This window comes from Amblyomma americanum, chromosome 8, assembly GCF_052857255.1.
Source record: "Amblyomma americanum isolate KBUSLIRL-KWMA chromosome 8, ASM5285725v1, whole genome shotgun sequence".
NCBI classification, from domain to species: Eukaryota; Metazoa; Arthropoda; class Arachnida; order Ixodida; family Ixodidae; genus Amblyomma; species Amblyomma americanum.
This window is the reverse complement of record NC_135504.1, coordinates 22,055,027-22,176,922: the sequence shown is the minus strand read 5'-3', so window position 1 is coordinate 22,176,922 and position 121,896 is coordinate 22,055,027. Positions and strand designations below refer to the sequence as shown.

The 121,896-nt window shown below is 47.9% G+C and overlaps 3 protein-coding genes across 8 annotated transcripts in view; 2 read left to right on the top strand and 1 right to left on the bottom strand.

Moving 5' to 3' along the window:
* The first annotated feature begins 3,045 nt into the window (after window positions 1–3,045).
* LOC144101086 (TOM1-like protein 2) lies at window positions 3,046–60,335 on the top strand. Of its 6 annotated transcripts, none has more exons than XM_077634097.1 (15): window positions 3,046–3,172; window positions 33,009–33,093; window positions 34,477–34,561; window positions 38,209–38,355; window positions 39,563–39,697; window positions 41,131–41,388; window positions 42,419–42,497; window positions 45,304–45,443; window positions 46,263–46,338; window positions 48,589–48,700; window positions 49,500–49,581; window positions 52,188–52,211; window positions 54,104–54,154; window positions 56,695–56,731; window positions 58,472–60,335. In XM_077634097.1, the coding sequence occupies exons 2-15, from the start codon at window positions 33,056–33,058 to the stop codon at window positions 58,651–58,653; spliced, it is 1,446 nt and encodes a 481-aa protein (XP_077490223.1). In that variant the 5' UTR covers window positions 3,046–3,172; window positions 33,009–33,055; the 3' UTR covers window positions 58,654–60,335. The 6 variants fall into 6 exon arrangements, with proteins under 6 accessions (XP_077490223.1, XP_077490224.1, XP_077490225.1 ...); XM_077634094.1 differs by lacking the exon at window positions 3,046–3,172 and adding an exon at window positions 29,075–29,278; XM_077634098.1 differs by lacking the exon at window positions 52,188–52,211.
* On the bottom strand, window positions 15,176–28,830 carry LOC144101085 (uncharacterized). The gene is made up of 2 exons (XM_077634093.1): window positions 28,405–28,830; window positions 15,176–20,719 (listed from the first exon to the last, which is right to left on the bottom strand). Exon 2 carries the CDS (start codon window positions 20,636–20,638, stop codon window positions 18,650–18,652), a length of 1,989 nt encoding a protein of 662 aa, XP_077490219.1. The 5' UTR covers window positions 20,639–20,719; window positions 28,405–28,830; the 3' UTR covers window positions 15,176–18,649.
* Window positions 60,336–85,916: 25,581 nt separating the features above from the next.
* The window catches only part of LOC144102215 (caskin-2-like), a 186,225-nt gene continuing 150,245 nt past the window's right edge, over window positions 85,917–121,896 (top strand). The window contains exon 1 of the mRNA XM_077635527.1: window positions 85,917–86,522. Within this exon, the coding sequence (XP_077491653.1) occupies window positions 86,402–86,522 (121 nt within the window). The 5' untranslated portion in view covers window positions 85,917–86,401. The remainder of the gene's footprint in view (window positions 86,523–121,896) is intronic.

Genomic DNA, 121,896 nt, shown 5'->3' with positions numbered 1-121,896 from the left:
ATAAAAAAATTGGAGGAGGCATTTAAGCTCCGCCTTAAGGGTAATGACGCGATAGCGTTATTGGGTTAATGCCCATATATGCGGAATTGGTAATTCTCGACTTTGCATTCATAGATCCTTGGAAGTCCTCACGCCGCTACTGGAACAGGTAAGCAATCTACGCCACTGCCCTGCGATGCCAGGTGTTCCCAGCAGTGGGCCTTGTGCGGCCCAGGTTGCTCTGCCCGAGCAGGCTCTCGCGACCATTCATTAATTTAACTGCCACCTGCAACGATGGTCAGTTTGGTCACACTACGGTGGACAGGTTGTGATGACGTCACAAGGTCACGTGACCTAGGCCGCCCACCTGCCTCATATAGATTGCTTCTCTGGGGATTTTTTGTGGATTTTTCGTTCACGGTCAACTACGCCCACTCCGACGTAGCCGACTTCGCCGGGTTATCTGCGACATGAGCGCATTAACGCTGTAGCGTTAATAAGTGGCGTGGACGGGATACGCATTTCGAAGATAATATATAGCCGACGGTCCCTTATAGGCCGACGGAGTGGATTAAAAGCGAAGGCAAGTGTAAGAGGGAACAGAAGAGAGTTAGGTGGGCGGACGGGAGTAGAAAGTTTGCGGAGATATAAGCCGGTCGCAGCTGGCGCAGGACAGGTTTAATTGTGCGGATATGGAAGAGACCCTTAATTGAATGCTGTGGATGTGGTTAGACTGATAGCAGTTTCGGTCAGTGCTACCCTCGACGCATCGGCGGCGACAGCAGTGCAGTTGGCGCTTTATAGCACATTAAGCATCCGCCTATACCCGCCGCGGTGGCTCAGTGGTTAGGGCGCTCGACTACTAATCCGGAGTTCCCGGGTTCGAACCCGACCGCGGCGGCTCCGTCTTTATGGAGGAAAAATGCTAAGGCGCCCGTGTGCTGCGCTATGTCAGTGCACGTCAAAGATCCCCAGGTGGTCAAAATTATTCCGGAGCCCTCCACTACGGCACATCTTTCTTCCTTTCTCCTTTCACTCCCTCCTTTATCCCTTCCCTTACGGCGCGGTTCAGGTGTCCGCCGATATACGAGACAGATACTGCGTCATTTCCTTTCCCCCAAAACCAATTATTATATCCGCCTATGCAAGCAGCAGGGAGACCTACCTTTTCCAGCGTCAGCTAGGTGCCTACCGTCTCAACACCACTGGTCTTCCGCTGGTGGTAACATGATCCTGGCTTGTGGAGTAGCAGGCCATGGGGTCATGTTACCACCTGTCGACCTCTCCTCCTTTCCTCTCATTAAAATTCCTTTCTCTCTCTCTTGCGAGCTCAGGTCATACTGAGCTCGCAACTGTCTATTTTTTTCAGGTACCACAGTGACTGGGAGGTTTTCAAGGCGTGTCGTTGTCTTAGCAGTAGTCGCCCGCTCTTAGAGAAAACACAATGCCTTCATCACTTCGTGACCTCGTGATCGCCTTCTTGCCAATGGCAACAGAGCAATTTCTGCAGTCATCGTTTAGCAAAAAAAAATTGCGGTATTTGCAGTCACGTGATCTACATCTGCATGCTTTATCTGTGGATGGGGATGCTATACAGTCGAATATAACTAAAGAACATAGCGGCAGATGACCCTCAAAGAATGCCCTCCAGCCAATGGCGTCGACCGATTTTCATGACGCTGTGGCTAATCCGTTTTCATATGCCACCCCCTGCGATTTCCCGTTGACAGAACAAAGGTGATGAACCCCAACGTCATGAGAATCGGTCGGCCTCATTGGCTAGAGGGTCCCCTCTGAGAGGCATCTGCAGCATTGTTCTTGAGTTATATACAACTATAGTATAGCTGCCGCATATTGGTTTAACTTCATGACCGCAGACAGCCAGCCGAGAAGGTTTGAGGCTCCGAGCTCGTTCCTTATCGCGCCCATTGAGCACGGGTCACCAGTGACCCATCATTGCAAGCTATTTAAAATGTACCAGTGCTCTGTGCGACTTGTTAAGCCATTATTTAAATTAGAGAGATTTAGCATAGCACGATCTGCTATGCGAACCAGTTCTCCGAGGCGCCAGCGGCGCATGCGCAGATGGCCACGAAGGGCGCTATGCTAAATATCTCTCATGTATAAGAAGGGAGCACTAAGTTTCGAAGAAATTAGTAGATTTAATAATGAGTGGTGAATTTTGGTGCGGTACTGAAGAGCCCGGTTCGCAAGCTCCCTTACATCTATATACCCCGCTACGAGATACCTCGATATTGTGACTTCTTTGACCTTCGAGACGATTTTTTTTTTAATCCTATAGCAGCAGCAATGAGCTAAACTCAGGAAGTTGTCAATAGCCCATGGTCTATGTTTTCACGACGAAGAACTGAATATGCCAGCTTAAAACATCAACTGCTGTCCACCAAGAAGCGCTTCCAGTGGACGAAAAAAAAATCCAGGGGTCTTGCAGGTGTTTTTCTATATGAGGAACTTGCGCTGAAGTTTGCGGTGCCGATTGCAGCGCCATAACACACTGCCTAGCGAGAAGAGCAAGCAGTTTTGGGTAGTACTATTAGTACTTTTTCGCGCCACCTTCAGGAGCTTATTGGCGTGAGCCTCCGCGCTCTGTCGAAGGCGCACGTGCCGTGCGTCAGCTATCTGGGCTACGCCGAGGGATGCTAGGCAATGAATGCTGTCAGCCAAACGCGGGTATCTAATCGCGCAGAATGTGTTCTCGCGTTTGCACCGGCTGACAAAAGCGGTTTTGAGTCACCGAATGGAACAATTGCAGTGCCACCTTGGCAGCGCAGGTTCCCCATAGCCCAGCTGATACCGCCACTATATTCGTCACTGCATGGTGGCTCTAGTAACATGCTGCTTCCTAGTGTGACGCACTGGACACAAGTGACCAGATAAAGCACCAGCCACGCATTTCCGAGCCGGGCCGCTGATCGCAGCGTCAGTGTCGACGTAGCGGTGAAACTTCCCCGCAAGAAAAAAAAATGCATGAACGGTGCCGTTGCGATAGCAACCAGCTGATATCGCACGGCGCGTTTCTGCCGCACAGTCTGTAGCCGTCTGCAGTCATCTGTAGCCGTTTGAGCAAGTTGGGTGCCATTTTGCGGTAGCTAGTCAACGGTGAACTGCATCAATGGGCCGCAAGTGCTTCGCTGGAAACTGCAACAGTGGCTACGCAAGCTGCAAAGAAAAGGTACTCTTCTTTAACGTTCCACCCGAAGAGAAGCAGTTAAAAGAGTGGTTAGAAGCCATCCCTCGCCAAGACCGTGCGCTGAGTCAGAATGATGCTGTTTGTAGCAAGCATTTAACGAAAGAAATGACGGTTGAAAAATGATACTTCGCTGGCGTGAAATCTTGCTCGACGTCCCAAAGAAAAACGTGCTGGCATAGTCGACATACCTTGCAAATGCTGCAGCGATCTAAGGAATAAAGTAACGAGCGGACAAGGCAACGAACGAGTGGGCGGACGAACTAACGCACGAACCAACGAGCCAACGTCAAAGAACAAACAAAACGAGCGATGATTGGTTGTCAACGCGCCTTCGCTTACTCATGCAGAACGTTCAAATAACGCCCCAAAAGTTTAATTCATTCTACGGCTTTAATTAAGCGTGCACGAAGCCACTGCTTCAGAAAACTGTGCGCATGGGTAATAATGAACCTGTACAAAAATAATACGGCAAAATAATTTTCTTCACATCATCGGCCAGAGTTTCCGAGAAAATGGCCTTCAAAAAGCGCGTATTCCCCATAGAAAAGCATTGCCGCCCAATACGGCACAGGCCCCCCAGCGAACTGCCGTCTCGTGGGGATGGGACGAACTAGGGGACTTTACACTCTAAACACAAGTACACCTATAATGGGGTAAAACGGTGTAAACTGACCTCTAGCGCACACCCTTTTAAAAAAGGGTGTGCGCTAGAGGACAGCTTTACTCCCTTTTTTACTTCCTTTGTTTAGAGTGTATCTGAGACCGGCGCAGGCCGCTTTGTCCCCGCCTATGTATATCTTGCGCCGTCCACTAAATAAATGGAATACTTGCTCTTGTCAACGGAGTCATAACCACCGCGAAGCATAGTGTCTCGAAGTAATTATAGTCGGACACAACTCAAGAACGCAGCGGCTTTTCCCCGTCAAAGGACCCGCTTCCAGCCAATGGCGCCGGCCGATTCCCATTGCCCTGCTATTGTGACAAAGCAGGGAGTGGTAGATAAAAGGGGGTAGTCCCTTCCTCCCTATGGTCGGGGATAGACCCCTTTCTGCGTTGTGGCGCTGCTGCCTACATTGTCACACTAGCAGGGCCATGAGAATCGGCCGACGCCATTGGCTGGAAGCGTGTCCTTTGCCGGGGAAAAGCCGCTGCGTCCTTGAGTTGTATCCGACTACAGCAATAGCAGGAGGCTTTTAGACGCGAAACCGAATGCCTTGAGGTTAGTAAATAGAGGAGACCTTACACTGCGGTTGGAATCTTTAAAGCTGCAGTCAGAACTTCCAATGTCCTCAAGAGGAAATCTGTTTCCGTTGCCAACCGTAAGTGTCCCGTATTTCTAGTGATGGAAGTCTATCCCAGGAGTTGGGCAGAGTATTCTGCCCCAGAAAGCACTAGAGGACTGCTTAATTTCTTTTTACTCCGCTATATGCTAATTCGTGCTTAGAGCGTAGGCCACACGCAGCTTCAGACCGTTAAAGTCCTCATTCCATGCATCTTCTTCCCTCTATGCTGTTTCGGAGCATCTGCGATCTTTGCACGCGTTCCAATGCCCGGTGACGTGTCTGCTGCGTAAAACTTGCACCCGAAGGCAATCCTCCGTCTCGAGCCATCCCAGACAGACGACGTAATCGCACGAGGGCGGTTCGAGCATCAATGTCGGTGCCAGGTCGTTGCGGCTGCGTCACGCAAGAGCCATTCCCAAGGCCATTTCCGGTTCGTCTGCCCATAGCGCAGTCGTCCATTGTTTCGAAGAAGAGAACCGTTGGTGGTCTTTCGAGCGATGGTGCAAGGCCCCGAATGGTACTCGCGCAATGTTCTCGTCGACCGCTGCAAAGATGTGAACGATCCTTTTTAATGAACACTCATACGCTCAGCAACACCGAACATGAGTCTTTTATCGGTATTTAATTCTTGTACCGTTGCCCAGCAACAGCGACGCCGTGTTAATTTAAGTTAAAAATAAATCAAATAAATATCCACGACTGGGAATGGCGGAGCGAACACATCAGCTTCGCTGGCCGCTGCGTGAGAGCATCACCGCAGCCGAACACGCCTCTTGTAGTTGCCTCAAATACGATGGCAAAAACTGCAAAACACACTCGCGCTGTGCATTGCACATTGTCCTTTTCATCAGCTTCCATCTGAGGCGCGAACAGATCAGGTCAGTTTAACTTCGATCAGAGCTTAACCTGAGTCTAATATCCTCGCCAGACGTGTCGACGACACAGCAAACCGAAACCATGAGCAAACCATGCTAAGCAAGGTAGGGTTTAACTACGTTAAAACCCTACCCATTTTTTTCGTCACTGGACGTGGCGGTATATCGATAAGATTGGCTTATTTCTCGTTCTATTTTCCACTTTAGATAAGAAAAAATCAGTTTCCTTAAAGACGTGTATTTCGAACTTTTGCTGCAGTTAACTTGTTTTAGCCAGCCATACTTTTATTGGTGCGAACAGTTCCCATCTTGTTCTTAGCGACGGAATACAAGACATATGAGGAACCAGGCCAGGGCTGCGCTAGATATTAACTGCGGTACCCCAACAAAAACTCGTTCCCCCTTTTATCACTGAGCCTTTTCTATGTGTGAACCAGAGATTAATTTAGGCACACTAGTTTCTATATAGACATTGACGCCGCTCTCTTTCCCATTTTTTTCGGACTTCGACGTCACCTCTTCCCTTCATAATTGTGCCGTGGTCTCCCTCATAACACTCTCCTCTCAGGCTCCCACCTCCCCCCCGTCCCTCAGATGTTCTTACACGAACCCCAAAATCGATTCGAACTCTCTGGTGTCGGTTCCTGGTAGCCAGCAAGGGCTGCGGCTTCTTTGTTCCACTTGCGCAGACACTCTTAAAACTTGTTATACAGAGGCCACATACGCACACCTCTGTCACTGCCTCTCATCTTGGCATAGATGCTTCTGGTGCTTCAAAGGCGGTCCCGAGAATTGTGAATGTATCAAGTGTGCAGTAACGCCCTCGAAATCGCCGCGTATCCGGGTCGGAAAATACGACAGAATATCTTGTAGTTTTGTCGCAAAGACAAGCTTTTCGGTTGTTTCGGGGTCTAGTACTTTAGTTTTTTTTTCAGCAGTCGGTAGTTCTGTAGCACTTACTGTATCTACACAAAATTCTGTTGTTACTACAAAAAAAATTATTTCTTACAAGTTCTTGGTGAAATACATCCATGCGTCCCATATATGCATCGTCCGTCCGATGCGTTGATGAAATGAGACGGCTTATAGCGTTTGTGCATAAGCGCAGAAGAGGCGCTTATAAGCTTGGGGTAGTATCAAACACCGCTCGTTTCTTGGCGGGTAACGGAGGTAAACAGTTTGATCGCCGAAGTCTGCTCTTTGTTACTCTGACCGCTGTTGCTCCTTCACGGCGGGAGAGGAGTTTGTAAGCGACGGCCCCAAAGACGAGGGACAATTGCAAAGGCGGGCTAACGGATGATAAGTGCACTGACAGACATCAGCATCAACTCAAGAGTCCTAAGTCCGGGCCCTCGCCTCCGCGGCGTCAGAACAGAGCGCCTTGGAGCCCAACCAGTGGCCTCTTGGGACACACGCGAACGGTACTTGTTTTCTTTGCTCACGTCTCGACTGATCTCCTGGGTAGCGTCTCTGTCTCTCCTTCGTCAAGTGGCGGAGTGTTTCAGCCAGCCTTCGCTTTGTTTTATTACGCGTGCTGCACTTTTCCCGAGCGAGGAGGTGCATCCACCGTGCTCCCAAGACGGCGCCCCCTGGTGCCACGCGGTGACTCACCGCCAGTGGCTCCCTCTCTCCGCCGAGCGTGCATTCCTCCGTGGGAAGCTGGCCGAGGAACGCGAGCCCCGAAGCCGCTGCTCGCGACACCCGAGACGATATCCACCAGCACGCGAGGTCGTCGCCCGCTCTGCGCTGCCGCCGCTGAGGGCGCTGGGTGTCGCGGCTCGAGAAAGTGCCCCTACGCTACGCGAGCATGTGTTTCTTGTTTTCTTTGCTGCGGCACGCGACGGAGCTTTCCACGCCGACAGCAGCGCCAGAACACGCACCCTGTCCAGCGTGTGCAGGGACAAAGATTTCAAGAAGCAGAACACTGGAATGTGTCGGACACACTGGAAGGCCTCTCCAGGTGGATGGCGCAAAAAAACTGCCTGGGCCAGTTGAGAGTAACTTAACTGAGAGCAATGCCAAAGCATTGAAATTATACTTCCAATTCTATTACCAGTCAAAAACTACAACAGAGCCGGTCACAAAATAGGATAAAAATATTTGTCGTCCTGTCGTTACGACAGACTTTCCTGTACTATTCCGAAGTTGTCTGTTGTTCAACAGAACTGTTTCTGTCGTAACGCCAGGAGACTGCACAATACTACAGAAAATCGTGTTGTTAACATAAGAATTTCTGTAGTCAGGTCCCAAAATACTACAGCAGAATGTGTTATAACAACAGATAATTTTATTTTGTGTTTGTAAAAAGGGTTCCAATTCCATTCTAATTATATTCCAATGCTATTTCAATTATGTCCTTTGCAGTTGGTGCAGTTGTAAGTACTATAGTCGGATACAACTCAAGAAAGAAGCGGCTTTTTCCCTTCAAAGGAAGCGTGACAATGCAGGGAGCCGCGCGATAATGCAGAGAGCGGACTATCCCCGACTATGAAGTCGGGACTATCCCCGACTGTCCCTTTCATTTATTTGCCACTCCTTGCATTGTCACGTTAGCAGGGGCGTGAGAATCGGCCGACGCCATTGGATGGAAGGGGGTCCTTTGACGCGAAAAATCCGCTTAGTTCTTGAGTCGCATCCGCCTATAGTACTGGCTGTTATTGGCCAACATTTCGTATTTTCCCGCCTTTTGCTGATGCCACACCGTTTCGACCAATCGCGAGTTTTTCAACGCCGCGAATTCTTGGGTGGCGCCGGGTTTTCGTGTCGATGAGCCATCTAATGCTTTCGCATTAATAATAAGAGCCGGAGCCCACTCCCGTTCCTGCACGACGTTTGGCCCTATACGACTATAGATACCAAGTAGTCCCAACATACGCGATATGGAAAGTTTACGAATAAGAAAGCAAACACTCCTGGCGAGCATAACAAGCACACACTTGGAAGAGGAGGAGGAAGTGATGCATTCTCACACTTGCCGCACACGAACACACAAACACGCTCGAGATTTCCACAGGAAGCACGCATGCCCCGTGTCCCAGAGAAATCTTGAAAGCAACGCTGGGGCCACGTAACGGCTGAGTCTATGAACACTGGCCAGGCAGGAGCCATTCAGGGCCCATCTATCTTACCCCAGATGTCATGCTGTGTTGTCACTCAAAGGTGCCAAGCAGGCAGACAGCTGGCACCGGAAGGAGCAGACGAAGGCTTCCAAAGCAAATATTTATTCGGCGATCGAACCTGCGCTGTTTAAAAGAATCGCTTAAGGGCTAAACACGGCACCTACGTGGAAGGAGGCCAACGTGATTATCATTAAAAGCGAAGAAGACTGGTGCAAAAAAAGAAAGAAAAAGCGTGCCACAGCGTTCAAGTGATCATATGCCAGGAAAGCACGTTACCCGTACATCAGGGTGACCGACCGACCATGTTATCTCTGCCATTTACATAGCGCGGATGCGTCGTTTCCTTATCGGCAAATAGCAAGAACTAGCTACTGGGGGAGAGTGTGTGGGGCGGAGCCTCTACCCTCTGAAAGCACCCTTCCGTGGGCACATTTCTGTGCACCCACCGGTAAAGATATATCTCCAACATACAAGCATCTACCATTGATGCTTCCCATTGCCAGTGTACTTCAACTGAATGACTTTACCGTTCGGAAGGATAACATGGGAATAATTGTAGGGAGAAAGAAAAACAGCTTAAATGATAGGCAATTCCATATTGGTTTCCCAACAGGTGGGGACGAGAATAAGGGCAGAAAAAAAGACAGGGGATGAGAATTTAAAAATCAGCTAGGACCAATGCATTCTCCTTTCGTCCGGAACAACGTAGAATGCCCAGGTCTTGATTCCAGGACTCCGTTGTCTTTGGCGACGTCCTTGACCGTGCTCATCAGCTGAAGTCTGCAGGAAAGTAAGACTTCATGTTCGACTTCACTACCGCCTTTGGATTGCCGTGGTTTTCGACTAAGTTTGCCTGCATTGAGAGAATGGGAACAAAAGGTATATCAGGAATAATATGTAAAACATGCATATCAGTTGTAGAAACATTTTCAGTTCTAACGACTTATTCAGAGTTGGAAAGAAATGTGAAACAGTTGAACCTCGCTATAACGAAGTTGAAAGGACACAGCGATTTCTTCGTTATGTCCGTAGCTTCGTTACAGCCCGTGTTGACCGAGCTTCTAAGAGGAATCGTCATTTTTTCGTTATATCCAATATTTCGTTATAAACCGCTTCGTTATATCGAGGTGCGACTGTACTGACAAGTCTTTTCATCCTGCCTGAACGCACACACTGTTTTTCCTCGCCGGTAGCTCATTGATAGTTTTGCCGCGAAAAAGACCAGCCTCGTCGTATGGAAGCAGAAACGCTGATCTTATAGGAGGCGCGGCGCATGCAGCTTTCGAATGCTACGGAGCGCTCCAGTGTTGCCTGCCAGAGGGGCCTAATTTCACCAAGTAGGGTCCTCGATCGGAGCACAAACGACTCCCTCATTGGCCACAATCATCGTCATCGTCACCAGCCCAGCCATCTTCACTGCAGGGCACAGGCCCCTCATTCAACACGTGCCATTTCGCTGAGGTGAATACTGCCTCAGCGTGGGCTCTGTCCACAGCAAGAACATATATACACGCGTTAGCCACCACACCTTAGCATGAACGCCCGTGCAGTCATAGCGTGCTAAATTATTTTAGCTTACTTCACGTGTGCAAACGCCGATGTGCCAAAAAAAAAAAAGTGCGTCGGGTCCCGAAATGTCCACTGTGAACCAACGAGACCGGAACTGTTTTCTTGAATGGGGGAGCAGGACTATAATGTGTTTTGTTTATTTATTTCATGTTTCATGTAAATATTTATTAGATGTTATTTTCGTTTACATTTTTATTGCTTTGCACAGCTCGAACGTTTGTTTGTTAGTGCATATTTAAAGTGAAATGAACAGCTTTGCAAACATATGTACACACAAGAAGTGATCGACTGCATTATAAATGTTGCGCATAGTCTGTTTCAATTCTGGTGATCATGCTCATGAACCGGGGTCAGTCAATCAATGACTTCTGTTGGGACATGATTGGTTTGAGTTAATCAAATGAAATTCTTTACGACTGGCTACGAAGCCAACTAGTTCAGGCCCACTGTGCTTTGCATTAATAACGTCCTAGAATTGACGCGTTTGTCAGGAGTCTGATTCGAGTCCAAGCAGTTGCAGATCTGGTGGGCGCTGCCCCCTCTAAAGAAATGCTGAGGGGGGGGGGGGGGGGGGGGGGAATCGCCCTCCTTTTCTCCCCTACTTCGGAGTCCCTCCCTGCTCTTATTACTGCTTTACCCTGGTTTAGACAATGGTTTATTTCTCTCCCATATTTTTAGTACCTCTTTTTCGTCCTCTCTACTACGGCGCCTCTTTCTCTCATATCTTTTAGGAGGACCCGGGTTCAAACCGGCGTTTCGATGGAGGCGAAACGCAAAAGGAGTACGTGTGCTGTGCGATGTCAGTGCACGTTAGAAATCCCCAGGCGGTCGAAATTATTCCGGAGACCACTACGGCGCCCCTTTCTCTCGTTCACTCCCACCTGCCTCCCTTCCCTTACGGCATGGTTGAGGTGTCCACCTTGAAGTGAGGCGGTTACTGCGCCTCCCCCACCTCCCCTTTCCTTAAAAAATCACCATGTGCGGTCCGCACACCCTGCAATCCTTCACACTCGCCTCTGGTCTCAGGACGAAGCGGAAGAGGCTCGCACTGCTCTGACCTGTTACGACAGTGTTGCTTCAAACGGGCGCTTGAGCAAAAAGAGAATTATACCCTAAAAAACAGATTTGTCGTTCATTCCAAAATTGTTCCTGTTTCGAGCTTTTGGAAAATATCCGAATTTGCGTAGGTTTTGGCATTCTCCGTCAACTTTGTAAAATCGAGTTTCAGCTATATCACGCTCATTCTACTTTCCCTCAAGCTTTTCCGAATTTGTCCAGTCATTCAAAATGGCGTCCAGAACTTGTCTGGTTCCTTGTCGAAGTACAGCTGCTATTCGAATAGAAATATATTTTCTCCCGCCTTTTGGCTACTACGTTTGATCGATGTCTGTCAAACTATCCTTCCGGTTACTGCACATATCAGACCAGGCATAGCTAATGTTTCTGCAATTTTTAAAGGCCTCTCCCAACAGGTCTCAAGCTTAAAATGATTGGTTAGATCATGATACGTGAATACGTATTCTCGCACGCTGTTTTCCGATGTTACACTTGGCGCCTTGCAATGATATTCCACGCGCGAACGATGGTGGCGCCATCTCTTCGTCCACCAAAGAAGCTGCGTCGGTATCGCACGGCGGCAAGGCAATTCGGTGTTCTCGCGGGTTGCACGCGAATCGTCAACAGCGGCAGCATCACAGTATGGGGCGGAACGAATACTCCTCTGGTCACCTATAATACCACTGAGAACGCTATTCAGGTGTATCGGTCGGGCTGTGGTCACCTCCATAACACTGAGAACGTTTCTCGGGTGTGTCGGGCTGTGGTCACCTCCATAACACTGAGCACGTTATTCAGGTGTATCTGGTATTAGACACCTCCATAACAATGAGAACGTTATTCAGGTGCATTAAAACGTTGAGATACGGCTAGTTGGTATATGTTCATTGTAAAACAGCCAAAAAGACGAGGGACCAGAGAAAGACAGGATTCGGATGTATCGGGCTGTGGTCTCCTCCACGACACTCAGAGTATTACTCAGATGTGTAGGCTGTGTTCACTGTTGAGAGCTGCGAGGTGTACCTCGCAAAAAAGTCTTTAGACATTCTACAGGCACTTTGCAGTGTACTGATATGTTTCTAAAGCACAGGTTCTACCAGTTATCAGCAGCCTTCGAACAGGAAGTTTTTCTTCAGTCTTAAGTGTATCTGCTGACTTTATTTTAAAACATTCGTTGAATAAAACTACAGCATGCACTATTCGACCTTCGTGCCAGTTATTCGAGAAGTATTCAAAAACCTGAGAGCACTTTCGATTGGTTTCCAATAATTTCAAACGTGTACTAGTATTTGATTCGCTTGGCGAATCGAATAGAAGAAGCGTATTCGTTTCGCTATTCGAAATCTTTGAGTGTTCGCCCACCCTTAAACATTATCACACACTGTCGTGCTGACCTACCCATAGAAGTTAAATATGCAAAAATCTCCGCTTTGCTTAATTAATGGTTTCCAAATGACTTTCATCACTTCTTCGTGATTGCACCTCGGTCGTTCTTCGCCGGCGCGCTCGTTAGACTGGCCTGAGACGCGTATCTTTGTCAGAGTACGGCCCCGCCATTATATGCAATCCTTGCACGAGTGGAGGGTGCGTTCCCGGGTGCTTCCTCGGAAAAGAAGATCAGATGATGCTGAGAGGGAATTTCGCGTGCCACAGTGGAAGCCCCTGCTGCTTCCGGGTCGCTAATGATGCTCAGGAGCATGGAGGAAATAGAGAATTTAGTAGAAGTGGTAACGACACATTTTTTTAGGCCGGCTACCCGCTGCTCCACAGCGGCAGACGACGCCGCTGCGCCCAGCGTTACCATTGGATGCGCCGTCGGACAAATACTCCCAGGAGTCCTTGCGAAAGCACGTGACTTCCGGCACATTTTTGGCGCGCAGTTCGAATAGCGAGGGCCTTTCCCATGTTTTCCTTCCTCCATGCTCAGGAGGGACGAAAATGCATCGGTGGCGAAAATATGGTTGCCCCTCTGGCATGACCTAAAGGCGTTCTGGATCCTTACCGTTTGTAAGACTTCCGGAAGCCGCACCTGTAAAACAAACTATATATCAGAACGGACACTAACGTAAAATAGAGAAATGTTCTGCATACGTTTATAAGGAAGGAAGTGTCCATGCAAGCCCATGTATTGTATCGAAGATACCTCGCTTTAAAAATGGTCCATATACGCCACCGAATTTGAAAATACATGAAAGGTGATGTGAGGCTGCAACAGTATCGACATGGCTACTAGAGAGAGCACGCGTAGCGGGGGACGTCGTGTGTGTCGGCGAGATTCGAACCCGCGGCAACGCGAACAGATCTATAATTCGCTGGTCAGTGCATTACAGTACTACGCCATCGCCGCATCCGAACGTCCCGCTTGTTTATGCCAGTCTCTCGCGCCTATCATGTGCTAGCCGTACAGGTTAGCTCAGTTGGTAGAGTGAGTGCTCAGGTGTAGCGGTGGTCCCGGATTCGAAACCTGGACCAGAACGAATTTTGCCTTAGCTGCAAAGTTTCCGTGGAAGCTGGTTAGCTTTCCTTGATAGCCGCATGGGTGCGCTTGAGTGGATGTCAATTAGTACTTGCTCCCTTTTTACAAATCCACTCCACCTTGGGGGATTCCCCCAAACATTTGACCAGCGCTGTGCTTTGAATGTCGCTTTTATCACTCACATGCGTGCACAAGAGATCTAGAACCCAACGCTATCGCATTGTCCTCTTTATAGATTTTACTACCTCTCATGCTGAGGAACAGACTCAACACAATTCGGAAATACAAATTTTATTGCATCTGGCGCCCCAAGCTGGCAACCAGTGACTGGAGTAAACACCGTGTATACAAACTATGCATACACTTGCCCTGTATAGTATATATGGCACTTCAAACTCAACACGAAGGCACGCGGTGGGGGCGGACACGGGGGGAAAAAGATGACTGAAATGAAATTGAAAGTTGTTTAAATTCTAGTTACCAATATTTGGTTAAACGATGAAAGAACCACGTAATATAAATCCTGCCACTTGGTCGCAATAGACGTCCGTGCGACCGAGTCCAGCGGTCAATTTAACCAGGTATAACCTCAAAAATCTGTAGCCCTAATTCATGCACCACTGTGTTTTTGTGGGTGTCAAGTTACGTTTTCAGATAACGTCACTGCGAATGCTAATCGACGGCAGGTTAATATTAAAGACAATGAGCAATTTCTGTACAGCGTCATGTGGACAGAATTTAACACCGGTTTAAATGAATATGGGGCAATTCGCTGCAGCTAAAAAAAAAGAACAAAAAACTGGGCGTTGCAGCGTAGACCTGTCAATGCCATTAGGATGACAAAAACATTCCAAGCACGATTTTTTTTTTCACTAAAGCGCGTTTACCGCAGTGAAGCGGTCTAGGAACCTTACAGCAATGATCAAAGCACGGTATTTCTAAACAAAACACTATCGTTATACGTGGAGAGCTTTCTGCAGTTTTTGGAGCCTGCACTTAACTCTCATTGTGAGCAATATCTCGCAATGACAGCATCGTAGACGACTAACTCTTGATCACGAACAGGGTGCCTGCACCGTGGTGAAAGACGCGTCATTTTCATGGCACTACAAAACGACCAATCAGCAAGAGGCGCGAAATTCAAGGCACAGTGGTGAAACGACATTTGCTTTGGAACTTTCAGCGAAGTTCTCTATTCATTTAAGCACTGAGGTATCGCCGAGAAAGTTGCAGGAAGAGTTCGAGTCTTATTCGCTACTCAATTGTTTGCGTGTCCTTGTGGCACTAATACCGCCCTTTATAAAATGGTCTATAGACAGCCTATATACTTCTTATAGACTCTATTGCCGTCCTATAGATATCTTTTTCTGTCTATTCATAGTCTATATAGACTGTCTATAGACAAAGGTGTACTGAAAATGTATGGTCATAAATCTATACATTGTCTATAGACTGTCCATAGCATCTGTATTGGCTATAGACTGTCCTTTAATATTTGTATCTAAACAGTCTATAGACTTCTTATGGACAGAAGTCTATGGACAGTCTATAGACTGTCTAAACATTTTTGAAAGGGCGTGCCGCTAAATAATTGTTTCCCCGTCGTCATTTTCACACAGTACTGCTGTGCATGTAAGTTAACATGTCACATCGAGTACACCTAGGTGCAATCTGGCTTTGTCCAATGCTCAAACGAAACATACGTCACATGGATCCGCTGTACACTCCTTCACATAGCGACAATCGCCGATGTCGTGGAATGGCCTTCCAGTGCTCAACACTGTGTGATGCGCTCTCTGCATGCCTTTTGGTGAATGACATCCTCACGGAGTGAGGAAAGGGAGGTGCATCTCGGTACACCCTAAACATGGGAGTAAAAAGGGAGTTAGTTATCATCTAGCGCACTCATTTTCATAAAATAGAGTGCACTAAAGGTCAGCTTACTTCTTTTTTTACTCCTTTCTGTTTAGGTATGCATTTACAGGAAGTTAGGCCTACGCTGACGATACTCATTTACCGCTCGCCCTGAATGCACAAGTTTCGATTAAACATTTTTTGTACGCATCAAGGTACTGTCTGTCGGCGGCAGAACGAATATAGTCGGATACAACTTAACTCTGCAGTGAAACTCCGCCCACATTCACGAGTGGCGCACAGAATTCCTCGACGACAAAAAAAGTAGTCCGTTGTTAAAACTTCATTTGTCACGTAAGCAAGAAGCTAATCACGAGAAAAAAGTTATAAGCTTTAGAATTTATGCACCTGGCCTGTTTAATAAAGTCAAACGTTAAAAAGTTGATTTCGTGACTGGCTAGCGGAGTAATACAGTACGCCGCAGACCATGGCCCAGTGTTAACAACTGCTGTTTCTTTAAGTTGTATCCTACTATAGTGGTTTGCGAAGTGTTGCAAAAATGACGCGAAATTGGGAATGAAGATAGGTCGTGCTGCATAGTCTTCTTTCTCGTAGCTGAGACCACGAGACCAGACTGCGCTCGTGAAAGGAATGGGCTGCGTTCTCCGAGAGTCAACAATATGAGCTATAGGCCCCTCGTTCCGTGTATACTTTGTACCTGTCTGCATTGGCAGCGTTTCAACCAATGGCGGCTGACAGAGGCAGTATGCCGAAAGAAACGGCCATGAAACAACAAAGCAGGCGAAGCGGCCTTAAAGTTGAGCACCTGTGTTTCGAAACCAGCGGATATCCGGACGTTTGAGTCCCTCAAAACGTTGACTCTTCCCGGTGGCTCTAATCGCGTCTAAAAAGCAGGAAAACGGAATGTGGTAACGGAGGGTGTCGGAATGAAGGTAAAACAACCAGCGCCTTGAAAATTGCGCCCGTGGACACCAAAACCAGTCATACATATGCGTCCTTCTGTTGGTTAAAGCGATCAATAAAAATAGTTTCTTGTGATGTATCACTATAAGCTTCAGTAAGGTATACACATATACCTAGGTGTTACACCCTGTGTAAGTTGCTCTACGGTCTACTTGTGTTATTCCTTGTACGACTCGGTGTTATGGCTTTCACATATGCACAGACTAGGAACTCGGTTACTCGCGTAAGTTGTAAAGGCACCTACGGTACGTCACAGAAGAGATTATATGTATGTATAATCTCACTTCAGCGTGCAGTTCAGCATGCACTTCTGCAGTTAGCGTACAGTGCCGAAGTCCCATCTCGATGCAAGCTGTTCACTACTGCAGACTGCGTGGCCTGATGTCACACCACCACCTCTTGACCCCGGCATTTTTACATACGAATAAGTGTTAACGGCAAAAAAAAAGCAATGTCGCTTCTCTGAATTGACAAGCACAGTGTGTACCCTGGAACCAACGTTCTTGGACCAAGGGTGCTGAGAAAAAAAAAGAAGACTGGATTCCAACAGCACTAATTTGAGCAAGGTAGAAGAAAGCCTCAGTCCAGTCTTGGCTTTGACAAAAGGACTCGCCTTCGCCTAGGCCCCGGAGAAGGCAGGTCCTTGAGCCGAAACGTCAGTGAGCAGAGTCAGGCTTCCCTCCTGCTGACTGCAGTTCAAGTTTTGACCTACCCTGAAACTATTTTCGGGACTCACACTTATGAGGACACCCATATTTCTCGCGCACCCGCGTTCCAAGCTTTACCCCCGCCGGTGCGACCCTGGCAGTAATGCGGAGTACGACCCTGAAAAGATATCTGGGGACACATCCGGCTATAGTGATAGGGCGTATCGCCTCAAATTGTCTGATGCTGTTCTCAAATGCTGAGGCCAAATTCGCAGTCAAACTAAAAGCGATGAGCATGCTGCGGCTCTCACGATGCAACGTCTCCATAATCAGCGATGTCAGTAGGCAACCTAGCGTTAAACTATAAGATAAAAAGCAAGCACTTCATGTGCTCTGACTTGGGTCCAACGCCGCGGGCATGAGCAATGATGCGTTGAAGCTAGCCACTGTTACAAGAACGTGTTTGCAAAGACATAGTGCCGCCTCAGCAGCAGAGTGCAAATCCCCTTTACCTAGAAGCATCTTGTACCAACATGCTTGGTTTCAGGTAAAGTGGGCAACCCGAACAAAAAGCAACCTCTTGACAGGCACTGCAGTTTCACGTGACACTTTAACGGGACAACTACACTGTCAAGACTGTGGCTTGCTAGACAGACAGTGAAAGACAGACTGAGCAACAAACAGATTGCAAGGAGCTTAACTGCACCACACTATGAGAAAGAGACAACCAGTAGCAAAAGTAGAGGAAACCACAGGTATGTCGCACTAGAAGCCTCGCGGGCAGCAAGCCTTTTAGACCACTACATTTACAATCACAGGGCACAGATGTTTCACATTACACATCAGGTGAAAACTCAGTGTGATAGTGCTGGAATGTGCACAATCCACGCAAGATGGAAGTACCAGGAGGAAGCTTCATGTGACAGTTTTGATGGGTAGCTAAGGAATTAAGGACCACACCATCGACCCACAAGCGACAACGCTACTACAGCGATGATACAGCATAGAGATGACATGCCCTTCTCATTGTAGAGAAACATCCGACGGGGATGATTCCTCCTCCTGGTATAGTATTTCCGTCTTCCGTGGGCCACCCTACGTTGATACAAAGGGTGCAGGGGCAGCAAAGATAAAGAGTGCGCATGCTCATTACACATAGGTGATGGGAGCAAGCGAATGCTCGCCACAGGGTCACAGCACACACAAAAAAAGTGTTCGCTCAGCCCACGCCAGCTCAAAACACTTGACATCACTAGAGGGCTCCGAAAGCCACAAAGCCTTCCTTCTTCGACTCACATGGCAGCACAAACTCGACACCAGAGCTCTTTGATCATACCAAATGAGAAACTACTTACGAGGCCCGCATTTAAAATTGGAGTACGCAAACTGGTCCAAAATTTGAGGGTCTGCAAGTTTTCAACACGTAAGGCGGTGCCATCAGAAGCCCCCTGAAAGGCGATAATTCCGCCAACTAGTCCCCAGAAGCTTGCCGCATAAAATCTTCGGATATTCAACCGGAGTTTCGTAACTGTTACTATCAAACAGCTCTGGCTCAACACGTCGCTCACATCAGTTACCACACAGACAAAGGAAGGATTACGTGGCGCCACTCTTGGTTCCGACAACCTCGCAGCTATCCACGTCGGTGGCCGACTTCGGCTTCTTGTAAGAGCCGACCGAGAGGAGCTCGAAGTCTTCGACGAAGTACATGGAGTCGAGTGCCTTGGCCCATTCACATTCCCGGTGCTTCACCATAGAGTCGCTCGCCTTGCGGATGCTTCCGTCGTTCAGGTGCCGTCGAAACATGTCGCCCCATTCGAGCTCGTGCTTCCTCACTTCCTCGGGGACGAACTCGACGCTCTTCCACATCCGGTCTTCCGGCGGGGGAGCCAGGCAGCAGACGACGCGCACGGCGTAGAATGCGTTCGCGCGGGTCATCAGGCTCGAGTGCTGCCTCTGATCGACGACGCGGCACCACGGCCAGGTGTGCTGTGCCGACGGCTTCCCGGCCCTCCCGGTCTTCTTGCCAGTCAGGGACGTCTGCTGCTTGAGGAACTCTTCGACGCGCTCGCAAGACTCGCGTGTCACGTCCGAAGTGAGGAACCTCAGGATGGCCGCTGGATTCAGCTTCGTCTTCTCCTGCAGTGCTCGCAGAAGGGACAGAGTCCCAAGACCCGTTCCGATGGTGTGGTTCAGGTAACCCTCCTTGAGGAACCTCATGTCCAGCTCTGGAAACTTGCCCTCGCCGGCTTCCCGGAAGTAGAGGTACTGGCAGACCGCCAGTACGCTGATCTGCGTCTGCAGCTGGGAGCCCCTGGTCAGCTGCTCGTGGAGGACTTCCAGGAAGCGGCGGTTGGGAACCGGAATCACGCCGCGGAAGGAAGCAGACGGCACGACAACTGACAGGACGGTTCCGGCTCTGTCCCGAAAGTAGGATTCGACCTGCGTCCTCGTCTTGAACGACACGAGTGATAGGAGCAGGGAGCAGAAGCCGATGATCATGCCGGCTTCGTCGAGGGCCTCACGATTCTCTCTGCTCGTTTCCAGAAGCTTCGACAGGTAGATGAGAAACTTGAGCGCGCTGGGAGCGGTGAAAGATGGCTGACGGCCGACGGTGCGCTCTCTGGGAGCGCTTCCAGTTTCTAGCAAGCTCCTCCGGAACTTGATACCTCCCATGCCCGTCTTCCGGGGCTCAATCATGCTAGCTGGGCGCCATTTGAAGAAACTGAACTTGTTGTTGGCAGTCTTATTAGGCTTGCTGTTCTTTGAGCCCCGGCGCAGTTCTACGGACGTCTCGTCTCCTGGTATGTCGGCAGCGGGTCGATTCTCTTTCTCCTCACTTGCTGAAGTCGAAACCTTCGAAACTTTCGTGGGACTCACCTCTGCAGTCGCCAATGGCTTTTTCGTGTCATCCTTCTTAACTGTTGCCACTTCAGCCGCTGACGTTTTCGACACTTTGTCGGCGTCCTGGACGTCGCTGCTATCATCTTTCTTGTCTTCCGTCTTATCTTTCGAACAACTTTCTTTGGAAACTACTTTCTCGGAGTCATCTTTTATCGCAACTACACCTTTCTTCCCCTCGCTTGCGTTTCCAGCTGGTTTCGGCACAGTGTCTTCGGTTTTTTTCGCCTCACTGTCCTTCGGCGTTGCGTCCTGCAGCTTGCTGGCAACGCTGTTCTTGTCCTTATTTGTCGGAACGTCCTTGATGTCCGCCCCACCGGGAGGAACGGGCTTTGGAGTGGTGTCCCGTGTGTTCGTAGACTTGTCCTTGGAAGGGGTTGCGTTGGTGCTGCCCTTGATGAGGTCTGTGAAGAGGGGTACCGCGGGATTCGAGGGCGACGGCGTGGACACGATGCAGTTAAAGACCAGCGTGTCGAGGGACGCTCCGACGCACGCCTCGCCGCCGAAGTACTTCACCCAGGACTCGTACAGGTAGCGCCTGGTGACGTCGTCCGGGAACTCGAACTGGAGATCCCTGGCCTGTCGCTTGAGCAGGTCGTCGGTCCAGGTGCGAAGGCCCTGCGGCAGGCGACGCAACACGTCGGCCTGCTGGGACCGCAGTTCCTTGTAAGCGGCAGAGGCCATGACTCCCAACGTTCCGCCGAGGTGGTGTGACTGCGGGGCTGACAAAGTTCAGCTTGAGCGTCGGACACGGGGTGGTAACACCTGCGTCACAGACCAAATCGTAGTGCGTCACTTTATACATTTGAGTTAGTGTAACTGTATTGATTTCCTTGCTCACTACAATAAATGTGCAGAGGATATATATTGGTTAACACCATGCGATCCCTGTGATGCCAGCAACTAGGGCCGCCATGCAAACCATAGACACGGGTGGATAACCGGCATGGCAAGAACTGCCAGTAAAGGGTAGGCCATGTTGGCGGCCTTTAGTGATGTCCAGAGGTGGGCAACCTCTTGAGGTTTCAACCTCATGAGGTCGACCTCAACCTCAAAATGACCTAAACCTCACGTCGTGAGGTGAGGTTGAGGTGAGGTCGGCGACGGCTCGAAATTTTGTGAGTGAGGCCAGCAAATCAGACCTCAGCCTCACGCGTGAGCTTGAGGTTGAGTGAGGTCGCCATGCAGTGAGGTCGAAATTTTGAGGTCGAGACTTTTTGCAGTTGCCACGTCTTACTCCGACGAGTGCTTCTTCCGAAGCGGAGTTTCAGCCCATCACAGGAGTGTTCATGCAATGACGCTTGGTGTTCGGTTTCCCCTGTTTGGACAACCGGATGCCACAGTTCCTTCTTAGCTTCCGGTGCTGCGCCGTAATGTCCGTTCAGTCCGAGCCTACAGGAAGACGCACCCCTCTGGTCTTCCCGGAAGGAAAGTTACTGTCACAGCACGCCACTCTCCCTCCCCCTTGCACCGCTGGCGTAGCACCCGGCTGCCTGCCGGTCGGCTCAAACTCCCGGGAGCGCGCAAAGCACCTAACTCACGTTTACCCGCGGTAGCTTTGTTTGATGCCGCAAACAAATAAGTTCAGTCCGACAAGCATGCAATAAATTCGTCGCAGCGAGGATGGCCACAAGCAAGACTGCTTCGTGCTCATGCTTGTTGCCGGCGCGGACGCCACGGCTCTTGCCTTGCAGTCGATTAAAGGGGCTGCTGTACATTACAAGCTGGCTTAACAGAAACTGGAGCAGTCGGCACAGGCGAGAGAATGTGATTCAGGCGACTCCTAACAAGGACACCTGAAAAAGATTTCGCTGCGGGAGAATTTGGGCGAAAGCCATGGTGCTTTTAACAGAGGGCGGTTCACGCTGCCCACTCTAGGCCAGTTGTTTTGACCCGTGTGATTTTAATAGTTGCCACAGTGTTCTAAGACGTAATCTAGCCGTTTCTTTCAAAATGCCGTGGGTTCACCGAGTCATCGGAGAATTCCCAGGATTTCGAAACTATCACCATCGCCACCTGGAGGGAAGTTGCGGAAACGGGGGAGGGTCTTGACCTCCCAGGAACATCAATATCATCATCCTATTTTCCAGCACAATAACTGTCTTCAGTTGCTGGTTATGTACAATATTTAATCAATATTCTGGCAACGTTTAATTTGGTAGCTGTATATCAGACTTCCCCGGTCTCATAGGGATACACTGTTAACATCATCATCATCGCCATCATCTCGAGAGTCAAAGGCATGCGTCGTTGCATGATCTTTGCAGTATGTCATACATGAGAGCTGGCGCGTTTACCTGCTGGACAATCTGAATGTCATTAATGTGGACCGGATTGTGGGCACTCTTTGTAATGCGTCATGCGCGCATGTGTAGTAATGGGGGATCCATATGGATCTTGAAATGGGGGTGGAAGAGGGTGGATGGGGGCCTGGTATGACGAGAAATTGCATCTTTGTCACGTGAGTAGGTGTGATGTCATATTACAGCGTCGTCACGTGACTAAGTTTGATGGCACATTACATCGCTGTCACGTGACCTGGTATGACGTCGCGCTCACATGATGCCATCATGAATTACACTAATTAGTCTTAGCGTTACCTAGTTATATTAATTTAATTAGCATTAATTAATCGTGTGACGTACATCTTCGTCGCGTGACTCGTCGGCTCGTGACGTCGCATGGCGCCGTTTCTTGCGGACTTTCTTGCGGATATGACCTTGAAAGTGAGCCATCTAATACTTTCGCATTAATAAAAGAAGCCGCTTGCTTCTACGCAGACATAAGTACAACGTGCTTCTCTGTTGGTGTACTGCAGTCGCAGCTTGTTAGGTGTTTTCGAAGGCAACATACAGATGACTGAAAAGAGCATTCTCGCTATGCCGGATGGAGCTATAAAATTGATATATACTGATATGCGTCTGCATAACCGTGGCATTGGAAAGTACATCGACGGCCAGTTTCTTTATATCCGGTAACTATTCTAAAGCCTGAAAAGAGTATCGTGAATACCTCCCCCCTCCCCCTCCTCCCAATTTCTGGTAGATGGTGTAAAAGGGCTGTGTTTGTCAATTGCCGGTTCCTGCGTGAATGAGCTAGAGGCTTCCAATACGAACAGGTATACACGAAGGAGGTTGCCAGATATCGACACATACAAAGTACTCACCGACGTACTGGTGGTAACCGCGAATGGGACAACCCTGCCCGCAGTCCATATACTCTCTTAGGGCTCATCCCAGATTATAAGCTTCTCCTATTGCGTGCACATGAATAGTGTCTGTACACACCTTATTAAATAATACCATCATCATTTTGGTTTCCTGTCTCACAGGATTCTCAGAATTGTTTTTAACTGAAAAACTTCTTAGTCGCTTTTTGTTTTGTTTTTCGTTTGTTTTCTGACGTCGAGCAGCCGACCTCAACTTCACAATTTGAGGTTGAGGTGAGGTTGAGTGAGGTCAGCAGTGGCCTCAGGAAAAATGAGGTGAGGGCGTCTTAGGAGACCTCAACCTCAGCTGATGAGGTTGAGGTTAAGTGAGGTCGATAAAAATTTTTTTGAGGTTGAGGTGAGATTAAGATTTTTGAGGTCAAATGCCCACCTCTGGTGATGCCAATAAACGCAATTTGGCATTTGTGTAACGATTCCCTTCTCACTATCCCATCCTTCCTTCCGCCGCACATATTCTCTGTGAAATGACAAGACCAAGCCTCTGTCCGGCCCCGTTCGTGCCAGTTCAACGGGAAAGCAGCTATCGTCATAGGCTTAATTAACGCCGTCAAATAAAACGCTGGGTTGTATGACGGGTGCTGCGGAACGGCTGAGTCGGCGTGTGAGTATGAGCTCGTTATCGCATCTTTACTGTATATATAGCGAGCACTCGTATCTTTCACACACCTGTCTCTTTCTGTTTCTGCGCGAGAACTTTATTGTTCAGCAGGCCACGATAACCAAATACGCGCCGAGGCGCCGGAGAACCACTCGAAGCTGCGAACGACTCCTTCTGTGGCCTCGACCCACGACTGATGGCTGATTACCTTCGACAGTGCTGTACGGTATTCTCTCGAGAGGCTGTAATATATATACTCCAAAACGAATTCCGCCGCTTCCGTTTCATGGAGGGAAAGAGATATATATATGCTCTTCGTAGACACCGTACTGAGCTGGGCTTGCCTCCCATTTCCATTGACCGCGTGTGCGCAACGCTGTCCAAATTGTCATCGGCAGTTGCAAGAAAGGTAAATTGGATGAACTGCGGACTCCAGCTGCTGCTGCCCAGACAACGCAAAGACGTCCCGAGTATGCCCTCAGGATGTTAAGACGTCCTCAGGCTGTGTATAACTGGTCCTCAAGCAGTCAAACTGGGATCCATTTGTCCCTACCCTGCGCATACTCAGGATGTTTTGAGCATCATGCTTGAGGACGTTTTCAGTACTACTTCAGGATTTGTATCGACTTCTTTTTTTTTCATGGGAATGCCGTATTCAAAGCTAATGTAAGCGAAGGTAACCATAGTAAACAATAGAAACGGGTTTACCATAGGGCCGCAGAGAGTATATCTCTGAAGTTGAATTCTGCTGCCTGAATGGAAACAGATGAGTGGCCCAAAAATCTAAAACGTACCCCATCAGAAGCATGCGATGCACAAGAACAGGTGTAAAAGCAATATTAAGATATCTCCTCAAGGCATAGAAATTTTGGGGTCACAACTCTTTCCTTCATTCGATCACTATTGTACACATACATTGTCTATTAAACCTCCAGCTTTTAATTATTGATAGCCGAGTGCTAGAGATAAAGCTTGCTTATCTCAGTTCGGTTCCGCAGAACTGTCCTCCGATAGGACTATTTTAGGACGTTTGAGGAATTGTCATCCTCGAGCCGTTTAGCAAAGTACAAACTGAGGACATCTTCATGAGGACATTTAGCCATCGATGCACTCAAAAGGTTCTCAGAATGTCCTGTTTGGGATGAGGACGTTATTATCATTTGAGGACGTCCTCAGGACGTTTGGTGTAATCACATCTGCGCGGCTCGAACGGAGCTTCAGCTGAAATGTCCCATGGCCTTTTTTTCTGGGCTATAGTTGGTCCATTCTGACATACAGCGCCAGTGAAGATGCCCGAAGGCCAAACGAAGAAGGGACATGAAAGATGCGCTGTTTGCGTCAGCGCCCGGATTATGGACAGGTCTATTAATTACTTTAGTCTGTCGTTTATGAGAAGATTCGCAATTTTCCGAGCTTCTATGAAGGTACCGGACATGTTACATTGTTTCTCGATCTTTTATTCTCCTATTGTCTGACAGAACTGAACGTAACACTGGAACGTTACATTAATTAATGTCACAAATTAACAAATAACGTTATATGCTGTGTTGAAAACTTTAACATCCATTGTAAACACTATTCTAATGCTGACGTTCCAATTTTGCTATAATGTTAAAAATTAATTAGTAATGTTATATGCTTTATGGATAACATTAACACTCAAAGTAAACATTATTTTAATGCCGATTATTAAATGTTATTAAAATGTTGAAAACAAATAATGTAGTACGTTGTATAGCAAACATTAGTTTAACGTTCCAAATAAACGCTGCTCTATCTTCTAAACGTTACTCTAATGTTTGAATAGTAACTATAAAGCAACATTACAGATATATTTTAAGCGCTAGGTCCCAGAACTTTTCTCACAGTTCAGTAAATATTTTTGTGATTTGTAACTAAATATCTTATATTGCTCCTGCCATAGATTGGATGCGCAGTCCTATTACTCTGTTAAAAAAAGATTTATTACCCATTCGCCTCTATTACTAATGAGACATCCCTCAGTAATGGCTATATAAGCTTGACGCCATGATATTCGTAAAGGAGGGTATGAGTTCAGTGTTGTGCTGTAGTGTGTGGAACTCAATTGTCTTACTTGTTTTTGGTTCTTGCAAAACGTTGATTAATTGAGTACCTCACAACTATTGGGCCTGCATGTTCGAGTGGGGTTGTTTTACTACTTTTGAGAATGTTGTTTGTATGTTGCTTAAATATTTAATTAATGATAAGGAGGTTACTCTAGCCTTCATTTGTTACATTCAAGAAGAGTTAGAAAAAGGAAATTAACGACATTGAATTAACGTTTACCGATGAGAAATTTCAAAATGAAGAATTCTGGAAATTTGAATACTTTAGTTTCTCGCAAGGTAGCGCATAATGCATCAAAGGTAGCACCGAACATTGGTATAGTGCTATAAAAATGTTATATAAGTTGAAGTAATGTTAAATGTTCCATTGTAATCTTACATTAACGTTAAAATTAACATATAACGTTGTGTGATATACAGAAAACGCTATTTTAACGCTCTAAACAAACATAGTTTTTAATATGATCTTCGAAACGTTATAACGTTGGAGTCACAACTACAAGACAACATTACAAAATATATTTCGAGCACTGATTTCCAGAACTTTTCCCACTGTTTTTACAGTAAAGATGTTTTTGAAATAGCAGTACTTCGCAACCACATCTCCTATACATTGCATGCCCAGCCCCATTATTTTGCCAGAAAACTGGTTACTACCCATTCGCCACTATTACTCGTGGGAGATCCCTCAGTAATGGGCATATAAGCTTGACTCCACGATATCCGTTTGAAGGTGAGTGAATACGAGTTGAGTTGTATGTTGTGCTGTGCAGTGGAACTGAAGTGTCGCCCCCATTGCTGGTTCTTGCAAAGCGCTGTAAGTTGTGTGCCAGCACAACCGGCGGGCCTGCATGCTTGTGCCGGGCTTCTTCACCATTTTCGAGAATGTTACATTTATGCTGTTTACATATATATGTTTCATCAATGTTTGGGGAAGGTTACTATAATAATTATATGTAACATTACAACAACGTTAGAAAAAAGGACATTAAGCACACTGAAATAATTAACATTTGACCATAACAAAAATGTAACATTATCGTAACGTTTCAGTGCTACCTGGGTCGTTCAGCCTTTCCGTAGTGAAAAACCGCACGCTGGACGTAAAGACCAAACATGAAAATTGACCAGCCTTATTTCACATTACGCGTGATTGCACCAGTCGGGAAGAACGGTACGCACAGCTGTCGCCTGTCTAGCGGCATGCGGCTATGCCCTCCGCGGTTGTCAATCAAGTGAAAAACAAAATGCGACGGAAAAAAGTCACAGCCCCTCAGAGACAGAGCGGAATCAAATTTTCTTCTCCAAACTTCAGCACGCTCAAACGTACAGTCATGGACAAAAATTTGCTGGACGCGAATTCCCCCCCCCCCCCCCCCCCCTTAAAAAATGCTTGGTCAGGCAAAGCATTCCAACGGAACGCATAGGACCGCGAAGAGACACGCGCGCTCATTTCGCTAGAGCAAATACGAACAGACTGGATAGCGAGACAGAGCAGAAATATTTTCCCGCGAATTCGCATCCCGCAAACTTTTGTCCATAACTGTACATTTTTACCCTGGGTAAACGCAAACAGCGTTCCTTACCGTTAGCCAGATAAAACAATGACTGCAGTTGCTGCGGTGATGGCAGGCCACATATAGCAAGATAACGAGATTCTTTTCTCGCGCGTCTCACCAGTCCGTTGATAACAAAGAGAGCGTCTTCAGCTGCCATTGTCTAGATGTCGCCACTCTTTCATTATAGTCAGGCGTCCGTGACGCGTCGCAGGTCCGATAGAACGACTGGCACGGCGCAACGTCAACCGCTAGCCGCAGCTTCCAGCTGCCGAAGGGCTGCCGGTGCCGTGGCAAACGCCCATCTACGAGCAGACGACGAAAAGATGGGCGTGCGCTGACCTAGTTCACTCTTTAGTGAGCCCATCGACAGTTACACCTACCAAAACTTTAGGCAACAAACGTTTGTGTCGCCATCTGTCGACCAAAGAAATAACGAATTTTGGCAACAGCGTTTATTTTCGCGCGAAAAGTGTTTTGATGATTCGTCAATAGAGTACGCAGCAAAATCTTTCAGTTGGGCATGTCATTGAAAATGTCGCATGTTCTCGATAGGAAACTGCTCTCCGTCGTCCCATTACGCAGTGTGGTGAGTATTCATAGGATTCATAGCACATGTAGCACAGGTGGCAGCGGAAAGGGGCCCGCCCACGCGGTGACATCATCCGAAAAGGAGGACAACATTGGTTCGCGTCGGATGTGAGCAGACGATTTTCCGTACAAGGCAAAACGGTTGGGGGCGAGCAAAAATTGCGGCACACCGCAGAACTTGGCAGACGCGACAGCTCGCAGAAGCCGAGATTTGTCGCGTACAAGAAACACAAAACAAACGCGCCTGGCTAGGCGTAGGTTATTAAATGGCGAATACAACACGAAAGTTAGGCTTTCAGTGGTGTAACAGGAGCAAGTTTAACTCGCAAGCTTAATCTTATGGCATGTTTTACATGAAGATACCGAAATCATTCGATGTTCTCGCTCACGTTAATTGCTTCGTGCTTGTTGTCCATGGCGCAGGATTGCAAGAGCGTTCTTTCTCGTTTCTTGGTCACTGGCGACGATCAAGTACATGATGGAGAACACTGTGGCACTGTTTTTGTACACGAACACTACTGAAAAAGCAAAAAAGTTGGCGCCGTCAGCGGAGTATCGAAAGCTGCGCACTGTCGAGCAAGTGGGAGCGGCGCGGCGGCGACGGCGGCTGCGTTCCTGATAAACGCACAAAACGAAAATACTTCAATGAAGATGGCGCTGCGTACTTCAGGTCAAAGGGAATGTTTGCAGCCATTTTTAGAAAGACTCTGGTGACCATACTGCGCTACATTACCGCAGATACATCGTCATTATTTACGATACAAGAGATAGCCTTGGGGAGACATGCTTGTATGTCAGTTGCCGTGCGTAAAAACGCATGAAGGTCAGATGACTTCATTCGTTGGCTCACATTTCGTGCACAGGTATCAAGGTCTAACTGCTTACTTCCCAAAATTGTCACGCGTATTATATGCGAATCATACTGGACGTAATTTAAACGCGTTGTGCACGGATCTATGGTTCTCGTAATTTTTACAAAATCTTCGTGCTTGATGCGCATGTTTTGCTTTCGTTTTCGTTGAAACGGCGGCAGGCGGCGCCGTCGTCTGAATACGAAACTGATCGAACGCGATGAACGAGACAACTGTTTCGCTGCACCGCTAATGGACGCCGTTCGTTTAATGCGATAAGCACCTGTGTTGTGTTCTTGCGACGACCATCCCGGAACGCGAGAGACACAAGCCACGGATTTCGCGAAAATGTCGGCGCTTTTGGCCCAGCTGGGGGGGAACCCCTTCAACACGCCCGTGGGCCAAAAGATCGGTAAGCCTCGTTCGACTTCTTTTTTTTCATACTTCTCCGCCGAACGCAAATCAGCTGGGCTCGCGAAAGTGTTCCGTACGGTTCCCATTTCCTCGCAAACAAGTGCCTACAGGGAAGTGCAGTGGAGCTCGGGTTGCGCGGGATCGCGTTCTCTCAGGCGAAAATCGGAGTTAAGACCGTGTTGGTCGTGCTTGCAGTGTTTAACGTAATATCGTGGGCTCAGCCGCCCATCGAGTTGCGTTGGAGAGAGCTCCTCCGCTCATTTGGCTTCGCTCGTGTTTCTTTCGTTTTTTCGCGCGTCTCGACAGGAAATGATGAGCTCCTTCGCTGCATTCGGAATGAGTCGGTCGCTCACCCGTCCGAGACCGCGGGTACGGCGTCGCGCGACCCACTGACTTCACCGCTTCCACCTTCTCGTTCTAGTACGGGGATGTCGTCGCGACGCGCGTTATCGGCGACTTGTTGACGTTCATCGCCTCTTGTCACAGCTCGAGCATTCTTTTTAGCGTCGAGCGCCCGACAACACGGCCAGGCTGGCCGATTGTTTTCGCTTAACGGGAAGTGCTGCAGCCGACTCGGCCTAAACAACAGCGCAGGTGCTGCGCCACTACGTGAGAGCCAAGCCGACGATAACGTCACCTCGCGAGCTGAAAGCCAGGACGAGGGCTGTTTCGTTCCTGTACCGGCGCGCTTTTGTTTGACCTGTACGCAGGAGAGGCCCGTCTGACGTGTCTATATTTAGAGTATATGTGCCTCCGTTCTTTTGCCCGAACTACGCGCATCACTGCAGCACTTTGACAGGGCGGTCACTTACCGGTGCGAGAGCTACGCTCTCGACGTCGGCAGGCATTGGACGTCCGCGCAGTGACTTCCTTGAAAGCCGTCGGCTGCGGAGGTTTCGCGTTCGGGCGTTTTGGGCGGCGCGGTGCGTTGCCCGCGCTAGCATGAGCGGCGTCGCATGTGACTCATCTCGCAGCAGTTTGGCCGCAGTGTAGGCGGGCTTTGGCAATCGTCACTTGCGCGCTTAATAACCTGGGGTGTGGCTCCGGTAGTTTGGCGTAATCAGAGGGACGCGCCAATGAGGCGAGATAGCCATCGGGACGGGTAAAACTCGGCCAGGAACCGTGACTTCGCGAAAACGTATCATGTTTTAAGCGGTGCAAGTCTAAACATGAGAGTTGCTGCTATTAAACATTGAAAGAGTGACCATGATATGGTGTCAATTTATTTCTTCCCCATGCAAGAAAAACATTGAATTGGTTTGCTTGTTGACGTTTAGGTGCTGGAGAGATTGCACGCTTTGTCAAAGCGCATATGTGTTTGTCAATCAAAAGATACATCTGTGTATGTTGTGGCGTGCACTGTTGTCGAGGTAGTTGCTTACATGGCAGGCTTTGGTATTGTGTGTGCATTGGCACCGTGCGTTTTATACACTAATACCACGCAATGTTCAAAATTCGAGTTCAGGCATAAAATGAAAGCTGCAGGTTTTATGACAGCCTGGCTTTCTTTCCTAGCGTAATTGATTAGCACGAATTGACATTATCAAGGTGATTAGTGACGGGCCACATTGATGCAGCATTGGTACAACATTGAGTTGAATTTATCTGCTTTTTGTCATGTAATCCTTCACGGCAACATTGCTTGTTGCAGATATTGGTGTTGAAGTTGTGATTTTTTTCTTGTGACTGCCATGCTTCTTTTATATGGTCGATGCCACACATATCGAATGAAGCTCTCTTAGCCCGGATTTCTGACAAATTTGGTTCAGCTGAATATTATCACCACAGCTTGTTCATGTGCAAATACCAGAAGTTGCCAGTTGTTTAAAAAGAACAAAAAAGGTCTACATTTAAAGTGTTCTAAGCTATGCAAACATTGGGAGCACATCTCTGCCACTTACTTGTCGCATTCATTACTGTCTATGATGACATTTCTCTTTTCGGCATCCCAGGTCTATTAAATTCCTTGTGCGTTCTCTCTGTGTAGGCCGGGAAACATGTGGGCTTATGCCACTGCACAGGCATACACTTTTTAAATGAATTGTACCTACTCCTCACTTTAAACACCTGTCCCTCTCAGGGAAACTGAGCTGGAAATAAGTGTGTTCCATTTCAGAACACTCGTAATAGGCCGATGTGAGGCAGCATCCGGTATCTTTCAAACCTTCAAACCACAGTTGCAGATGGCACAAGTGGCCATGAGTCACCGCTCATTGTTAGCGACTGCAGCAGATAAAGCATTATGCCCTGAGCTCCAATCTTCTGATGTGGCTGTTAAGCTTTTCAGCGTAAAAGGGACAGAAAAGCCAAACTGCGGAGTAAGTTGTGTGAAAAAAAAAACAGCTGATTTTTTTATTCTTCTTAAGAAAAACATCCAGGTACTCTTGATTTTCCGAAGCTTCCTAGCCCACAGTGTTGCTTTGATGCAGAAACTACCTTGAAACCAATGCTAAATCTAAATTTTATTTTCCAGTTTTTGTTGTTTGCATCCTTTTACACTTTGACACAAGAGTAAAGGCTGCATTTCATTTTAGTTGAGGTGTAAAGTGGCTACAGGGGAGAAACATCTCATAAGCGGGACATGTCACTATATATTTAGGGTCCTTTGTTTTCAAGTTTAATTTTTTCTGGAATTCGAGACATAGAAATCGGGCAATATTTTTAAGCTCAAATTTGGGGGAAAATCGGTGTATTCTGATAAAAAATTCATTTTTGAGGATTTTTCTGGTAATTTTTCGCAGCACAAGTCATTTTACTAAAATGGTTTGTTTTTCTGCTAGACACAAAATGCCGTACTTTTGCTCATTATTTCATAAATGACATGGAAATTGCAGTTCCACTAAAAAGTATTTGCCCATTACGTTACCAATCTCAGCTGAGCACTCCCAAGTCTAAGCAAGACTGGCCTGCATTTGTTTGTACACTGCCAAAACGTTTAGCGTCGCAGCGGCAGTTTTAAACATGGAAGATCCTGCGGTCAGGCTGTTGTTAGCATGGGTAGCGCTCTATGCTCTGACTCTGATAAGACATCTTATCTGTAGGCATGTTATGGCCTCTCACTTCTGTATCACCCGTTTCAAACTTATCCTCGAATTCATCCGTCTTATGAAAACGAGCGTTAAGGAGGTTTAAGATCCCCAGTTTACCGAAGACACCTCTCTGGCGTAAGCACCAGATATCTGCAAATTTTATTGCGAATGTCTTTTCTTGCGGATTCTTGCGGTGTCTTCAGCTTTATGAACTGGGAAACCAAGGTGTCCAGAAGGTGCATTTTTAGAGAGAGATTAGGTTTAACCCGATTTTTCTAGAAATATGGCGGAGTGCAAGAATCAGTTAAAATTGGGTTTTACCCAAAAAAGCAGGGCCTTATGTATATTGTCTGGTAAAATACTGCAGACATAAATGATCCATTCTTCTTGTTTAGACCTGTATCCTTTTGCCACTCAGTTTACCAGATTTGCACTAACTAGCCCAAACAAGTTTTGCTATGTCCATGTGACCCTTCACACTAATTGTGTTAAGCGAAAAACTTTTCATACTTGCATTGTAGTGATGCTTCATCACTATTGGTGATATTGATGTGAAGGTTCAGCTCTTAAATGTGCATGATAGTAGCTTCAAGTTCACTTGTATGGCTGATCAATGGTTCATCATCAGGTTGATGATGATTTTAGTGGTGGTAATGATGATATATGATGATCATGTTCACATGTGACCGTTCATTGCAGAGCAAGCTACAGATGCTTCACTGGCCTCTGAGAACTGGGCACTGAACATGGAGATTTGCGACATTGTCAACGACACTGACGAAGGGTAATGCCACTCGGCCATCCGCTGGCTTGCATTTGGCATTGACTGGGTTGCTACCACATACAGCCTGTAATTTTCTGGGATTTGTACCCTTGGCTTTTCCTCAGTTTCGCTGCCAACTTCTGTCCCGTAATTATTTCATTTATCAAGCACGCAAAATAAAGTGCACTTACGAAGACTGTCACTCGCTAAAAGTGAACTCTAGTGCACCTGAACCGCATAAGAGAAGTGCACGCGCCGAAGTGCGTTCGCAGAACCCACTTTGAGGGCTGAGTACTGTCGGCTGCAAAAGTTTGCAGTATCTGCGATGCGTGGCAGAGCAAAGCAAAACTGCATTGCTGCGCCATCTGCCATCACTGAGCATGGCGTTGAGGCTCACTCAGTACTGCCTCAACACCGCACTTTGTTACGGCAGATGGTGCAGCAGTGCAGTTTTGCTTTGCTCCACCATGCATCGCAGATCCCGCAAACTTTTGCAGCCAACAGTACATAGCCTCAGTGATGTTTTGGGCATAAAAAGGAATGTATAACAAAATGCGCCTGTGAGTTCATTTTACCTGCTACATTTTTTTGTCATTTGTGCAATGGTTTTTTGATAGTGACCAGCAAAACATGTCACTAAAACATCCTGTAGTCCACTGTGTTATTTGTTGTCCGGATTCTTGATGTGCTAGGAACTTGTCTTGACTTGCTACACTATTACCACAAGGCAAAATTAATGCGATCGTAGCAAAAAATTAAGTTATGTTCATTTTTATGCTCTCTACTGCTCTAAACGAACATAATCCTGAAGGTTACGCTTGCAGATTGCCATTTCAAAAAATTTTGTCTTTAGGCAGCTGCCATTTTCGTATCTGCACTCACACTCTGCTTTTGCATTTAGCAGTGCATAGCGTAAAGTGCACTCGAGGGGCCGAAGCTCACTTCCCTTAAGTGCACTTGATTTTGAGCACTTAACAGGGGTATTTGTTCAGTACTGCGTCGGTAGAGGAATCTTGCTGAGGCATAGTTAATCTTACTTCTTTTGTTGAAGTACCACGAATTCCAATATTAAGCATTGTGTTAGAGTGTGTTTTGTATTTGTGCTAGTCAACAAATAATATAAAACAAAAGAAATTTTAAAAAAATCGAAGTCAGAAGAAACAAATATGCACAAAATAAAGGGATTAATTACATGTGCAGGACTAACGGAACAACCTCTGGCTTAAACAGCATCGCTGTTAATAGTGTCCTGCATGCGCGTTTGTTTTGCATTAAGGTGTTAATTTAGTGCCCAGAATGCAGCCTGGCAGAAAAACGTTTCGTGTGACGATCACTGCATTCGAGATGACACCAAATCTGAAATAGTCTGAATGAGGCTTTTCTCTGTTTTTGCCCTTGCCACAGACCAAAAGATGCGATACGTGCGATACGCAAGAGGCTTCTGCAGAATGCGGGCAAGAATTACACCGTGGTCATGTACACCCTTACCGTGAGTACCCTTAGGCACCTGCCTTGACCCTTTACTCGAAAACCAACATCACCGTGATGCCTTTCTATCCTCAGTGGCACACCTTAGCAGGAACTAAGGTGCTTAGCTGTTTGAAGGTGAAATTGAAGCCGGCTTGCTTTGTGTTGGCTTCTTCTGATAGTTTCGAAATGCGGAAACAGTGATGTATGCTTCTGGTTTAATGCTTCTTGAATAAAGAAGCTAACAGGTTGTCAAGGTCAGCTGGTCAGTTGACAACATCCCACTGTGGTTTTTTTTATTGTGAGCAGTGTTCCTTCACCATATATTCTAAACCAACATTTATCCATTTTTATTCTTAAGAACGCTTGAGCCATGGTCTTCCCAGCAATTTTCGCAATCTGTGTTCCCTAGTTCGCAGTTGCTGCACAATTTCTTGTGCTGCGTTGGTGCAGATTGAATAATTCTCAAGCGCAGCAGATTCAAGCACCTCCTTTTTGCTAAATGAACGGCCAGTGTAACCAACCCCTTTTAGCGATGAAGGCTTTAGACAGTGGTAAGTAACGAACAATTCCAGTAATAATTTTTCATTCTGTATTTAAATTCTGCTTCTAGTAGTGCTACTGGTCCTACTATCAGTCTGAAAAAATGCTGGCTAAAAGGATATGTTATGGGTAAACTCAGTCGAATCGAAAGCTGGACTCATTGGTCTGTGTTGAAAGATTGAGAGAAACTGCATGAAAAGAACGAAATGCTTTAGAAGCGATAACAAAGAAATGCTTTTTTCACCTCTTCTCGCATGTGTCATCTGTCTTATGCTGTTCCTTCTTAGTTAACACTCTGATATTGGCTCTGTGGGGTTTGGCACCTACTTCGCTTATCAAGCCTTTATCAAGATTGTTTTAAAATGTTCTACAGGGCGTTTTTCTTGTGAGCTTTGAACATATTGCGCAACAAAATCATTGGCCCATACCAATTTTCAGGCAGTACATTCAGCTACTTTATTAAGCCAATGTCAAAGGCACTGCCATGCCAGTTAACCTTGCAGCCTGGTCCAGATAGCAGTGCAGAAATAGCTGCAAGTTGTCCCAGCATGTTGAGCTAAGATATGGAGCTGTGAGGGGTTACAGTTTGCATTGTTTCATTCATCTGTCTTCTTTGTGATGTGTGCTCATGCTGAAACCATGAATCATTGTTCTACTGCTGTTTGGAGCCTGCTTATCTACTTGCTTCTTATCTGATTGCGTGAATGGCAAAATGTCCCCCTTTTACTTAGGGTTGCAGTATGTGTTCGGAGTGTGTTATTGCTCTTTAAACGCTCTTCTCATTATACAAAAATTGATCTTCTAACTGTTTACCGACATGCAAAATTGCGGTGTCAGGTGGCAGTGCAATGGGTCTAAATACAGTGAAATGCAAACAGGCCCCTCATGTTTGGGTCATGGCATCAGTGTGTGGTGAGCTGCTGAATACGCATTAGAAACGATGCTGTATGTCAAAAACATATCACCAGGTGCTCGTATGCTTGAGTGTAATATTTTGCCAGAGGGTATGTATCAGTTCAGATCTTTTTTTTTTTTTTTCAATTTTATCAGTACTAGGGCCTTTTGTTTTTTCCACAGTGACAGCTGTTATGTGCCCGTGTCTGGGTTTCGCGTTGGTGTTGTAGTAATAATAGTCGTAGTAGTCAGCGTAACCAGTGGGTGGTCGTCATGTGAGCCATTCCTCGGAGGGTGATTACCGTGGAAGGAGGAGCGTATGACGAGAACGGGGGAATGCGTGATCCGAGAGTGGTTATCACTGGGACTATTCAGAGGGTGGTTGTCATATAAAAGGAGGAGGGCATCGCGAGAGTGGAGGAAACTTCAACCAGAGGATCTTTACCTTTGAAGGAGGAAAGGACGGTTTGGCAAGAGCATAAGAAGGCAGAACCAGATGATGGTTGCCACGGGAACCACCCTGGTAGGAAGAGGAGGATGGTTACTGTGGAAAGAGGAGGGTATGGCGAGGGCTAGGAATGTGCATCTGGAGGGTGGCTGCCACAGGAACCATCCTAAGAGTGTGTGTGTATTGCTGTTCTGTGTGTTAAATACTTCTGTGACCATGTTAGCCTTTCCGGGATGTGCGTACTCTAAATGGGAGAATATTTTCGTAGCGCTTTTACTCAGTGTTTCGAAATTTACTGCTGCTTTGGGGCTGCATCTTTGAGCTTTAAGTGGCTTGTAATATACCAGGGAGACATCGAGCCAGCATTTGTATTTTGGAAGCTTGCTGCAAACAGACACTGTTTGATGTAATCGCCAAGTGAAGCGACATCTTTGACCGTGTGGGTTGGGGGAGGTTTATTTATTTCATACTGCAGATCATGTTACATATCCAAGCAGAACAGCAGAAGCATAATCAAAGTATCACAGAATCTCAGTTTCAGCAGCTAGCAGGTTGCAACCAGAGCATAAAAGCTGTTTGTCTTCAAAACGCAGTGTATAATTTGTGATTTGTTACTTGTACATCACAATGTGCATGAAACATTATTTAATTGTTTTTTTAGTCATTCATTCATTCATTCATTCATTCATTCATTCATTCATTCATTCATTCATTCATTCATTCGGCAACTATGATGGACTTGGGCTGAGAAGAATATTGAACAGTAGGGAAGGATCAAGACGAGTCTAGGTTTGCCTAAGCCTCAAAAGGAGGGGTCAGAACTGGTATCAGATACACACACCCACACTGGATGCAAAAGTTCTTCACTCTGCACTTTTAAGTACGAGAATTTACAAAGGTTTGCCAATACCAGTCAAATTTAAATAAGTGTTAAAGAATAAGTTGTTTCGTAATGTGCATTCTTTATGTTGCTAATGCCTGCCCACCTAAGCAGCCCTTAACAGCCTAGTTACTACTGAGGAAGGCAGTAATAACTGAATGATTACAGTTAGCTAGGAGCTAAACACTTCCGAATCAAGCTTGGACATTGTGAACCACATGTTTCCTGCCTCTGTGCTGTGAGCACACTGTTCCCCCCTCGTATGTGTGTTCCCCGTTGCCGCAGCTGGTGTCGGCTTTTACGATCTCTGCATTCAGATGCTGTGTGACCCTCCATGTTGCTGATTGGCATTAATGACTGCGCTATAGACATCGAGGCTCCCTTTCGGTATGCATTTCCTGTGCTCATAATTTATTGCCCTGTGCTTATTTGTTTGCTTTGCCCTTCTGACTCCGCGCTTCCTTTCATTAGGTGTGCGCTGAATGCCTATTCATGAGGCATGGGAGTTCCATTGGCACTGGGTTGCCACATTTACTTCCAGCCAGTTGCGTTGGGTCCTGTTGAATGGGACATGTGTATGGCACTGCATATAAACTTGCAGTGCATCACTGGTGCCTGAATAAGAGCAAGGAATTGGAATTCATAGTCTTGATTTTCAGATTCCCTTCCCCCTTACTTTTTTTTTTCAGATTTATTTTTCTTTGGACTTCTTCCTTTTCATTTTGCTTTACATTTCCTCCAGATTCTTTTCTCCTTTTTTTCAATTCTGTATTTTAAGGAAGTATAATATGCTTCAGAGCTACGCTGCTTGCTATGAGAGACAGTGCGGTGCAGGGCTGTGGGACCACGCTGTTGTAGCAGCTGACACTTCCTCCTCTCCCCTTGGTGTGCCTCTTCCTCGCAGGTGCTGGAGACATGTGTGAAGAACTGTGGCCGGCGGTTCCACCTGCTCGTGTCCCAGAAGGACTTCATCCAGGACCTGGTCAAGATGATTGGGCCCAAGAACGACCCGCCCACGGCCGTCCAGGAGAAGGTGCTCAGCCTCATTCAGGTGCCCTTTCCTTTCCTGTCTCTCTCTCTGCCGTTGAAGTGCTACCAATGGCACAAAACCACAACTTTCGGTTGCTCCTCGCGGCTTACCTCACAGCTTTCTAAGCGCAGATTTTAACTCCGAATCCTTTCCTCATCTGGTCTGAAGGTAACACACACTCAGGGAGAGATCGTTAATAATTTTCATGTGGTTAATTTTGAACATAAAAATGCTGGAAGAAATGAAAGCAAGCTGAAGAAAGAAGGTTTGAACCGCCCTCTTCCCGTATCCTGAAATGTAGAGATTATCCATTCTTGCCATAACAGCTGTTAAAACTCCTTGGGTTTAATAGCTTTATGCACCATCCTAATAATCTGCCTTTTCTTTGCCACTGGATGGCACTGCTTAAGTTGTGCGGAGAGTGAGGGTGCAAAACTCAATCCAGTCTACTTGTGGTTCTGTGCCATTGACAGAGCAGAATCAGAAACTTGTTGTTTTGTCTTTAATCTTAGAATCCTGATGAGATGGACATTCTTTCCATCTGGAATGTGCATTGAAGGGGCTCTGAAACACTTATGTGAATCGTTCTGACTGCGGTGACTCCATGGAACATCAGTGGTTGTGCACTTCAAGTGAAGAAGGTGAATTAATATTGTCTCAGGCTTAAGGTACCTCATGGTCTAACTTGAAAAGGAAGACCACTTGGAGCAGCTTTCACTTGGAAGGTTTAATACTGATAAAGCAGGCCATTGTGTTGTGTGTTAAATAAAATAGCTGCAGCCAAAGGTGCGGCCTGGAGAGTTATCCTGGCCTTTTCAGAGTTAAACATTGTCAGCCTCACATGAGACAGCGTGCAATAAAGCTCTAAGCCGGGCTTTCCTTTCACATCATTGGATTGGCTTGCTCGTTTTCTTCTCCACATAGAAAGGAAGGGTGTTAAAGATAGTTTTCTAAGCTGTGTTTGTTTGCAAGGCTGCCATTGCTTAGCGGATAAATCTCCCTCTGAAAGAGTATGCATACACGTGCATCTTGCCAGCCAGCACGGCTAGCCATGTAATTCAGAGGAGGCAGCAGCTGGCTGTTGCTGTCGCGCACTGTGAACCTGAGTGAGTGCTGGAGGTGACTCCATCTTGACGTGTTTTGAAGGCTGCCTAAATTTGGGTGACTTGCGGCAAAGCATTCTGACAAGGCAGTTTGGTCACCAGGGGTTATTGTCTTCTTTTTTCAGAGCTGGGCGGATGCGTTCCGCACCCACCCAGACATGCAGGGTGTTGTCCAGGTGTACACGGACCTCAAGAACAAGGGTGTCGAGTTCCCCATGACTGACCTGGACAGCATGGCACCCATCTACACACCACAGAGGGTGAGCCTTGTGGTGCTAACGTTGGCTGCAGCCGCTCCCGGCAGATGACCGTTTGTTGTGCGGCGGGGAGTGCACGTGTGGTTAGTTGTGGTTTGGTAAATAACCATTTTACGCGATGACGTATATGGCTCGTTCGGTCGAAAAGCCACTAGGCATAGTCCGCACAGCGTGCCGGAAATAATTGGGCATCGCGTAAAAGAAATTGTATCATTGTAATTTGTTTTTCTAGTGATTGATGATTGATTGGTGTGTAATAGGTGATGATGAGTTAATTAGAGCATTGTAATTACTTAATTAACAAAATGGGGAAAAAATGGAAAAGGGCAGGTTCAGAGGTGTCAGAATGCTCAGAATGAGAACCCAATGCTTTATGGTGCTAACTAATACAATTTAGAGTGTGTAATTGATGAAATGATTAATTGAAACAATTGAAGAAAAAAATGAAAAGCGTTCAAATGTGGCAAACTGCTCAGAACTGAAAACCTAACCCACTACACTATTGCATCATACCCTTAAAGGACGTAAGTGTCCTTTCCAATTTTTTTCTTGTTAGTTGGAACTTATTGCCCTCTGCTTTTAGATGTGTGTTTATATATTGAGGGTAAAATAAATAAGCAAATAGTCTGTTTGCAGCTTGCTCTGGGCATTCATTACAAAGGCATGTACACCTAATGTGTGTTCCTCCTAAGTGTGGTGCTGATGCCAGACTGTGTGGCGGCATTTAGATAATGGCAGAAGGCTAGAATTATGCGTGGCGGGACTGCAGTGCACAATAGAGAGCACCAAGTGGTTGCAGTTAAGCTGGAGCTTCGATTATAGTGATCTTAATGTTTCATGTTATAGCTCTGGATTAAAAGCATTTCATACTCTGGTTGAATCTCTTTTTGTTTTCCTAAAAGTAGAGACTGCCCACTGGTTTGATGGTAATAACAAAAGGCTGTCAAATTTTGTGGTACGTCAAGGGCAAATGGGAGGTAGGACAGGACAACTACGGTGTAGCACATATTAGTGGTGTATCAAGTGTCACAAAAGAAACAAAGAATAAGAGAAAATACAACATTCAGCAGGTTTTTTTTCAAACTATAGCTGAACTATGTAGGGTGCTGCAGTTTTGCAGCAGTCTGTTTTTTGCATATGTCACGTGCACAATCCTGTGGAATATAATAATTGGTGAAAGAATGCGCCACATTTTTGATGCTGCCCAAAGCGAGGTGGTCGTCCAGTGGAATGAACAAGCTCGCCTTAACTTTGCAAACTTGCATTTAATCAGGTTTCCCACATTCACTTCGAGATTTAAATGACAAGTTTCACTACCTGGAATCATAATCATGGCATGTTTCAGAGTGCAAATCGTAGATGGTCCACCTCGGAGTGAATTGGCTGTATTTGCCTGCTGGTAGAAGTTATCCTTGGATGTGCCCTCCTCCTCGCAGAGCATTCCACTAACAGCACCGCCACCCTCCACCCTGCCGCGCGTGAACCCGTACGTGGCGCACGGTGGCCGCCCGATCGCGCAAAGCGAGGTGGAGTCTGGGGCCCTGCCCCCGAGTCCTGTGGGGCTGACACCTGAGCAGCTGAGCAAGCTGCGCCGGGAGCTGGACATTGTGCAACGCAACATGACCGTCTTTGGCGAGATGCTCACCGAGCTGGTGCCCGGACAAGAGCAGCACAGCGAGTGGGAGCTGCTGCAGGTGGGCGCACGGTGCTCTCTTCACTATTGCCCACTCTCTCTCTGAGCTGTGTGCTGAATGCAGCGCATTCACGAGGCCAACCTTGTTGCTTTTCTGATGTCATGTGTAGCCTCACTGGAATACTGTGTTGTTCAGGTGGGCCTTGAAGAAGAATTCTTAGATGATAAAAAAAAGTAAATAATCTCAGCTTTTCTAGTGTCCTGTGTTGCCGATTATATTACACCATCGGTAGTTAGGCCCGTAAGAAGATGAGGATAATGTAGCCCCCATTAATAATGGCAGCTCTCATAACAAAATGAAGTGTGCGCAGAGGGTAGGCTCAGTAGAATACATGAGTTGCTATGGGAGCTTCATTCAAATTCACTTACTATGTGCCCTTATATGGGCTCAGAATACACTGTTTTGAACAGCAATGCCTGTCTTACAGGTGTCCTTGCAGGTTCAGCTACTGGCAGCTGTATGAATGCTGGGCGTTTATAGAATGCCTGTGAGGTATCTCAAAGAGGCTGCCATTTTACTGACGGAAACTTCCACAAGCTCTTTCGCGTCTGTATGCAGGTTTTGTACTGCATGCAGCGTAAGAATTACCAAATACCCCTTTGGTGCTGTCCTTAATTAAAAAGCTACAGCTTAAAAGCTCGATGAATTCCTTTTTCCTTTCCCGGGTTTGAATGCTGTTGGGTAAATGGAACACAAATATCCTGATATGAGGACTGCACAAAGGCGAGATTCTAATTGGTAGAGGTGTAAAGGTGGCGCGATTAGTCCTCGCTTTCAAGATGTCAAATTCCAGTGAACCAAAATCTGCCTCTCTATCCATTCTCATTTCTCATGCATCATTCATGTGCTGTGTCCTTTGGCCGTGATGATATGTACCACAAGCATTGATCAGTAGAGTGTCAGCTTACAGGACTACATGTCACCTTTGTGCAATTTCGACACCGCAAAGTTGGACTGTTTAAGCTTGAATGCCTGGTAGTTTGCCTCTTGCATAGGCCTGTCTTGACCGACCTGTGCTCCCCTCTTGCAGGAGCTGCAGAAGACCTGTCACGCCATGCAGACAAGGGTGGTGGAGCTCATCAACAAGGTGGCCAACGAGGAGGTCACAGGTGAACAACCTTTTATGTGGGAAGCGTCTCTGTCACTACTAGAAAGTAGTAATGCGGCTGACGTAACAGAAGTAATAAGGATCAAGTGATCAGAAGGCAGTCCAGAATGCAGATGGCAGCCAAACCATCAGACCGTTGAGTTAGGATTGCAACCGGAATTGCAAAGGGTAAGCAGTCACCTGAGAGTATGGTCAGAAGGCTGGGAAATCGAGCACCATGTAAGAGTCCTGGCAATTGTCGCTTTTTGACCGTAACGGTTGTTCAACCTCGCAATATTCTCAAATGTCAATTTGTGAGTCATAGAGGTTTTACAACGGTCATAAAGCGAACGTCAGCAGGGCAGCCGCATGTCGCCCGATTTTCCAGCCTTCTGACCCAGAGTCGCAAACCACTAAACCAATGAGTGTGCTTTTTGGCGATATCCCGTTCCAATAAATCTGGCAGTCGACTTCATGCACAGTTTCAGTCTTCTTTTGGTATGTTTTGGCTACCGCAGAAGGACGAGATACTAAATCACTACATTGTGGCACACCCGCCTGGGCTTAACTTGACCGCTGCAACCTGTCGCACGGACCGTGCCGCAAAGGGCCCAGAGGGCAAAGGAAAACCGAGACAAGGACGCACTGTGCATGATCGTGGTTTCAGACTCAAAGAGACAGTGACGTTACAACGCAGTGATCTGCTGAATCACGGCACTGGTTGCATTATCCTTTGCTCAACAACGAAAAGTACCGCAGCAAGTTACTGAAGCCAGCCATTGAGATAGTAATCACTAGTAAAAGTCGAGCACAAATCTCTTGCCACTGCATGCCGCCGCTAACACAGAGAGAACTCCCAGTTCCTCTGTCCTCTCTTGCCTAGCGCACCGTTTTTACCCTCTCCACCTCTCCTTCGAAAAGATGGCGGTGTGTTGCTCGATTGGCTGCATGTCTAGGTTGGCCACCTTACCTGGGCCGCAGAGGTGCTTAGTTTTAATATGGGTGGTGGAACTAATTCATGTTTGAATTGACGGGGTACGGTTTATGCAGACTCCAATGGAGCGTAGAGAAACCCAGTCGCTCAGTCCAAGTTGTTCAGGAATTTGACTTAAAGGGACACTGAGGAGAACTCTATCAATTTTTTTTGTTAGCAAAATCTGATAGTTCGGCATTTCATGGTTTTGTTGCCGCTTGTCTGGGTGTGAAAGATGCATTTATTTCAAAGAAATTTGGATTCGAAGTTGAAAAAGTTTTTCCCGTCCCTCTGATTCAAACTCAGGAAACTCTTATGACGCCACGGCAACTCTTATGACGTCACAGAATGGAGTGACGTGAATCGTGACGTAAGCGCAGACTCCGTGATTTCTGCCGGCTAGCCGTGCGGTGTGCAACCTTCCTGCAAGCATCAGAGATTCGTGACGTCCATGAAGTAAAGAAAATTCCTCCATGGTGGCGCCTCTTGTCCTAGAAAGTCATCACGCTTTTACTTGCGAGATTGGCCTGTGGCGGCGATACCTGTATTTTGGTTCTTGCTATTTTCTACATTACAAGAGCTTTTTTTTCAGGAAGAGTGGCGTTTTTGTAATCAGGAGCTGGTATTCTATCGATACAAGCCAACTTCAATTTCTCCTCAGTGTCCCTTTAATGAAGCTCAAATTAAGGAGCTTTCACTGCACCAACCTTTCATGGTGGAGGGCTAAGGAATCAACGAAAATACCGTAAAAACCGGAATATAGGTCGAACTTTTTTTCAAAAAACCATGGTGAAAAGTCGACCCCTGTCTTATATACCGGTCATTGGCGGAAAAAATACGGAAGTCTTGCAACAATGGGTGGCTGAAGTCAACAGCCTCCATCACCATCGCCATCAGCAGCAGTGCTGCCATTTTGCGTTTTAGTAGATGCAAAGCGGAAGCTAACGGCAATTTACCGTCGCCTTCAAGAAAAACACGATTGAGTACGAGGAAGCTCACGGGAACCTGGCGGTACAGCGCGAATTTGGAGTATCTGAAAAGAGCATTCAGTACTGGCGGAGGCAGAAGCTGCGTATTACAACTTGCAGCAACCAGAAGAAAACATTTCGTGGGCAGACCGTAGTGTATCGAGAATAGGAAGGAAACGTTGCGCTGCGAGCAAGATCGCTGCCTGTGACTGCCGAATGCATCCGCGTGAAAGCGGCAGAGATCACGCGTGCCTCTAGACTCACGAGGGCGCAATTCAAAGACTCACCATCCTGGTTGCGGCGATTCATGAAGAGGAGGGCTTTGCTCTACGGCGCCGTACTTGCCTGTGCCAGAAACAAACACGCGGGCTGATTGGTGCGCGATATTGTTAAAAAATTTGCCGGGTGTACATACAAGCAGCATTTAAATGAAATTAAATACTGTCACCATTGTCCAACCTCTCGAGTCGCATTTGTTTCAAAGTAAGGATGTCTTTCGGTACTTTTCCCATTGAAAAAAGATCTTTTTCATTTTTAGAATTGGTTAGTTAGGGGGTCGTCCTATATTCCGGTCCGACCTATAGTCCGGTTTTTACGGTAGGCTTTCTCTATCATTACTAAGGGTGCAGTGGCATATTACGGACTAAAAGGTTGTCGAAAGGTGTAAATTGTTATTGAGATTCCACATGGTGTGGATGGTCACAGGCTTGTGCAGTTTTATTGTTGTGATGCAACTGTAGTGTATCCATGATGTGACGCTTGTCTCTTGCCCTGCTCTTGTCTTTGTAATCATTAGTTGGTAGTCACGGTGTGTGAGCTGCTTTTGTTTTGCTCAGTGCTGTTTTATACAGTTTCCTCTTTGTCTGTCGCGCCCTGATGAATGTCAGGTGAACTGCTGCGGATCAACGACGACATGAACAACCTGTTTCTGCGCTATGAGCGCTTTGAGAAGCGGAGGACAGCCATTGTCACGGGCCAGGTCAAGGACGCCCCTGCCACCGCTGCCGCCAACAACACACAGAGTGAGGTGAGGGGACACACTCAACCCCCTGGGGTAGCTGCTGGCGTTGCTCTCAAACTAGTAAATGTTTTATAGATGTATTGCTTTTCATGTGTGTATGAGGTGGAAAAAAAAAAAGCTGTTTAAATTTTTGTTGATCCAAAATAGCCTGAGCATCAAGATTCTCTTTCTAGTTCATCTCGACTGTCCAGGGTTGGAATTATTATTATTACAGTAGAGTCTCAGTGGTACGAACGTCACGGGGTCGCGAAAAAATTAATTTCATCCGAAATTATGTATCATCCAAACGAACAAAATTCGTATGCAGAAGCATGAAAAATGCATTCACACAGATTTGTTTACGGCTGATGAGGTTAATTCACTGCTGTGCGGCCACAGCTCACTACTCGTGGGGCGTACCGCGCGATTACCGATTGCGACTTTGGCGATTGTTCGGGCCGCGCATCACCGCTCACTATCTGCAGTGCATACCGCACGATTAGCAATAGCGACTTTGGTGATGTGCGGGCCGTGCACCCCCGCACTGGGCATCGTGTGTACCGCGCGATGGGCAATTGCGACGTCGGTGATGTGTGGGCAGCGCTTAGTGCTCCAGGGTGTTGTCGCGCCTTGCGCAATCGTATCATCCGTAGAGGCGAGGGAGAGAGTTCGGAACATCCGAAATTTCACACATCATATACAATGCACACTGGCCGGGGAATGTCGCGAATTCGTATCATCGCGAAATTCATATCAACCGGGTTCGTATCACTGCGATTCTACTGTATTGTTACCGTTTGGTGTCAGTATGAATAGCCACCCATAGATGCGCTTTTGACATTGCAGAGTTCATCTGCCGTGGAGGCAGCACCCCTCATCGACTTGGGCGAGCCAGACGTGACCAGCGATTTCCAAAAGCTTGGTAAGACGGAAGAAAAAAGATTCTTTCGTTAAAAGTTTCTTTGGTCCCGGTTTGCGAATTTTCAGATTCTAAAAATAAGCCTTAATCCTGACAGGAACAAAAGAGTAGCTACACGAATGGGAAGTGGTCCATGCTCAGAGTAGACACACATGTGAACGAAGGGAAGCAAGTTAAAGATTGGTTTCAAAAAGAAAGCATGAGACCTGTCGCAGTGGCTCGGTGGTTACGGTGCACGGCTGCTCACCCGAAAGACTCGCGTTCGACCCCAGTCCCAGTGGTCGCATTTCGGTCATGGCAGAATGCTAGATCCTCCTGTACTGTGCCGAGTCGGTGCACATGGAAGTACCCCAGGTGGTCGGAATTATCCAGTGCCCTGCCACTACGGCATCACTCATAGCCCGAGTCGCTTTGGGGCATAAACTCCACAAAAGCCGAAAACCAAAACAGCGCCAATTCGGAAGTTGTGATCGTCTTGAAACACAATTTACGAATATTTTCTACTGGCCCGAGAAGAATGCCTACTAACTTGTTAGCAGTTGCTGGCACTTATCTTCTGGCCACTGCAAATTAAAAGCCACGGTCAGGGACGACAGCACTCTGAAGATGAGTTGATTTTTTCTCAGAGACGGTGCTTTGGAGCATTTAAGTAACACCGCTGGCTCATTATTTTAAGTGGGAAATGCTTTTAGCTCCCGTTGCTGGCACGTCACCAGTGTCCTTGATGCCTGAATGGAATGAGAACACAATGCCAAACCGAAGGAGAACACGCCAGACCAAAGGGAAAACACAAAACCAAACCTAAACAAACTTTAGCGAAGCTTTCCGTCTCCCCCTGGTGCCTACGTGCTATGCCACCGCTCATAGTAGTTGAAGCCAGTGTACGGTGCGAAGGAGCCTGCACTCTGTCCTGCAGCTGAGCGGCACACTCGCGCTCCTCGTGACATGTGAGCAAAGTGAGAGCTGCATGCGTGTTGCGTATTCTGCGCACTCTACTGGCCACGTGTCTTGCACAGAGACGTGGCGTCATCTTTCAGCTCGGCGTGGAACCCACTCTTAAACGGTGAAGGTGGTGGAGGTGGTGGTTGCGGACGTTGCACTCCGCCACCCGAGTTACGCTGTGGACATATAGTTGTTTGGCCAAGACGAGACCTGGCAACAAGGTTGATCCTCTGGAATGTGCTCTGCCCGTACTGCAAAGCATTTCCTGCGTTCTTCTTAAGCTCGGCTACTGGAGAGCGCAATTTCTTGTATTTCGTGGGCTTTCTGATGCCAGTGAAAAAATTCCATATACGTGGTATCTTTCAGTCTGCTGTTTTTCAACACGATTTATAACTTCTGAATTTAGGCCTTTTTCCATTGAAGGCAATATTTGAAAGGTTAGCTAATTACTCTTATAATTAGCTAGCTTTGGTGAACAAAAGAAGTTATGCGTACTATGCCAGATGACTCTCAATAGCACTCAGTTTTTCTTCACTCTTCTTGGACACTGTCTTTTAAAAAGTTGGTTACATTTAGCTGGGATGCCCAGAATATTGCTTTAAATTTTTGGATGAAGGTACACATTTTTTATCTTGAATTGCACACATTGGATGGATAATTGGTGTCAGGCCTCTAGGTACCGTACTGATGTGTTCATTCTTTAACACTGGAATAGCCGCCGCGGTGGCTGAGTGGTTATGGCGCTCGGCTGCTGACCCGAAAGACGCAGGTTCGATCCCGGCTGCAGCGGTCGAATTTCGATGAAGGCAAAATTCTAGAGGTCCGTGTGCTGTGTGACGTCAGTGCGCATTAAAGAACCCCAGGTGACAGAAATTTCCGGAGCCCTTCACTACGGCGTCTCTCATAGCCAGAGTCGCTTTGGGACGTTAAACCCCCATAAACCAAACCAAACCAAACTCTGGAACATCTGTATTACAGTGACACCTAGTTATATTTCCTTGATGTTTCGGTTTCTTTGTTCCTCACTGCCCTGTTGCAATTGCTTGCATCTGCCATGCCTCTTTAACAGGAATAGCTTGGTTTTTTTTATATGACAGTATTTTTGCTTAGTTCCTCCATAATGATTTCGGTGCACAACTTGATAACCACAATATCAGTGTTTAGGTTGGGCTGCCATCTGTGACAGCGTCAGACTTGTTGAGTTGTTTTTGTGCCCAACTGCATCGTCTAATGAGTTGTGCCGTCTTCTCTATTTTTTCTCTTCCTCCTGTGGTCCGCGCTTCCATGGGTGCTGCCACAACCAATGTCCAGCACTGGGTGGGACTGGTGGGGCAGGTTCAAATCCGGCGGCCAAACCTTCGGGCGACGAGTTTGACATGTTTGCGCAGTCCCGGCACAGCGGCGATGCTGGCTCCAAGCCCAGGTGAGCAGGAGTAGTGGCTCACCACTGTAGGTCAGTGGCAGATCGATTGCATATTGCAGTTATCATTGCCACATGCGTGGTGCCTGTGGTCACATGCCCAAAGAGGATTCCATTGCTTGGAGTCTGTTCAGATACTGTCGCTTCATTTGAAGCACTGTGTGAATGGCTTAGCATATAGTTCGGTGCATGTCTGGACTTCCCAAGCAGCACCATGTAGTCCAGTCAAGGGAGTCCAGTTGGATTGCAGTTGTTCCTATTTACGACTTTGGAAGTTCCGGTCAATCGTTATTGACTGGGTGAAACGCTTGCACAACCATGAAGTGAAGTTCTGCCTAAGGATTGAAAACAATCAAGCTCGTTACACAATTATTGCGTTCTGGTTGAAATTAAAAGGTGGTAGTAGTAGGCTCATGCAGGGCCCATGATGTGTACAACAGATAGCCAGTGCTTTTTACTGTGACAGTGGATACTAAAAGAGAGGAGATGTGGGTGACGATACCAGTGGGTTAGGTTGAGTGGTGTGCTTGGAAAATGTGAAGAAGGTTTGTAGGGTGCATGCTTCTGGCTGGTGTGAGACAGGCATAACGGAAGGTTTTCGCAGTGGTCTGTGTTTAGCAGCTGACGATGACTGAGTCTTTGCATGCAGCGGGTGCGGGAGATGTGCATGTGAGTAGGAGACAACTTCTATGCTTGTTTATTCATTTCCATGGGGCACAACTAGAACTTTTGTATTCCGGGTCATTAGCGGGTATGTGTGTTTGTGTGCGGATGCCATTGTATACATACTTTTTTTCTGCAGTGGCAGCACGTATGCGGACAACACCAACATCGACCAGCTGGCGGTTGGCCTGGGCGCCCTGGCGCAAGTCAGAGGACAGAAGGTGAGGGGATGCAAACTTGGATGACAATCTCTGGCTTCACTTGCTATGTTGGCGCACGAGCCAGGGTGCGCTAGCCTTGTGAATCGGCGCTTGAGCCAGAAATGTGTCCCCGGGGCCTTTGTGTGCATGCATCCAAGTTTGCAGTCTGTGTGTGTGGCTCCCTCTACCTCGATGTGTGGCGCTCACAGTGAATAGCCAAGCTCGATGCAGAAGTTTAACGAACAGCGAAGCATTGTGAATACATGCCCACTGATGAGGCAGGTCTGAAAGTTTTTTCAACTTACTCTATTCTAATGAAGCTTAAGCTGTAGGTTTTTTTCTCGTTCTTGATTACTTCTAGCAAATTTGGCAACCACACGACATTATATTTTGGCGCAGATCAATTCTAAAGTTCACATATTTATGCGGCTTCTGTTCAACACTGCATTTTCAATGCCACAAACATCCCCCACACCTTAACGCCCACTCCCCACTTCTTTAGCATACCATAAAAACCGGACTATAGGTCGGACCGGAATATAGGTCGACCCCCTAACTAACCAATTCTAAAAATGAAAAAGATCTTTTTTCAATGGGAAAAGTACCGAAAGACATCCTTACTTTGAAACAAATGCGACTCGAGAGGTTGCACAATGGTGACAGTATTTAATTTCATTTAAATGCTGCTGGTATGTACACCCGGCAAATTTTTTAATAATATCGCGCACCAATCGGCCCGCGTGTTTGTTTCTGGCACAGGCAAGTACGGCGCCGTAGAGCAAAGCTTTCCTCTTCATGAATCGCCGCAACCAGGATGGCGAGCCTTTCAATTGCGCCCTCGTGAGTCTAGAGGCACGCGCGATCTCTGCCGCTTTCACGCGGATGCATTCGGCAGTCACAGGCAGCGATCTTGCTCGCAGCGCAACGTTTCCTTCCTATTCTCGATACATTACGCAGCTTCTGCCTCCGCCAGTACTGAATGCTCTTTTCGAATGCTCCAAATTCGCGCTGTGCCGCCAGGCTCCTGTGAGCTTCCTCGTACTCAATCGTGTTTTTCTTGAAGGCGACGGTAAATTGCCGTTAGCTTCCGCTTTGCATCTACTGAAACGCAAAATGGCGGCACTGCTGCTGATGGCGATGGTGATAGAGGCTGTTGACTTCAGCCACCCATTGTTGCAAGACTTCCGTTTTTTTTCCGCCAATGACCGGTATATAAGACGGGGGTCGACTTTTCACCATGGTTTTTTGAAAAAAAGTTCGACCTATATTCCGGTTTTTACGGTAACTTTGAGGCCATTTTGTGAAAGGACTCATCATTACACTAAAGGCCTTCAATACACTTACTATTGTTTTTACTAATGTTTCGCAAAAGGTCCCAACATTACACTGAAGCCGTTCTATGCACTTACTATTGTTTGTCTAGTAGTGTGTGTAACGTCATCGCTTTGTCGTGTGAAACATCGTTCCCGGTCACGGTCAGGGTTCCGGTTTGCTATTTTCGCCAATTTAAAATGGTTTCAGTCTGTATTAACTGTGTGTTGTGGCGGAGAAAGCAGACTCTTTTAGGAACATGATGTGACTGTAAGCTCAAAATGAGCGAAAAACTCTCACAGTTTACCTTTAAGCGTAGATATGGTATCAGCCTAGTTGTGGCAGGTACCTGAGTGTGACATCATTGAACATACTAATGTTCGTATATTGTTAGGCTCTAACCACATAACCACTGATTCATATGCCCCCCCCCCTTTTTTTGCGTACAGACTCGTGCATTTACTCGACTGCAGTGAAGCAGATGCCACTTTTGGCTAATAAAACATTTGCCAACCTTTCGAAAAGTGCAGTCAACTTGCAGAATGACAGTAACTCTACCATTTGCACTTCAGTTCTTGTGATGGCCATGTCATTAATGGCAGAAAGACAGAAGAAAGCTGAATATCTGGGTGGAGCCCTGTTCAGTCCAGTTCTGTGAACTGCACTGAACAGTAGTGGAGTTTAGCGGGCAAATTTGGACCTTTAATTTTAAAATGATGGAGCCTTGCCTTCTGCTGTATGTGAGCGTGTGCATGCTTTTTTACAATGCTGAACAGTGTATGTCTGTGACCATGTGAGACCTGAGGCGTGCCTGAAGGAGTGCAACAACCGTTAGGTCTACTTTACTATACTGTCAGCAATAAGCCTGTCCTGGAGCCGAAGCTAAGCTCACATTTACAGTCTTGTTACCCCTATTAATTGGAAATTAATTTAATTTGGAAATTTAACTAGAATTTTCTTGGTGTAGTATGGAGGCTATTACACCCCCAAAGTGCTGGTGAGAATAACTTTTTTTTTTGTTTTTCTGAGCAGAGAGTAGCTTTCCATACTTCTGCTAGGAACATTGATTTTGCAGTGTTTCCAGTAGTGTTTTACAGTGTGTTGGCCTGCTGTCGCTGCTGGCTCACATCTCTGTTGACTTTCGTGATTGCATGTTCAGTGTGGCTTGCACTGTGCCTCTTGACTGGCCTCCCGTGTCATCCGCTCCTATCTTTGTTCCACGACTACCATGTGCCTGTCTTTGGTCTTTGTTTGCATTGTAGTCGACTCGTGTTGCATTGTGTGTATGTTGACGCTGGACTTTCCCACTGCCACAGGTGGAAACGGACGCCCTTCATGAGGTGAGGTTCAGCACAGCTTATGCTCTGCTTGGCTGTTTTTTTTTTTTCCTTGTTATCTGAAAAAATATGTATATTTCTATGTGTAGTAACAAGGTGAAGTTTGGGTCACTGACCAAGTCCCAAACAAACGAAAATTTTCATTTGTTTGTGACTTGGTCAGTGACCCAAACTTCACCTTGTCATTATGCTTCATCCTGACCAGACGGTATTCCGTCGAACGTTAGACTACATTTCTATGTGTGTGTACCCACGAATTGAGAAACCCTGCTTGAAGGGTTTTCTAATGTTATTCTTTGTCATGTGATTTTTGTGCCTGTGGGAAGTAGAACTAGATAAAGGGCAAGATAACGGACAGAAATTGATTTAACTAGGAGGTGAGCTGGTCGCAGCTGTGTTTACGACAGTGATGGGTGAAGTGGGAATATCTTGTCTGTGCCAGCGCGTAGTGAAAAAAAGAGAATCAGCATAGCATGGTAATCACTGTCTGGGTAAAGTAAACTAGAAATTGTAAAATGGAAAAGAATACAAACTTATTTTGAACGTTTTCTAAATTTGTTCTCCCTGATACTTCACACAGAGGTAGGGTTTGGTGGCCCAATTATTGCATGCTGTGTTTCTTCACTCTAGCTTCTTTGCAGTGACTAATACTGGACTTTATGTGTGGTGTGATGCGAAATCCTTGCTAGCTGTCAAGCCGTGATAATCCTGCTAACCCCACAAATTTATTTTTGGGAGCTCAGTGACTTTTGCTCACCCGATGTGAATCAAGTAGATAGCCTTAAAGGGACCCTGAGGCAAATAGAAATTGACTTTTGTCAATAGTACACTGCATTCTAGTCTTAAAGAAAACAACTCTCTCTCCAATCACAAGGCTTTTATAATCTAGAAAAGACCAAAAAAAGAAATACGGGTGTTGTCATTGCTGGCCGGTTTCACATGTGAGATGCATGTGCCGACACCAATTTTCAGGCGCTGATCTGAGAGGCTACGCTAAACCGCCATTCACTTCAAAGTGGTGCCAACCCATTGTTTTCAGCAAGGACATTGCGAGTTTGAATTGACTGCAAAATGGCATTCCTCTGGGCCAGTTGGTATGAATCCATCTTTGGGCCAGCATGAACTTTGGGACGCATCAACTTAGACAGACACATGGAACACGGAACACACAGCTGATTTTCGGTTACCTTTTGTTTCCCAGCACACGTGCTCACAGATTTCCAATGCGACCTCAGATTGTCGGGGCTCACATGGTTTCACGTTCCTGTTGACGGCTGTTGCGTCACCTTTTCCAAGGTTTTGCTGTTATATTTGCTTTCGGTGCGGCCCTTTTTGCCATGCACTTTGCCCTCTCTCCATCCTTCTCTCCACTTTTATCCACTGTATATACTTCCGTGCGTTTCGCACTTTTTCATTAAAGTTGTTAGTACAGCTGTGTGTTCCGTGTTCCATGTGTCTGTCTACGTTGATGCGTCACAAAGTTCATGCTGGCCCAAAGAAGGTGAATCGACTGGCGGGAAGATTTTTAAATCCAATTTTCTCATCGATAAATGTCTCTTGCTGCCAGACAAGCGGCAGCATAGCCAGAAAGAGACAGAGAATCAATTTCTACTAAGAAAATTACCTGAATGGAGCTGTCGTCAGCGCGACTTTAACTAACGTGCCACTTAACACCCTTGACACACATTCGTGTAAACTTATCAAAAGGTAGTACTAGCAAGTCTGCTACTAGTATTCCCGTCATCAAAAAAAAAATGCTTTCTTGTTTTCTTCTGGGTTGTGATGTGAAAGCCTGTGTGGTGCATGCGAGCAACTCTTTTTTTGTTGCGGTTGGTGTTCTTTTCCTTGGTTGAGCTTTCTCGCTCCCCCCTTTTCCTTTCAATTCTGCATGATAGGTCCACAGGGAGAGGGACTTTGACGAGATGGAAGAGTGGCTGAGGGAAAAGGTAGGTGCTCGAAATCTTGTATGAGGACTTGCCAATGTGTCCAAGCTGCAGCTGCAAAGGAGCTGTGCTGGGTGGTGTGCTTGATGCTGCTTCGTTGCATTTGGTTGATGGAGCTTAAATGTAGCATCGGGATAATTCAAAACAATCTGTTGAAGAGCAGCTGCTGCTTCGCTCTCGCACAGTGGCAAGACCACGCATAAGGGGTGCACTCAAGGCAAATTGAAGTCGCCACAGTGTAGTCAAAACAGGGCTAATTTTATTGAAAAGTGGGTTCTTGCAAGTTAAAGTCAAAAAGTGAGGTATAGCTGTTATGTTCTGTGGCGTAACACAAAATTCTCTTAATTGAACCTAAAGTGCCATTTCTGGCCCCTTTTATCCTGCAGCGTCCTCCATCTTGGAAAAAGTGAAAGAATTTTGGCTGGTGAATTTTCCTGAAAACTCATAAAAATTCTCTTTGCCCAATTTTGTTGCAAAAAGTTATCTGAAAAAAAAAAAACTTTGTGCTACAGTCTGCCGCTGATTTTTTCCACACGAAAACAAAGAACTTTTTTGTTTGTGGGTCTCTGAGCATATACCGCTCCGCTATTCATATCCCACTAACGATCACAGAATCCATGATTCTCTCGGTGTGTCTTAGAAACATCGTCATGAGTTTGAATCAAGTGCCAGAAGGAAAATGTCCCCCTGTCTTCAGCTTCGAACTTCTCGGCAATAAATATGCCTTCTGCTTCCAAACAGACATCAGCGGAGCCACAGAAAGTAGTGAATGAATATACTTGCAGAAAAAATTGGATGGAGCTCAGTAATTATGCCTCAGTACATGTGTTTGGCTACGAGTTCTAGCGCTTTGAATTGCCCTGCACTTGTAGGTGTTCTGCCCCATTTTTTTTTGCTGCCTGTTCTTGTTCTATGATCTGAAAGGGCTTCTGTGTTTCTCCAAAACTTAATTGTTGTGCTATAAATTGTTCTCTGGTCATTCCTGTGCTTCCAAAATTTGTAGTGTTTGTAAGAAATCTTGCATCGCTTCTATTGCTTCGTTTGTTGATTCTGTCGCAGTAACTGCAGAAAGCCTTGAGTGGATACCTGTAGGCCTACTTATTTTCAATTGTGCACCCAAGGGCTGAGCTTATAAGGCTTTTTGTTTGATTGCAAGAGTGAGAAAATTGTAGCAGCCATTCAGAATTCCTTTACTTCATGGCACAGATGAAGGCATACATGCATGAGTCTGTGAATAAGTCTCCTTACTACTTGAAAGTGGTGAAAAAAAAAAGTAATTACTTACTCTCAAAGTATATCATATGGAACAAAGCACACAGAAGGCACAAAGGAAACAAAGAACCTGAGCCCATGCTGTATAGATGCCATTTGGGGCCAAAATACATCAGTCATAAAATATGCCCATTGCCTGAAGGGAAGTGCTGTCACCAAATCTGAGCATTCTCATTGGCTGGAGGGGGTGACATCACCGAACCTAAAGGGACATCACTTCCGTTAAAGGTGTCAATAGCTGCTAATGCTGTAGCGCTTCCTATACATAATGGAATTGGGTGTCCCTGGTTTTTTTTTGTGCGTGTAGGAGCCGTAAATACTGGAAACACAGCCAAGGCACAAAGACTATGATTGAAATTACTATATGTGCAGCAATGTGTGAGCTCGGTAACTGGCATTGATGATAGGGAGTGATCGTTCATCTCTTCATTTTGCTGTTTTCACATTTAATGCCTTGAACTTAAGACCAATGGCTGAGCCTGTGGTCCTACTTGTTCAAATTTGCAATGTAGAGGGGGGTGGGGGATTGCTTCAACATCGCTTATGTGTTCAACTTTGGAATCTATATTGCAGCCAAAAACAATTAAGTTATGGTGGTGGCATACTTCTGTCATATGCCGCAAGAGCCCTCCCTACGTGCGGTGATGACATACTGGGAGCTTGTCAAGCATGTACTACTTGTCTTTGCCTGCTGTTCATGAATCTGCATGATGCATGTAATGCAGGATTTTAAGCATGGTTATGCTTGATGACGTGAGTGAATGCTTGTTGCTACTTTATGGACTTTTGTACTGTTTATTTATGACCAAAGAAGCAGTCTCGTATTGACAAGCATAGTAGTTCTTTTTTCTATTGGGATGCATCTTTGAAGATATGACATTAAGCATATCGCACCAGAATGATGGTTAGGACCTCTCTCTTTTTTTTTTTACAAATAAAGAGCTTTGGGACATGAAGGAAACCTCACTTTTGAACTGGACATACAGTCGATACATGTTCATTCATGTGCCTGCATTTGTCATTCGGGATTTGGAGTCGTCGTAACTAACAGGAAATTTTTTTTTTCTGATGCTCGAAAGAAGTTGATCTCTACTAGTCCAAGAAATATTGAGTGCCTCTGTTCCTGTAATGTTTTCAGGCATCCATTTATTACTGTATGTAGGTCTGAAACAGATTTTTTTTTTTTCTGTGTGTCGGTGTTGACTTTTTCTGAAGACTGAAATAACAGATCTCATCTGGGGACTGAAATAACAAATGCTTCCTTTCCTTAGCCATCTGAGACTGCACAGGAGACTATAACAAGCACAGGTAAGCATGGTTCGACTCTCTTTTTGTCGTTCAAAAGAACAGTGGAATCATTTAACTGCTTCCAAAATGTAGTTGCGAGAGGCTGGGAGTCTGTGCATGGAGCTGAGGTTGTGGAGAGAGCCTGAAATTTTGTTTGCTATTGAACTGTTAACATTGATTTTATTGGACCATTAACAGCATTGCTCTTATTGGACCATTACCAAAATTTATTTTATTGGACAGTTAACATTGCTCCTCACATTCATTCATTTTGTCATTTTTGCCTGTGGTGTCTTGCAACTGTACTCATGGTAAAGTTCAGTAGTGAAGATAAAGAAGTGGTAAAATTGATAAGGAGAAGCATACTTGTGTTCCCCAGCTCCCCAACTCGATTCCCAGGACTCTCGATTTCCTTAAAAGGGAAGGGATACCAAAATTTTCGTAGTGTGTTCCTGCTTTCAAATTGTGCCTAAGACATTAACGAACATAGATCACCATGTGAAATTTCCCTATGCTAAGTTCCTAACTTATAATTGAACTTATTCTTTCATGCAGTTTTGGTTTCAGCAGTCGAAAGACTGTTGTGACGTCACGAGTTAGCACCAGATCACGAGAGGCTTGCGTAAGGCATACAAAAACTGCAGTATAATAGCTCTTTCATCACTTGCTGCCATTCCTGCTTCTGCTGCAGTTTAGCATAAGAGTTTCAATGTATTAAAACGATAAAGCAGCGGTTATATTGAAGTTCTTGTATTCCTCTCATGATCTTATGCTCGTGACGTTGCAACCATCGTCTGGCAGCTGACGCCGAAACATGAAGAGCAGAGGAAAAAAATTCAGTTGCAAATTACTTGTTGAGTAATATCGAATTCCACGTGCTGGTCCATGTTCACTGCTATCGAACACATCATTCCTGAGAAAAAAAGGCACTCCGAAAAATCTGGTCTGTCGTCTTCACAAGTAAAGTTACAATTCAAGAAAACATGCAACATAACTCTTAAGGTATGGCTATGTAGTGTTGATCTGTTGTTTATTTTGTTTATTTATTCAATACTGCAGGCCTTGCAGTCCAAGCAGGAGAGGCATAGCAGTTATGCAAATACAATTGACAAATACAAATGGAAAATACAGTTGTTCTGGGGACAGGATAAAAAGAAAACAGGAACACAGTTGTGATCGCATCTGAGCAAAGGACGAGGAAAATGGTTAAAAAATGAATTGCAAATGTATGCAACAGCTACACAGAGTATTGCCACAGTAAAAATGCATAGAAAATGAGAAGTAATATTCCGTTTGGGGAGAAGGTTTCTCCCTGAAATCATCATGGGTGTCTGTTACACTTCTCTCACGCTCGCAATTTATATTGCTATTGAGTAAAATGCTTAAAAAATGAATTGCAAATGTACGCAACAGCTACACAGAGTATTGCCACAATGAAAAAAATACAAAATGCGAAGTATTATTCCGTTTGGGGAGAAGGTTTCTCCCTGAAATCATCATGGGTGTCTGTTATAGTTCTCTCATGCTCGCAATTTATATTGCTGTTTCTTAATTTGTTTTTGCAATGAAAGATTGCACGTATATGTAGGGGCCGAGGGGCACGTCAGGCCACACCTTACTGGCTTTTTTCCCTCGACCCTCTCCATGTGGACATGGGAAATAAAGAATTGAATGTGTGGCTACATATGTCTGTTTTTGCTTTCTTCAGTCCGTGCTCATTTTCTGAATTTTTTTATTACTTTTCTTTCTTCTGGGAGCCAGAGTTCGACCGGTTCTTAGCGGAGCGAGCAGCAGCAGCGGAGCGGTTTCCCCCGACGACCACGGCGCCCACCACTGTGGCGCCAACGCCCATCGGTGGACCAGCCATGCCTCCAGCGCCGCCACCATCGAGGAACCGCATGGAGCGGGATGAGAAGACAGAGAACAGCCTGTTTGCCCTGTAGGCATAGAGTGGTGGGCAGACTAGAAACCGGTCTATGGACTTTGTCGCGCGAGAAAAAAAAGGAAGAGGCCGCAGCTGCCAAGGCAGTGCTGTCGGATCTCTGAAGTTGTATTATGGCATTTTGTGGATAGATTTATTTTATAAAGTCTCCCGCGGTACCACTGTTTCCTGAGAGGATGTGGGCAGTGAAGTGACTTTTTTTTTTCTTTTTTTGCTGAAGAGGCCCATTACTTCTTTTGGGGTCAGGCTTGTGCTGGGTTTTGTGGCGTGGTATTAGTACACTGTACAGGTTGAGGAAAATTTAATTGATTAGTGGCGCCACCTTCCACAGAACTCCAGCAGCTGAATTGCGTTTTTAGTTCAGTTGCACTCTGCCCAGAAGTACTGATTTGTTCTCTTCATAAAGCACTCATGAGGTCCTGACCACTATTAACAGAGTTAATGGAAAAGCTGCGTGCCTCTAGTTCGCATAGTTTATGCACAGATCTGTCGATTATACACCTTGACATCATGGCGCAGCGTGTGGGGTTTATTTAGGAGGATAATTGCATATTTTTAAACAGCAGCGTCCAGTTGGGCTAAAAATTTTTCTTGAGCACCTCTTAACCTCGGCTGGCATCCACGTAATGTCATTTCGCATGATTGTGAAGTGGCTGAGAACTCCTGGAAGGCAAGAACTGCAGAGCTCTTTTCTTCTTCAGGTTAATATGGGAGAGCCTTGCTAGCAGTGAAAGCTGCACAACAGTGCTTGTAGAGAAAGTGCAGGGCGCGTTTCATGTGCAACATGTCTATTGATCGATGCCATCAGTGCAACACCCTGTATATGGTGGCCATAACTCGTTAATTGTCCTCTGGTTTTTATCATCAAATGGTGTGCTCTTGTACCCATGTTGGTTCTGCAGGCTTGTGATCATTGCTGGCAGCATGTTTACTGTGATGTCCTTTGGGAATTACACACCCTATCCTCTCGCGTCCTTTTCTTGTGGTCTGTAAATTCAGGGAATTCCTTAAATCCAGGGGGTGTCTACGTAGCTTCTCTTAGTAGATTTGAGAATGCTGGTTTCTCTGGGGCAGATTGCTGAAAACCTTAAAAAACAGCATCTCTAGTTAATAACGGTAACAGTTTGAATGCGTCTTTGAAGATGATTTTTTAAGACTTTGACAAAATGAATGCAGCATCTTTGAGTGGCATTATTACAAGTGATGTGACAAACTGCTTTGTCCACAAATCAACCTTTCTAGAGGCATTTTTTATAACTGTGGTTGAAGGCATAGCGGAGCTGTACCATGCAAGCTCACGATGTGCCGAAAACGCTTTAATGAAATGTTCCTGGCATTGCTGAGGATCAGCAGTGCATTTAAACAAAGCAGTTTGGTTCAAGGTTGTAGTTATATAAGGTTTAGCACTTTGCTTCCTGCATGTTGGAATGAGTGCTCATATTGTCTTAAGTCGAACCTTCGTTGAACTCGTTGAAATCACCAAGTTCATGAACCACCGCCATTATGAGTGGCATTGTTGCATGATCTGACTGGTCCAAACTGTGCCACAAAAGTGTGCTATTGTGACAGCAGAAAGAGCCATGAACAGCTTTGAAAGTGACGGTGGTTGATTGACTTCAACAAAATTGTCATCAAAAACATTTCATGATGGAAGTGGAATAAACAAAGTGAAGTTGAAAAAGACTGCCACTGCTTACATCATTGTAGTGAAACATTGTCCCTCTCTCTCAAAGGTACATTTTCACAGGATGGATGGATGAATGTTAAGAGTCTCCTTTGAAATGGAGTGGTGGCCGTTGCCACCATGTTCATGGTTAAGCAGCGCAATCTGGTGGCAAATAGTATAAATTATAAGAAAATGGATAAGGGTGCGATGAAATGCATTTATTGCCATCGGTTCTGTGGCTGTGTTTTTGCACTGCTTTTCAGACACTACGGGCACAGTTCTAATCCCATGGTCAAGAGAACTATTTCCACATTTGTATTCCACACCAAAAGTTGACAGCACACAGTTTAGAGTTTGTTCTGGGTGTATGTTGCCTTTTAGTTAGTTCTGAATGCTTTCGAGCCAAAATCACCATTTAAAAGGATCCCAGTCAAGACTGGAGGTGAAACCTGTATCGTTGAAAAAAATGGGATTACGCAATAGCACCACATGGTTGCCAAAGTCTCAGTCATGGTTGCCGAACTTTTTTGGAGGCATCTGCTGATGTTACATGCCATTGAAACAGCAAGAATAGCCGCCGCGGTGGCTGAGTGGTTATGGCGCTCGGCTGCTGGCCCGAAAGACGCGGGTTCGATCCCGGCCGCAGCGGTCGAATTTCGGTGGAGGCGAAATTCTAGGTGCCCGTGTACTGTGCGATGTCAGTGCACGTTAAAGAACCCCAGGTGGTCGAAATTTCCGGAGCCCTTCATTACAGTGGCCCTCATAGCCTGAGTCGCTTTCGGACATTAAACCCCCATAAACCATAAAACCATGAAACAGCAAGAATGGTGCGTTTTCTTTACTACATCGATATTGGTTCATTGTTACCACATTAGTGGAAAACCTGTTTTTAAGAGCACATGAAGTGGCCCAGGTTGTGTGCTCCATTGAAGTTTTATAACTGGTATTTACCTGAGTCAGCGTAGCAAGCTTACCTTTAAGTCTGCATACAATGTTGTCGTCAGCTTCGTGCAATCTTCTTGGCACTTTTAAAATGAGGGGCATTTATGTAATAGCTTTCTTTTTGGTGGTTTTAAGTCTGTGCTCTGGGACATATGATTTCTTTGGTTGTCCTAAGAGGCGGTCCTGGCCTTCCCGAGACCATGCACATCTCTCTGTGTCCTAAACTTTGTCTTTTGTTGTGGCATCGAATTCTATCATTATGATGAGTTCCTGTTGTGCTTTATTTGTGCTAAAATTAACTGTTTGCAACCATAACAGCAGCCAAAGAGGGACACCACACAGGAAGGAGACACAAGGTGAGACTCTGGCTGTTGTCACATTTGCGCTGTGAAGCAACTAGATCAGATTCAGATCATCGTTTAACTGTAATGGCTGTTTCTGGACAGAAGATGTGCGCTCGAGCTGCCAAAATGCGTTCTATGGTAAATAAATGTAAAAGTTGATTAAGCAATGCACAATAAGAAATATATGTAATGAAATAAAAAACCAGGAATAAAAAATATATTAAAAATGCAATGAAAAGAAAATTCAAATTTTAAAAAATTAGTATATAAACATTAAAAATAAAATCAAATCTGGAGGGAGAGAGGACAGGGAAAGGCTTTCACATTTCCACTTATAAGCAGATGCAAAAGCAATCCTGTAATTTTTGCATGTTTTCACTCCACTCTTTCACGTTTGGTACAAACGTTATGGTCTTGTTGCTTGGTTGTGTCTTGTTTTTCTGTGCTGGTCTGGTAGTCACTTGTTGGAGGAGTTCAGCAGTGATTTTTGTGTCTTACAACCACAAGTTTGCATGGGGCTGTCTCTAAATCTTCTGAGCGGGGCTATATGTTGGTAGTGCATACAGGCTAAATTTTGTGCCCCAGAACCCATTTAGGCAGCTTTCGGGAGTTTGCGTCGTCAGCTTCTCAGCTCTGAGTATGCAAAACCAGAATAGTATAAAAAAAAAAAGCTACACTCCGATTGGCTTGAGACCTGTCTTGCCCCGTTAAATCATTTTTCAGTGGCAGCATGTACTGAAGCCACGCGTTCCACCAATGCATGTTGGGAACAGCTTTGGTCTAGGATGGCAGCTGCAAGGGCATCTTTTTTAAGGGTTTACTTGCACTGTACCTGAAAGCAGTAAGCATGAACGTGTGCGTTTGCGAACAGCAGCTGTCTTACCCAGTTGCTTTGTCTCTATATGTTTACCGCACATAGTTCACATGTTTGACAACTCCAGTGCGAGAGCATGATGTGCACCTAAAGGGGAGGGTTAGGAGGAGGAATCCAGTGTAACGAAATAGTTAAGCCTAATTTGCTAAACGCAGTAATGCCATAAATTCAGCCAAGGAAGCAAATGGAAAAATTATTGAGGAGCTCACTTGTCAAGGTGCCAGTGTAACTACATTAGGAGCCTTCTCTACATCTTTCTCCTACTGGCATTAGTGCAAGAAAACTGGTTGTGAGGAATAAGGCGCAGTAACTGTCTCACTTCTTGATGAACTCAAGGGAAGGGAGGGAAAGAGGACTTTTAGTAACTCTGCGGAGCGCATTTGGTATGTTATGGAACGGGTGTTTTCCCTCTAGGGTCACCGATTGCTATGCTGACCGAACGCAGTGACTGGCATTGCTGAAGGTACGAAGTCCACTAGCACAAAACTGGCACAAATTAGCCCACACTGTATAGACACCTTTGGATCGTGCTTGAAAAGGGTGTACGTTCGCTGTTCATTGGCTGGGGTGGGAGTACAACTTTACTTAGCCTCTTACTGACTGTTCCACTGATGCAACAAGAATAAGCGGAATGCCATGCCTCTGCCAGCAACTTGTTGGAACTGCATAAGGCATTCTAGCTGATTGGTCATTGTATCCTCTCTCTCAAGTTTGCCTCCTTGCCTGTTTTTTTTTTAAATAGTAAACTGGCTGCATCTCGGGTAGCAGAGAAACATTACAATGTTACTTGGTTGTTTTAGTCAAATGCGAATATGTTGTTCTTAATGTTCTTTCTTTTTGTAATGTTTCTGAAACTTTAGTGATAAACATTGGAATAACCTTACTATAACACTTAAACAGCATACTCATAGTGCAATTCTCTAAAATGGTAAAGTAGTTTTGCAAGAGCATGCCAGTCTGCCAATTATAAATGTACACAACGCTTTGCAGCACCGACCATGAGGGTGACGTTGCAACACCACAACCAATACATGCAACTTACTCGCCTTGGTCGGATGTCATGGAGACAAGCTTGTACAGCCACTACTGAAGTGTGTCCCTCGAGGGACATGGGTAGCCAAGTTTTCTAACAAAATATTGTAGCAATGCATGCGATCTGTGGCTGGTACAGTCTAAGAGATTTATTGCAAAGACCTAGCTACTAATTGAGCATCATTTATGCAAGAAAGTGGGAATTCTTCTAGGGCAAAATGCTTAAAACAAATTTGTAATGTTTTGTAGTTATAATTTAAACATACCATGCTGCACACAATATAAAAACAGTATTTGGACTGAATATTTTTATGTTTACTGTAGCACATTTTACATTAATAACATTTGGGACACTTAGCACATTGTTACTTTGAACATGAAACAATTTTATGGTGCAACATATTACGGGATTTGTTAATGTTCAAATTGAAATAACTTTACAATGTAACATTAAGGTTACTGTTTCTTGTACAACAATTTTATAGCGTTATTTTAATGTTCGGTGCTACATTGTAGCACTAAACTTTTCTGTGGCACTTCTTTGTGCCTGAAACGTAGTGCAGCTAGCCTGTTATATGCGAGACACGGTACTCTTGAGCAAGTCGATGCGGCACATTCAGAACCTGTGCAGATACATGGCGACGGCAATTCATCGAATATCTGCCCCATTGCGTTCCTGTTTTGAGGTCTTCTAAGTGTAGCTTTATATTTGCGCATTGTGAGTGCTGCAGCTGCGTTGTATTCAAAGTACAGGTGCTGCGCTTCTGCTGCTTTACCACCCTGTACAAAGCTGCCCGGTGGCGTAGACATGCTTGGAGGTCTGCATCCCCACTCGAGAATTGATAAGGACTGGAGGGGTGTTTGCTTAACGAACTCGAGTCTGGGTTTGAAGCAACGTATGGCTGTTGCTGAGCAAACAGACATGTGGCTGCCTTGGATATCTGTGGTCGCTGTTTCAACATTTGTCACCCCTTGAAGTGGCTTTCACTGTTGTCTACGCGGACATTTTTGATGTTGGCATGCTGTGGCAGTGAACGCTAAGCAAAGGTTGGAATAAACCCTCTTGAATTTTCGTAGCTGTATGAATTGTACTGCGAGCCTGGTTCATTTTTTTTAGTGAGCATCATCTGTCCAGCTGTGAGCTTAGATGGGATTTGTGTGCAGCTGTATGGGAAGCTCCTCTCTATGCATACACAAGCACGAGCCAACTTCAATATAACGAATCTGAGGAGACGCTGAAATTTCGTATACCGGACGCCGGCTGCGCATGCGCAGTCACCCCGCCTGGCACCGCCCATTCCAGTGCGCATGTGAGTCTGCAGTATGATAAAAACGTCTATAGACTGTTACAGCGCTAAACGCACACCTTGCTGAAATTTGACGCAGAGATGGCATACGGCAGCCTTGCTTTTTCAGTACAAATTTGGCTATGTATACTTTCCCGATTTGGTCACAATTATAAATCCGCGTCGTCTGCAGCATTGGAGATCCCTATGCAGCTGTCGCATTTAGCGTTGCAGCAGTCGGTATTTACCTTAACGCTAGCTCCGGTTGTTACGGACGCTGACCTCGCTGCTACCTCGATGATCCTTGCGATTGCGTTTCAACGCTGTCATTTTTAAAAGCAAAATGCAACAACTCTTATGTTTCCCTTTCAGTTCGCGCTCGCAGCTCCCGCTCTGGCCGCGTTTTCCGGTCGTCTGCTGCTTTTTCTCGCAGACCTGTGCGTTCGCAGGGCGCTTTGAAAGCGCTCTCTTTTCTTCACAAACCCGCGTGCTCGCTCGCAATGGCAGGCACGCTCCTGAAAGCGGGCGATAAAGAAGGGCCCGGAGAGAACACAATGGGCCAGGGTCGTGAAAAGCGCGGCGCGTGTAATTACGCCCGGGGCAGACGCGAAGAAAACGCCGCCATTGTGCACACGCTGCGCTCGAGCAGACGACTTCTGGAGCGCGCCGCCTGCGAAGAACGCGACACGTTTTTGCGACGCCTGCTAATTCGCCCTGCGATATTCATTGCGTAGCCGCGTGTCCCTCGCTATAGCTGTTGTGACCGCTTGTGGACCATTAGCGCATAAAAGCAGTTGTAATGCTCGAAAACGCACCGCGCATGAATGTATACTTGGCTCGCGCAAAACTGTGAGCGTTTTTCTGTCCGGTTGTCTGTTGGTCCCTGTCACTCTCTCATCGTGTGTGTTCGTGCAAAGGAAAAAAAAATTGCTTATATGAGAAATGCCGGGTGTCAGCTGCTACAGAAATTCATTCATTCAGTCATTTTATTTACCCTATGGACCTATAATACGGCATTACAAGGCAGGCGTGCCAGAGGGTGGCACATAATCAGGCGGGAAGATGATATTGATCGAGTAGTTTGCTGGCTGCAATATGCACAGGACAGGTTTGGTTAGGGGGATATGGGAGAGGTATTTGCCCGGCAGTGGACATAGTTAAGCTGATGATGATATAGCTATGGGAGTGCGGATAATATTTTCACCGATTGCAGAAACAGTTGTCTTCTACACATGTAGACATTCGTCTGCCGATTCTTCCTCTTTCAATGCGTTAGCATTATAGCCTCCATTATCACAAAAAGTGTCCGTCGTTGGCGGCGTGTTGAGCATCGGAGGAGAGCAGGCAAAGTGGAAAAGAGGATACGGCGAGTGGGATGGGGTAGCGGAGAGAGGGAGAAAGGGCGATTCGGTGCAACACCCTCTAGAGAATTTGGTCGGTGGCAGGCGTGGTGAGAGGGGAACCGCGGTCACCAATCGGAGTTGAGGGTTGGGGATAGTGGTGAGGGAGTTAAGGCGTGTCACACTGTGATCAGAGTCCTTCAACGCTTTTTATTAAGGCGAAAGCCTTTATAGGCTCACGACTCGACAGCGGGGATGTCAAGTTCGCAGAAAATTGTCACACTACACTATAGCTGTCAAACGGGGTTGAGGTGTCCAACGAGATTTCGAACTCTGAGAGATACTGCGTTCTTTCCTCAAAAAGGTGAAGGTGATGATGGATTTTTATGGCGCAACGGCATCTGTGGCCGAAGAGCGCCATGGCATAAGGTTTTTCGACTACTCAAGGTGGGGTCAAGACTCATTTCCCAAGCATTTCACCCTACAGAAGCCGAGCACCAGGCAGGGGAAAGCTTGTACACATAGTATCGCCGGTGGGTACCTGGAGGCACTGGGGATCGAGGCCCGCACCTCCCGCATGCGAAGCGGATGCTCAACCACTTGGCCACCGCTGCGGTGCTTTCCTTTCCTCAAAGCATATGGTTTCTCATTCATCCACGTAAACAGACAAGTGTCCTCACGGTTAAGTAGTCATTAATTAGTCCTTAGTTCAATCATAATAATTTAGTAATTAGTTTATTGTTATTGGTTAATTAGTAATACTAGTGGTTGGTGGTGTGTCGTAACTGGGAACTCGGTATACGATAAAAAAAACTGCGCAAGGCGCCAGCAGACTGCACCTGCGCTTCAGCCTACTGCGCATGCGTGTGACGTCATTGAGTGGCGCCACCATCGTTCGAGAGGAGCGCTCCCCAGGCAATCTTGTCAGACGCCTCCTGAAGCATGCCAAGTTTTTTCGCTAGCATTTAAAACGTAGACGCAATCGACGATTAAATTTTAGGCTTCTCCTCACAGCACAGGAAGAATGCAGAGAAGCTCGATGTCGCGTCATGGACGGTCAGATTTAAAATTTCCGCTGCCGCCAACCGCACTCTTCCGAGCGTCTTTGCATGCAGCCAATCAACGATCGGCGTGCTTTTCTCTCGATGACGTTAATTTTCTTGCTTCAAAGCAAGGGTTTATGCGTTGAAAATGTACCGGGACCGTAAATAACGCTACATGCGGCCTTCACTTAACGTTGTGCACTGCGGAGAAGCTTGAAGGCCATCGCGATTACGTCACCATTTCAAACGCTAGCCCAAAGGGACTCCGCATGCTTTATCGGCAAGTTTCACTCATTCGACCCCTTTAGGCTCGTGGAATTCTGAAGCGCCTGCTGTTTAGTCAGGTCTGCAGTGCGGATGAAGGGGTGTTGCCGCCAACTTGGGGATGCAGAACTTAGTGAAAGTCTGACATGCGAGGCTCACAATACACTTGTGCATTTAAAAGCAGACGAAAGGACACCTATCCGCAGGCGGGAAAAAAAGTGCGAACTCATTCATTCCAGTTTGGCAGTTGTGGCTTTTGTGTGTACATTTAAGTTCGCTGCTTCAAGCCAGCAGTTTAATCGAAGGCGCTGGTGCTCTCGGTTCCACTCGGAAGCCACCATGAATGGGCTAATAGCATCACCGCAGGCGTAAATTTATGAAAGCCGCCTCGAATGTGCAAATAGCGTCACCGCACACCAGAGTAGCGTAAATTTATGTTCGCTGCTCCAAGACAGCAGTTTAATCGAAGGCGCTGGTGCTCTCGGTTCCACTCGGAAGCCGCCATGAATGGGCTAATAGCATCACCGCAGGCGTAAATTTATGAAAGCCGCCTCGAATGTGCAAATAGCGTCATCGCACACCAGAATAGCGTAAATTTATGTTCGCTGCCCCAAGCCATCAGTTTAATCGAAGGCGCTGGTGCTCTCGGTTCCACTCGGAGGCCACCATGAATGGGCTAATAGCATCACCGCAGGCGTAAATTTATGAAAGCCGCCTCGAATGTGCAAATAGCGTCACCGCACACCAGAGTAGCGTAAATTTATGTTCGCTGCTCCAAGCCAGCAGTTTAATCGAAGGCGCTGGTGCTCTCGGTTCCACTCGGAAGCCGCCATGAATGGGCTAATAGCATCACCGCAGGCGTAAATTTATGAAAGCCGCCTCGAATGTGCAAACAGCGTCACCGCACACCAGAGTAGCGTAAATTTATGTTAGCTGCTCCAAGCCAGCAGTTTCATCGAAGGCGCTGGTGCTCTCGGTTCCACTCGGAAGCCGCCATGAATGGGCTAATAGCATCACCGCAGGCGTAAGTTTGTGAAAGCTGCCTCGAATGTGCAAACAGCGTCACCGCACACCAGAGTAGCGTAAATTTATGTTCGCTGCTCCAAGCCAGCAGTTTAATCGAAGGCGCTGGTGCTCTCGGTTCCACTCGGAAGCCGCCATGAATGGGCTAATAGCATCACCGCAGGCGTAAATTTATGAAAGCCGCCTCGAATGTGCAAATAGCGTCATCGCACCCAAGAATAACGTATATTTATGTTCGCTGCTCCAAGCCAGCAGTTTAATCGAAGGCGCTGGTGCTCTCGGTTCCACTCGGAAGCCGCCATGAATGGGCTAATAGCATCACCGCAGGCGTAAATTTATGAAAGCCGCCTCGAATGTGCAAATAGCGTCACCGCACACCAGAGTAGCGTAAATTTATGTTCGCTGCTCCAAGCCAGCAGTTTATAATCGAAGGCGCTGGGGCTCTCGGTTCAACTCGGAAGCCGCCATGAATGGGCTAATAGCATCACCGCAGGCGTAAATTTATGAAAGCCGCCTCGAATGTGCAAATAGCGTCACCGCACACCAGAGTAGCGTAAATTTATGTTCGCTGCTCCAAGCCAGCAGTTTATAATCGAAGGCGCTGGGGCTCTCGGTTCAACTCGGAAGCCGCCATGAATGGGCTAATAGCATCACCGCAGGCGTAAATTTATGAAAGCCGCCTCGAATGTGCAAATAGCGTCACCGCACACCAGAGTAGCGTAAATTTATGTTCGCTGCTCCAAGCCAGCAGTTTATAATCGAAGGCGCTGGTGCTCTCGGTTCCACTCGGAAGCCGCCACGAATGTGCTAATTGCGTCGCCGCAGATCATAGTAGCGTAAATTTATGGAAGCCGCCATGAATGTGCTAATAGCGTGACCGCACGCCAGAGTTGCATAAACTGATGTTCGCTGCTCCAAGCCAGCAATTTAATCAAACGCGCTGATGCGTTCGGGTCCACTCGGAAGCCACCACGAATATGCTAATAGCGTCACCGCAGATCAGATTAGCTTAAATTTATTTTCGCTGCTCCAAGCCTGCAGTTTAATCGAAGGCGCTGGTGACTTTGGGGTCCACTAGAGCGGAAGCCGCCACGAATGTGCTAACAGCGTCACTGCAGACCATAGTAAAAGAGCGTTAAAATCTGGCGAACTGCCACGCTCCACGTCACCGTGGCGTTTGGTTCATTAACCGCCAGCTGCAGTGCCTTTCAGACGCACTCGGCACGTTCTTGCATATGTAGATGTCTTCTTGCTCTTCGCGGTTACCCCCCCCCCCCCCCCCGCGCACGAATCGTCTTCCCGCGGTACTAGCTAATGGAACAAAAGGGACGCCCTACTCGAAAAAGAACAAAATTGAAGATATATCGAATCGTTCGCTGAACAAACGCACCTCGAAGTTCCCAAGTACGAGAGGCTTCATTTATTAACCGCGTTTTCTCCTCTTTTATTTTTTTTTTTTTTGGCGCGGTTTTTGTTCGCCTATAGTTTTAGAATTTATCGCGCCTCACACGCGGAGAACACTTTTCCCCCATTCGCTCCCGAATTAAGGTGCTAACTTCCCTCGACCGCCAAGGAAGAGGCGGGCGCGTCATATTTCTTCGGGAATGCGAAATCAAATTAACCGACCCGCCACGGCGTGAACGCGCGCGGGAGGAGGTGAGAGTAATTACGTTTCGCGCCACGAGAGGGCGCTTCGATGGGTTTAGGCCTTTTCTCTGCACATAGTTGCGTGCAGTTGCGTGCAGAGCGGGTGTGGAAGGCCGCAGCACAGTGGCAATCTGGCCAGAGGAATTCCGTGGTAACAAACAGCGCAGTAACAGGCACAAACAGAAGGAGGACAAGGCGACATTTAGCACAAAGCTTTAGTACTTGGTCCTCTCTCTCTCTCTCTCTGCGTTTTCTACTCGGTTTTTTGTTACCACCTTATCGGGTATCTTATAGCCCAACTGTCGGCTCTTGGCAGCCGGAAGAAGCTCGCGAACTGTGCATCCCCCTTGACGTGTTTGCGTTCTCTTGTGAGTTGTCTCTTAAAACACAAGAGCAGAAATATAGATGCTCCCTCGAGAAAGGCGGCAGTAGACTGTCCCAGTAACATCTGGCTTATTTGTTTTGTATCTGGGCGTTTGTGCAATGTTTTCTTTTGAAGGGGTTTACTCAAAAGTGGGAAGAAAAGCCGTCTTGACAGATGGCCAGAAAATAAGCCTAGTGTTTTTCTTTAGAGATCGCAACGTGCTGGTCCAGCAACCATGTCTGTCCATTGAAAATAAATAAAAATGGCCTTGGGAACTGTGTCGATTCTGTACATGAACTAAGGAAGTCAGCATTTCAATGCAAAGAAAAATTGACCATTTTTCTATTTTTTTCTTGTTTTCAGAGAAGAAAAGCCTAAAAAAATGTGTAACTTCTTTCTAGACGCCTCAACCGAGCTGTGAGCTAGGGAAGGGATGAAACAAGGAAGAACGGAAGAAGCGCAGTAGTGGAGGGCTGGGGAGTAATTTAGAGCCCCTAGTGATCATAACGTGCACTGACATTGCACAGCACGCGGGCATAGTGTGCGTTTATGTTTCTCTCTTTCGCCTGCTCGGTCATAAGCATTGTGACCAGAACGCAGAGAGGAGGTTTTGCACAGGTTTTGCTAGCCATCTGCAGCGCCATTCCACGCATGGAAAAACTTCCGCAAGAAGATAAACAAAATTATCGTCGCATTTCTTCAACATGCTTTGCATTCTTTTCAAAGAGAATATTTCGCGCTTCTAATATAAGTAGCCTTATCTGTGAGTTTAAATGTAACAGTGGCATTCTTGTATATCGGTTATAATTTCGGGATCTCGAAAGATTGTTGTTACCAGATTATAGTACGGCCGTGCATTTGTACAGCCTCAGAATGGTCGCGGCTGCGAACAGGCATTACCATATGTTACCAACAAACGTAAACCTGCGTGTTTCCGTTTATAGAGTGCACGAATGTAATATCAGTAACCCCAGTACTGGCACTGCAGGCTAGTTCATTTTCAAGGCGCGAAGACTACTTTAGAAGTGGTAACCAACATATCGCTTGTATTTCCTCTCCAGGAGCTAGCATATAGTAGTTGTGTTTTTGTGCTGGCACTTCTATCCTCTTGTTCGCGTTCCAGTTGTTGCTGATAGTATACAGGCAAAAAGAGCTTATGAAGGCAGGCGTTATGTTTGTGCACATGCATGCATGTTTACTGGAACCCTTCCTTTTTATGAATGTGATTTCACAGGTACAATAATTCATATTACCACTGTGCATTATAACGCGTAGGTGGCGCTGCATAACATCCCGCTCTTCACAAAGTAGCTATTGCATCATTAATATTGTATTTAAATATGCGGCGCCAATAAACGCGCGTGATAAGCACGGTAACTAAACCGCGTCTTGTGTTTACTACATGTTGTGAGAAGTGACTTAAAACACAACACATTTCCGCTGATCCTAACAATGCGGTTCGCTTTTAAGACTACGCTAGAGCACCACCATGTTCCTCACATCATCGAGGCATGAGCGGCGACTGAAGGGTCCAAACCCCGTCGTCAGTCACTCTGCCGCCGTGACAGAACTCATCGGAGAAAACCGAGCAGCTGGTCTGCGTTCCTTTTTCTATACGAAGAGTACTCGTACACCCCTGGGTTCAGGCGAGCTCAATGCTTTATAATGCATGTATTTGAAAGCGCGAGAGATTATCGCATCCCCCACGCGGGCGACATCCGTTCCACTGGTGCGCATACGCGCATACCCAACAAAGCATTTTCGAACGGAAAAGACTTTATGCGCGTAATTTTTCCAGATATTGCAAGATTTCACATAATAGTCAGTATATCCGCAGGTGTCCAGTTGACAGGCTTGCATTTTTTTTTTTTTGCTAAACGCTATTGCTATCGTCAAAAGCATTCCCCATTAGTTTTCTATTGCAGTCTTAACGGCGCTCGATGCGATCGGTGGTTAAAAATTTAAAAGAAAGATTTTGGTACACGTCACAAGAATGGACCCTTACCTTCAATATTATCGAAACAGTTCCTTATAATTTTCCAATATTCGAAATTTTTGTCCAAATGTTGGACATGATATCTGGTTGATTTGAATATTTGCAACAGAAAGGGTGGTAGCTATAGAGTGCTGTTCTGAGACGGTACATTGAAGTTTAAACACGACCAGCACCTCTGATCAAATGCGTGCTGAAGAAGTCGCCGTGCCGTCGTAACGGCTGCGAGCTACTTCATCGGGCGCAGAAGTCCGCGCCGTCTGCTCCGAAGGCGCTGCACGGAATTAGGTGTGGTGAAGAGTATATACGCACGGTGCATGGTTTGCCCTGTGCGAGGCTGCGGCTCTGTGGGGAGAGCGGCTGTATCGCTTACTCATCGTAAACCTAGCGCCACCTCGCGGAGCCTAAACACTTTAGCAGCAGATGAAAGAAAAGCGCTAAGGTGAGGCGGCGCTAATACGGCGGCTCCGGAGAACTGCTGAGGCGGCTAAGTTCGCAGGGCCGCCCATCATGCGTCAGTTTTGTTACGTGCTGAGGCTGCTCTCGTCTCCTGTTTGATCTGTGATCAATCAGTTCTTTCGTTTTTTCGCCGCACAAAGAAGAATACAAGTAGAGGGCGCTGTGTGCCGCTCTATACTATATGAAACGCCTAGATACCTCAGCGTTAACAGGAGGAAGAAAAGAGGCTGCGATCGTCGACCCGCCGCGGTGTTCAATCCCAGCCGCGGCGGCTGCGTTTCGGTGTAGACGAAATGAAAAACGTCCCCGTGCTCAGATTTCGTACTTATTATTAAAAACTCTCCTCCTAAAAAGTGCCAAACGTAGCTTTGCTACTGCGCGCTTCTCACTGGCCCTAAGCGAACGTAATGCGAGCGACGCTGACAATGCTGGACGCATCCCACCTTCATTGTTCGGCTTTCAGCCGAATTATTCGCTACCTGAATGGTTGCTTACTTACATTTTTGCCCCAACAGAAAGTGAAGAGAGAAAGTGATGTCCTTCTACGGTACCCTTGCTCTGCTGACTTTCAACGTAGTTTACCGTCATCTGTCCTGGACTTATATACAGAAGTGTACACGATGTTTAAGCTAAGACTTTACACAATTTTTTAAATAGGTTTTTTGATTAGAAGAGCGCTTTTTTCGGCATATTATTGTCAGCGGTGAAGTACACATCAGAATACAGCTGAGACGTGCTAACTAGCATGCAGGTTAACTAATATTGAATAGTTGACTTTTTAACTATTACAGTTAGGCTCCTTAATTACAGAGAGACGTGTAGCCCACCGTAAGTAATATCCATATCAGTTTTTAGAATTTTTAAAAGGCGATTACCCTCGCGATGTGGCCCAACAAATTTTGCCTACATCGCGTCAAAATGCATGCGCTTTCGATAAGTTTGAAGGCAAAGCAAGTCGTGTAGCACTTGTCAGTGATAATCAAAGTTTATAGGGCCGCAGCGCCGAGGGTAATCGATTTTTCGAAATTTTTAAAACTGATACGTATATGTTGTACGTTAGATACTCGCCTCTCAGTAATTAAGGAGCCTAACTGTATTCTTATGTACTTCACCGCTTACAATGCTGCAAAAAAGAAGCGCTCTACTAGCTCAAAAAGCCTATTTTTAGAAATTGCGTAAAATCTAACTCGCCGCGGTGGCTTAGTGGTTTGGGAGCTCGGCTACTGATCCGGAGTACCCGGGTTCGAACCCGACCGCGGCGGCCGCGTTTCGATGGAGGCGAAACGCGAAGGCGCCCGTGTGCTGTGCGATGTCAGTGCACGTTAAAGACCACCAGGTGGTCTAAATTATTCCCGAGTCCTGCACTACGGCACCTCTTTCCTCTATCTTCTTTTACTCCCACCTTCCCCCTTTCCTTACCGCGTGGTTCGGGTGTCCACCGAGGTATGGGAGACAGTTACTGCGCCATTTCCTTTCCCCAAAAACCAATTTTTCGCCTGGGCGCTCGCTTTTTTTTTTCAGGCGGCGCCAAGAGACCCCGTGCATTGTTCTCCTGTAGAAGGGCTCCTTTGCTACACCCACGTCTCATCTGCGCTCTTTATACGCCGCTCCCAAAATAATAATAATAATAATAATAATAATAATAATAATAATAATAATAATAATAATAATAATAATAATAATAATAATAATAATAATTGGTTTTGGGGGAAAGGAAATGGCGCCGTATCTGTCTCATATATCGTTGGACACCTGAACCGCGCCGTAAGGGAAGGAATAAAGGAGGGAATGAAAGAAGAAAGGAAGGAAGAGGTGCCGTAGTGGAGGGCTCCGGAATAATTTCGACCACCTGGAGATCTTTAACGTGCACTGACATCGCACAGCACACGGGCGCCTTAGCGTTTTTCCTCCATAAAAACGCAGCCGCCGCGGTAGGGTTCGAACCCGGGAACTCCAGATCAGTAGTCGAGAGCCCTAACCACTGAGCCACCGCGGCGAGTCCCAAAATCGTCCCCGAAAGCGCGGCCGCGGCGACTGCATTGACGTAAACGCGATACGCAAAAAAAAAATGGCAGCCGATTTGCATAGTTAACCAAATGCGAAGTGCGCTAGCACTGCTAAGGCGCCCGTGTGCTGTGCGATGTCAGTGCACGTTAGAGATGCCCAGGTGGTCCCCAGTACGGAATTCCCTCTGGTAGGGGGGGGGGGGGGGGGGGGGCACTGGCGTGTCTGAAAATAAAAAAAGAGAAGACAACGACGTAGATATAACCTGCTTGTTTTGTTGTAGTTTTTTTAACGGGACCCCCACCCCAACCCATTTGTAATATCCTCAATGAGGTCCTTTAGAGCTATCTTGAAATAAAGAAATTTGTCTCTTGGAAGTGTGTAAGCAGCGCGATAAGCCGGTAAGCGAGTATGCGGCCAAAGGAGACGTAGGAATCGGGCGGCCTTGGTGGAGGAAATTGAAGTGGCCTCCACTTCCTGCGCCGCGCAAGATTTCAAAGTTCATCTACATGCGGGGTGTCTCCGTATCTGCGGGTGTGCTCGTGTTTCGGTTTTATCGCAATCACGGGGAGTTGCACCCGCTCCGTGAAAGTGTAATACTCTGTCTGAGGCTTTGCTTTTGTTCTTCGCGCTTCCCCCCATTTTTTTAATCTCACTCTGAAATAGGCACGGAGGGCGAACCCCGCGGCGAAAAACCGGGATCGCAGAGCTCGAAAGGCTGCCCACCAAAACGTATCGGAAAGTCCCTAGAGGATAGAGTATGGTACTGTGTCGCGGGGTGCTCACGTGACGTCACTGACGCCATTTTGTTGTCCAGCACGCAGCTTCAGCGGAGCAAGCCGGAACAGGACACCTGTTCCTGCCTGCTCTGCTGATGATACCCGCTGGACAACAAAATGACACCCGTGACGTCACGTGACAGCTGGGCGAGTTGGTCGCGACCCACTAGAAATTGAAAAAATGATTTTTTTAAGAGCTACTCCGTACACTAACAGCGCTCCGGACATGGGTGATTTATTTTTTGTCATACTCTTGCATCTTTGCTCTGTTAAAAAAAAAATTAAAGGGACTTAGAGTGTTCCTGGGAATACTCGTTCGCTTACTAGCATCAGTGTTCTGTGTGGTTTTACCCCTATGTCATGTCCATGCTTCTTGAACAGCTCTAAGAATCAAGACCGCACAAAACACTGCGTATTGCATATAAACGAGACAGGCGCTTGACAGTAACTAAACTCCATTCACTGGAGCGAAAGCCACACTGGCATACGCAAGCAAGATTGCTCTTAACACGAGTAAATCGCGGGTATCTGGTGAGATGAAGTTCCTTATCTGAGACTCCCAAGGAGGTTCCTGGGAGCCCCTGACGCAAGCTTGAGATGTCATCCGAGCCGGGCGCGCAAATCAGCGCACGCAATGGAGGGCGCATCAAGCGACTGCATGCATGGCGCGTACACACACACACCCACACACGCCATATGGTGCGCACGCGTATCAAAAGCAGGCGCGAAGTTCTATTCAGGGAGCCTCATTGAGGACAGTGTCCCTAGTGAAGGTCGCGAGTGGTGGACTGGTGGACTGGCGGGCTGGGAGGGACATGTCGCCGCTCCTTCACGGACACAGTTTTACAGATATTTAATAATAATAATTGGTTTTGGGGGAAAGGAAATGACGCAGTACCTGTCTCATATATCGTTGGACACCTGAACCGCGCCGTAAGGGAAGGGATAAAGGAGGGAGTGAAAGAAGAAAGGGAGAGAGAGGTGCCGTAGTGGAGGGCTCCGGAATAATTTCGACCACCGGGGGATCTTTAACGTGCACTGACATCGCACAGCACACGGGCGCCTTAGCGTTTTTCCTCCATAAAAACGCAGCCGCCGCGGTCGGGTTCGAACCCGGGAACTCCGGATCAGTAGCCGAGCGCCCTAACCACTGAGCCACCGCGGCGGGGCAATTACAGATATTTTACAGGCAGTTTACAGACAGTTTACAGGCAGTGTTACAGTTTTTCGAACGCAGTTTACAGACAGTTTATGCAGTTTTGCAAACATAGCTTACAGACACAGTTCACAGGCACAGTTTACAGACACTGTTCTACAGACAGTTTTACACACATAGTTTACAGCCGCAGTGTACAGACAGTTTTACAAACAGTTTTACAAACACGGTTTACAGCCACAGTTTACACACTTTTACGGACAGTTTAGAGACAGTGTTACAACCAGTTTTACAGGCACAGTTTACGGAGGGTTTACGCAGTGTTGCAAACATATATAGTTTACGGACACAGTTTACAGGCACAGTTTCCAGACAATGTTTTACAGACACAGTTTTACAGAAAGTTTAACAAACACAGTGTACACACAGTTTTACAAACACGATTTTCAAACACAGTTTTGCAGACACAGTCTGCGGAAACAGTTTTACAGACAGTTTATTTAAAGGCATGTCCACAAACTAACATTTATAGTTTACTGGACTTGAAGGAACCTTTTTGCATGACATGTGCCCCAATCAAATTCGAGATTAAATCTCTACATTCGCGGCTACAACTCAAGAACGATGCAGGAAATGCCCCTCAAAGCAGGCCTTCCAACCAATGACCGCGGCGGTCGCGTTTCGATGGAGGCGAAACAAAGGCGCCCGTGTGCTATGCGATGTCAGTGCATGTTAAAGATCCCCATGTTATCAAAATTATTCCGGAGCCTTCCACTATGGCACCTCTTTCTTCCTTTCTTCTTTCACTCCCTCCTTTATCCCTTCCCTTACGGCGCGGTTCAGGTGCCCACCGATATATGAGACGTTAAGGTGCCATTTCCTTTCCTTAAAAAAAGTAAAACACTAACAGCCAATGACGTGGATCTTAAGTCGTGACGTCGCTCTTACCCCACTCACATTGTGGTTAATCCCTTTGCACCTGAAAGCTTCCAAGGTGTCATGATATATAGATAGTGCAATGGAGTTAAGCTCTACATCATGACGGTCGGTCGTCTCCATTTAATGGAGGGCAACCCTTTAGAGGCATTCGCAGCTTCGTTGTTTTCTTGTACCCGACTATAGGGTCACTGACGACCGAGAATACATCTTGCACCCTATTGCACTCGCAACTGCTTGCGAGTGCAATGGCTCGCTTGTATGCCCGCTATGTGCTGAGATAAGCAACCACACGGGGCATCTCACGTGTGTGTATACACTCAAGTATCGCGCACTTCACAGTGCCAATGTTTTTTTCGAAGGATCTCTACGTCCTTTCTGCCAGGATGGACATTAGTCGCGACGTGTACGGAAGAGGATGCACCGGACGCAATGCCATGAACGAGTTGAGAAGACGACGTGTTCACGAAGCAAGAAAAACGTTGCAGCATGCATGGTCCCGATGTGGTCCAGTTCCATGGTCCAGTTGACAAGACGATGCTAGAGACCACAACGGTGGCTCTGTGGCGCTGGCGTGTGGCCGCTGAACTCGAGTTCTTGGGCTGTGCAGCATTCCGTGCACGGCGGCCGCATTTTGTTAGCGGCGGAATGCCAAAAACGCCGCTCTGCTGTGTGATGTGAGTGCTCGTGTAAGAATTTCAGAAGTTGGGACTGCGTTCAGATATGCACCGTGTCCGACGGACCCTGGTTGCTTCGTGTGTACTGTGGACTAGATGAGCTGTCTCGTACTGTCCCCGTTTTAAGTTTTCTGCCTTCGTGTATTCATGGACCCGTGCGTCGCCTTGGACAGTGCGTGTAGCTCATTGCATTATGACGTCATTAACTCTCATCAACATATCTACCTTTTGTACCACTTACTCATTTCCCCTCGTTTAGAGTAGCAGGCCAGCTCTCCACCTTTCCTGGTGACCGCGTAGCGAGGCATTTAAGCTCTGCCTGCGGCCTTTTTCCTTTCAAGGTTCCTCTCAATCGCCTGTTCAGACGACACAGAGATCTCTGGAGTAAACGCTTAGCTCCTAAGCGCTAGTGTGGGCATAGAAATTGAGCATCCGGTAACGAATCAAGTCCCATTCTTGAACATGAGCTGCACTTAAGTTTCCGCGTCCACGACCTGACGAGTCTTTTCTTGCCTGCGCATTCCACGTCACAGCTAGATGGCGCGTCGTCGCTGATGAAGACAACCCGATCAGCGAACGACGATAATGGCGGCGGCGACGTTTTTGTTTTGTCCCCCGCTTCCCCGTCGGCTGCGCCGCAGTGACGTGCTCGCACTTAACGTCCCGACGCAGCCAGGAAGAAGACAACGGCGACACGTCGCGCTACGTGCATTGCGTGCTTTCGTCTGCGAGGTAGAGCGTGCCTGATGGACGAGTCGCATTCCTGGGAGCAGCAGCAGAAGCTGCAGCGCGCCGCAGACGAAGGGAAAGAGAGAAGCAACGGAGAAAGCAGGGCGCATCATTTCGGGGGAGGAACTGAAGGGGGATGGGGGGGAAGCCTCCTACCGACGTCGTACGCCTAATTCGCAAATGGAACGCTGTAGCCCCCGCGCGAGTCTCATCACTTATTTACGGCCGGCTCTCTCGGGCCCCCGACGCACGGTCCGGTTCGTTCGCCCGACGCACCGGCACAGCTGTCACCGCGGCTCGGCTTGGCTTGACTCGGAGCGTCAGCTGCTGCTTCTGATCCCTCCGCCCCCGCGCAGCCAGAGATGCGTTACGTGAAGCATTGCGGAACACCGGGTACGCTGCTGTATAGTGTATACGATGCGATTCCCTGCTAAGCCGCTTTGTGTCGGTCTTACATGATGTTTGTGCATTGGACGGCACGGAAAGACCTTTCCGAGCCACTGGCGCTCGCGAGTACTCCTACGCTGAAGCGCTCGCTTTTGCCATCTTGGTGAATTGCGCGTACTACCGTGTCAACGCGATTACAACGCCCAGCCGTTTACTGGATTCTCTGTTTCAAAAGTGAGCAGGCCGATCCAGAAACCTGTTTTACACGTAGACAGTTGTGGAATTTTCTTCAATTTACGATGTGAGAGCCGGATGTTCGGATTGTATTCGGGTCGACCTATATGCGTGGAAATACGGTACACGCCCCAGTTAGACCCGTGCAATCGCCGAGCGCCTCTTTGTCTGCTCAGAGTGCATGAGGGAACGCGCCCTGCGGTGTTCGGCGGCGGCGCGTTCGAGCGCAAGATCACCGGAAGTTACGGCAGATGCGGGCAGACGGCCCGCACCGTAAACAGCGTCTGCAGTTGGCTGCTGCTTGTTCTAATACGAGGTGGATTCGAGTGGTCTGCTTGTTTCTTACTTTCTTGTTTTTTGCCTGCCCGTTCGTTTCTTCGTCTGTTCTACAGGGGAAAGCGTCCTTAGTCTGACAGCTCTGCTGTCGTCTATTACGGTCCCACCACCGTACATTGTGTAGGACGCTGCCAATCACCAGACAGCATTAAATGCAGTGGACACAAAAGTACGGGGTCGCCGAGAAGGTTGCACGCACTTTAACGAACGCCAACTGTGTTTCAGTTACTTAGCCATTTCTTCAGCTCCTTATCGTCTTTGCAGTTATCCCATGGAAAGTATACAGTCTTTGTCATAAGTGTACAGTCCAAAGGGTTTGCTTCTGAGCCCTGCAGCGCGGATAATCTCGCATACTCAGGGACCGTAATCTCACGAAGGCGGGGGGAACTTGAGTCTTCAGCCCTCCCAAGCTTAGGACTGTCAGATATGCTAAAGAGCCCCGCTACACGGCTTGGAAGCAAACCCCTTGGGTTTTATATTTTTCAAAGACTGTACATGTCCAAAATTCTTGGACACAATTTTTGAATAATAGAAAACTTAAAGGTACTGGTATAGAAATATTGAAAGGTAATGGTCCATATATTCTTCCGACACGTATCAAAATCTTTCTTTCACAGTGTTTCCATCTCTCGCATCGAGCAGTTAAGACTTCGATAAAAAAAAAGTTAGGAAAGCTTTTGACGTTAGCAAAAAATGTTAATAGCAAAAAATTCGAGCCTACCGACGGGAGATCTGCGGATATGTTGATTGTTGTAGTGAAATCTTGTATTATATAAAAAAAATGCGTTCATAAACTCTTTCCCGTTCAAAAATGCTTTTGTCCAGAATTGTTGGGTATTCGCTACGTGCAAGAAAGCCATCTGTTTATTACTGCGTAAGCCGCGGTGGCTGAGTGGTTATGGCGCTCGGCTGCTGGCCCGAAAGACGCGGGTTCGATCCCGGCCGCGGCGGTCGAATTTCGATGGAGGCTAAATTCTAGAGGCCCGTGTACTGTGCGATGTCAGTGCACGTTAAAGAACCCCAGGTGGTCGAAATTTCCGGAGCCCTTCACTACGGCGTCCCTCATAGCCTCAGTCGCTTTGGGACGTTAAACCCTCATAAACCAAACCAACCAGCAACTAACGTCACGCGGCGAAAATGCCGGCGTCTGTCTGTCTGCCCGTCTGCCCGTCTGCCTGTCTGCCCGTCTGCCTGTCTGCCCGTCTGTCCGTCTGCCTGTCCGTCCGTCTGCCTGTCCGTCCGTCTGTCCGTCTGCCTGTCCGTCCGTCTGTCTGTCTGTCCGTTTGTCTGTCCGTCCGTCTGTCCGTCTGTCTGTCTGTCCGTTTGTCTGTCCGTACGTCTGTCCGTCTGTCTGTCCGTCCGTCCGTCTGTCCGTCAGTCCGTCCGTCCGTCTGTCTGTCTGTCCGTCTGTCTGTGGTCTCAGAAAGTGAAGTCTCCACCCTTCAGATGCGCCACCCATCAGCCACCTCCCCACCGCACCCCCCTAGCTAGGACGCTGCCCGTCTATCTACCGCATCCACCGCCAACCCACCCACCTCTCCACAAGGTCTCCAACCATGGAAGTCTATGCAGTGGTGGAAAGAAGAAAGTGGCAGGTATTTAACGTTGTTAAACTGAGTAGACGTGCGAAAGCAAGGGACGTTGAGGGTGTCGAGGTCACCCTACCATTGCTCCTCCGAACTTACCCGAGTTGCTCCGAGGCTTCACGCAACATTTTTGGTTGCAACCATGTTAAGTAGCTAGTGCTTTCGCACTAGTAGTGACGGCGAAAAGAGGTCAGAGACATTGGCAAAGCCAGCTGACCTCTAGAAGCACCCCCCATCATTAGTCACCTCCCCACTTGGCTAGCTCCCATCTGTCCGCCAGCCCCTTCTGCCCATCTCCACCCGTCGTCACCCTCCAGTAGTAGTAATAGTAAGTGGTTTTACTAAAATAATTATAAAAAGGAAGGAAAAGACTTTTTCTAGCCCCGGCATCCGCCATCGATACTGAAGCACCTGAGCTGGGGCAGCGGAAATAAAGGATGGCAGCAGAATGGAGAAATCAAATGAAAGAGGTGAGGGGACAAGAAGAGAGCATAGGGGGAGAAGTAATATGTACAAACTATTTACACAATACGAAATGTATACAGGTTGCGCGCGTGATTAGTTCATGATGAAGCTACACCCTCCAGTAAAAATTTGTTTTTAATCAATTGTCTACATTGAATAATACATTCCCAGAATACGGGAGAAAATTATGCGACAATCACATCTGTTACGACAATTATGAGAAAGCAGTTGGATTTACCCTCGATGATTACTTTCTTTTTACTCAAAGTCGATCGAGTCTTCACCATCCAGTAAAGATCTGTTTTGCGAAGCCTCGATCGGTTTTGAGTAAAAAGAAAGTAATCATCGAGGGTAAATCCAACTGCTTTCTCATAATTGTCGTAACAGATGTGATTGTCGCATAATTTTCTCCCGTATTCTGGGAATGTATTATTCAATGTAGACAATTGATTTACTGATTTGCCTGAGTTTCTTTTAAACTCTATAGTTAGAAACACTCCGTTTTCTGACAGCACAGCTATGTCTTTTTCCAATTTGTTCGTCGTACCACTGACGCAAGATTATTATCGCCGCTGTACGATGACGCTGGGAGATAGACTATAATAGGCAGGAATTCGTGGACGTTCCACTGTAAATTGGCTTTACTGTTACATAAAAGCCGGAAAAACGTAGCAGCAAATTGGATTGAGAGAATTATTGTAAAATCATGGCCCATTGCAGGGTTGAGAAAGCGGCAGTTGTAAGCTGTGAGGTGAAAATCCACATACTCTAATGAAAAGCATTCTCTGCTGGGTTGGAGCGTTAACTGACTGTAGGAATACAACTCCAAGCTGCACATACTGCTGTCGACAGTTACAACGCCAAATAGACAGATGTTACACGCTGTGCGTCGTTTGCCAGTCTTCAGGGAGCACCCAGAGAGGGCAGCACGTGTCAAGCTGCTCGGACGCCCTACTGTTCTTTGAATTTTAATACTTCGCATGGAGGCGTGCAAAGCTCTGGGCCAAGCCCGCAGTGTCTACCTCTCACTTACAGCGTGGCTCACCCAAGACACCCAGCTTCGGACTCGCCCACTACTTCACCCCCCTACACTTTAATCATCTCTCCCCTGTCCCTAATCCCACGGCTGCTTGATGCGGAAGAGCCAGAAGCCACCCCAGCCCCAACCCTCCTTCTTAAGAACCCACCGCGGTGGCTCATTGGTTAGGGCGCTCGGCTACTGATCCGGAGTTCCCGGGTTAGAACCCGACCGCGACGGCCGCGTTTCGATGGAGGCTAAAGCGCCCGTGTGCTGTGCTTTCCCCACGTGGTCGAAATTACTCCGGAGCCCTCCACTACGACACCTCTTTCTTCTCTCAGTCCCTCCTTTATCCATTTCCTTACGGCGCGGTTCAGGTGCCCGCCGATATGTGAGAAAGATACTGCGTCATTTCATTTCTCCAAAAACCGATTTTCAATTTTTCAAGAAGTAAACATGCGCCAATATAAAAGTTTTTTTTTTTAAGTATAGTCTTGGAAGACTGGGGAGAATGTTTGACAGCATCCATGGAATTCAGAGAATCTGATCGTTGCAATGTGTGTACACGTCATGCTATTAGGTTCTTGCTCAAATTAAGCCGAAAAGTACACAGCAGACGAATCTTGCTCGGCGGCTGCTTATTACATCAGGAATTGCATGCTTTCTTCCTTCAAGTTTCCTTCTTTGCTTGCTGCCACACTCAAACACTAAGGCATAATGCTCACTCAAGTAACTTACCTCTTAAAAGCCTTTTTTTTTTGTTCTTGTCAGTTTTGCATGCACTTCTGCCTAAGCTCGAGCTGGAAACCCCGCACATTAACATATCATTCCTAGGCCGAGTAATTTATTTAATGAGATAATTTGCTTGTGTTGCGCTTGCTGGCAGTAGCAAAAGCCAGTTTGACTGCATTTCTTTCGGTAGCGTGAGAAAGTGTCTGCACATTCCGCGGACCGTTACGGACGCAGTCGTCTGCTAATGACAGACATCGTCTGCTCGCCGGGGTGAGCAGACGATTTTCTCACTGCCTTGCGCGAACCGGAACGCACATGGATATCATCTCGGAGGGCGTTTCATAACGACGCTTTCTCCTCGGGTTTCGTCCGGATCTCGGGTTTTGGTTCTTCTGCTTATTTCTTCTTTGTGGGTACTTCTTTTGTCAGGTTCAATAGGCGGCTTGTTTGGGATGGGAAGCACCCGCCAATGCGCTGCTAGCGTCTACGTTTCGTTTTGGCTCTCAATGGTTTCCAGGCCGCCATTTCTATATTAAGTCGACGGTACACCTACATAGACGCCCTTGCCTCTCGAACGAAGAGCGCGCCTCCAAGTGTGCAGCGCACGCTACGTCTGCTCAGTGTCAAACGGGCCACCCCCCTTGCCTCAGACTTCGTCTTGGCTTGGCCGAGCCCGCGTACTCTGTGAAATAACATTCGTACAAGTCATTTGGGTAGCTCGGATGGCCATTTATTTCCCGCGACTGTTGCTCGGAATTCCATTCTTCCTCTTAATGCTGCCGTGGTTGTTTCTTTTCTTTTTTGGGGGGGTGCAGCTTCGCGCCTTCAAGCAGGACGCGCGCGAGCAGAGTTGATTGCCTGCAGTGGCGCGCGCGCAGCGCGGCAGAAAATGCACTAAAGGAAATGAACATCGAGGGAGCGATTACAGGGGCGAGCGATGGCTGGAACAACACAACGCAACGCGCACTGTTTGATTTAATAAAGGCACGATTCCATCGGTCGCCCGGCGCGCCAATGAAATTGCTTTGCTTTTGTTGTCCCCCACCCGGCGATACGGAACTCCATTTGTATAGAAAGAAGTTTTATAATGCTTTCTTTTTTCCTCCGTCTGCATCCCCAATTGTTCGTCTGCGACCGAGCGAAGATGCTTCGTTTACTTCTGCCGTCCTTTTTGGTGCGGTGCGTTTGCATTTTACGCGGCAGCGCCGGTGAATTGTTTTACGCAGACCGAGGCAAATTGAGTCGGTACTGCTCTCCCGGAATTCTGAATCGTTCATTTCGCCGGCGGTCGCCTTGTACGGAGGCGTTCCGCCCCCTGCGATGATTCCCAACTCTTCTTTGCCCACCGACGAGCTGGCTGCCATCTGCAGACTGTGTTCGTCTCCAGCAATCGTCTCTGAAGGGATGGCTCTGTGCCGCTGCACCATCGGAGAAACGTACTTCATTTGCTTTTGCTCTTTCCGGCAAGCCACACCCACTGTCCTATCTTTAAGCAACGCGCGCTACGCCCGCGCGGCCATCGTGCGGCTGAGGGTTCGGGACGGGCAAATAAACGGAGAAAGTGACGCTGGCTGAGAAAAAAAATAAAAAGTGAACAAAAGCGGAAGCAAGGAACCGCGCAGAAACTAGGAAGTAGAAATTCCAAGGACGCCCCGCTCTACTTCGCCATTGGGGAAGAAAGCAGCGGAGTTCTCTCTCATCCTCCTCCTCCGCAGACAAGGAGCAAGCGCCGGAGCCGGCGAAGAAAAACCACACGCCCCGGCCGAGCGAAGGAAAACTTTAAAAAATAGAAAAAAGTTGCCGCGCACCACGCTGGCTGCGCGCCCGTTTGTCGTCTGCTCGAAAAGCCTCGATGCAAGGGCGGCGGCACGGCGTGCTCTGATTGGCCGGCAGAGCCTCGTCCCGCGCGCAGCTCGTAGCGCCAGCTGGTGGCGTTCACCGGAAGCGCGTAAACACGCTTGAGATCAACGGCACTCGACGACGCGTGCTTTGAAGCCGTGTGCCGCCCCGCCGTCTGTTCGGATTTTCGACCCTGGCTCCTCCAACTCTCGGTGAAGTCGTGCTCGAACCCGCGATGTCCGTTGGGGGCGACGGTGTGGTGATGTGTGCGTCGCTTGCGCGCCGCAAATCTGCTGGGTGAGAAAGTTTTTCGGCGAGTTGGGATGCCTTCGAAAGTTGGCGCCTGCCGCCGGTTCAACGCCATTGCTTCTTCTGTTGCCGCTGTCCTGAAGACCGAGATAGCAGAGCAAAGCATGGCTTCGGTGGCGTGCCTTGCGGAACTCGACTCGTCTATTATCGCCTCCGGTGATAATTGATCGTGACGAGTGGTGGATCGAGCGTCGTCGGATCGGCTGGCAGTGCGGCCGGCCAGTGTTGACAAGCTCCGTTTGTGCTGTTTTGTGGAAAGCGCGCGCGCGCGCACTCTCCCCAAGCATGTTGTCATCGTCGTCGAGCTCGTCCAAGGAGAACCAACTCTTCCAGGCCGTGCGCAATGAGGATATTCCGGCGATTCTCCGGACGCTGTCCAAAAAGAAGGGCCTGAGGACGCCCAAAAGTGAGTTGCACTTTGATACTTCGTTCGTTGTTTACCGTCGGTACAAAAAACCCGGCGCACGGGAGCACTTGTGTTGGCGTCCGTCTGCTCCTCTTCTGCTGCTTGTCACCTTGCCAAGTTCATGCTGCGCGGTCCTCAAGCCTATATGATCAGCGTTGAAACTGGGGGGTGCGTGAGGCGCTCGCTAATACCTGAGTTGCATGATTTTTGCTAAGTAAACGCTGCACGGTTGCAGTTTTTTGTTTGGTATTTGTTTGCTATTGTTGTCTCGTGTTTCCCAAAGCGACAGGGGAGTGGTGTTTTTGTTTTGTTTTTCATTTCATGGTCGGTGGCCAGATAGGCGGCGTGGAGTTGTCATGCTGGTTCCACCGAGCATTCGCACGCGACCGACACATCCAGCTAGCGAGAGTGCGTGCGCTAACTGCGCTCGCGGTCTTCTGGAGCAGCAGCTGCGTTTGTTCCCCCACTTCACGTAACGGTTCAGCGCCGTTCTCCGGTGATCACAAGTGCGCGGTGTTGTAACCGGAAGCGTTAGGAGGGCGCATTTTACAACGGAACATCACGTTGAGCGTCATCACCAAGCTGCGGGTTCACTGGCGTTGTCAGTTTGTGCGTGCAACTCTGTTCTACGTTAAATCTGCCGCCTTGTTTAACGACGCCTTGTTTAACGAAGTACCACCGTTCGCAACATCACATGCAACGCACAATGTGCGGTCGCAGCTAGATTCCCGATACACTGGCGGAGCCGAGAAATTAGGGATTTGAAACAATTAAGTTCTGTACAGTGAACTGCGGCCCGTTGCAAGTCATGCTGAAGACAGCTCGATTCGTCGTAACGCCGTAACTTAATACCTCGGGTACTCAGCGAGCGTAAGGGGTCGTCAGTGAGCTTAGTTGTGCTGTTCGCAATCTGGGGAGTGGCCTTGTGTGGCTTCTTCTAACGCACAACAAGCTCGCTCGTATGAATTTATTGATTCGTTGTGGGTGTAGATTAGCGAATGACTTTGGGCGTGCGCGCTGTGGATTAGCACGCTACGCCTCTGTCAAGGAGGCTATACCTCCAATGGTTTGTCGAGGTTTGCGTGTGCGTGCCTCACTTGCGTGCTAGTGTGCTGCTGACTTGTCCTGCGGACTCCCTAGTTCAGGCCGACCGCTTAGATCAGACCTCGATCCAGGGGGTCTTTATCGGAAGGTTTCGCGGCCTCATATTTTGCCAGAAATGGCAGTGGGCTGGGAAGTGGTTTTTGTTGTTATCCTGGCGGCAAATGGCGCTTATCCATAACCAGGTTGTCACCTGAGTGGCGTGAGGGGGCTAAAGAACTGTTTAGACACTTCGTTTTTCAAAAATAGGAGAATTAAGGTACGGTACAACAGAAGATATTGTCCGGGGTTTAACGTCCCGAAGCAGAAACAGGGCAGTGTGGAAGGTCGTAGGGGAGGCAGCATAGCATACGGACTTGTTTGCATATCGCCTCCATGGAAGTGCCGCCGGGATTCGATCCCGCGACCTCGGGGATCAGCGGCCTAACGCTAAGGCCACGGTCAGAGCCACCGCGGTGGATAGTGGTAGAAGCGAATGCTGAGTGGAAACGCGGTTGGGCGTAGTCATGCTTTCCTTCCGACGACCGGACTCCCCAAGTTCCTCTTCTCATCGCATTTTATCCGAGCACTTCTCGACACCGACCACACCTTTCGCGCTGTGTATACGGCACGCACTTAAAGACAGAAGCGCCGTGTTGTGAAGTCTGCCCAACAACCGGCGTTTCAGATGCAGCCCACGTTGTGGCCAATGAGCCATTTACGCAGTCACTCGAGCGTTCCGGGCAGGGTTTGCTGGGCACCGAACACCGCCGCTGCACCACTGTAAGCTATACACTGTGCGCATTTGCACTTACGCGACGTCAGGGGGCGATTGATTGCAGACCCGTAATGGAGTGATCACTCGGGTAATTAATTAGGGTCTATCGCTCAGATAGCTGCACCGCAGCACGCTAGTGCCGCCATCTGTGTTTACCTTTTTGCGGTCGTTGTAAGGCTTGCACCGACGGGCTTTATTCGGCAGTGCGGGGTTGCAGAGGGAGCGCGAGGCTTAGATATTGAGAAATAGGCATGAAAGAAACGGAGAGCGAAAGAAAATGCCTGCGAGCGGGGAAAAAGAAAGCAAGCACCAAGAAAGGAGACACGGGCGTCTAAGTATAGACCTGTACCCCTGTCTCTGCACTGGGCTGCGCAAAGCAGTGGCTCTCCTCCGGTTGAAATACGCAGACCCCCCCCCCCCCCCCCCCTTCCTCCTCTTCTTTACGGTGTGCGGATGCTCGCGCGATCCGTGAAGCTTCCGCCGGTCTCGAACCCCGGGAAAAGACGCGCCGTAGTCTAAAATAAAAGCCCCTTCTCTAGCGCTGTAAAGATTAAAAAAAAACACTCAGCTTTAAAAAAAATGGAAGGCTGGTGTGTAGTTTCTGTTGGCCTTTTAAGTTTCTGCCGACGGGTCCCCTTTTGGGCCCAGCGTGTTGGCGGCGGCAGGGCGGGCAGTCGCTTGTTTTGGGACGGGCACAGACAACGACAGCTGTGCGATCGTCTTCCCAGCGAGCTGCACGGGCCCAGTGTGTGTTTTGTCACCTGGGCCGACATAATAATACTAATAATAATAATTGGTTTTTTGGGGAAAGGAAATGGCGCAGTATCTGTCTCATATATCGCTGGACACCTGAACCACGCCGTTAGGGAAGGGATAAGGGAGGGAGTGAAAGAAGAAAGGAAGAAGGAGGTGCCGTAGTGGAGGGCGCCGGGATAATTTCGACCACCTGGGGATCTTTAACGTGCACTGACATCGCACAGCACACGAGCGCCTTAGCGTTTTTCCTCCATAAAAACGCAGCCGCCGCGGTCGGGTTCGAGCCCGGGAACTCTGGATCAGTAGCCGAGCGCGCTAACCACTGAGCCACCGCAGCGGGTCCGGCATAATGCGGCGATTCTATTTTGATTGTCCTCAGTTTCCTTTTTTACGCTTTTCGTGATTTCCTTACATGATGCCACGCCCTCGCTCGGCTTGAGCCAATCGCGAGCAAGGGAAAAAAATTGAGTAGGATCTTAATGGAATCGTTATACCGGTTCAGGTCGTATACGGAGTGTCGCTGTGTGCAGCGGGTTAATTATTAAGGGGAAAATCATTTGGCGGATCATCGACTCAGAAACCTGGCGTCGCCCACAAAAGTGGCAGTGTTGCAAAACTCGAGATTGGTCGAAATGATGTGACGTCATCAAAGGCGGGGAAAACACGAAACGTTAACCAGTAATAGTCTGAAGTATAGTACTTACAACTGCGCCAACTACAAAGGAATAGAACAAAATTGCACTAGAATTCGAATGGGATTGTAGTGTTGCAAAAAAACGGATCCATGCGACCCGTATCGCACGCGCCGTTCTCTTTTAGATTGCCCCTTCGCAGTCGTTTGATCATGTACTCTTATGCGGAAGCCACTGCAGACACACAATTAAGTTACTTTGCAGTCATGAAATCTGGTTTTCATTCACATGACGGTTTAGCATCGCAGCTGGAAAATTTCGCGTGCTTTCGAAATTCTCGTTTACCCTTGCATCTAACCCGGCCGCGTTGCGAAGGTGGCGGAACACAAAAGGCGCCCGTGTGCTGCGCGACGTCACTGCGTTGCGTTAAGAATCGCCAGGAGGTCGAAATTATTCCGGAGCCCTCCACTACGGCTTCGGCCCTTCTTTCTTCCTGTCTTCTTTCACTCCTGGAATTCTGGTTTTTGGGTGGTGCAGGGGGAAGGTGGACACGTGAACTGCGTCTTGAAAGAAGGGTGATCGGGATGAAAAGGGGGAGAGAGGAAAAAGGGCTGGCGCCTGCGCACCGCAGCCGCACCTGGGAGTCGCGGCTCCGAGGCTGTTTTGCTAAGGGCTTTGGAGCGAAGGATAAATACGTTTGTCAGCGGGGTCCGTCTTGACCATTACGCTGAGCACGTCGGTTTCGTGGGGTTGAAGATGGGGAGGAGGGGAGTGCTGTGCTGTCAGCGTCTCTTTCCGTTGCTCGCCTGTGATGACGCGGGTGTCGGACCACGGGGACGTCCCCCTTTCTGCCTTTATCGAGACCTTTTTTTCTTCAGTGCAGTTCTTTAGCCATTATCTGTTTGTCTGAAACCTGCCCACCGTGTCAGGCATCAACTCAAATAATCGTGACAGGCTGCTCGGGAAGAGGATTCTGGATCGCAACATAGCCCAGGCAAACGAAGTCCCACCGATGGAAGCACCTGTCATAGGAAGCAACTTTACCCAGGCAACCGTAGTCCCACCGATGGCAGCACCTGTCATAGGAAGGCATCTCTTGACCGCTGCACCACTGCGTCAGGAGTGGTAGGAAGACTCCCAGGGGTCTATGAATGTAGAGAATGACCAATTCCTCATATATGGACATTAACCCATTATCGCGATACCAACAACTGCCATCCGTGAACACTGGATCTGAACATCGGAACCGAAGGGAAAATCGAACTGCCAGCGCACCTAATTCGCATGTGGCCTAACTACTCAAATCGACCGTCATTTTTTTGTAGCGGTAGCTACATTACGGTAGCATTTCGAACCTTCAGCGTGGCGCTGCCGCCACCCTCTGGCAGCGCCGCCACGCTGTCACGTGGTTGGTCACGTGGTGCAGAGCAGCTGCCGGCGTCGCGGCGCCGTGGCTGATCACGTGGTTGGTCACATGACTAAGTTCCACTCAGCCAGTTGTTGCTATCGCGTCACTCCAGGTTTAAGCAGAGCTAAACCACCGCCGTTTTTCAGTGTTACTCTCTTTATTCTGTTAAAGGGGCCCTAATGAAGTTGCGGTATGCCTGGGACGTTTAAGCACACCTAATTCTCATTCGGCCTAACTACGCAAATTGACCGTCAATATATATTTTTTGAGCTACTCTCTTCATTCCGTTAGCAATTTCGCGGCCGCTTCGTGGCTGAAGTGTACGCAGCTAAGGTGCAGATGAAGTGGAGGTGAAGGAAACAGCTGTCCTCAGTGTTTAGCTGTCCCAGAGCCGATGACCTTTCTAGAACCATGTCCTGCGGAACCTGAATTGAAAGAGTGCATCGCTACCGTCTATGCCAGGATCTTGAAGAGCGTTTCATACACCTACGGCGGGAATGTCGCGAAGTGCGAATTTGGTATTAGCTTGGCCAGTGTCTGGCCCGAAGCATGGACCCTGTTGTGGAAACGTATCTAACTGAGCCGCGGTGGATGCAGTATATGGCAGAAAAAATAAATAAATACCCATAACCTTGAGAATAACGTTCTTACAGGTACGAAGGTTCTGAGATATTCCTGAATATGTGAAGGGCAGTTTGTGAAGGTTTGCTTTTTTTATTAATTGGTTTTTTGGGAAAGGAAATGGCGCAGTATCTGTCTCATATATCGTTGGACACCTGAACCGCGCCGTAAGGGAAGGGATAAAGGAGGGAGTCCAAAACGTATTTCTGCAACTAAATGCGCGTTTTATAACTCTAGCCTAGACAAACTACATTTCCCATCATTCCGGTGGCAGCTGCAGTTTTCCCTCTGTGGTCGAGTACAACTCAAGAAGCGGGGCGAAAAATGCCTCTCAGAGGAAGGAAGGGTGCCCTCCAGCCAATGGCGTCGGCCGATTGTCATGACGTCGCGATTCGTTTGCACCTGCTATAGTGTGACGTCTCATTGTCGTGACAATCCTTGACGTCATGACGATCAGTCGACGCCATTGGCTGGAGGGCACCCTTCCTTCCTCTGAGACGCATTTACCGCTGCCGTCTTGATTCTGTATACTGCCGGTATAAGTACCCGACAGTGGCGGCTGCGTTTTCATGGAGGCAAAACGCTAAGGCGCCCGTGTGCTGTGCGATGTCAGTGCACGTTAAAGATCCCCAGGTGGTCGAAATTATTCCGGAGCCGGAGCCCTCCACTACGGGCACCTATTTCTTTCTTCTTTCACTCCCTCCCTTATCCCTTCCCTAACGGCGCGGTTCAGGTGTCCAACGATATATATGAGACAGATACTGCGCCATTTCCTTTCCCCAAAAAACCAATTATTATTATTATTATAAGTGCATGAAGCCCTAGGAATGGCGGTGTTAGGGGGGAGGGGGCATCACATGTCCCTGTGCCTTGTTCGCCTAGGAGCCTCTGGGAGTTTTCCCCTGTTATCTACCGTCAAGGGACGAATAAAGACGTCGCAAAGTGCACTGCCGTATCGTAACTATAAAGATTGCATCAAAATTAGGCTGTACTGCAGAGCTTCTGAAAGCGTCCGGCTATTTTCTGTGGGCGCCCGCACTGGCAAACCCTCTTAACCTCGCAACGGCGAGATAGAGCTTGCGCAGCTGGATGAGTGCATGGCCTACATCAATGACGGGTTATGCTGAGAACAACGCCGGCCGCTGTCACCCGTCCCTTTCGCCGCATCTAAACCTTAACCCTTAATCAGCCGCTGCCGTAACTCTGCGGTGCCGTTAAGAAAGAAAACGGAAAGTTAAAGCAGTTTGCCGCAGCGTAGGTAAAAGGTAAAAAAAGAAAACAAAACAAAGAAGATACGTTAAAAGACGAGACGGCGGCAGAAATGCAGTGCGAACGTCTGACGGGCAGTTTTTTCGAGAGCTGGGGTATAGTTGAGGAAAAATGGACCAAGACATTTGGAAGGCACGAAAAACGGATCGTTACAGGCAGACGCTGTGTTTTTTGTTCGTACGTGTTCGTCCTGTGCGTATATGCTGCTGTGACCTCAATGGAAGCACTCCATCGTGAAAACAACAGCAATGATGTGAGTTTAAAGCCGTTCTCTTTGTAGCGAACGCATTAGTCAAACAGCGTGCTGCGTAAGGTCCAACGAGACGGGAAGTATTTCCAGTTGGTGCGCGAATTCCTGACCGAGACAGTCCGAAGGCAAGGCGTCCTCGCTCTTTTGTTGCCTGCGTACGTGTCGTCGTCAGTCTGCAGCTTGTTTGCTGAAACCAAGTCCGCCAAAACCCAGCTGCCTCGCCCCGCCGCGGTGGCTCAGTGGTTAGGGCGCTCGACTACTGATCCGGAGTTCCCGGGTTCGAACACGACCGCGGCGGCTGCGTTTTTATGGAGGAAAAACGCTAAGGCGCCCGTGTGCTGTGCGATGTCAGTGCACGTTAAATATCCCCAGGTGGTCGAAATTATTCCGGAGCCCTCCGCTACGGCACCTCTCTCTTCCCTTCTTCTTTCACTCCCTCCTTTATCCCTTCCCTTACGGCGCGGTTCAGGTGTCCAACGATATATGAGACAGATACTGCGCCATTTCCTTTCCCCCAAAAAACCAATTTTATATATATATATATATATATATATATATATATATATATATATATATATATATATATATATATATATATATATATATATATATATATATATATATATATATATAAATCCTGGATACACATTTTCACGGAAGTGCAGCGCTTCCTTTTGTAGTGCATGCCCGTGCTCTGTTTAGCTTGCTGCGCGGTGCTGTCAACCATTGTGGGGTGAGCCATAGGACAGCGTCGTTCTGCTTGCGTTCTCTTGGGGGGCACGCTGGCCCTCACGTTGAAGCAGTGGAAGCTGCAGTAAAAAAGGAGTAAAAAGGGAGTGAATTGTCCTCTAGCACCCTCCAGCAGTGCACTGTGGGGAAGTTTACTTCTTGTTTTTTACTTCTATATTCGTGTCTAGAGTGCAGTGGCTCTAACTGTGCTAATTTCATTTAAGGCCGTCGATGGCCGCTTCAAATCACATTTAGCCTGGGCTGCGCTCTGGCATTATCGAGGAAAAAAAAATTACTATCGACAACATTGCCGGGGGTGAGTTGTTGAAGCAGGTCTTTACCTGAGCACCTGAGCTCTATCTGAACAGATCTGCGGAAGTGATAATAAAGCTTCTGATTCGGCCTTTTGGCAAGCCTGCTCATACTTCCTTATGTCTGCTTGCCGCGCCTTCCCATTTTTTAGCAAGGGCAGATTTATGGACCAATCTTCGATAGGGTAGCTGGTGACGGCCTCCTGGTTGAACCATACATTTGTTGAATTTTTTTCCAGATACAAAATGGGGCTCAGTTCCAGTGTAGAATTTCTCGCTTACACCTGCCACCCTCCTGTTCGGATAAGTAAAACCTTGTGCTGGCAAACAGTGCAACTGCATATCCAACTGCATAGCCACACATCAGTCGCAGCGTGTACAGAACGATGGACAACTGAACTTACTTTATACTGTGAGTGAATGTGTGTATGGAGTGTGGCACTACAATGGCCTATGTTCTACTGTGACTGAATATGTGCATAGATGGTGACTTCTGGAGTGGACTGTGATGTGAACTGTGTGGATTGATTGTGAGCATATATGGTAACTGCGGGAGAGAATGTGTGCTATTATAAGAGACTGTGCGCTTAGCGGGGTAGATGCGGCATTGTTAATATCGAAGGGACGCTGCGGTGGAGCAATTGCCGGCAGACAAAGCAAGGCTAACCCCAGCTGTAGCATTCAACACCTCAACCTCAACCTTCCTTCAGTTCGTCTTTCATGCCTCTCACGGTTGGAAACACTGAGGCGTTCTAGTGTGCGCTTTTAGCTGGAACGCGAACACTTCGGGGTATGGCGGGTCTCGTCGGAACTTCACCACAGCTTCCACCATTTATGCCGAGGTCCCTCGGGGATCTCATCGAGAATGAGCGCAGGACCGCGCCATAGCCCGGCGGAGTTTTGATGACTCCCAGCTATGAAGCTTCCTACCCTTTCCTTCTCTGTGGGGCCGCAAGCTGGGTGCCGCTGCCTTCTATACCCGACCCTTGCCGGAGTCGCAGTCTCCTTCCCAGCTCCTCCCTGGGTGATGTTTTGCTCGAAGCCAAGATAAATAGAAAGCGCCGCAGTGGGTCGTAAAAAACACACGCGCCACAGATGGTTCCTCCCCGTATAGTATACTGTATACGGTGCGGCCTGCAGGGGGCGCCCGTGAACGGTTCTTTTATTCCCGGCGGCCGGGGGCCGGCAGAAAAGGGGTGCAACTGTGGTGGCGCTGGGGTTCCCGTCGTCTGCGCCGGAGGCAGCAGCCGGGGTTTTTCTTGAATTCTTTTTTCCTTCTTTTCGTCGTCTGCTTGCTCCGAAAGACCGGAGCGCATCCGACACGGGCTGTGGCTGCGGAGAGATGGCTTCGTCTGCGGAGTCGTGGGGGTGGAATGCCAAGTAGCCGCGGTGACGACTGCGCGCGCCTCCAGCCGCGCGTCGAGCTGTGTGTTGACACTTTATTAACGTAATTGGCACTCCTTGTTGTGTCTTCCTCGTGGAGGGGGACGGGTAAACAGTCTTTTTATGTTTCTGTCGCTAGACTGAGCCAGTGTTCTCGCTTTTGTGTTTAGGGAAGAAGGTTTTCCTTTTTTTTCAATACTTACTCTTTCCCTTTTGCTGGCTGCATGGTGTCTGGCCGTTTTTACAAATTTCTTGGGTTGTCGTGCGGAAGAATCGAGTGGCACGGAATAAACGAACAGACGAACAGTCCGCTACCGGTTTACGAAACTATCGATGGAAGTCTGGGCTTGGCTTGCGGCCAGTTTCCGGAAGATGGGAGACGGAAACGCCGCCTTGCAGCTTGGAAGGCACCTATCAATGGTGCGTTGTAACTTTTACTCCTCTGCGGTCCACATTCAGACATATGCGGGGGGTGGACAGCCGCCAGTGGCGACGCCAAGCGCAACTCTGTGCTCTATCTTACAAAAATTTCGACTAAGTTTTAATTTAATGTTTATTGACTCCCGGCAATAAATTTTCTGAGATTTAATTCACAGCTTTGTGACTTTTGTTCCGAGTTTCAATGTAAAATTGCCCACCGTGTTCCGACTGGCTGTTTATTAACTGCGATAGATCCGAATTGAGATTTTATGGACTGGGAATTCATATTTAAATTGACGGTTTATAAACTTGCAGTTGGCATTTAGTTGCGTGCTGATGAACTCTCAGTTCTTATTTAATTGCCTGGAGGTCAACATTTAATTACCAGCTTGTCGCCTCGCATTTTTATTTATCTGCAGTTCACACTTAGTTGACCGTTTACTGGTAGATCTAAATACATCCAGTCGAGAGTTTATTGCGTATTTATTAAGTAGTGTTTATTACCGCCGGACTCCAAAACGAAATCGAACCGTCGCTGGACATTGTTTCGGAGTCCGCCATCCTAACCCTCACCTAAACTTCCCACCGCCCCCTTAGGCCTCTGGCCATTCTTGTCAATAAATATGAATGAATGCATGAATGAATGAATGAATGAACTTTTCTTTCCACGTCTTATATAGCCGCGCTTTGAGCGGCGCTGATTCAGCAGCGCGCCTAAATGCTGTACGTTGTATGACAGTTTTCTTTCTAGCCAACTGAAGATCGTCCAGTGGGCAGTCGGCAATTAAAAACCTCCAAGAATTGGCCGATATGCGCAAGCAGAGAGTGGCGGTGGCCTATTCATATCCCCCCCCCCCCCCCCCTTTTCTTGATCACTCCTCCCACCGAAAGTTTGCCCGAGTGCTCCTTTTTTCTAGCATTGAATATTGGAGACGCGCTAACGAAATGCCGAATCGAACAGTTGTGTACGCGAATGTATTGAATTTACTACGCTTGTAAAAAGGGATACAAAGCGAGACTTGGTGTAGGAGAAGCAGGCACCCGTTCTCTCTTCACAGGGTAGATAATCTGCAACAGTCCCTTTCCTGTTTCTTAAGGAGACATGGGAGACAAATCGAAGTTTGCCTGTATCGATAGCGGTGTTGTCCTCGAGGAGTTAATGACGCGTACCCACTGTTGGGAATTGACCAGGACACAGGCGGCGACTGACAGATGGCGCTGCGTTGTCACCACAGAGGCCACGCTCTACGAAAAAGAAGCTCTTATAAGCCAGAAAAGGAGAAAAAATCTCCCAAGGACCCTCGCTTGGGCAACGCGAGGGGTATGCGTGAACGGTCGCCGTTACGAACTACCCTCATTGACCACGCATTGATTTCTTTTTATTTTTTAAAATATTTTTCGTTCTTGGCTTCTTCGTTCTGTCATCTTCTTTTAATGTCTGCATCGGTCATCCTATGGGAGTACTCATACCCCTCCTGGCACAGTGGTGTTCCGGTCAAGCGATATGCGCCACTGCCCTGAGATGGCACGTGCTGCCACCGGTGGGGCTTGTGCGAACAAGATTGCTCTTCCCGAGCGACCTCTCGCGACCAAACATTCATTCAACTGCCACCTGGCACGGCGGGCAGTTTGCTCACAATGCGGTGAGCAGGGCTTCACTCTTCTGCGCCACTTTCTCCGCGTCATGTGCCCTCTAATGCTCACGCATTACCCGCCGCGGTGGTTCAGTGGTTAGGGCGCTCGGCTACTGATCCGGAGTTCCCGGGTTCGAACCCGACCGCGGCGGCTGCGTTTTTAAGGGGGAAAAACGCTAAGGCGCCCGTGTGCTGTGCGATGTCAGTGCACGTTAAAGATCCCCAGGTGGTCGAAATTATTCCGGAGCCCTCCACTACGGCACCTATTTCTTTCTTCTTTCACTCCATCCTTTATCCCTTCCCTTACGGCGCGGTTCAGGTGTCCAACGATATATGAGACATACTGCGCCATTTCCTTTCCCCAAAAAACCAATTATTATTATTATTAAATAACTAAATACAGCTGTCGCCATCTGTCGCCCATTCCTTAAGTAAAACGCGTGTGTCGGCACTGATTTTTTTGCCCGGATCCCAGAGGCTGCGCTACACCGCCATTCATTCACAACGGTGGCAACGCACGCCATTTTTGGCGCTGGCGTCACGCGTTTGAATCGACTGGCGGGAAGATTTTTAAATGCAAATTTTCTCGTCAAGAAGTGCATATTTCGTGCCGCCCTTACGAAAATGGTCTTGAGACAGTCTATAGACAAAAGTCTACTAAAAGTGTAGAGCCATAAATCTATAGATAGTCTATAGACTTTATACAGGATTTGTATTGCCTGTAGACTGTTCTGTAGGGTTTGTCTATAGAGAGTCTATAGACTTCATAGACAGAAGTCTATGGACAGTCTATGGGCTGTCTAAATAAATTTTTGTAAAGGTGGACAAATATCACTGCCCAGAAAGAGCTAGATAATCGATTGTTACTCAGCACAGTAATTCTATAGAGTTGTCTTCAGTGCACTTTTAGGTAGCCGTGAACGCCGGGCATTCGGTGGCGCCAGAATGGCAGCGACCAGCGAGCCACCGACCAGATCGCCTTCACAGGCGGACCCAGCGCGTTAGTCAGCGTCATCACCCACGGCTGATCTAGACGGATGAATGGAGGAGAACGTGACGGCTGGCCCCGAGTGTGGGGGGATTCTCGGAAACCGGCGTGCAGCAGGGGGAGAGGAAGGGGCAGCCATTATCACCACCACCACCACCCCGACAGCTCCTCACTGCGACCACAGTCCGGACCGCGGTCTCCCCCGGGGCTGCCGCTCCGAAAGTGGCCGCGAATGTCTTTTCCGAGCGCCTCTCTTCCACGTCCGGGGCAACAAACACACTCCATTAGCAGACGTCGGTCACTGTGCCGCCTCACGGGTGGGTGCAGACGAACCCGTCGTCTGCGACCCTCCCCGTGTTGTGGCCGCTTCCGCCGTCGTCTGCTGTGCCGGCTGATGAGCGGACGGGAGGTTGCTGTTGCCATCGAATTCGCTTTATCTGCGAGCGACTCAGCCGTAACTTAGTGAGTTAAGCTGCTGCTCTGTAGTGCGAGTCCTGCACTTGAAAGTGAGTGAGTCGTTGTTAGACGCAGCTGCTTCGCAGACGACATTCTTGAGTGCCTTCGAGAGCATGCACTGCTTTCCAGTGCTCCTTTTTTGTTTTTGAATACCTTTCCAACTTTCGAGTGTTGCTTTTCCTTTCTTTCTTGACTGTATACCTTACTTTGCCGCTCGTGAAGTTGTCGTTACTCCGCTAACTGGCGCAGTAATAGTGTCGCGCTAACCGGCATCGACTGCCTTGCGCGATGCAGCAAGCACGGTCCATTAGCAGACGACGGTGGCAGTCTGGCGGCGCAGACAAACTCCCCAACGCGAATATGTAGTCTGCGACGCGCGCGCCACTTCCGCTGTCAGACGAGTACGTCGTCTGCAGTTCCACTATAGATGAGCGGACGCCTGTGCTGCAAATTGATCGTTGCCTGTAATCCGCTTGATCCATAACCGGGTTGCCTGTTTGGCTAATGACCAATCCTGAGATGAAGTGGCGAGTCGCCGTCTGTGCGGAGTGCCATGAGCCTTCAGTAGCCAGGAGCATTACAGGCAGACGTGCTGGGAGTCCCGTCTGAGAGATTACGCCAATTGATTCATTTCCGCCGTGCGTGGCATTGCACGCGGATATTCGGGTCCTCGAGAACGTTCACTCGTTGCTATTACCGCTGCTTCCACCGTGTGTCGTCGTCATCGTGCTGAGTGCTGATTGTCTGAGGTCGGTGTCCGCTATTAAATGTTCTTTCATACGCCGTTCGACGAGCACATGTGCGCTTAGGCGAGCATTGCTTGGGACTGAGTTTCTACTCCGTTTTAGTGACGTTTGCACGAAGTTGGCAGAATCGATGGTTTGCTTTAATTGCTTTTGTTTGAACACGGACCGTTCCAATGCCAAATGCGCACTTTGCGAAAGCTGCTTGTTATGAATCGCCAGTGCTGCAGAAGATTACAATTACCTTCGAACAAATCGGAAAAATATATAATCCAAACTTGGTATTGAAAGAGCAAGACTGTCGCATATGCCATCTCTGCGTCAAATTCATCAGCGCGAATAGGCGAGCGGTTTAACCGAGAGAAGCATTTGCAAATATTGCAAGTCTATGTTTATCTGCTTCGTACTAACTGTCGTCTCTTTTGAACGGCAAATTCTCAGCCCGGCGCACTGTCTTTTTTATAAAGGGGAGTTTAGAGTGTGGGATTTCGCGGGCTCCCGCCCACGGTCCTCGTGCTATCCAAGTCGTGTATGCTGTCAACGTACGCGACATCTCCCATTAGCCGCGGAAAGCAGACGAAGAAGCCGCGTCCTGCCGGATGGGTTAGCAGACGAAACCGCGGTGCATGCAGCGTCGACTGCCGTGCTTGGCAGACGACAGCGCGTGCGTGGTGTTGTCTGCTTGACAGCGCGTCGTCTGCCGCGGCCAGGGGCCCGCAGGAGCTTGTCTTCTGGCAAGAGAATGAAGCACTCCTGCCCAGCTAAGGACGGGAGAAAAAAAGCGAAAGAAAGAGGGAAAGAAAGTATGAAAGGGAGGAAGAAAGAAAGAAATAAACACAGAAGGAAGGAAAGAATGAAAGGAAGAAAGAGAGAAAGAAAGGCAGGAAGACATACAGGAGGGAAAGATTGAAAGGGAGGGAGGAAGAAAGAAGGAAAGAAAGAGAGAAAGAATGAAAGCCTAGAAATGACGAAATAAGGAGAAAAAAAAGGAAAGGAAGTTTAGGAGGAGGTAAGAAGACGATGGATGGCCGAAAAAAAAAGAAAAGAAAAAGAGATGCGCTGCCGTGCATAGAGGGGAAGCTCGGGGCTGGGGAGGATCGGCGCCTGGGTTCTGGGAAGGCGTCTGCCCGCGCTGGTATATACCGTCGTCTGCTCGCTACTGGAACGGCGTTTTCTGGTTCGACGCCTTTTTTACGCGGCGGTCTCCGGCCTCGCGCCGCCGTGGCTTTATCTCTTCCCGGCGCTGCTGGTGGCTTTGTTATCTGCGGGCAGCGTGCTTGAGGAGCGGCGCCCCACGGAGCGGGCCCGACAACACGGGGCTCTTGCCACTTGTATACGAGTGGCGGTGGTGGCGGCGTTTTGCGTCTCCATATTCACTGCCTTGAGTTTTTGAAATCGTCGGGGGCGTCCATTGTCGTGTCCTGCGCTGAGCAGTACGTTCTCCGGTGTTGCGCTTCGCCTTTGTCTGGAATGTGTCTGGACTTCGCTCACTAAGGCGGTGTTCTTTGTGCAGACCGGCGTACCCACCGTTGTGCGAGCAGCGAAGCTATGTCAAAAGCGGCATGCTGTGCCGTGGCAAGAGACCTGTGTCTTTTACAGAGCGAGAGATCAGGTGGGGGGAGCCGGTCGCAGGGCGTCATGACTGATCTGGCGAGTGTCATGGCGAATGATCAGCTGGAAATTATGGGTATACCTGTGCTGCGGTTCTTTTATATTTTTTTTTATTGTGCATATCCTTCTTCAGGGGTTTGTGAGCAGAAAATCCCGGCGCCGGCGTCGTGGACCGTGTTGGTCAAATGTTTAGGGGAATCCCCCGGGAGCGAGAAATCCACGAAAAATCCCCAGAGAATTAACCTAGGGGGCAGGTGGGCCACCTAGGTCATGTGACCTTGTGACGTCGTCACAACCTGCCCACCGGATTGTGAATGAACTGCGCACCGTGGCTATTAAATTAATGATTGGTCGAGAGAGGTGTCTTGGGAAGACACACAGGTGGCAGCACCTGCCATCGCAGTGCAGTGGCACGTCCCTCAACCGCTGCACCACTGCGCCAGGAGGGGTACGAGTACTCCCAGAGATGTGTGATTGTAAAGTAGAGAATGGCCTTGTGCATAGAGAGGAATTAACCCATGACACTATCGAGGGGGCGTCATACCTTTAAGGCGAAGCTTAAGTGTCCCCTCCAATTTTTCCGTTCCGTATATATTAGTCGGTGGTGGTGGTGGTTGTTGCTATGAAGGTGAGGGGGGGGGAGGGGAATACTGGTCCTGACGTATGTTGGCCTTTGGGCATCACTCTTATATTAGTCGGCATGCAAATGCCATGGCGGTGACATCGTGACCTCTTCCGGAACCATGCGGAGGAAAACAGAAGTGCTTGGAATCAAGAAAGGTGTAGGGACGGTTGCTCATTTCTTTTGTTTAGAGAGAGAGCGTATTTGAGCAATCATTTTGCAGAGATGACATAATTTCACAGGAAGAGAGAGGGAAAGAAAGAAACAACGTTCCGGGCAGTGGGAGCCGAACCCACGACCTCCGCTTTTGTCCCGAGCCGTGCTCTATATGTACCAGCTGAGTCGGGGCGACAACGCTGTCTTCCCGTCTACTTTTCTGCTCTTCGTTATCTCTGGTGGATTTGCCGGTCAGCGCTACAGAATGTCGAGCCGGCGCAGTCTGACAAGTGTTAGGCACGGGCCACAAGCCGCCCACCGTAAGCCCGCAGGTAGCGGACACATGCGCTGTCGGCCGTAAACTACCGTAGCATAAACAGCTATGGCGCCGATGTAAGCGAACACGGTGGAGGTATTATACGGCCGGCCTAATAGAGCACACGGTGTTTGGTTGTATCAGGGGAGGCTCTCTCGACAAGTCCCGTCCAGGATGGTCTGATCGAAGGGAACGCGGTTACATTGTAAAGTCATCTCTCGCGCCAAAGGAAGAGGAGAAAAAAAAACAAAAAGGGGAAAAGGGATTAGGGAAGTAGATGTCTTCCTCATGGAACGTTGCCTTCCGAGAGTCATTCAAGTTTGCAGGCGACACCGGAAGGAACATAAAGTGAACTAGGGGCGGAAGGGAATCTGATGTTCCCGGTGCTGTCTTTACCTCATGGTGATACGGGTATAATGTCACAGAGTGGCTTAAGTGCAGACGACGAAAGGTCGTGGTCCTTGGCACGTATTTGTAACGGTGTTCGTGCCCAGCTCTTTGACATGTCGTCACGGTCGCTTGACGTACGGGTTGCCTGTTGCCCCCCCCCCCCCCCCTCCCCCCCCCACCCCCCATTCTTCGCCCTCTTGCAAAAGAAAGAGCAACTCGAAGGGATCATACGCTCCATTTCAAATTTAAGCTTCCCGTGAAGAAAAAAAAAAGCCAGAGGACGATTGCGGGTTTCTAACTCGAATGATCCAGTGTTTGCTCGCTTGTGGCTGCGAGAAAATCGTGACATATAAGAGTCGGTATGTCAGAATGATGCCAACTACTACGCCACGGCAGCGGTGGCATAGATGGTTACGCCACCCCTCTTGTAGGCGGGAGGTAGTAGTAATAAGTGGTTTTATTAAAATAATAGTAAAAAGGAAGGCAAAATTTTTGCTAGCCCCGGCATCTGCCACCGATGCTGAAGCACCTGAGCTGGGGCAGCGGAATCAAAGCATAGCAGGCAGAACGGAGAAATGAAACGAAAGAGGTGAGAGGACAGGAAGAGAGGATAAAAGGGAGAGGTAATGTACACAAAAACTATTTATACAATAAGAAATGTGTACAGGTGGGAGGGTTATATGACCGTATGTTTTACTAACGCAGTAAAAGCGCCCGCTCTATATTCTAGCTGGAGCAGTCTCTGTTGGTCGTCTCAAAGACGGAGGAGCTGTGTTCGTATTGCCGCCCGTCTCAAGCGCGTGAAGCACCAGGAGCTCGTTGCCTGGCCTGCCGCACGGAATGACGGCGGCTGCCCTATGCGAAGAGCTGTAGGAAATTCTGAAAAACAAACAAAAACTGACAAATGTATTATGCTAGGAAGGAAAACACGCGTTTACTATACCTCACTCTCGGTGGACACCTCAACCCCGCCTTCACGGACGGGACGAAGAAGGGAGAAAGAGGTGTCGTACAGTGGACAGCTCCGTGGGCACTTGGCCGGTTAGAGTTTCGATCTTCCGCAGTCATTGATTGCGCTGTAAGCGAGGAGGAGGACGCAGGAAAACCTGTCTGCCGAGCCGACCCACCGCTCTTCTCCGAGAGTGTCACATATCGCGACGGTATACCTGCACTCTGGAGGGATCAATGTAGTAATAAGCGCGCGTTAAGAGGCGTTTCATCGATTGGCCCTCCCCGAGTTAATAAGGCGTCGGGAAGTGTGGAGCCACACGAGTTCAGGTCGTTACATATCATCCTCTCCGGAGGTAGTCGTATAAGCGAAAGGAAGACGACGCGCTGGGGGGAGGACGACAGCTGAGAAGTGGTGCTCACTTCTTCTTCTAGCTGGGTTCCCACCTCTCTCTGCCCCCCTCTTCTTTGTCCAAGTTCCTGTGTCCCCCGTGTGATGAATGCCCCTTCTCCCTCTCCCCCTTCTCTCTGGCTCGCTCTCTCCTTTTTTTTGGCAAAACGGTCGATGTGAAACCGCGATTAGGAGGAGCTCCTCCCCGCCTGCCGCGAGGCGTTCGGTGTGCGAGGGATATATCCGTGTCCCGCTTCTCTCTGCATCGGTGTGAGCTAGAGCTAGCTCTTCTGTCGTTCTGGGCCGATTTTCGTGTTTTCTTTCATGCCCTTTTTCTTTCGATCCCATCAATTTCTCCTTCGATCTGTTTTCATCTTGATCGATCGGGTGCCTTACAGCCGCTGCCTCCTGGCCCGGGGCCGCGAGCGTTTCCCCGAGCAATCGTCTGACACGCCAACGAACGTTGAGGACCTAGCTCCTCCTTCTTCGTCTCTCTCTCTGCCCGCGCCAATCGTTGAAGAAGAAAAAAAGAAGACTAAAAAGGGACTAGCTCGTTGGTCAGCGCTTCTTCTCGCCGATGTGCGAGTGGCGTGGTCTTCGAAGATGTCTTTTAATCCCTTATGTGCCTTTTTCTCGCTAAGCCTGAGTGGACGACTCGTATACCTATATACCTTTCTTGGTAGGGCGGAAATTGCGACACTATCGGAGAGGGGGGGGGGGGGGGGGGCAATCGAAGAAGACAATTCGTCGACCGCCAAGAGACGTCCAGGTGCTGGCCGTTTTCTGGACCGTTTCCGTTGAAAATAAAAGTAGAAGTAACATTGAAAGGCGCTTTGCGGAGTGGTCAGCACTCCTTTTGAACGGGGAGCCAATGGCGTGATCCTCTTTCACGTCGCTGATGATGACCCATTTTCTTTTTTTTGTTCTTTTCTGTTCCCGCAGCGTTTGGCAAGCGGCGCACCTTGAGGGGCAAGCGATGGATTAAACAAAACATTTGGGCCCCGTGGACGTGAGGCCCTTTTAATCTTGGCCACATCTCGTTGAAAAAAAAAAAGTTCACATCAGGTGTTAGGGGCGCGCTTTTGTTCTGCAGGGCCTTGGTTCGACCTCTCTTTATCAAATTTTGTTGTTTTTTTTCAAAGCACTCAACCGTTGGTGTCCTTCGGTGGTGCAGCACACATTCTGACACGTCGAAGGATTAAAAACATTTGTGTGTGTGTGTGTGTGTGTGTGTGGTCTCACCTGTTTATCGGTTGTACCGGTACCTGTACTGAATACTTTGCTGTCTCCCTTCTTTCTATAGGAGGGTTTTGTTGTCATTATTTCAGCTCCTTAAGGTGTACTGGTGCTCGGAAGTGAAATAATAAAACGCCAAGAGCCAATGGCAAGACTGCTTTTCGCCATTCGCCACTTTTGAAAAGCCACGTGCCTACGTAAAAAATAAGAGCGGGGGGGGGGGGGGTGCACATACCCAAACGTTGACATACCCTCGAAGAAGGGGGGCATTGACCACGGCTTATAGTCACGAGTGCCAAAGAAAATGTTTGCAGAGATTTAAAGGCACACCGGGGGCACAAATTGGAGTTTTCCTGCGCTGATAGATTAAGGCATTTTAACGTAATTGGCTGGCGGGCCGAGGGTCCTCCTCAGCAGTTGCTCACTTGGTTTTGTGTTAACGACAGAGACGGTACTTTCTTTTAAAACAGAGCTCTTATATGCTCTAGAAGAGGACAAAAGAAAAAGCAATACAGGACTCGCTCTCACCGGCTGATTTCGAAACTATACTGCATGCGTCGGCACGGTTCCTTAACTCGGATCACTGAGGCTATAGGCTACACCGCCTTTCACTTCAGCGCGTGGATTACGCAGTCCTCGGTCTTGTCGTCTTTAGGGAGCAATTAACGAATTTTTTTTTCTGGAGCAAGTAAGTTTCCGTGGAAGGTATGCTTTGTAGCCGTTAGGCTGCGCATGGACGGATGCTAACCAGTAACTGCGTCCTTATTACTATCCTTCCCAACCTTGTTGGATTCTTCTAACAACATTGGACCAACATATTGCCACTTCGAGCTGTTTGATCAATTCGTTCTTGGCTGACCATGTTTACGCTAAAATTCCTGGTTAGCGCAGTTGGTAGAGCGACTGCTCTGGTAAGCGATGGTTCCGCGGTTTCGAACCCCGGACCAGGACGGATTTTTTCTTCAACTGCGAAGTTTATAAGAAAGCTGTAGCCGTTAGGCTGCGCTTGGACGGATGCTAACGGCTGATTACTCCCTTATTACAATTTTTCTCTACCTTGGGACCTGCCACGATGGCTCAGTGGTTAGAGCTCTCGGCTACTGATCCGGAGTTCTCGGGTTCGAACCCGACCGCGGAGGCTGCGTTTCGATGGAGGCGAAACGCTAAGGCGCCCGTGGGCTGTGCGATGTCAGTGCACGATCCCCAGGGGGTCGAAATTATTCCGGAGCCCTCCACTACGGCACCCCTTTCTTCCTTTCTTTGTTCACTCCCTCATTTATCCCTTCCCTTACGGCGCTGTTCGGGTGTCCGCCGAGATACGTGAGGCAGATACTGCTCCATTACCTTTCTCCAAAAACGAATTTTCATTTTCATTTCTGTCTTGGGGGGGATTCTCCTAAAGCCTTGGAACAACCTGAAATTGAACTTTTCATTTTCCGGCTCGACTTGTCCTGCCACGACTACTAGCTGTATACGGGCTGTTCATATATAGTTGAAACTCGTTATAACGAAGTTGAAGAACGGCGATTACTTCGTTATAGCCATAGCTTCGTTATAGCCCGTTTTGATCGAGCTTCCAAGGGGAATCGTCGTTCCTCCGTTATATGCATTATTTACTTGTAAACTGTTTCGTTAAAGCGATGTTTAAGCAGTGAAACTCTATAGCTCTTATGCCAGCCGCTGGTTTGCCGTATGGACCTCCTTCACCCCGCGACGTCACGAAGATGCGGTGGCGCTGATGTTAGCAGCGACTTTCGCATCGTAGGCAAAACAGGTTCCGCTTGCCCGTGCCTACCGCAGCTGCCGCAGTTACCGGCGGCTGCTTCAAGCCTGTGCACTGCAGAAGCAGCATGTATTGACCAGCTGCGTCACTGCTGGATCCGCGTAGTAGCATAAAAATATTAATTTAGCCTCGATAGGTTTCTCGCGCATAAATGCCGCATCCGGAAACTGGCTGACAGGCATTGGACCACGGTAGTAAAGCGCGAAGTCTGGGAGTCGATAGGCACTGCCATTCAATGCACTTAATAGCATGCAAGTTACTGCGTTCATTCACCTGAACTTCAGGATAGTAGGCTGATAATTGCTCAAGGAAAAAAAAGACATATGCAGCTGCACACGTACTTATCACCTTGAGCCGGAGTGCACGGGGCGCCGACAGGTTCACTCCGCCCCCAAGGAATGCGTTTTTTTGTTAATGGCACACCATGTTTAAATGGCGCGTTTTGTGACATTTAATAGTTACTTTAAACTGTTTCTTGATATGACGACGTAATTATTTCATTCGAGTAGAAAGAAGTCTGGTAAGTTGTGTCAATCTTGCGCGGTCGAGTTGGTGTGCTTAGAACAGCGTACCTTAAGTGTGCTAAACGCCATATGCTTTTTCATTGCATCATGCATGTGTCATGTTTCATGAGGTAATACATGATCGCGAAGCTTGTTTGGAAAGAAGCAGCCGCAGGCGTGCTACTAACAGACACGTGGCGAGATTGAGAAGGGACGCGGCATGAAAAGTGTTTTAACTAAACTTGGTGTAAATATGAAATTCCTACGCTAGTTTCAGTCATTCCTTTTATTTATAGCTATACCTGGCGCAGTTCTGGGTAATTATAATTAACACCGTCGTCAAGTCCCCCCAAGCTAGATCTCTAATTGAGTAGATAGTGCGCAGTTTTTTTTTTATGCCAGCATGTGCATAAAGCCCTGTTCTGTATGATGACGCGATTAGTTGTTTTTCTATATGATCAGTACTTATGCATGCATAGTTACATGAAAACGTTTCTTACAAAAAATAACTACCCCGCCGCGGTGGCTCAGTGGTTAGGGCGCTCGACTACTGATCCGGAGTTCCCGGGCTCGAACCCGACCGCGGCGGCTGCGTTTTTATGGAGGAAAAACGCTAAGGCGCCCGTGTGCTGCGCGATGTCACTGCACGTTAAAGATCCCCAGGTGGTCGAAATTATTCCGGAGCCCTCCACTACGGCACCTCTCTCTTCCTTTCTTCTTTCACTCCCTCCTTTATCCCTTCCCTTACGGCGCGGTTTAGGTGTCCAAAGATATATGAGACAGATACTGCGCCATTTCCTTTCCCCCCCCCCAAACCAATTATAATTATATAATTAAAGATCCCCAGGTGGTCGAAATTATTCCGGAGCCCTCCACTACGGCACCTCTTTCTTCCTTTCTTCGCTCAGTCCCTCTATCCGTTACCTTACGGCGCGGTTCGGGTGTGCGCCGAGATGTGTGAGACAGATACTACGCCATTTTCTTTCCCCCAAAAGCCAGTTTTCATTCTCATTTCTGCCTTGGGGGGGATTCCCCTAAAGCATTGGACCAACCTGAAGTTAAACTTTTCATTTTCCGGCTCGACTGGTGCTGCCACGATACGGGCTGTCCATATTTAGTTGAAACTCGTTATAACGAAGTTGCAGAAATGCTATTACTTCGTTATAGCCGTAGCTTCGTTATAGGCCGTTTGGCCGAGCTTCCAAAGGGGAATCGTCATTCCTTCGTTATATGCATTATTTCCGTGTAAACTGTTTCTTTAAAGCGAGGTATTCAGTACATATAGGGGACCCAAAATCTTGGATCCCCCATTCTAAAACTCCCCCCAGTGTAACCGGCAGTCAATATACAGGGTGTTCCACCTAAAAACTTTACGCATTTTTTTTAAAATAGGCTTTTTGAGTTAGAATAGCACTTTTTCGGCGTAACATTGTCAGCGGTGTAGTACATCAGAATACAGCTAAGACGTATGTACTAACTGCCAGGCGGGTTAACCAATATTGTATAGTTAGTTTTTTAACTATTACTGTTAGGCTCCTTAATTGTTCAGAGGCGTATAGCTCACCGGAAGTAATATCCATATCAGTTTTTAGAATTTCTAAAACGCGGTTACCCTCGGCGCTGTGGCTCAACAAAATTTTGGGTACTATTTGCACGAGTTACGTGCATTAGAGAGGTTGTTAAACAGTACCTCTTGCGGGAATAGTTGGTGGAACATTGTCTAACAAAAGTAAAAACGGCGCTAAATTTGACGCAAACCACACTGAAATACGGACATGACGGGCGCTATCTCGATCTGTGTGAACGCATGCGCATTTTTCACACGGTAAAAAGAAAAAAGAAAGAAAAACTGCAAGCTTTTCGAAAGCGCATGTAGGTATTTTGGTTCGATGAAGCCAAGATTTGTTCGGCCACAGCGCCGAGGGCAACCGCGTTTTAGAAATTCTAAAAAAAAATATCATATTGGTATTACTTACGGTGGACGCTTCTAAACAATTAAGGAGCCTAACAAAAATAGCTAAAAGTTAACTATTCGGTATTAGTTAACCAGCCTGCTAGACTGGACTAGACAGAACCAAATGTATAGTCAACCCTGATTATGTGTTTTTACGGATAGATCATTCAATTAAATGTTAAAGAATACAGACGCCGGACTGACTTTTTTTAAAACTGTCATTTTTCCCCAAAACAGTTTCGGAATGGAACAAGCTGCCCCAGGAAGTATAGTGTCCATACTGTCAAATGATTCATTTTCTTTCATGATGTGACTGTTTTTTCTTAATTTTTGATGTATTATAATTCCGTGTTCTTTTTATCTCAATGTTATCTTTTTTTGTAACCGCCTGCACGCGGTGGTATTTGTGTACTTTTTCTTTTTCACCCCCCCCCCCCCCCCCCCACTGTAATGCCAGACAATGGCGCTGTGGGTAATAATAATTGGTTTTGGGGGAAAGGAAATGGCGCAGTATCTGTCTCATATATCTTTGGACACCTGAACCGCGCCGTAAGCGAAGGTGGAAAGGGGGAGTGAAAGAAGAAAGAAAGGAAGTAGTAGGTGCCGTAGTGGAGGGCTCCGGAGTAATTTCGACCACCTGGGGATCCTTAACGTGCACTGACATCGCACAGCACACGGGCGCCTTAGCGTTTTGCCTCCACAAAAACGCAGCCGCCGCGGTCGGGTTGGAACCCGGGAACTCCGGATCAGTAGCCGAGCGCCCTAACCACTGAGCCACCGCGGCGGGTATCATGATAAATAACTGGATAGACATCTTAGCTGTGTTTTTATTACAGTGCTGATAATGCTATGCCGGAAAAAGCGCCCTTCTAACTCAAAAAACCCTGTTTGGAAAGAAATTGTGCAAAGTCTATTGGTGGAACGCCCTGTATTGTGCGGGGTGTACACACGCGTCGTTTTTCGTGAGTGGTGCGCGTCGGCGGATAGGGTCTCACCGTGCGTGCATCGACAGCTGACGTGTGTGCGTGTCCGATGCATGCATAGCGGTGTATCGCCGCGCATCAATTAGCTAATCGTTTCAGTTAGCGAGCAGTCGTGCCGCTTAATTCTGTGCGTCGCTAATCGAAACGATCCGCCCGAGCGGCAGCGATGCTTCGACGCCTGATTAATGGTCGGCACGTACACTCGACCGCGCATTTCAACGGCAGAGCGTGCGTGGCGGATGGAACGAAACACCGATTGGAACAGCCAGCTGCGCCCCGCCGCGGTGGCTCAGTGGTTAGGGCGCTCGACTACTGATCCGGAGTTCCCGGGTTCGAACCCGACCGAGGCGGCTGCGTTTTGATGGAGGCAAAACGCTAAGGCGTCCGTGTGCTGTGCGATGTCAGTGCACGTTAAATAACCCCAGGTGGTCGGAATTATCCCGGAGCCCTCCACTACGGCACCTCTCTCTTCCTTTCTTCTTTCACTCCCTCCTTCATCCCTTCCCTTACGGCGCGGTTCGGGTGTCCAACGATATATGAGACAGATACTGCGCCATTTTCCTTTCCCAAAAAAAACCAATTATTATTAACAGCCAGCTGCTCCTTATGTCCGCGTTTGCGCCGAGTGTGCTCCAAGCGATGCGGTAACGTACGCTTCCGGGAAATTTTCGAGGTCGTTTGTATCTTAAGAAAAGCGATATGGGATTGATTTGTCTCAAGAAAACAGATGTGGAATTGACTGAGTGTCTGAAGCCTTTGTTGAGCGTATTTATGGTCTTTGGTTTTACTCATAGACTGGGTTTGCAGACGCGCATATTCATTTCATGGGCGTGCGCAGAGGCTTGTACACGTATACCTGTAAGAGGTGGACCTTTTATTTGGTATTAGGGACTAATTGTGCATGCCTGTGATCGCTTTAGTAAGCAGGGTCACCTCAGCGAAGCGATTTGTGTGTATCGCTATACCTTCCATGACGTTGCCTGAAGAAGAACGTAGATTTCTAGGATAAGAGCGTTAAGATTTTCTTTCTTTGTAATTTCTGTCGCTCCTGTACAGACTTTCATTTTTTGACACACACTAACTCGCCGCGGTGGCTCAGTGGTTAGGGCGCTCGACTACTGATCCGGAGTTCCCGGGTTCGAACCCGACCGAGGCGGCTGCGTTTTGATGGAGGCAAAACGCTAAGGCGCCCGTGTGCTGTGCGATGTCAGTGCGCGTTAAAGATCCCCAGGTGGTCGAAATTTTTCCGGAGCCCTCCACTACGGCACCCCAATCTTCCTTTCTTCTTTCACTCCCTCCATTATCCCTTCCCTTACGGCGCGGTTCAGGTGTCCAACGATATATGAGACAGATACTGCGCCATTTTCCTTTCCCCAAAAAAACCAACCAACACATTTTCGTCCCCTTCGAGCTCTGTTTATCGATAGCCGACTGTACTTCCAATGACACAACAACAACGACAACAAAACATTTAGTTGTTACCGCTTCGTGCTGTGCGCTTTCATGGATGACCCGCCCCTTGAGCTCGTTTGTAATCGTTGCATATAAAGGACGTTTCATTAAACAACAAGACTCGCGGCGACTCAGAAACTGCGTGTGGCTGCCCCCTCTTCGTTATTTTCATTCGTCGAGAACGCTTGATTGCGACAAACTGCGGGGACTTTCCGCAAATCTTTACTCCTCGCTTGCGCGCATATTTAATGATTTTAATCGGCGCTGGTCCGACCCAAATGAGACGTGAGTAGCATGAGTCCCTATACGTGACCTCTTCCCTCTCCTCTCCCCCTCTCCCTCAACGTCGGCTGTTGAAAGTTCAGTCTTCTCCCTATAAATATTGTATTAGTTCAGCCGTTCATCAACTCCTTCGGGCAAGGAAGTTCCTCGCTCGCTGGCTCGATGCAACAAAACATTAACGCCAAAACACGCGCGACTGAGAACTGTCATCGTTTAATCTCCGACAGAGCTTGTGTGCATACCTCGCATCGGTAGCAGTTCTTCTTTTTTTTATCTCTATTATTGAAAGTTAAAGAGTGCGCCACTAAGTAATTGGGTCAGAGGTAATTGATGTTCCGCAAAACTGTGCGAGCAACGCTTCGCTTTGTCTCTTTGACTTGGCTGTTCTTTAGTTTTGCACGGCATAGTTGGCACAGCGGTGGACTCGCTGTAAACGCTGTCTTTTCTAGCGTCGTTATAAACGGCCGCAAAAAAAAAGAAAGAAAGAAATCAGGGACCAAATAAAAATAAAGATGGGGTCTTAATAAAGGGAGCCAGCGTGTATACGTTGGTACGCATCCTGAAAAATTACCTGCCAGCCGCCGGCTCGCCTCTTCCTGTAGTTGTGACCGCGCGCGAGAGAGCTTTGAGCTCTCTCAAGTGCTTTCTCGCTTCTTCGTTTAGTATATATACACCGTTACACTGGCCTTTGTCAGTTTTGCGCCGGACGTTTCCGGCGCGGAATTAACGCTTCTCTGGCGGCTCTTTTCCCGATTCTTGGCGTTTTTTTTTTGTTATTTTTCTCACGTTCTTTGCGTTTCGGAATTAAAAAGAAAAGTAAACAAAGAAGACACAAGATGAGCAATGAAGCGAATTAGGCGCGTGGCTTTTTGCGTGTATACGAGGGGCGACTCCTTCGCGATTTCTCGCGGGTTCTTTCATAATGCAGGGGCCGATTTAGGGACTCACGTCGCGTAATTTGTCAGCCCCCTCGCTTTCAACGCGCCACTCCAGCAGCCGCGGGGCTTTGCTTTCTTTTTTTTGTTTTCTCTCTCCCTCTCTGGTTTTAATTTATGCGGGCGCATTTAGGTCGCGCCATATTGGCTCGCAAGGATGGGAGTGTCTAATACGTGGCGGTGTAAAGCGGCCTCTTGTGGGGTTGCTACTCTGTAGCGCTTTGCATCTTTAGTATATACACGTCCTCGTACTGTCTTTGCCAAAAGTAACCGGACAGCGGTGTGTTTGTTTCTTAGTCGCGTAGCGAAGCACTTGTGGCAGCCCTTAAGCTCTGAATCTGTGTAAAGTATTAGGCCAACCCTTGTCTTCAGGTTTTGGCGCCTTCTGGTCTTTAGGGGTGCTGTAAAGCCTCCTTTATATGGTTTAGGAGCAAAAAAAAAAACTGTTTCTCAGTTACTTTTCGCAAATGGGGTAAACTTGAAAGTGCCTTAGAAACTAAGCCTGTCCTCGTGCTCTTGTTGCTTTATTTTTATTTATTTGTTTTTATTTTTATTTTATCGGTGCTGGTGGGCACTGTTCCTCGCCGTTGATAATGCTTCGTTTGTGCTGATCGCCAACACTGGCTCCATTCGGTGACGTGGTGAAAAGTTAACAAAGCTTTCATTCGGGCGCTGCGTTGGCTTCATTCATTCATTCATTCATTCATTCATTCATTCATTCATTCATTCATTCATTCATTCATTCATTCGTTCGTTCATTCATTCACTGGCGGAGAGTTGACATCGCTTTCATTAGGGCGTTGCGTTGCCTAAAGTTCGTATTCCTTTCTTCGCGGCGCGGCGTTGCCTTCGACTAACTAATTTGCTGGCTTGTTTGTCGTTTATAAGTTTTTAATGAGATCATTCTGTCATACGAAACCGCCGGACAGCGTTGTATCCACTCGAGAACAAATCAAAGGATAATCTTCCTTCTGCACAAGCTGTGAATGCTGCGTCTCAAAATGTCCTGCTTTTTCCGGTTTTCGCCTGCGTTTAAGATAAAGAATACTGTATATCCGCAGTCGCCAATGCCACTTCAATAATGCAACACGTATACTAACCTAGCTGGCTTTCCTTTCAAGCAATAATAATAATAATAATTGGTTTTTGGTGGAAAGGAAATGGCGCAGTATATCTGTCTCATATCTCGGTGGACACCTGAACCGCGCCGTAAAGGAAGGGATTAAGGAGGGAGTGAAAGAAGAAAGAGGTGCCGTAGTGTACGGTTCCGGAATAGTTTCGACCACCTGAGGATCTTTAACGTGCACTGACATCGCACAGCACACGGGCGCCTTAGCGTTTTTCCTCCACGAAAACGGAGCCGCCGCGGTCGGGTTCGAACCCGGGAACTCCTTTCAAACGACGCTCTCTTTTTAGCACTAAACGTCCTCTTAATGCAATAAATTTCGTTCGGATGGGGCGCAATTGGTCCCGTAAATAGAGCATTCCCGTTCTGGGCCCGCGTCGGCGGCCCGGAAAAGCCGCGGTGTCGGAGCCGCGGTCAGAAAATTAAATTGACAGCGGGAGTCCCCGGGCCTGCGTCGGGGAAGCTCGGGGCGCCCTGCATTATAGGATACGCGCTCGTGCGGCGTGGGACAATTGAGCGGGTCGCGCCGGCCCTGAACCCTGGTTAGGCGCCGAGAAATCCGAGCCGCGGCCCCGTGCTCGACCTCCTCTCCGTCTCCCTCTGCGCTCTACAATAAAGGGTTGGTTGGTTGTCTGTGTGACCGAGTCGCGCGGCTGCGGCGTGTTGGGTTGCGGCGGAAATCGGCGCTCGTGTTGGGCCGGTCTGTGCGCTGTGTGCGCAGTCGGTTGTCGAGTTGGCCGCGCTGTTCGCTGCGGCGTCCCTTTGACGGGCGATGAAAGCGCCGGCGAATGTTTCTGGGCCGCGTCGTCGACCGCGGTTGGCTCTGCGCGTTCTCACCCAGTGGGTGTTCGGGTTTCTCGGCGGAGGGTGTGCGTATACCTGCCGATACGTGGGAACGCGTCGTTCGTGTGTGTGCCTATTTATAGCCGGGATGCAGCTATGCGGGTCTCGCTCGAAAGCTGCAGTTCCGAGCGGGTCTGCCTGCGCGGATGGCGACCGTTTCCCTGAATAGCTTGCCTGAATGTGTGGTGGTTAGTGGGCGTTTAAATGCACTGAAAGAACCGCCGTGGTCGCATGACTGCACACCCAGGAAGGCTGCGGTGTTCGGTTGCCTCGGTACGTACAGGGTCTGTCAAAAGTTGCCCGGCCACAGGGTTTGGTTTTGAGCTGTATATTTGGGTAGTTACGGTGCCCCCGAAGCTAAGTATATCTGTAGAGGGAAGAAGTATCGTTCTACACTCTGAGACCCTTGATAGCTTTATCGGCATCTTTAACGGTAACTGCACTACTTTTTGAGAGGTCCGCGCTTTTCTAGGATTGAAACCAGTTTGTGCTGTAGGTAAAGCATGGCAAGTGTTTTTACGCCAGCATTTAAAATGGTAACGTAATCGACGATGGAATTTTAGGCTTCTCCACAAAGCCTCGGAGAACTGCGGGGAAGCTCGGTATGACGTCACGGAAGGTAGGATTTCAAATTACCGCTGTGGTCAACCACACCGTGCCGTGCCTCGTTGGATGGTGCCAAGGCGGAGGAGGAGGATAAACTTTATTTTCGTCGACCAAGGTAGCAGTTGGTGTGGGGTTACAGCCCCATCAAGTGGCCATGGGCCCGTGGCGTTCGGCGACTTGTAGGGCTCTTGTCACAATCCGGATCTGTGTGCCTAATTAAGGCAAATTCCTGATGCCAACCAGCCGACGGAACGCCGTGTACGGCCTGTTACCGCGTCTCAGAAAGAGTTGATGGCGTGACCGCATTTAAACTTTTTTTTCCCCGCTACAGCGTTTTAACGAGGTCTCAGATCGGTGACAAGGTGTAATGTCCGATGCGGCATATATTAATGCGAAAGCATTAGATGGCTCATAGACAAAAACCCTGCGTCGCCCAAAAGAGTGGCGAGGTTAAAAAAACTCTTGATTGTTCGATACGGTATGTGTACAATACGATATGTTAACCAGTAATAGTCAGTACTAGTACTTACAACGTCGGAAACTACAACAAAAAGTAATAGAATTTGAATGGTATTGGAATGGAAGTGGAGCAGAATTCCAATGCTCTCGCATTACTCTCACGTACGCTCCTTAAGCGCCAGCGGTAATTATCATTAAGCACGAATTTGTAGTCCGTGCTCTTAAAGGGTACTGAGGGCAACTCTATACAAGTTTTCTCTTTAGGAAACATCGGTTCCGGGGCTGGCTGTGGCTGCGAGTTGATGTCTGCCCGCCAGCGAAAGACGAATTCGTTGGCGGAAATGTCACATTTAACTATATTCCCGCCATTCCATTCAAACTCCGGACGTCCTCAAGGCCGAAAGGGACCCCGTGATCGCCGTTTTGAAACGAGCGGCGGTGTAACCGAGCCTCAGAGATGCGCACATTAAAGAAAAAAAAACTGCCTTGACTAACTACATTTTGCTTGCGAAAACGGCCGGTGGTGGGGATACGTGCACTCTAAACTAGAATACGCCTTTGTGGGAGTAAAAAGGGAGTAAACTGTCCTCTAGAGCACTCCCCTTTATAAAAGGGAGGACATCTTACCCCCTTTTTACTCATTTCAGTTTAGAGTGTGTACTTGTTTTTTTTTTCTATCTTGCGAACGCTCCGTTTTCAGTGGTAGTAGCCTGTTTGTAATTAGTACGCGGTAATCTATCGATGGAGGGCAACTTCAATTCGGGTCCATCCTGCGTCAGCGCACCATCTGTATTGCTCACTAAAAAAGAAAAAAATGTTTTTGGGTGCGGCCACTTGATGTCGGCAGTGCTGTCAGTTTGACGTCATGCAGCAAGGTTGTATGTAATGTGCTTGTTTGTCAGTAAATCTTTAGTTGGAAGTAAGCGCTCGTGGTGTCCCATCCTTCTTTGTCCCTGTTTGTTTTGCGGTTATACATGACAACCTCAAATCGTCCGCTTACTCTAGCTCTGTTGTGGCCTCGCAGCTGCGCAAGGCTCGCAACAAGGAGGAAGGAAAGTATACTCGGGAGATTCAGTTACGTCACATTTTTGAAGCCGGAAGAGAGTGCTTCGTCTCGCCAGTTGCCTCGTCGTCTCAGAGCGTTTGCGCATGCGCCGCGAAGAACGGGGAGAGCACAAGATCTCGCGCCGGGCAGCCGGAAGTTGACGGACGGGTGATGCAGACCACGCCGCTGCGCGATGGTCCAAAGACTCGCAGTAGTCCTTGCGAAAACACGTCACTTCCGGCACACTGCTGCTCAGATCAGCGTTTACAGACGGCTCGGATGGCGAGAGCATTTCCTTGCCTGTCTTTCCTCCTTGGCTCAAAAACAGAAACAAAAAAACTACAGAGGATGTTTACTACATTCGAATCAGTGCGAATAATAATAATAATAATTGGTTTTGGGGGAAAGGAAATGGCGCAGTACCTGTCTCATATATCGTTGGACACCTGAACCGCACCGTAAGGGAAGGGACAAGGGAGGGAGTGAAAGAAGAAGGGAAGCAGGAGGTGCCGTAGCGGAGGTCTCCGAAATAATTTCGACCACCCGTGGATCGCCTTCTGCCTTCGGATGGAGTCGAAACGCAGAAGGCACCCGCGTGCTGTGCGCTGTCAGTGGTCGAAATTATTCCGGTTCCCTCCACCACCTGAGCCTGGTTTTGCAGATAGGAAGATTGAGAGAGACACTGAAGAAAGGAGAGGGATAGCTCCTTTATAAAAATGGTCTGTAGACTTCTTATGGACTCCACTGCCTTGCTATAGATACGTATTTCTCTTTTTGTATTCGTAGGCCATAGCCTGTGATAGGTATGTTTTCTCAAAGTGTGTAGACCTAAATCTATAGATTGTCTGTAGGCTGCCTATAAGATTTGTATTGCCTATAGACTAGACTATAGGATTCGTCCACATAAAGTCCATAAACGTTCTTGACTAAAGTCAATGGACAGTCTATAGATTGCCTGCAGAAATTTTGTAAGGGAGGGACGTTAATAAGGCCATGCCTAGTTGACCACCCTGTATACGCGGGGCAGAGAAGGATAAAAGGAGCAAAAAGGAATAATAATAATAATTGGTTCTTGGGGAAAGGAAATGGCGCAGTATCTGTCTCATATATCGTTGGACACCTGAACCGCGCCGTAAGGGAAGGGATAAAGGAGGGAGTGAAAGAAGAAAGGAGGAGAGAGGTGCCGTAGTGGAGGGCTCCGGAATAATTTCGACCACCTGGGGATCTTTAACGTGCACTGACATCGCACAGCACACGGGCGCCTTAGCGTTTTTCCTCCATAAAAACGCAGCCGCCGCGGTCGGGTTCGAACCCGGGAACTCCGGATCAGTAGTCGAGCGCCCTAACCACTGAGCCACCGAAGAAACAGGAAAACACACCGCACACTGTGCCCCCTCGTGGCTGTATCGCGCTCCACCACTTTTACTGCAGAGTGGTAGCCATATAGTAGACGCCGATCGAAAGCACCGTTTCCACCCGCTGTCGCCGCCGATGCGGCAGGTGACGCAGGAGATCAAAGTGGGTCCCCTGCACACCAAGAGGTATATAGTCTTTGGTTGAATCCGCCGGTAATGGTCCGTCGGAGCGAACGGCTGGACCTCACCGCAGCTCTCGACAGGTAATCACCGACGCGCAGTGCTGCACGTATAGGTTGGTTACGTTATACCGCCTGCGTTTCTTCACCGTATTCGCTTCACCGAAAAGACCGTTAGTAAAGTAACGAGTGCAACTATTCAAGCTGAGCGAGGCTGTCTCCCGATTGCGGGGTGGGTGGTCTCGCGCGGGGAGGGGGGTTGGGGGGGGGGGGGTGGAGCGAAGATTACCGGTCCCGTTATACAGCGGTGCGCAGCCCGTTTGGGCACGTGCTCAGGAGGCGGCTCAGCGCAGTTGTTAACCTCTGAGGCGGCTCGTAAATAGTGCCTCCGCGACCCTCATAAATCGAAGCGCTTCTCTGCGCCCAACACTGCGGGCAACACCGTAAATCAACCCGGCGGGTCCTTCCCCTGCGGTCAGCGCGGGCCCGGGAAATGGATCCGTCCGGTATACACGGGCTTGATATACACACACACCTGTGTGCACTCCATGGGAAACCGGGGAGACAAAATAAAGAATGAGAGTACACGTGTTACTCTTTTGGGGACCGTTTGTTTGTTGCCTTGCGTATTTGTTGGGAGCAAATATAGGTTACAGCCAAGTGTACACCTTCCTGCGGAGTCTCCGTCGTGCCGTTGGCCAGCTATGCGATTTGACGGTGGATTATTTGTTGGGGCTCCCTCGGATGCACACAAAGGAAAACCGCAGTGGACACAAGCGTTACCGTTGTACAACGCCCGTGTAACGTTCATGCAAATGCGCTATGCTTCGGGACAGATATCCTGTTCGCTGGTTTTTCCATTTATTAACCGGAGGTAGATGGCTCGGAGAGAAGTCCAGTATATAACGCGGGTCGTCCGCTCTGAATATATATACTGTCGACACAAATTCAGACCGGAACGGATACTGGTTGAGAACACATGCAATTCAAACGAGGCTCCTGCCTAGAGTCAGTTGGTACATTCTATCTTCGTGAAGTTATGCTGCGGCAAATAACTCTGTGAAACCGGGGCAAGAAATACACGGCCACGACAGCCTAGCAGTTTTCTTTGCCGCGTCTTTTATTTATTTATTTATTTATTTATTTATTTATTTATTTATTTATTTATTTCCTTCTTTCTTTCTTTCTTTCTTTCTTTCTTTTGTCCCTGTTTCACAGTGTTACGTAAACCGGCAGCTCAACCGTTTACTCCGAGCACACGAAACACGTTACCGCGCGCGGCATCAGCGGGAAACCAATTCCTTATTGGGTAGCTGCCATGGCCCTGTCCGGATAACGTAAAACTTTTATTCCCCGCATAGGTGACCGTACAAACGCGAATCAGGGTGTCTGCCGCTTGCAAGAATTTATTTAGACAGCCCATAGACTGTCCATAGACTTCTCTCTATAAAGTGTATAGATATTGCATTGACAAATCTTATAGAGTAGTCTATTGGCAATACAGATCATATAGACAGTCTATAGACAATCGGTAGATTTATGGTCATACACTTATAGTGGAGTTGTTCAGTCTACTGACTACGAATAGACTAAGGGAAATATTTACACGAAGGCAATAGAGTCTATTAAAAGTCTACTAGAGAGTCTACAGACCATTTTTTTAAAGGGTCAGCTGGTGTAGTATACAGCGATTGTATTTCCCATTGTGTTACAGTTTTGTTTTCCCCGATATCTCTCTGTTCAGTCAGGGTAGAACGGTGTCAATATTATTAATAGAATAGAATCGGAAATAGAATCGCCGTCGTGTAGCTTCCACACTTGGCGCTCACCCATGTTCTGATAGTGCTGTGGGTCGAGCGGAAGTTCCTACCCGCAGGGGCTGCTTTCTGTTGGTGACGGGGTGCACCCAACCTTGTGGCGTCATGTCCACCAGCGTTCGAGCAAAGCGTACCCAGAACGTTGCTTTTGCGCATGCGCAGAGGAAGAGGGTGATAGCCGGACTACAGTGTTCTAGGAGCCTTCTAGGACACTTTAGCGGGCCATCGCTCGAGTGGTGCTTAAATACGTTCGCCTGTCTCACATGCTTTAGGTGTTAGGGAGAACGTTCTCGGTGGTCTCCTTGGAACGAGCAAAGCTCTCAGGGGATCGAATAGGCACCGAACTGAGCTTCGGAGAGTCATCTGTTTCGTCAAGCCTTGCCTTAGTGAGTTCGTTTGTTGGCACGTCTCCTGGCCCTGTTCCGAACGGGCTTCGCAGCGCATTCGCTTGCTTGCTGTCATGTATGATCCTCATTCTATATTCTGTACGGGCGAGTATTAGAATCGCGCTACTTCATTAACCCGAATGTGACTACCCCGAATCCCCCCCCCCCCAAAAAAAAAAAAAAAAAGAGGTCGCGCTTAGGAAAGGATATGTTGTGACGACTTTAGTGCTATGATGAGCACGAAAGTGGACTTGATGGCCCGATGGCTATTCCGCGCCATTTATCTCCTTCTACCGCTGTTCTAACGTCCGTGGCTGCATGATGGCATGAGAATCTCCGCGCGACCGACACCTTGACAACCGACCTCTTCCCAGTGGCAGTTGCTCGGACAGTAGTTCCGACAGCGCTCAACGCCAACCGAGACCAGCGCCGTGTGCGACGCTGATGCTTTTCATCTTAAGCTTCGACGTCGTGCTTCCAGTCCGTGGGACTTTCTGCGTTCATTTTTTCTTCGGCAGTACAAGGCAGTACAAAGATT

What these genes read in the sequence shown, in the direction of transcription:
- LOC144101085 (XM_077634093.1), bottom strand. Translation starts at nt 20,638, where the DNA reads ATGGCCTCTGCCGCTTACAAGGAACTGCGGTCCCAGCAGGCCGACGTG.
- LOC144101086 (XM_077634094.1), top strand. Translation starts at nt 29,215, where the DNA reads ATGTCGGCGCTTTTGGCCCAGCTGGGGGGGAACCCCTTCAACACGCCC. An exon ending in GATGCTGGCTCCAAGCCCAG is followed by an intron (nt 48,701 to 49,499) that starts GTGAGCAGGAGT and finishes TTTTTTCTGCAG; the next exon opens with TGGCAGCACGTATGCGGACA. An exon ending in AAACGGACGCCCTTCATGAG is followed by an intron (nt 52,212 to 54,103) that starts GTGAGGTTCAGC and finishes TCTGCATGATAG; the next exon opens with GTCCACAGGGAGAGGGACTT.